Here is a 144,179-nt window from a genome sequence, read left to right on the forward strand (position 1 = left end):
GCCAATTTATTACATATCAATATTTTGTGAAGATATGGAAGAAAGAATTCAATAATGTTTGTATTCCAAAGAAGACAAGGATGGGGATTTGCAGTACATGTGCTTCTCTTAAATAAAAAAGGGACAAATGTGAAGGCTCAGAAAGAGGTAAGTGTTCATAACTTTTACTTTTAAAATTGTACAGTCATCAACTATGAAAACATATTTCTTAATGAATTTCTTTTATGTTGTGTAGATTTAATTGTCAAAGAACTCCAGGAGCATCGCGAACAAAAAACAAATGAAAGGAAGAAGTTGTACAAGCATTGAAAGAAGTGTTATGATAATCCAAATAAATATTTGGGTTTGATAATTGATGGTATGGACCAGAAGAAAACACTTTTACCACATTTTGTTCGCACACCCAAAAATCTACAAGAGGAAAATTTTATTCAGTTTCACTTGGTCGGTTGTATGGTATTCAATGGGAAAATGTTGCCAAGGGTGTACTTCACAACTCTAAATATTCATAATGATGCAAATCTGACCATAACCATAATTCATGATGTGATTTCTCATTGGTCTGGTAATCTTCCTGAAGTTTTGTATCTACAATTGGACAACACTTGTCGTGAAAACAAAAATCAGGTTGTTTTTGGGTATCTGAACATGCTTGTTGAATTGAGAATTTTTCAAAAGGTAAAGGTTGGTTTCCTTCTTGTTGGGCACACTCATGACCATATTGATCAGATGTTCAGTCGTTTTTCAGTCACATTGAGGAGGAAGGAAGTTGGGAGCTTGCCATCACTAATTGAATGTATTAAGAAATCATACATGCCAGAGCCCGCTTTTGAAGTGTTGGAAGAAACTGTTGACATGCGAAGGTTTATTCTAGGATCATATGGTGAGGGGAAATGCATTGAACAACTTAATGATATTAGCTTCCAACATCAATTTCGTATAAAAAAAATTGATGGGAAAACACTAATATGGGGCAAGAAGTTTTCAACTACTACAGAATGGGCACCGTCATCAGGTTTGCAATTTTTGAAGTTCATTCCAGATCGTCCAATATTTGCATCAAAAATATTGTTATTACAATCAGTTGGTGAAGTTCAGAATGCACGCAGACAGAATAGACATATAAATTATTCTGATTGCCTAGAAGAAATTAAAAAATGTATTAGATATACATATGAGTACTTTGACATTGCTGATTCATTTGGTGGGAGTCATTTTTCAATAATCAAAGTGATATCATTTCAACAACAACCAATGAAGATATACCTTTGAAAAATCCATTTATTTGGCCACAAAATGTGTCGAATGAACAAGAGGAAGTAAACATTGTTGAACAGCAACAAATTGAAGGTATTATTAATTCTTCACAGGCAATGGAAAGAGAGATGTATATTGGTTCCAGAAGATCTCATGCACAACGTGAAGCCATGGAAGACCTTTATAGGGGTTCAGTACATGATATTAAGGAGGGTTGCATGATTGCAGTGCTAACAGATGGAGATCCCAAAGGCTATCCATTTTGGGTTGCTAAAGTTATAAAGGTCTTTACAGAAAATGAGGATGTTACAAGTGTTGAAGTACATTGGTATGCCACAAATACACACCCATTCAATGGTGTGTATAAGCCAGAGATGGTAGTTGACAAAAGAAATGGTGGAAAAAGAAAAATAAAGGGTACAAATATAAATGGCCGCCACACAGACATATTACAATTGAAGGATGTTGACATACTTGTTTATGACTTCAATTTAACAAAGAGAGGAACTCTTCACTTCAAGACGACAGAGATTCTGAAAAGGTTGTTACGAGAAGGAATAGTGTTGACATGGGAGTCTGCTGAAACCAGTCGTAGATCTAGAAGACTTTTGAAACCTGGAATGTTGGGCATGCATGTGGACTCAGATGGGGCACTAGTTGATGAAAGAGAAGAATATGGAACATCTTCGTCAGCATCCAGTCACTCATCTGAAGATGTGAATTGTGATGGTGTGCAAGAAAATATGAGTGATTTTGAATAATTGTTTAAGACAGATTATATAACTGATGTATGCATCATATCTTCAAATAAAATTAATGTTTTCCATATGTTGTTAAATGAGAAGTTATGAAGCATTTTTATGTTGTTGGATTATGTCTTAAGTATGATAAATTTTATTGTTTAAATATCTACAATGCAATATCAAATTAGAGATATAATGTCTGTTTTATTCAGTATACAAATAAAGACTTTTGATTTCATTCAGTGATATAATTTGTTCATAATGTCATGGTTTTTTAATTTTATAGTTGAAAAATTTCAATTTCTTTTGTATCTAGCATGGTGTGGTTGAAAACATGTTAAATTTATACTTAGGAAAGAAAAATGACATTCTACCAGAAACATTAATGTGTTTTTTCCTTAAAAATTAACTTTGTTTGAGACATAAAAAATTGGTTTTAGTAGCATTTTTTAAAAAGTTTGAAAATTGACCCTAAAAAAAAATCATTATTCCAGTATCATCACTTTCGTTTTGAAGCTATATTTTGCACGAAAATTTCGTAGTAAATTTCGTAGTCACTGCCATTTTTAAAACACGTTCAAAATTGACACCTAAAAAAAAACATCGTTCCAGTATACACACTTTTCGTTTTTAGCACTGTTTTTGATGTTTTTTTGGGCTTTTTTGGCCAGAGTTCCCGTTTTGAGTTTATAGTTCCCGTTTCAAAGTTTACATTGTTGCTGGCAAAGACAGTATGAAAAGTCAAAGTAGGCTTTGAAATTTGGGTGTAGGCCAAAATTTTGGAGGGTGTTGTAGTAACAATAACAGATTATTAATAGATGCTTAAATTTACAAAAAAACAAAAAAACAAATAATAATAATAATAACGTTAGTACATTAGAATATTTAATTTATGGCTGAGAGCTAGAATGAAATATTTTTACTACTTCTACTTCATATTAAGTTGTAATATCAACAACCAACCCAGGGCACAATGATAGTGGGATTATTGATATTTTATAATGCTTTTAATTAAAGATGAAAACACACACACACACACACACACACACACATATTGTTTTTTTATTATAGTTGAAACTTTTTTTATTTAAATAAAGTTTACTTTTATTTTTAAAGGGATACAAGTCAACTTGAGGTTGAATATTGAAGGAATTATACATCTTCCTTATATTGAATTGTAAAATAAGTCTTTGAACCTAATAAATCTAAAATTTCGTAGATTAACTTCTACAACTGCTTGTATTAATGGTTATATATATTAAATAATAACCAAGATGGAAACTTCTTAAAGTGTTTCTCCTTTAAAATCAATGACATGGATGTATCGAATTTAAATTCGAAGGAATCATAGTTATGTTATACCAATAGTGTGGAGCTTGTGGGAACCTTTTCCTTACTAAAGATGTTTCCTTCACTTTAAAATTAGAGGAGGGTCTAGAAAAGTATTATCATGATATTTTTAATTTCAGCAATAGATTATTACAATCTAAGGTTATGGAACTTGAACGATTGTGTGCTAGTCGCGTTGAGAGGTGCATTCTACATCCTATATGAGGGAGACGTGTAATTCCTTCCTACTCAACTTTGAATTCACACACATCCCTTTTAAAATAAAAATAAAATATTCTCTAAATAAAAATACAATGTTTGTTATATAAAAAAATAAAAATCAACATACATGTTTGGTTAGTTTAATTAAAAAATTTAGTTTGTTTTCAAAAGAAAAAACATACTTTCGATATTTCTAGAACATAAATCAAAAGTACAATATCTTTGCTGCTTCACTTGATTTCTTAACAAACATTTTATCTTAGCATTCAAAATATACTTCAGTCATACATAAAGAAGAAATATAACATGTCAATGGAAAAGAAAGATTAGAGGAAAAGACTGATGATAAAGCACCATTACAAAATTTTGAACAGGTACAAATGCCAACATCCAAAAGTAAAGCCTCCTTTGAGAACAGATCTGTTAGAACATTATGCTCCCTTTAATAATGAAGGATTTGAAGATCATCAAATTGTTATTCTAGTTTCTAGATCTTCATTTTCCATGACTCTAACTGAAGGATTCTAAAATCCACATTTCCATTGAACCAATATACTATTACTTTGGAATCACCTATCAATTTAAAAACTTCTGCTTGCTTCCACAAAGCTAATCTCGAAGCACATCACAGAGCAATCAACTCAGCAACAAAGTTCACACTATTTCCAATGCCCAACTTACATTTTAGAACCACATTCTGAGGGAATAGAATGACAACCCCAACCCCATAATTCTCCCTTTGACGGACATTATTGATCATCCCATTGTCATTGTAAAACATCAATAATTTCATTGTCATTGTGCTCCCTCAGTTTGTTCTTGATATTACAACACAAAAATATTTCACTCTCACTCTCAATCATAAAGAAAGGATTTCCATATCCATATGAACTAACATAATTTTATATGAACTTTAAAAAGAGATAAAGTAATTAAAAGTAAAAAAAGGTCATATATACTTCTTATATTTTTTATAAAAATATCTCAATACAACACTTAAATAAATTATTTGAATATCAATGTCAACTAATTTATTTTAATATTAATTTCATATATACATGTAGAATAAAGAACTTGAAAAAAACAATTTTGTATAGTTAACACATTCTAAATGGGTTCATTATTTTATATTTTAGTTTCATTTCATGTATGACTTTTTGACAATTTTATCTTAAATTCAGTAAAGATTTATTGGCATTGTAAATTTAAGCTATACAATTTACATGATCCAAGTAGCGAAAAGAATTTTCAAAACATCATTTTTATTTATACATTCAAAAATACAATTAAGATAATGAAAAATTATATTATATATAATTAGATAATTGTAATATTTTAAGATTTAAACTAAAATAAACATAAATATATTTTAATCATAAATCTATCGAGTTTCAAAATTAAATATCTCCAAATATAAATGACTTTTAGAATACCAAAAAAAATGCTTATAATAATTTTATCTCTAATATCATGATTAAAATAAATATGTATTAGTTGTATATATACAACTATTACATCTAGGCAATGCGCCAAACAACATTCAATGCGTAACCAAAAACATTTTTCCGAAGCCTCATAAATTATATAATATATATCTAAAGTCTAAATTATATAATATATATCTAAAGTCTAAATATTAGAAACTCTAAACACTATACACTTTACAAAAGATCTGATGAACCTTATTGATAATAAACAAAAATCTAAAGTCAAAACATTATAATCTCGGAAGAGTTTACACGCTTGAGTTTACATTTCCCTATGCGATATCTATTCCTTGAGTCTTGCCATGAAATTTAGTTGGGCTTTGATAATTGCTAAAACCATTTTCACGGATAAAATTTAGTGTTTTTTAATTATATTTAGTTTAATATGATACTTATTACCAAATTAAATATTATTTTTAATTACAATGTATTTTAAAATATCTATTATTTTTTTATATTTTATAAAAAAATAATTATTATGCAATTATAAAATATATATTTTTTAATATAAATGAATAAGTTTTTTTATTATTTTTTAATATAAATCAGTATGTTTTTTATTAATATTGTGTTGGGTGGCAACAAAATATATAGGAAACCAGTGTAATATTTTTTCATGCTTATGGTTTTTCAAAAGAAGATATATAAGTGGTTTCAAAAGTTTTAACTCAAAGGCAACAACTATAAATTGTCGATGTACTTGAGTTTGCAAAATTCACCCAACAAAAAAATAAATTAACAAAAGGAGATCGTTATCAAAAAGGGGAGAAATCTTTTGCCAAAGGGCTTATTTAGATTGCCTACATATTGTCAGGAGAGTGGTTGAGTGCTGAACTTGTAGAGCTTTGACTTTCTTTAGCCTCCCACTGCATCTGCAATTCAACTAGTTGTCTACCTAGAGCGTCAATTTCATCTTCTTGACGATTGAAATTTCCTTAAGTGTTTGGAATTTGTCCATGAGAACAATGAGAGTGCTCATTTGCTAGTGGGTTTTCCAATGCAATTTCATATTTTCAAGATATAGGAATGTGGATTGCTATGGACACTCATGAAAAGCACTACTGCCACTAGCAAATGTGAGCATGAGGAGATCTGAGTTGCCCAAGGAAACTCCCGTAGTAGTATACCCATAATTCAATTGTGTTGCCATGGCTAGAACAAAAGGAAATTATAGCTTCCCAAACCAAAAGAGAAAACCATTGTGCACGGAAGATGCCAGAAACAGGTTTGGGGAGAATTTTTTCTACTAGTCCAACGAATGATCCACGCTGGGCCAGAAAAATCATTTGCACTGTCATGAGCTGGGATGAGGGGGAGTTTGGCATCCCAAGCTAACAGAGAGACCCATGGCAGCCCAAATTTAATTTTGCAGCACAGATCACCCCCCATGGAATAATGTGTATACCACTCTCCACCATATGTATAGATATCCAGACAAATGACCTGAGTAACTCCCAAAGCACAGAAGCTAACACACTCAGCTTCAAGAATAGTAGCCCAACACAGAGGAGAATTCACATGATCCCATTGCAAACTAAGTCACCATGGAAGGTGATTGTGAAATGACCATATGCGTCCCATAAATTCAAGCTTGAGACCAAAGAATTCACACGCAACATAAATCCCTTCACCATTAAGGTCCATAATAACCCACTACCTTGGAGCCATCAAAGTTTCAATTGTAAGATTCGCTTGTTGGTTATAGTACCATCTTGTCGCAAGTCTTAACACATGTGAAAATATTGAGAGGCTCATTTTATGGTGTGCATGCTTACATCCAGCCACGCCACCCCATTTGAAATGCCAACCATTTGATCCATAAACTATATAGTTGATGCCAATACATGGGAGGAAGGGGATTTGGAAAGAGACTTTCTTATTACTCAATTCATTTTTTGAAAGGGCTTGGAAAGAAACTCTAATATTCTTCATAGATGTTAAGAATGAAGAGGATATAATCATGGGATGTTTCGCCATCTGGATGAGTCATTGCTAATGGTTTGGCGCATTTTTAATAGGCACGCAATATTTTTTTGTTTATCAATGGCAATATTTTGAGACCTTAGGATATGAAAAAAAGTTTTAAGGTGAAAATATTCCAGACACTCATTCTGTGAAGAATTTGTTTAATTTCAATGTCCTTTGGGAGAGAGTCCCTATATAAATTCTAAACAGTGATGAGAGACTCCCTCAATATTACAATCTTGGTGATTTCCATCTCTTTAGTTAAGATTAGCTCTAGTAAGAGGTTATACATTTCAGCTAAGTTATTGGTCTGCTTGCCTAGCCCCCAGGAGTACTTAAGCACTTGTTTTCCTTCAGGATTAAGGATAATCCCTCCCCCTCCTACCAACCCTATCAATTTATAAAATATTTTATTAAAAAATATATTTCTAAAATTGCTACCTTATCATATTATTTTAAAATATACAATATTTAAGCAATAATGTAAATATGAAAAATTATGAATAATAAAAAATTTAATATAAAATTGACAAAGGACAATAGCTCGAGCGGAAATTAGTAGGTTTAATTCCCCCTCTACCTAGGTTCTATTCTCCAAAGACTTGTTATCCAATGTAACAAAAATGTGTATAAGTTGAACATGTGTGTTGAGAAAAAATCCTTTAAGCCCCAAAAAGAATCTTTGAATATCTTGAAATTAAAGTGAATAGTTGCATCTAGTAAACATTGACTCCTAAGGCATTGATTCACTAATTACCATTAAAAAGAACTTTAATATAAAATCATTTTTTATCATTCTTTTTAATCTTAATTTTTTTCCAACTTTAATGTACTTTAACCAAATTTTTAATTAAATTAAATAAATTTTAATTATTAATTTGAATAAGATATTTATTTTTTAATATCAAAACAGGTTACAAAATAATTTTCTTAATTCTTTCTATCATTTTATCTCATCTTTAATGAAGTATTAATGTACTTATACTTTAATCAAATTTTATTCATTGAATTAAATCATTTTAGATGTTAATTATTATTATTTTCTAAGTAAAACTATTCTATAATATGAAACAAAATATAATTACATCGAGGTTCGGGCCTCAGCAGTGCTGAACATTGTTTATCAAAAAATATCTCGATTGCCCCATCAATGGGGAAACTAGTCCATGAAGGTAGAAAAAACCCACATAGGGGTTATCAGTTTTAACCAAAAAATATCAAACATGGCAAAAATAACCAGGAAAGTTTTGACAGAACAAAACATAACAGAAAATGACCAGTCAGCAGAAGAAACACCCAGCTGGCAGAAGGGTGACACCTGGCTGCCAAGTGTCAATTCTAGAGGTCGTCTGGGGCAGGCTCCTCCTCGATGAGACACGCGTACTGGTACCACTCCTCCTCCTCTGCTGACGTGTCGGTCTGAAGTCCACAAGCGGGTTGAATGCCAGCAGAGTTGCCTGCAGCTGCATGTGGGCCAAACGTGTCTCCCGCTCTGCCTCCTGGTGTCTGCGTGTCCCACTCTGCCCTCAGTAGCTTGCTGACTGCCACCCAACTCCTTGCCATGCGGGGTGGCGACATCCTCGTCCAGTGGCTGCTTGCCTGGGTTGCAGGTGCTCCTGTTCCTTTGAGCAGCCCTCTGCTGCTCACCATTGTTCTCTGGCGGAGCTTCTTGCAGGTCGTTTTCCTCAGAGAAAGTGATGGTGACTGTGGTGGTGATAATAGGCCTATTCAGGGTGCTGCGGAAGCAAAATTGTGTCGTGTGGGGAGCGGGGTGAGGGGGAAGGGGAAAATTGGCTGTATGGATAGCGGCGTCCCTCCGGCTAGCACCTTGGAGCTGAGCTCGTCCTCGGCCACTGCGGGTATCAGGATACCGGCCAGAGAAGGAGCCATAAGGATTTGGGATGTCAGGGGAAGGGGAGGGGGAGGCCGAATCTGGGTTGGGCGTCGCAGGAGGACGGATACCTCCACCACGACATCCCCCTCTCCTGCTACGCATTCGGTGGCGGATGCGAGCCATGGCAGTATTCGAAGCAGAGCTATCAGTGGGGAAATTGGCTGAATGGTTGAGCAGAGGATGAGCGAAGGAAGTCTGAGTTGGTGTCAGATTGCAGAGCCTGGTGTGGGAGAAGTGATACCCATTACCAAGGTCTACACAGCTGAGCAACCAGCAGCGGCTTCCGGTGACTGTGCGAGAATAAGGCTCCACTGCCTGCGGTGGGCAAATGCTGTGGAGCAGGGGAGGAGGAGCAGCATTATGGTCTGTGGAGGCCATTGCTATGCGAATGATGGAGAAATCTCGACCAGTGCACCCATTTAATGTCATCTGCAGGGCGCTATGAATATCTTTCAGGTTGGCATGGGAGGGGACGCAAGCGGCCATGTGGCCAGTCCTCTCGCCGCTTGTCCATCTAATCGCCATTAATGGTGTAGTTATCACCCACATCGAGTTTTAAATGTTAATTATTTATTTGAATAAAATAAAATAATTAACTTGTATTATCAAAAACCTGTTACAAAACAATTTTGAAATATTAATATGTTATCAAATTGTTTTTATTAATCAGATTATATTAGTTATTGCAAAAATAATTTGAAAAAATATGTTAGATCACTGCCAAAAAAATGGATATTGGGTTATACAATCCTGTCATACACCATAATATCCTCTGTTATTTTTATGTACAACTTGATTAACCTTCACTTTGGTTGGGATAACTTGATTATCCTTTAATAAATAAAGTCAATGAAGCTTTGGTCTAGGATCACATTTTTATTTAGCGAGCCCATTTGTTGACTATTGAGGGAGATATTTGACAATAGCAATAAAGTAGCAATCTAGTAATTTCACTGGTTTTTCGAATTTCAATTTTTTTATAGAGTATTTGCAGAACCAATTTCTAAATGCAGTGTTGTAAAGCTGAGAACGCAATAAAACTAAATAATTTTTATCCAAGCTTATATTTTTATGTAGGTTTTCCGGATTTTGTTTTGGAAAGATAAAGTTAGAACTTATGTACGTACTAAAGAGAAATTACTTTAATAAATTAGTAGAAATTACTTTGATACAAAATTTTATAAGAGAAATTACTTTAATACATTAGTAGAAATTTACAAGGGAAGATTTTTATTGTTATTATTTTGGAAGAAATGTGTTATGGTTGGTTAATTTTGTTAAATAATTTTCATGTTAAATTGTTTGTAAAACTAGTCTAGATTTATCTTTAACTTTAAATCTATCAAGTATCGTGAGGGATTAAATCCATGGAAATTTTAGGGGCTAATGTTCGCCCAGTGGGCTAATTTTCCATGATTTTTCCACAAAAAAGATTCGCCAATTTCCAATTTTATAAAAGACGATTCGCCCAAATTTTAGAATATAAAATTATTTTACCTTAAAAATCGCCAACATTGTATAGAGGCTATATATAAAATCATTATAAATTTGAATAATTTTACAAATATATCAATAAACATTTTATAGTTTGCATATTAGGGATTAGTGAGATTCGCCAATGTTTTTAAACTTCAAGAAATTTTTCCATCCTTAAAATTTTCCTTGATTAAATCTCTTTTCACACTAAAAGAGATTTGCATTTCAAGAAATTGGATCCCTATCAACACTCAGTAGATTTGGAGTTAAGATGGATCTAGACTGGTTTAATTATTAATTATAAATTAATTTTTAATTTTACGTTTTTAATTCTATTTTATTTTATTTTAATGTAATTTAGTTAAATCAAACTGTTTAATAGGACATTACAACATCTCTAACATATTGGTTTGAGAGGTCCTCTCTAATGCAACAAAAGTTAGATGTTTTATTAAATTCATAGAATTTATATCTTCTTTGTGATTATTAATATTACAAATACATTAAATTAAAATGTAATATATAGATTTATATCATGTACATTAATGAAATGATATAATACTATTATTTATGACTAAACCAACCTAGATCCATCTTAACTCCCGCTCTACCAAGCGCAGAGAAGGATCAAATCTCTTTTCACTCTAAAAAGAGGTTTGAATCCTCAAGATATTTGATCCCTCTCGGTGCTTGGTAGATATGAAGTTAAGATGGATCTAGGATGGTTAACTATTAATTATAATAAATTATAAATATAATGCGATTTCTTCTTTAATTATATTTATAAACTATAATATATTTCACTATGTAATTGAAATTAGTGAAAGGAACCTGTAAAGGGGGTGATAAATGGAAAGAAAAGTACACTCTAAATAAGAAGCCAAATGTGGATGTAACCATATGTCCGAACTTAAACAGGAATGTAACAAATTACAGATATAACCATAAATACAGAGATGCGACAGAAATAGCACTTCATTTCATTAATATCAAATATTGAAATATGCTTACAAACAGAATGGAAATAAGACTGGCTCGAGCAATGATAGTTTATCTCTGAGAACAAATGTGATGGCTACATGCCTCCGAATTGTGTTACAATGAGGGTAGAAGGCCTATTTATTATTAAGAAACAATGGAAAACCCTAAACATCCAAAAACCTAACCCTAACCTAGATGAAGCGCCAAAACTATGGGCCCTGTTTGGCTAAATTGGTACATCAACTTCCCGAGGTTGTAACTTTGGCATATGATCTTCGTTTGATGCTCACAATTCCTTGTTAGAAAGATCTATCCAAGGAATACAACTTTTGAGAGGCAAACATCAGTTGAAAATCCATGTTTTCCCTGGTTTTCCCAAAAAAACATCATTTAGGACCTTAAAATGACTCTGGAAGTTCAAGACCCAAAAAACTGCCAAAAATAGTAAATTGTGCTACAATTAAGGAAACTGAAAAATTGAAAGAGATAGTGGTGAGGAGTCCAAGTGGAATAGATGGGTGGCCACCAACATCCACCTAGATCAGCCCTCCCCCCTTAGGAAGCAATGGTCCCCATTGTGTTTAGTGCCTCCATGAGATGAGGAAACTTCTGTTGAACTTGGTCCCTATTGAGCCACTTGCCTTGGTGCAAGATTGGCCAATTTTGACAACCCGATATAGTTGGATCTTCTGCTGGCGAGTGTTCTTGATCTGTGTGTCCATAATCCAATCAGTTGTGGCATGTTCCATGCAGTTTGGGCTTAACTCTTTTTGTGTGAGTTGTTCTCCAATGTCTAATGTGTCCAGTAATGGTGGGAAGTATGGTCGAAGGCGGTCCACATTGAACATTGGGTGCAGCCCAAGGAATGGGGGAATCCTGAGCTCAAAATAATTTCCTCCCACATCCTTGGTAATGGTGTAAGAACTATATCGGAGTGGTCTGAGCTTTCGATGGGCTCTGGTAAGGCATTCTTTCTACAAATGCAACCAAACTTTGTCCACCTGAAACTTGTGTGGCACTTGATGTTGATCATGTCATTGCTTGTACTTGGCATTTGACTTCTCCAATATGTCGTGAAGCTGCTGGCAGATGTGTTGGATGCGTTCAATAAATCTGGTCGCTTTATCAGCCTCAAGCAAAAATGATCCAGAATCCATCCATAAAAGCTTCCATATCCATCTCCAATGGACTTGGTTAACCCCGCAGCAAAGAAAGCGACGCCCTTAGTAATCTGACTCAAAGGCCAAATGATATGGGAGAATCATAACATGAACCTCCGATAAAAATTTGCAAGGCCTAAAAAGTTATGAAGCTTCATCAGAGAGGTCGGGGCTGGCCAATTCAAAATGACTTGGATCTTAGTTAGATCCACATGCATGCCACGCTCATCTATGATGTAACCCAAATATTGGACTTGGCTCATGCCAAAGGTACATTTCTCTAAGTTGGCACATCTTTTGTGCAGTCAAAGGGTTTGAAGGACATGCCAAATTTGTTGCAAGTGTTCTTCCCAACTCTTGTTGAAGATGAGGATGTCATCCAGATAAACAACCACAAATGAGCTAGTGAAGGGCCACAAGATGTCATCCATTAGCCTCATAAAAATAATAAGGTCATTTGTCAACTCGAAGGACATAACCAACCATTCAAAAAGGCCTTCCTTGGATTTGAAGGTGGTATTCCATACATCTGTGGGCTCTATCGGAACTTGGTGATAGCCGGACTTCAGATCGATCTTGCTGAAATACTTTAGCCCCCTTGAGTTGGTCCAGAAGGTCATCAATCCATGGGATTAGATACTTGTTAGTGACAGTTCTTTTGTTTAGTTCTCGATAATCGATGCAGAGCCTCTAGGTCCTATCCTTGTTCTATAAAAGTACAATCGGGCTCCCACAAGGCGAGGAACTTGGTTGGATGTTCCCTTTTTGCAGCAACTCCTGAATTTTCTGCTTGATCTCTTCATTTTCCATAACGAAGCAGTGATATATTGGCCTGTTGGGTAGAGGTGCTCCGAGAGTCAGATTGATCGAATTCTTGACTTGACAGTGCAAGGGTAACCCTGTGGGTGAGGAGAAGATGTCCTTGTATTCTTCCACAACTGTATCCACCTGCTTCTGCTGCATGGAGGAACCCTTCCAGGGGGCATGAATGTGGCTATGATCTTCCCCTTACTTTGAGAGCGAATCATAAAGAAAATAAATTTCCTAGTCTGGGAGATGATGCGGTAGGCGGGGCTACATCTGGTATCTTGTATAACTTATCACCCAAAGAAATAATAACAGAGCGAGTTCTAGACACATATACAACAGGTCGCTTCCACAAGTATGGTTATTCTAATAATACATCACAAAATTCAAGAAGAGCCACATCACACCGTACCTCATCTGTGAAGGGCTTGATGTTGTAGGGAAGGCGACACTGCTGGCTGATGCGGAGATCTCATCCTTGGTGAAGCCACCTGATGGTGTATGGTTGCGGATGTGTTGTAGTTGGTAGGCCCAGCCGCTTCACGACCTCTACTGAAATGAGGTTCTTTTGGCTCCCGCTGTCGATAATGAACTGCAACGGAGAACCCTTCACCCACATATGTGAGTGGAATAGGTGTTCCCCCTCCTTTGGATCTTCAGGCTCAATCTTCTGGATCTTGGTGGTGACCATAGTGGAACTAGGCTCCGCGTCAATGATCTTCTTCCCTTTTCCATTCCGCTTGTCGGGTTCTGAATTAGAGTCAGAACATGCATCTGATTTGGAAGCCTTCAGCTCAGTCACTAGTCACTGCTTGATCGGACACTCACTTGTGTTGTGAGTGGATCTCTTATAGAATTGCACCACTTTCCCATGTCCTTCTTTGTCTTCGTGGTGTTGTTATTTTCTTGAGGCTTCAACAGGTTATTTTGGGTCACCCCGCCTTGGCTCTGTCCTTTGCTCTGTGGTTTGGGGGCACCTTTCCCTTGCTTCAGATTCATAGATCCAAAGTCTCACTTTTTTTGTTTAAACTTCTGTTGAATCTTGACAGCATATTGGTACGTCATGCCAAGCGAGGAGATTTCCAGGAACTCCATCTCGTCCAGGATTTACCTATGTAGACAGTCACAGTACTTGAGTACCAAATTCCACTTGGAGCCCTTGATACCCAACCTCGTGTGAAGGGTATGAAAAACATTGGTAAACTCTCGCACGTCTTGGTCCCTTCCCTATCGCAGCGTGGTCTATTTTATGTATTTATCCTCATAGCTCCTAACATGGTAGTATTGCTCCTTGATGACATCCCGGAATGAATTCCAAGTGGGTGCGGCTAAAAATAGTGAGGGTGTACTTTCATTCTTCTTCTCATAGTAGGTTTCCCACCAGTCCTTGACGTGGGGGGGAACTTTGAGAAGTGCAAAAATAATATTTTCCTGGCTAGAAAAATCATGAACAAAAAATATCCTTCTAGCAGATTTAACCATTTATCTACGACGTTTGCATGTATATGACCTTCAAATATGGGGATGTCAAAGTTAACTTGTATCTTAAAGGGTGTGGCGCTTCTAGAGTAGCTGCTGGAAGGAGATGTGTCACCTTTGGGTAGTCACTGAAGGATGTGGGAAAATTTGTCCATCATTGTGTTCCTCTATCACTCGAGGGCTTCTTCGAGCAAGATTTTGAAAGGATATCCTACCCCTTCGTCTTTATTCTCTTCCGACATGGGAGGTTGTCAAGATTTGCGACACTAGTCTTGCAAAGGTTTGACCAGTTCGAGCCCTGACCCTTATATCCTAACCTCGTTGGGGACATGCAAATAAAAATAGAGAAAGAGCATACCACTATGATACCACTGATCCAAACTTAAACAAGAATGCAACAAATTACAGATATAACCATAAATACCAATATGCAGTAGAAATAACACTTCATTTCATTAATATCAAATACTGAAATATGCTTACAAACATAATGGAAATAAGACTAGTTCGGGCGATGGTAGTTTATCTTTGAGAAGAGATGTGGCAGCTACATGCCTCCAAACTGTGTTACAATGAGGCTCAAAGGCCTATTTATTATTGAGAAAAATGGAAAACCCTAAACATCCAAAAACCTAACCCTAGGAGATGAAGTGCCAAAACTATGGGCCTTGTTTGGGTAAAGTGGTACATCAACTTCCTGGGGTCGTAACTTCGGCATACAATCTTTGTTTGATGCACATAATACCTCGTTAGAAATATTTGTTCGAGGAATACAACTTAGGAGTGGAAAACATTGATAAAAGACCCATGTTTTCCCATTTCTTCCTAAAAAATGTCATTTAGGGACTCAAAACAACTTCGGATGTTTAGGACCTGAAAAAACTGCAAAAAATAGTAAAATGTGCTACAATTAAAGAAACTGAAAAAACTGAAAAAGATAGTGGTGGGGGGTCCAAGTAGAATAGGCAACTGGCCACCAACATCCACCTGGGTCATCATGGATGCAAAATTTGGAGTAGAATTGGATGTTAAACTAGGCATCATAACAAGATGCAAACAAGGACACAAAAAGGGTTTTAAACTAGAAGTAAAAAAGAGTGCAAAACTAGACACAAAGAAGAGAACAAAGCATGGCATACAAAAGGATACTAAACTGTTAGGATATTTCAACACATAGGAAATAGTTAAGTATAATTTGGTCTAGTGTATAGTTAGGTAAATTGTGTTTCTTTAGTATGTACATTTTGTAACTTACAATATGACGGTCATGATATGTTCTAGACATGAAGTGATCTGACGGTTCATTCTCTCCTCGGTATTACCGACACTTGATTTGTGGCTTAACACATGATTGGTCCATGATCTCTATTTAAAGAGCGTGGAGGGTCATTTGTAAGGTGCATTCATGAGAGAAGCTTATGTAAATTTTCTTTCTTTTACATTAATAAATTGCCTGAAGTGGCTGCGTTGGCTCAGGCTGTGGACTGTTTCCTTCTTTGAGGGTTTTAACCACGTCAAGAATACTGGTGTACTGATCTGTGATTTGTTTATGAGTGGTGTCCTTTGGTGTTCTATCTGAGGAACTTACCCTGTAAATTCCTACATGGTATCAGAGCTATTTGAGGGTCGCATCTATTGGTGATCCAAATCCAAAGCTGGTACCACTGCATCTGATTTTCGTTCGTAGATCTACTATTTCTGACCTCTTTCAGGCCAAGAGAACTTCTCTATTATGTTAGGAGCATTTGTTCCAGTGAGGAACCCATTTCGTTTCACACAAAAAGGTTTTTGGTAGCTCTAGCTACGTCATTTTTAAGATCTGCAGGTATACAATCTTTATTTGCAGTTTTAGTTATTTATCTCTCTGTTTATTTCGGTTTATTTATCTCTCGATTTTTTATTACTCGATCCATACCTTTCATTTCTGCGTATGCTCTTTGCCTTGCGACTTTGTGCGATCTGGGCAAATAAAAAATAGAAAGGAAAGATTTTCTCTTGTGTATGCTCTTTTCCGTTGCACCTTAGTGTGATCTCGGAAAGTTAGAAACATTGAGGAAAATATTTAGTTTTCGGCGAAATCTAACTTCAAGCCGTAAGGGTTGGTTTTTTTTGCATGTCTGTTTTGCGTTGTGTTTTTTTTATTTTGTAGGCAAAAAGGGCTTTCTTAAGTAAGCACGCACTCCAAAAATTCAGTGGCTAAAAAGACCTTCATTTTTTCCAAAAATGACTAACCTTTTAAACTAGCTCACTTGGTCCAAAGTTACTTTATGAGAATAGAGGTCTTGGGTTCAAGTCTTTCTTTTTGTTGAGTTACTTTTTCAAAACGCACATGTAACTTATGTTTTAAAGTTACTTTATGTAAAAGTGTTCTCACCCATTATAAAAAATGAGTCATTTATAATTTTAAAGTCTCCTTATCTTTTATTTAAGTTACAATTTAGTGGGTAGCTCATAAAGTACCATTATAAAAATGACTTTCACTTATTTATACAATTGGGTCACATAATTTTTTTTTTTAAAGTGAGTTAATTCAATTAAGATTGGAGGGGGGGCGGGGGGCAGGGGGGAGCGATTTTTTTTTTTAAATATAACATTATCATTCACTTTCGCACATTCACATACTTTATCAGCATCTTCAACAACTTTTTACAAAAAGCCATAACTTCTTCATCCGGAAGCCGTTTTTTTTTAATCGGCCTAATTTTTTGAGGTATTTCCATTGGAACACTTAGTTTCAACATCTATAACTTCAATTTATGTTAAAATGGAAAATCCATGCCAAGTTATTCTTGACAACACCAATTACTTCTAATGGTTGTCCTACATTGAAGATTTACTTAGAAGTAAAGGTCTTTATAGAATAGCCTCAGGCCAAGAGGCTAAAGCTAAAGATGAAGATAAGAAAGCCAAATGGGAAAATATACAATATCAAGCATGTGGGTTGATAGGGATGTCTATTTCTCCAGACCTTAGATTCCATATCGCAGAACTTGATACCATTGATGAAGTAATGAAACATCTTAATAAAGTTTTTGGAATTAAAAATGAAATTAGAGCCCATTAACTCGAAAATGACTTGCTTATGTTGGACCCCAATAATTTTTCTTTCATTGAAGATTTTTTGTCCAAATTCAAGACCCTTAGACTTTTCTTGGAAGGTGTTAAGGTTAAGAAAGAAGATGGTAGCCTTATCTATTCCATTCTTACTAAGTTGGGACCACCCTACTCTGTGTTTGTTTTCACCTTCCATTCTACAAGAGAAGCCTTTATTTCTCAAAGACAAGACTACAAGTCCACCTCTTTTGATGCCTTTTGTGATTTTTAATAAGAAAACAAGAAAAACTCTTATATCTTGGTATTATTAATATTGGAAACTCTTCTAAGAAAGCCTTAGCATCCCAACAACAACCAAATTCAAAGAATCCTAAGAAGCAACATCCTAAAAAGAATGGTCCTAAACCAAACTAGGCTCCTAAGCAATTTTAGTCTCAAAATGAAAAATCAATTCAACAAAATGATAAAGCAAATAAAATTAAAGGGAAGAAACTGATAGACATCGCAACTTTTGTAATCGTGATGGGCACTTAGAATCCAAATTCTTTAAAAAGATGGAAGCCTTGGAAGCAACAATGAAGAAGCATAACATCCATTTGTAGCACTCTTCAACTTCAACTTCATCTTCGGGAATATCACTTTTTGCATGTGGTTGTCAAGCATTTTAGTTTGGTTATGCACTAAATGTATCTTCTTCTTCTCATTCTTATGAGTGGCTCATTGATTTTGAAGCTTCTTATCACATGGCCAAAAACAAAGTCATGTTTTCTTCTTTAAATGATCGTAATACCAGAAATATATATGTTGGTGATGATAGATCTCTTAGTGTTGTAGGGACTGGAACTATTCATCTAGACAATGGTCAATTTAATGATGTATTATGTGTTCCTACCTTATCCTGCAACCTTCTATCTTTATATCAGATAACTCATTCAGGTGAAGGTAAAACCTTTGAATTTTCACCTCATGATGTTGTAATTAAGGACCTAAGAGATCCTAGACAGATTTTAGCTACTGGCATTGCTGATGATTCTACAAGGTTGTATAAGTTTAACAACTTTGGGTCATCAACTCTTCCCTTGGTATTTGTTGCTCATAATAATGAAGTGAGCAAACTTTGGCATGAGCAATTTGATCACTTAAACTATCGCTCCCTTCAAAATCTATGTAAGGGAAATATGGTGACAGGTCTTCCTATGGTATCTTGCAGAGATGGTGTAGGTTCTAGATGTGTACTCAGAAAACATCATCGGGATAGTTTTGAAAAACGTGCCTCTTGGCACACCTCAACCCCTTTACAGCTTGTGCACTGTGATTTATGTGGTCCACTTCTAGTTGTTCCATTCTCTGGCTACAAGTATTTCTTAACTTTCATTGATGATTTCTCCAGAAGCACTTGGGTATAATTCTTAAAACTCAAGAGTGAAGTCTTTAACATGTTCTTGGCCTTTAAGGCCTTTGTTGAGAAACAATTTGGACATCAAATTCTTAAGCTAATATCTGATAATGGAGGAGAATATGTTAACAACAAATTCATAAACTTTTGCACTGAGCATGGAATTCGATTGCAACAGACTGTTCCATATACTCAACAACAAAATGGTGTAGCTGAAAGGAAGAATCACACCTTAAAGGAAATGGCTATTTGTATGCTTCAATCTAAAGGGCTTAGTCTTAATTTTTGGGCAGAAGCAATTAACTATGAAAATTACATAGTAAATCACACTCCTACTAAGGTTTTAAAGAATATCACTCTAGAAGAAGCATGGAGCTCAATTAAACTAGATGTAAGTCACTTTCATGTTTTTGGAAGTGAAGCATGGGCCCATATTCCCGATGAGAAACATAAGCCTTAGAACCTAAGAGTGAAGAACGTATTTTTTTGGATATTCTGAAGATGTCAAAAGATATAGACTTCTTCCACCTAAATCCAAAAATGTTATCATTGGAAGATATGTAAATTTTTCTGAAAATATATCGGCCTACGATCCTAGTACGACGGATGTGCCACCTATCTCTATCCCTTCTACTTCTGAAAACATTTCTTCTTCAGATGATGACATCAAGGATGAAAATCCTCCCCCACCTTCTCGGGATCCTCCTTCATCTCCTCAGCTTCCAAAATGGGTATGTGCTACTCGGGATGCAGCAGGTGCTCTTGCAGGTGATCCTACAGATCATCGACATACACGTTCTCAGTTCGATAGAGCCTCTTCTTTATTGGCTCAAAATTCAACGAATTATGATCATGAAACCTTTGCAGGAGCTTCAATCGATCCATCTTTTGGCGCAGCTATGAATGAAGAATATTGTTCATTATTGGAAAATGATACATGGGATCTTATTCCTCTTCTAAAAGGACCAAAAAATTGTTAGATGAAAATGGGTTTACAGAATCAAGTTTGGAGTAGATGGAAAAGTTGATAAACATAAAGCTCATCTTGTTTCTAAGGATTTTTCACAAGTTGAAGGCATTGACTATACTGAAAATTTCTCCCCTGTTGCCAAAATGAACTCTATCCACCTTGTTATTGCCCTTGTTGCCTCTTTCAAATGGGAAGTCCATTACATGGATGTTAAATATGCCTTCTTGCATGGGGATTTTCATGAAGAAATTTATATGGAACAGCCTCCTTGCTTTATACAAATAGACTCCACCCTTGTATGTCGGCTTAATAAATCCCTTTCTGGTCTCATGCAAGCCCCTCGGGTTTGGTATGCCAAAATGGGTAGATTTCTTTTAGATACTAGCTTTTCTACGTGTCATTCTGACAATACTGTCTACACCAAGAAAGTGGGTAAGTCTCTTATCATTCTTGTTTTTATGTTGATGATCTTATCCTTACTGGTAGTGATCCCATCCTTATAAACCATTTGAAGTCCAACCTTAAAAAGTAGTTTGAAATGACAGGCTTAGGACACTTGCATTATTTTCTTGGTCTTCAAGTCTTGCAATCCAAGGAAGGTATTTCCCTTTCCCAATCCAAGTATGCATGTGATCTTCTACACCAATTTCACATGGAAGATTGTAAGCCAGCCCCTTCTCCCTTTCATTCTGGAGCCAAAATTTTAGTCACTTGTACTTCCCCTGAATTTGATGCTACCTTGTACCATCAACTTGTAGGAAATATTTTGTATCTGACCCATACCCATCCTGACCTTTCCTCTTTTGTTGGCCTTATTGCTCGGTTTATGCAAAACCCACGTGAAATTCATTGGTAAGGAGCTAAAAGAATACTTCGTTATGTTCAAGGTACATTTTAGTTTGTGATTCATTACAGTGAAGAAGCAGGTCCTCTATTGGTTGGTTTCACTGATTCCGATTGGGCCAGTGACCCTGATGATCGGTAGTCTACTGCATGTTATGTCTTCACTCTTGGTTTGGGACCTATTACATGGGATTGCAAGAAACAAAGTGCCATTTCTCTTTCTTCAACAAAAGCAAAGTATTGTGGCGCCGTAGAAGCTAGTAAGGAAGCCCCGTGGCTTCGTAAGATCCTATCAGAGTTTGGCTTTTAGCAGCAGCATCCGACTACACTTTGGAGTGATAATCAAAGTTCTATTCAACTATGAAAATATACAATCCAACATCAGTGTATAAAACACATTGAAATACACATGTACTTCATTAGAAAGCTCATTCATGACCATGTTCTTGAAGTGCAATATTGTTCAACCGATGATCAAGTTGCAGAATTCGATTTATGGTTGGAGTTCAGGAAGTTGTCACTGAGAGTGGATAGGCTCTAATGCCTCCTTCCTTCTCCTATTGTGTCATATTTGTAAATCCTTCAATCTTTTCCCAAGTTGTCCTTAAGGGGGGATGTTAGGATATTCCAACACATAGGAAATAGTTAAGTATAACTTGGTCTAGTACATAGTTAGGTAAAGTGTGTTTCTTTAGTATGTACTTTTTGTAACTTACAATCTAACAGCCACGATATGTTATAGACATGAAGTGATCTACGGTTCATTCTCTCCTTGGTATTATCGACACTTGATCCATGGCTTAACACCCAATTTGTCCATGATCTCTATTTAAAGAGCATGGAGGGGGATTTGTAGGTAACCATTCATGAGAGAAGCTTATGTAAATTTTATTTCTTTTACATTAATAAACTTGCTGAAGTGGTCGCGTTGGATCAGGACATAGACTGTTTCCCTCTTTGAGGGTTTTAACCATGTCAAGCATACTGGTGTGTTGATTTGTGATCTGTTTGTGAGCAGTGTCCTTTGGTGTTCTATCTGAAGAACTTGCCCTATAAATTCCTACACAAACTGGGTGCAAACAAGGACATAAAAATGGACACCAAACTAGATGCAAAAAAGGACAGACAATTAGAAGCAAAATTGGATGCAAAAGGGATTCCAAGTTGGGTGCTAAGAAGAAGCAAAAAAGGATACAAATGTAGATTTCAATTGAGGATGCAAAGAATGGTGTAAAATTGGGATGCAAAATTGGGCAAAAAAAGGAAGAAAAAAATGATGTAAGAAAAGACAAAAAACAAGATGCAAAATGGGGCTAAAAAAAGGGTGAAACTGAGGATGCCATATTGGATGCCAAAAATAATGCATCACTAGATGCAAATTTAGAATCAAACCTAGGCATAAAATGAGATGCAAATGCAGACACAAAATAAGGTGGAAAAAAGGATGCAAAATTTGGATGCCAAAAAGGATGCAAAATTATATTTTATTTCATTTTATTTTTATGTAATTTGATAGAGTCAAAATGTTTGACAAGTTATTACAACATCTCTAAGATATTGGGCTAGAGAGCGTCTCCTGAAGAAACAAAAGTTAGAGGTTTTATTAAATTCATAGAATTTATATCTTGTTTGTGATAATTTTTTTTATAACCTTGGCAAGACCTTTTTCATTCATTCATTTTCATCAAAAGCAAGTTACAACTAGAGTCAAGACATTCAGTGGCCTCAACCTACCCATTGGGAAACTAGATTTTTTGGACACCGAACAACATTATATTCCATCCAAAAACAAAATAATTTAAGTTTTTCTAATGGTCCCTTGTAGGACTGAATGTCTAGAAACCATCTACATCCTAGATAGTTATAGTATAGATAACTATTCGACATATATATCATAACAAATTAAACAAAAAATAAGTACAGTCATATCCAATAAAATTACTATTCATCAAAGGACTCCACAGGAGTTGGTTCCTTTGCACTAGAACCTAGTAATTCAGACTAATGAAGACATGGAATGTGTTTTTCAATGGGCTAAGACAAACATTCAGCTGCTAAATTTAGAACTGAATGAGTTTGAATTCTTTCTAAATTTCTTGAAAACCTAGGTCAAATTTGACAAAGCCTTCTAGAGAGGTCAGGATAGCTCTGGCCACAATACTTTTCATCAACTAGTAGAGGTGAACAATTTTCTTTTATTGGGTGGTGCAGCCTCTGGAATGTCTTGGGTCCAGAGCTAAGTCATGCCAATCTTCTATCTGAACTTCAACTTTTTTCCCACTGATTCAATTCAACTTCCCAATTTGAAATAAATTTCTTAAATTGAGCTGAAGTACCTATATGATAGGCCTGAGCTGCCTCTCGGATGATGTGAGCATCTGTTTTACAGCCACATCTTCGTGGCTACCAATTTGAGGTTGGGCCATTACCTCCTCACTTCCTCGATTTCCTACCGCGACTGAGGCCACCTCTTCCTGAAGAACTGGCACATGGGGTTGGGTGATCCATAGAGATTATCCACCAAATAATAGAGCTAAAAGTCATCAACCACACAAAATGAACTAGAACATAAACAAATTGTTTGCTTGTAGTCAAGGTACTTACAGAGATTGTGAGGACCTGATACAATAGCAGAGCATGAAAGCAAGGTGCAGCTTGTGTTAGGCTCAAGCTTATCAAATAAACTAAGGGTTGAATGGAACTGCCATCATCGACACAAGATACCGAATTTTGACTCCCTGAGCCCAAGTGAAACCATATATAGAGATAAGAGGTGGGTTTGTCGGCCCGAGAAGAAGGCTCCACAGACCAGCTCCCCTAGCCCAATTTCAGTAAAACAATAAGATAAGTGCAATGAATTAGATATAGGAGGTTCAAACTCTTTCCCATGCTCAGAACCAACAATTCAATGATATATCCAACACCAACGAACATACATGCATCCACCAGAAGACTCCAAACCATAGATTTACAATACATTCCCATGTGAGATAAAAGAATACCAAAGAAGACAGATACAGTCATAGAAAAAGAAGACATTACATAAGGCAAGACAACATAGACTTTCCAATTTTCTAGACATCGATTCCAATTCCTTAAAAATATCATATTGCAGGACTTTCCGTTTAGGTTCCAAGAGACATTAGAATAATTTGCAGACCACGGTTGGAGAGGGGGAATAAAAAAAGTTACATACTCGAAAGAAGATGCCATTAACCTTATAGAACTGTTTTCATCCAAGAAGTAGAATTGTCTAGCCTTCCTTTCAAATGAGAATACGCTTACCAGGAACCTTTTCTCACCACCAATAACCAAAACCCAACTCAAGATAGTCGCTTTCTTAGATCAATGAGCCCTTATCACCTGGAGTTTAAGAGCACAACAACTCGTCGCATTGCCATTAACACTTCCCATACGCACTACCACCAAACATTCATAAATAATCATTCAAGGGCATGGGTCGAGTCGCCTTCCTGCCCTTTCATCAACCGGTTTACGCACGACGAGGATCCCAATAAGATCCATGACTTATATCACACCCCAATCGGGGATCGTGGTTCACTTCCCTATCAGGGGCCTGATTGGGGGAAGCATCCTGAATTGACATCTACTTCAAAGGGGCCATCTCTTCACCATGATCATTTTCCATCTAGGGAGAATCAAGTGTCATGTTGATATTGAGACATCCACAGTTGGATATAAAGTCAGCCGCTTTATTTCCATTTCATCTAACATGTGAGGGAATGATATAATCAAAGCGAGGAATGAGCTCTCTAATTTCCTGAACCAAGTAAGTTGTCCTTCAGCTATGGATAAGCTTCTCCCATTGAGTGACATGATTCAATTTTTTTATCGCTTCAATGACTAGATTATAATATCCTTCAACCATCGACCATTTGTACCCTTATCGTTTAGCTATGAGTAGCCCATGTTTTACTGCATTGGATTCTACCTCATTCTTGCTTACAAAGCTGCAGTCTGCTGCGTAAAAAAATTTAACCTGGAATTGGGAGTCCTTGAATAAGCCTCTAAACCCAGCATCTCCTAGGTTACCTTTGGAGGCCCCATCAAAATTAAGTTTAAGAAAACCAACAATAGGAGCTAAAAAGCTAGAAGGAGAGGACCTAGGAGAAACCAAGAGCTTCCAGGAGGATGGGGAAAGCATTTGCAAAGATAGATTCAAAATAGTGAGGATCCTTGCTTCATGGGGGGCAACCTATCAATCACTTGGATGCCACTTCTCAGCTGAGATAGTTTCTCTGATATTTTGGATTACTCTTGTCCATACTTTTGCTTCAGAGGGTCTCTCCTCTTTGAAGATCCTTATGTTTCGTTCTTTCCAAATTTCCCAGAGGAGGAAGCCCAAAGAAATTCTCTAAGCCCTCTTCAAGACTGGGCTTGAGAAAATGCCTCCATGTTTCAATAGAAGCTCTGATCCTAGTGTTATCCCAGTCTAGGTGACCAAAAAGGTAACTGATATTTCTCCAGAGTTGGTCTGCGAAGGGACAAAGGTTCAAAATATGTTCCATATCTTTGTTATGATATTCACACAAGCTGCATAGGGAGGGTCCTTAGACGTCCCTTTTCTGGAGTTGATCCCATGTAAGAATTCTTCGTCGACACACCAACCATAAGAAGTATGTCACATTTGGCTAGTATTGTCATGTCCATATCTTCCTCCATATAGAGCTGAAGTAATCTTGAGGCTCATCCGTAGAAATTTTATAGGCTTCCTTGATAGTAAACATTCCTTTGGTGGCATAACCCCATCATAAGATGTCTTGACCTTCGAGTTTTGCAATATTTCTGGATTGAAGCTCCTTCTCCATGATCTCCTAGTGGTCTGAATCTGGGGGATTAGGCCAATCATATTTCCCTTTCCATTTCCTCCAAGAGGTATTCGAGGAAGGTTGCCAAAAGTGCTCCATAGATGTACAGTTATGTCTTCTCGTAAAGAGAAAAATTTCTGCAAGATCTTGTCGGCTGAAGAGATTAACTCATTGTTTCCATGAGTCTTTCCAGAAGAGAGCTCGTCACCCATCACAAATTTCCTAGAAATTATGTGATCAAGTGAGATCTCTATTAGCTAAGGCTAAATTCTAGATTGAGGATCCTTTAGGGGTATCCTGAATTCTTATTCCATCTTCAGTAGAGTCAGGAATTTGGTATTTTTAGTTCCATATAAGCTTCCACATATCCGATCTTCCATGAATCCACCTCCAACATAATTTCAGACCCATAAATCAATTGAGTGTATAAGGATCCCTAGACCAAGGCCTCCAGCTAAGTTGTGCTTGGTGATATGGGTCCATGAGACTAAAGCCCATTTTTTGGCCTCTTGAGTGCCCCTCCATAAAAACTTTTTGAATATTTCGACCATGTCAGAGCACGAATATTTAGGAGCAGCTAAACCCAATAACTAGTAAATCAACATGGATTTGAGAAAAGCCTTCAGAAGAACCACCTGACCCACTAAATTAAGAGCTCTAAAGGACCAGCTATGGAGTTTGGATTGAATTATTTCCATAAGGTCTTTCCAGCAAGTGGTTCTTAGGGAGTTAAGCACTAGAGGAATGCCTAAATATTTGGAGGGCAAGAATCCAATGTTAAAACCAAAAATACGGGCCAAGAAGGACTAGGTAGGGACCAAGGTATTGAAGAAGAAGATATTAGATTTTTTATTATTGATCAAAGTACTAGAGGCCTACATAAAGTCATGGAGAATATTTTTAATCTCTCTTATTTCCCAGAGGGAGACTTGGCAGAAGAGCATGATTTCATCCACAAATTGTTGATGAGTAAGTGGAAGGTCTTCACCCTAAAGGCGGATGCCTTTGCTGCAGCCCGAATGAACTACAGATTTGATGTAATGACCCAAGCCTTTCGCAACCAAAATAAAGAGGAAGGGAGAGATAGGGTCATCTTTCCTAATGCCTCTTGAGGGATTGAAATTTCTCAACTAAGAGCCATTGATTAAAATCGAGAAAACTGGGGAGGAAATGAGAGAGGAAACCCAATTGATCCACCAGGGGTCAAAACCAGAAGGCCTTCAGGATATTCAGTACATAGGGCCAGCTAAGGTGATCATAAGCTTTAGAAAATTCTAGTTTGATTAACATACCCTTGGCTTTGAGATGCTTAAGAGAATGAACAACTTCCTAGGATTTATAATGCCATCAAGAATTTGATGGCCTTGAACAAAACTGGTTTGTTCAGGGGAAATCAACGAAGGAAAAAGAGGCTTTAATCTCTTGACCATGATGGTGGATATGATTTTGTAAATTACATACACAGTGAAATAGGGTGGAAACCCTAAGGGTCCTCAGAATGTGCATATTTAGGAATTAAAGTGTTAAACGTGGATTTGAGAGCAGGATGTACCTTTTGAGATCTACACGATTCCTCCACCACCTCCAAGATGTCTTGTTCCAAAAATGGATAGGTTGCCTGAAAGAACTCCATCGTGAAACCATCCGGTCTTGGCGGTTTATTTTTAGCCATCCCTTTGACAACCTCCTCTACTTCCTCTAGGGTGATGGCCCTCATTAGTGCCAGGTTCTGGTCCCTACTAACCAGTTGGGGAATGTATCTAGTTAATCTTTGGATAGCTCTTGATCGATCCGGACATGGCTCGGAAAGAAGGTTATGAAAATGGTCCACCAAAATGTTTTCCATTTAATCATGGTGAACTAGATGATTTCCTGATGAGTCTTTGAATGGGAAGATTTGGTTGTGTTGACGGTGTTGAATCCTAGATTTATGAAAGAAGCAAGTGTTACACTCCCCTTCTATGAGCCACTGGGTCTGGTATTTTTGTTTCCGGAGGATTTCCTCTTGATTTCGCCTTTCTTCTATCTAGATCAAGATTTTTCCTTCCTCCATTGCAAGGGCCCTAGGACATCCTTCGGTGATCATCCGTTATTGAATATTTTTCATTTTTTCTTGGATGCAGTGTTTATTCTTCAGGATGTGGCAAAATTCCATTTGGTTCCATCATTTTATTTGTTGCTTAAGCTCCTTCAGTCTAAGTTGGAAGATATGCATGTAGTTCTTGCCTTGCACCGAACAAGATTTCCATTAACTCTCTATTTTACCAAGAAAGGAGGGGTTGTGAAGCCATAGGGACTCAAACCTAAAGGGCTTATTTCTGGGGGCCAATTTCAGATCCATCTCTAACCGAATCGTCCAGTGATCTGACCTGAGGTATGGAAGAATAGAAGCTTCAAAGAAAATGTCTTTGCTTATAATATTTTCTAATGCTAAGAATCTATCCAAGCGTGAGGCAACTTGGTACAATACTCCCTGGCAAATATTCCATGTGTACACTCCATTATTGGTAGGTATGTCTACTAATTTCATATTTGAAATGAAGTCTCTAAAAGTATTCATATTTGTATCTTGTCTCTTGATCCCTCCATTTTTCTCCTCAATCGACGAGATAAAGTTGATGTCCCCGCGATAATCCATAATTTGTTCGAACATATATTCCTGAGCTTTCCTATATTATGAAGGAAAGAAACTTTCTCTCTCGGAATGTGAGGATCGTAGACAACCGAAGGAAGGGCCCGGTCTTTTTCCTTGATGTATCTAAATCTTCTCGAAATAATTCGAGGCATGATGGTCCAGTGTTCAAAAAGGATCTTGGATGGGTTCCAAAGAATGGAAAACCAACCTGCACTTCCCCTTGCATCCAAGGCCATCACCTTGTACAAGGGTAACATGCTACTTATAAATTCCTTTAGTATATCTTCAGACACCTTGGTTTCTTGGAGCATCACAATACTCAGCTTTTCCTGTTTTAAATGTTCCTTCAATTATCTTTGTTTGCCTTAGCTCTTAAGGCCTCTTACATTCCAGGAGATTACAAACATTGGGAAAATTTTCCTTGTCCCCCTTGATCTGTGCTACTACCAAACTAGGAGCTAGGTGGGTCAGGTGGATCTAGAGGGATTTGGCTTTTCTCTGCTTGGTATTGTTGAAATGTGTCCAGATACAACTTATTTTCATCTTCTGTTATGAATCTCTCATCTAGATTCTTCCATTCATTCAACAACCTTTTCAAAACTTGTTCCTCTGTACTCAAATCCTCCTTTGATCCATTTATCTCCATTCTTATTTGCTCCTTGGGCGGTTCATGATCATCCTTATTTAAGGGTTCTCCATGAGATTTCCGCTTGGGTTTGATGGTAGTCTTTAGTGGAACCCTAGAATTCATAGTTTCTTTCTGTTGATCTGTCACCTTTGAGATTTCACCCCTCTCTTGCAAAACCTCATATCTACTATGGTTCTCCCAATTCTTCTATGGCTGAGTAGGAGGGTTTGGCTGCAGTGATTTCGTAGTTCATTTTCTATGGGAAACTTCTTGAAAACCTTCACTATCATCCTATGGTTGAGGTGATTCTTTGGGGGAGGTTGTTTCCACCAAATCCATTTGATTCAAAGGACAGGATTTATACAAGTGTCCATATTCGTGACATCTTCGGCATCGAAAGGGGATGTATTCGTAATCCAGCGGTTTCTGACATACCTCATCCTGGTATTCAAGCTCCAGAAATTCAGGGAGAGGCTATATGATATTCATATAGACACGGATTCGAGCATATGATGTATATCTCCCACAGATAGGTAGAATCATCTACTTTGACAAATCTTCTATTAGAGCTACCTATCCCAATCTGGGTTGTAGCATTCTTCCTAGAACTGCATGAAGAGACTGACATTGTAATAGAAACAGGAACCATTTTAAAAAATCCTCTCCTTGTCTTCTAAGTTTGTGAAAATGAATGTGAAAAAACCCTTGGCTCCTAGTTTTAAGTCGATGTGGCCTTTCGGCTTCTATTTTTACTGGATCCCCTTGAACATATCTCTTTCTGAATGCCAGATACCAATAAACTTACAAATCAGGGTGTGGTCCTTCATAAACTTTCGGTAGTTCTCCAATTTGTTAGATGGGATCACAAATATTGGTTTTTTATTTTCCCTGGCAAGCATTTTCCTCCGAGTCGAGCTTTCCACTGAGCTCCCATGACTAGGCCATTGTTAGGTACGACTCCATGATGATTTGCTGAGGGGGCACCACCTTTGATGCTTGATTCACCTACAACAACATTTCGGTAGGAGGGGATCTCTCCCCTCCCACAGGGACGCTCATACGACTTGTCAAAATCTGTTGATGTGATGAAAGCGTCCAAAAAAGTCTTTAGATATGACACAAAAAAATACTTCAAAACATGTCATCCAAAACCCTAGCAGAGCACATGTTCTTCATCTTGTTTGTGATTATTAATATCACAAATACATTAAATTAAATGTGTATATCATGTACATTAATGAAATTATATAATAATAATATTTATGGCTAAATCAGCCTAGATCCATCTTAACTCCGAATCTACCAAGTGCGGAGAGGGATCAAATTTCTTTTCACTCTAAAAACATATTTGAATCCTCAAGAGACTTGGTCCCTCTCGACACTTGGTAGATCCAGAGTTAAGATGGATCTAAGTTGCTTTAATTATAATTATAATTATAATTATTAATTTTCTTTTTTTATTTTTATGTAATTTGATAGAGTCAAAATGTTTAATAAGAAATTACAACACCTCTTGCTATTGGACTCGAGAGAAACTAATATCCATGACTAAGTTTATTATTAAGTTTATATTCATGAATTAGTTAGGAAATTCGAAAACTTTAAAAGAACATGCGCTTATATAGCATAGTCCCTTAACTTTGAAAACAGAAATATCTAATTTTCAATATAATAATAATAATAATAATAACTAACAATTTTATCGGATAATAAATTCATATATATTCTCCAAATTGTTCAGTTGGGTCTACACTCCATGAAGCACTTGTTACAATAGGTGTTCAACTTTGGCAAAAAGTGTTTTCCTCTAGTTGAAGGTTTCTTTTTATAGGTTCTATGGCCAAAGCCACTTGTCCAAGTCATGCAAAAGTATAATTTACTAAATTATTAATTACCTATTATTCATCCACCCATGTGTCACTCATACGCACAAGAGCACAAATAACTACTTATTTAAAAATATAAAAGAATGGTTTATCCACACACCCATATTTCATATTTTTACTCTTACATGTCCCTTTGTTCTTCTTCTCATTTCCTATTTGAGTGGGTGTACATGTAATTACTATTTTAGTTATGTATTATCTCGCTTTAAATTCTCCCACCCCACTTTTCTTTACCCCGCTTTTCTTTTAATTTGAATTCCTTGTTATTCTTTATTCTCCTTAAGTTATGGGTGCCCTAGTAATTAGTTTTAGTTAATTAATTTTATTTTATTTCGTAAAGTCAAACCATTCATATTACTTTCAAAAATATTTATACAAACAGTGATCACCTATTGATCTACCACCTTGCTAACTAAACCAGTAGCATAATTTCAAATCTTTATGATTACTAATTATATTTGCTATTTGATAAATTGTCAAAATGAACATAATGTTAGTAGAGAAACTAAACTCTAAATTGATAAACATGTTAGTAACATTGACATTATATATAAAAAAATACTAAAGTGGTTCGCTCGCTCAAGCTTCATTTAGGTGGAGAATCCACCTGAACTGGTGGTTATGGATCATTTTTGTGGTCTAGGAGGAAAAGTCATGATCTGTTAAGTTCTTGGCAAGTATTTTGACCTTCTTGTTCAGTCTATCAACATTTTCCATCAATTCTGCCATACGGATAACCAATTCTTGTTGTCTATTATTGAGGACATTTCCATGAGGGTCTTGATATGCCATATAGAATGTTCATCTACATATAGGAGGTGGTTATGGCTTTGGTGGAGTTCCCCACATCTAGAATTCAATCCCTAGATTCTGAGTCAAATTGTTTATCTGGAAAATAATGTCTTGATTTCCTCAATTTTTCCTCTACATCAGGAATATCCCTCCAGACCATTACGAGGATTATATACCTGTAACACTCCAATATGGCTCCTTGTGTTATTTATTTGGCCCAGTTTTGATGGGCAGAAGAAGGAATATGGACAAAGGAAGGGGAATGACCCCGACATCCTCTCCTTCCACTTCACAGAGGAGCAGAGAGTTGACACCTAGCCATAGAGTCAAACCTTAGGTTAGGAGGGTGAAAAGGGATGGCAATCTCAAGTGACTCGAATGGGATAAGGACACTACAAAGGTCAGGAAGGAAAACCGAGATTAAAATAGGAAAAAAAACAGAGAACCAGTGATAGGGAATGGATAAAAAAGTGAATATGGGTAACACTTTTCCTTATTTTTTGACATGTTCATTTGGTAGTTATCTGTCAACATTTTCATAGTTAGAAATCATTTTTCTAAAAAAAAAATAAATAGAAAAGTATAGTATTACACGTAGTTCGTACTATTTTTTCATAAGTTATTTCTATTAGTATCAGTTCTCCCAACATATATTAACCATAAAACCCTAATTCCAAAAAGTGTTTCCCATTTTCACATTTTCACCTGAATATCAAACTCAGAGAGATGAAGCAAGGTTGTATCAAGGTTAAACAGAGGTGGGAGAGTAGAAAGCTAGTAGTCGTATGTAACCAAATCACAAAACAAAAGAAAAAATAGATCAACGACTTGAAAATAAGCCTCTTCGAGGGGGGGCCTCCTTTACATCACATAAATGAACAATTCTTGGATGATACAAATGACAAGACCTCCTTGGTATATATAAGATTCTAAAGGATCACAATATAATCAGGGCCTACATAAAATAATAAAGTAAGGGCACAAAAATAACAATAATGGGCTTCTATGGGACACAACAATAACAATACATAGCTACATGGAGCACAACAATAACAATACTACACTAGTATTATAGGGACCTAACATGCCCCACTCCTTCAAAAAAGTGTTGTCCTCAATGCTTGAGTAGTTTTGGATGCTTCTGTATAAAATACCCATCCTCCCATGTGGAATCTTCAACAAGTAAGTTCTTCCACTTAATGAGATACTCTGAAATTGATTGATTTCGTAGTTGTTAGGTTCTTGTTTCCGTGATTGCTTTAGGCTCCAATAATATTTATTAATAATATTATTTATTTAGTCGAATCTAACCGTTATATTATAACGACTATTTTTTTTTTATCTTCGTTTATTTAACTTGATGCCAAGATCTTGTTATTCATATTGTCCTGACGATGAACCACACTAGATGGTTCGAAATGTGTTGACAAAACTATGATGATGTGATTTTTACTGAAAGTTTTCTTACTTTTCATAATAGATCACAGAAGCCTAAATTTAAAGATTTTTCCTTTCTTGACAAGTTTTGGCAATATTGTTTGAACTGGAAGCTTGTCACCTATAACATTCTTTAAGCATGAAACATGGAAAATTGGGTGTACTTGGGACAATGCAGGAAGCTCCAATTTCTATGCCATAGTACTAACCTTTTGCAACTCCTTGTAAGGACCATAGTACTTGGGTGATAATTTATTATCCTTTGCAGCTTGCTTGAGGGACATTTATTTGTATGGTTGTATCCGTAAAAATACCCAATAAACTACATCAAAACTTCTTTCATTATGACGTTGATTTACCTATTGTTTCATTCGATTATGTCTCAGAGTCAAGTTATCATTTAAGAGTTGGAGAAGTTGTTGTTGATTCTCAATGTGATTTGCCATTGCTTTAACCTTATAATTTTCTCTTAAAGATGTTGTGATGGATGGTGGATGATATCCATAAAGTGCCATAAATGGGGTCATTTTTTATGTGGTATGGAAGGACGTGTTAAACCACCATTTCTGGTAGAGATAACCACTTGACCCATTGTGTTTATTTATCAGATACAAAGCAACAAGGATATCCTTTCAAGCATTTTCTCACTATCTCAGTTTGTCTGTTAGATTGAGGATAATAAGATGTGTTATGAGCTAATTGAGTACTAAGACAAGAAAATAATTTTGTCCAAAAAATTCCAATAAAAATTGGATCCTTTTCACTTACAATAATCTTTGGGTTTCCATGTAGCTTTTGATTTGATTCCGTAAATGCAGTAGCAATTGTATTGGCTTTGAAAGGATGAGATAGTGCACAAAAGTTTGCATACTTGGTAATTCTATCAACTACCACCATGATGACACTCTTTCCTTCGGACTTGGGTAAACTTGTGATAAAATCCATTAATACATCCTCCCAATGTTGACTTGCAATGACTAAAGGTTGTAATAGACCTAGGGTTTTAATTGTCTCAACTTTATTTTGTTGCCAGACCAAACATTCTACCACAAACTTCTGAATATCACATTTAAGTCCATCCCAAAAAAAATCCTTCTTTACCATATGGTAAGTTCTTAAAAATCCCGAGTGCCTCCTAAAGGAGAGGTGTGCAATTCCAAAAGAATATTTTGTTTGAGTTGGGATTTCTTACATAGATATAAGTGATATTTACACCATAATGAATCATTTTCCCATATAAATGTATCATATGTACTAGGATCTTGCTGCAACTTTTGAATGAGTGTCAAAACCTCTTTGTCATTCTTCCATTCATCTCTTTATTAAGTTATCCAATCAAGTTGGATAATAAAAATGACATAGTGCAATGCTTCCACATCCTCATCCCTTCTTGACAATGCATCAGCAACAACATTTCTTGTAGATGATTTGAAATTTATAACCCAACATCTTTGTGACCCATTTTTGTTACTCTTATGAATATAATATTTTTTCCAAAAAGTATTTAAGACTATCATGACTTTTTTTTACCTTGAAGTGTCTTCCCATTAGGTAAGGGCACCATTGCTTCAGGGCATGTAGTATTGTCAATATTTCATTTTCATAAATAGGTTTGTGTAAATACTCTCCCTTGATTATACTACTTTAAAAATCAATGGGTCTTCCTTCTTGCATTAAAAATCACCAAATCCATTTCTTGAGGCATCAAATTCCATGATAAAGGTTTTTGTGAAGTTTGGAGTAGCTAAGACTAGAGCTTGGCACATTGCCTCTTTAATATGTTGAAAGGCCTTAGTTGCTTATGAAGTCCAAAAATATACATCTTTCTTGAGCAATGTTGTTAGAGGGGTTGTTATTTTACCATAATTCTTAACAAACTTGCGATAATACCTTGTCATCCCAAGAAATCCTCGAAGATGCTTTAGGGTTGTGGGGATTTTCTCTTCCTTGATGGATTTAATTTTATTAGGGTCTACCTTAACACCCTCTTGAGATAAAATGCGACCCAAATATTCCACCTCTTATACCCCAAAGAAACATTTGGAGGGTTTTGATTACAATTTTTTCTCCTCCAATAGTTTAAGCACCCTATCAACATATTGAACATGATATTTCCAAGACTTGTTGTACATTAGTTATCAACAAAAAATACTAACATAAATTTTCTAGGAAAGGGTTTGAAAGTGGAATTCATCAAACCTTGAAATGTGGAAGGCACATTATTAAGGCCAAAAGGCATGATCGAAATTCATAATTACCTTCATGAGTTTTGAATGTTTATTTTGGAAGGTCTTTTGTCTTATTTGGTGATATCCAGAATGAAGATCCAACTTGGTGAAGTAAACTACTCCATGTAATTCATCCAACAATGCATCATTGACAAGAATGGGAAATTTATCTTTAATATCGATCTTATTGGTCTCTCTATAATCGGGACACATACACCATGTTCCATCCTTCTTGTGCACCAATACTACTGGAGTAGAGAAATAACTTTGGCTAGGTTGAATTATAACTGCCTCAAACATTTTTGCAACCATACGTTCAATTTCACTCTTTTAGGCATAGGGATATTTATAAGGTTTTATGTTTGGTGGAACACTTCCTCGAATCAAGTGAATAGCATGATCATGATCACTAGTAGGTAGGATACCTTTCAGATTCTCAAATACCTTGGAAGGATTGTCCATGACTCTTTGGATATTTGGATAAATGGATGATTTTGATGTTTGAACATCGAGTGAGAATAGTTGTTCAATTATGCGTTTTCCTTTCCTCAAAATCTTTGTCATGCCATTATATTTTATTATCTTCCCCATTTTCCATGTGATACCCCTTAATTCAATTTCCTTTCCTTCCCATAAAATTGTCAAGAAAAGTTCTTGAAAATTAAAATCTATCGTACCCAAAGATTGTAACCATTGGACTCTTAATAAAATATCAGCACTACCCATTGGAATGGAAAGAATTAGAATATTCAATATATATTCCCTCATGGTTAGCTTGATATTCCCTCAGCAATTTATAGTTCCTCCATTTCAACCATCACTTGACAATTTTGTATATAGAAAGAAATTCAATTTCTTGGTTATATTACAATGAACAAAATTATGGTTACTACTTGAATCAATCAACACTATTACCTTTTTCTTCTTGATGTTACCTTGAGAGTTTGAAGGGTGGTAATTACTGCCAATGCATTACAAGATATTGTCAGATTCATTTCTTCTTTCTCCGGGTTTCCTGGTGTATATCCTCTTCTTTTAATGTTTCTTGTTCCTTTTCTTCCTCCTCTTCACAACCTATGTAAAATAATTTCTTTCAACACACTTATGACCTTTAGTGTATTTGTTATCACGACTGTAACAAATCCCTTTTGCTCTTTTTTTACTCCATTTTTTGTTGTGTCAACCTTGTAAGTTGTGGGAGACTAGGAGCAGCAACACTTCCATATTTATAGTTATGAGTGGTAGACCTCCTTGTTGCCATAATTTTACTTTCAACTTTTCTTGCCACCCTGAAAGCATTTTCTAATGAATCGGGTTCCCAAAGGTGAATCTCATGTTGGATGTTATCCTTTAAAGTACATATGAATAAAAAAATCATATGCTCTTCTGGAATATCAGTTACCTTGATATTAAATCTTTGGAAGTCCTCAATGTGCTCCACCATTGAACCCTTTTGTTTGAGATTTATCAATTTTCTAAAGAAGGTATTTCTCTTTGTATCCTTATAATGTGCTATTGATTCCTCCATAAAAATTATCCAAGTTACAATTTATTTAAGAGAAAAAAGTCATCGACACCACACAAATTGATTGGGTTCTAAATATAAAGACGCAATGTGTACCTTTTGTGTGTGTGCCACATCATGTAGATCAAATAATTTCTCCCTCTATAGTATCCATGTTACCAGGTCCTTGCCATTAAACTTCATCATATATATATTTGGAATATGGTTGATATCCAGCCCTAATTTTGATTTTCTAAAATCATGACTCACATTCTTTTTGTTCTCTTCATGAGTTTCATGGACAACCTTGTCACCATAAGGAAGTATTTCTTGTAGCAACTTTGTCAAACCTTTCTTTAAACCTTCCATTTCTGCTTTTAAACCACCCTACGAACCTTCCATCTCTAATTTTAAAATGTCCATGCCCCCTTCTAAACCATACATGTCCCCATTTAATTCATCTATAGTTTCTCTTTGTGAAAGTGAGATTTGTTGCACTTGGTCCCATAATTTTAATATATCATGTTGCATTTCTTACTCTTCATGTGCCATAGTAGATATTTCTAAGGGATTAATGGGTGTGTGTGTGTGTGTGTGTATATATATATATATATATATATATATATATATTTGTAGGCATGTTAGAACCAATTAATGATATTTATGCTTCATTATTACCTTTGAATCACTTCAAATTGATTTTTCAAACAAAGGTTATGCAAATTTAAAAATACACACCTTTTAGAGCTCGATTTTGAACTGGTTGAAAAGTTTGAACTTAAAATTGTTTTATATCTATGATTTAATCTTCCTATGGTCTGAAATTTCATTTTTTGGTAGCCCTTTGTGTCTTCTTTAAAACTCCACTAGTGAGATCGATATTGGATTCTTTAAGTTAAAGTTATGCCAATTCTCCCACAATGTCCTGATTATGGATTGGTTTAGTATAGTGAACTTGTATGGGATGCCACATGTCACTATTTTAACCTTCATCTCTAAAAATGATACACAAGAAACTAAAGTATGTGAAATTTTAGTCACTTTTTATGAAATTCAAATCCAAAGTACGAACCGAAAGTTATGACTCTTTTACTCGAAACACCTCTTTGAGACAGAATTCTAGAGCATGATGAAACCCTAAATTCCTTGGACCATATCTCCAACAATATAGTAAACCAAGTTTTGAAATGTTTACACAATTTTCATTAACATCTTAGTGCCATGTGGTCAAAATTTAAGTTTTTGAAGCCTTGTAGAAAAAAAATATAGAAACAATTCCAAGATGACCTGTTTAAAGAAGCGAAACCTTAGGATCCAGAGCTCTGATACCAAATGTGATGTAATCAAATCACAAAACAGAAGAAAATATAGATAAAATACTTGAAATAAGACTATTAGAGGAGGCAGCCTCCTTTTACATCACATAAATGAACAATTCTTGGATGATACAAATGACAACACCTCCTTGGTATATATAGAAGTCTAAAAGGTCACAATAATATCAGGGCATATATAACAATAATAATGTAAGTGGGATTCTAGGGGGCACAAAAATAGGAAGTATGGGGGATACACTAATATTATATGGACCTAAAAAGTAGAGATGGGAACAAGAGAAATGTTGAGAAGCCATTGGGTAAAAATGAATATTCCCCCTAAAATTAATAACACTGGATAAGTGAAATATAACTAGAAACCAACAATCTTGAATCTTGAAATCAAAACTAGGAGCAAGAAATTTAGAATTGAAAAATAATCCCAAATTCAAATGATTAAAATACAAAACCTAAAATTTTGAAGACTACTTCGTATTATGTCATAGGTGGTGTTTCCCTTGTAGATGAGTTTCCAATTGATAATCACTGTGATCCCTGCATGCATTAAAGCTTACATGGGTTTGCAAACCTTGCCTTCTTTTTCAAGTTGTTGTCTACATTCCAAGAAAATTAACTCTAAAAAATATTCGAGCAGCCCATTAATGGTGGAAGATCTTCATGCAACAAACACTAATCAAGGTTTTTAAATCTATAACTGTCCATCACGTGTGATGATATTGAGTCCCTCCTCCATATATTTCCATAATTTCCTCTGAAATTTTATTGCAATATGAATCTCAGATAGATCGACCTTCACCTAAGGTATCCATGGTTAGATTCAAGTTCTATGCAATATCCCACAAGCTAGTTGTTATATGCCATTTTGTCACATCTTGTCAATGGGACTTCAAACAAGACCAATTCACATCCATCAACATATTTTCATCATCCCTACACAAAGACCTAAGCATGACTCTACTGAATCCCTGATTTTCTACTCTTTACTGCTGAGTTTCCAAGATTTTAAGGCCCATCACACCCTAGCCCTTTAGGGACTAGCATTGACTACTAGGTTGACCCTCTCTGCACCTGTGTTGATCAGTAACAGGTTGCTCAGTCTTAGGGGTGTGTTGATTCTAGAAATTCAGGAAAAAACAAAAAGAATCCTGAAGCTTCCTCTTCCAGAAACTTCTTGAGGTTGTTTCAACCATTTACTGATCCAGGAGGATCCTGGAGGATTGATCTAGGTGGATCTTCATAAAAGTACCAGTGGCATGGTAAAAGGCTCAAAACTCAAAGTGGAAAAATTTGGATAAACTTAGCATCGAATCAAAGTTCTATTCATCCTGATTCCAATAGTGCGAACGACACTAAAATCTGAGTCCAGATGAAGGAGCAAGTCAAAGTTCGAGTTTGACTTGTCCAGGTGGTAGGAGAAGATGACATGGCAAAAGTTCTAGCAAATGGGGAGGTGCCAAAGTGACAAGCTACAATTGGGTCCCGCATATTGCATATCAGGAAAAACAAAGGTCACAGGTCAAGAATCGGGCCCCAACAGTGCCGATTTTCAATTGACGATATCACATATCACAAATTGGGGGTGGATGAGTGTTGAAGAATCGGCCTCGGCATAGACAGATTGCGATGAGATCGTAATTGCAGAAATGAGAAGGTGTTTGCGATATTGTTCCGACTGTGAATGTCAATTGTGATTTGCGATTGGGAACTGGACATGGTATTTCTATATGTTACATTGAATATTCCTGTCGGGTCCGTGATTACCATAGTGTATGGGTCAATGTGTCGATGGTTTAAAGTGCTGATTATGATGTGCGATGGGGATTGTCGGATGCGATAGTTAAAAGTGACGATAAACATGTCACCTAACCTCATGCATAGTTAAATGGGTTTTTCTATGTTTGAACGGGATTTCACCATTATTATAAGGTTGTTTCCATATATCCTTCCGGCCCGATCCGCCTGCCTAACTTGGTTATTATGTTAAAATTGGTTGGGTTTTTAGGGATGTCGCCATGCTTATATATATATGGTTGTTGCGTCGAGAAAGGTAGGGGGAGCCCGAAAAATAGTTCATAAGCACACAAACGCAGTCGACCTTGACCCTCGCAGTAGGATGGACCTCGCCTTGAGCAACAAGGAGGTTCTGAGAGGTTCCAAAAGGCACGATTATCCAAATTGGGAGTTTGGATAGGCATTTTTGCACTGTTTTTTGCCAGGAGTTCAGTGGTACTGTCTATTTCTGAATTTGGGCTCTCCATTCTTTGCCCATCTTTAAGCTTGGAGGTATAAGGGTTGTAATTTCTTGTTGCTTGTACTTTTATCTCTTTTATGCCACTAATTGAATGAAGGCATCCCCACTATTGAGTAGGGCCCGGAGACATAGTCCAAATTGGACGAACTCTGTAATCAAATCATTGTGTCATGGTTTTTGTGTTCTTCTGATTATTTCCACATTGTTTACATGATTTTAAGTTCCATGGTTAATTAACTCTGTTATATGTAATTCTGATGCATTTATAAGTAAAATATCTTGGATCAAGTTTGGTATCGGAGCAGGTCTTTGTAGATGTGAATTTCATGAGTTTATGCTAACCCGGAACAAGTTGCAAAAAGGAGAAGGAATGCTTAATTCCTTTGATCCTGAAGCAGGACGTGCACAACGAAGAAGAAACATGGCCAATGAAGAAGCTCGTTGGGAAGAGGAACATAATTTCCGAAAGGTATTCTACAATATGGCAGGAAAAGTGGACAAATTGTTCGCAGAGTATGAGAAGGAACTTGGGTATGAGAAGAAGGACGTCGATGATCATGGATCGAAAAATCAGGAAGTTGGTGGAGAAGACCCTCCTCCCTCTCCTTCTTCCAGTGATAATTCTCATCATTGTCAACGAAATTCCAAGCATACCTCTAAGAAACCGTTCTTCAAGTTAGTCGTAAAGTTTGACCTGTCTATGTACAATGGAGAGTGTAGTGCAGAAAAACTCAATAATTAGATCATACAGATAGAGGTTTACTCTCAAATCCAACATATCGAAGAAGATGAGGTGAAAGTCTAGTTAGCGTCTCTTCGGCTGAGTGGCACTACTCTCGTTTGATGGGAGAGTAAGTTGCAGAAAGGCATAAAAAATTCTAGTAACTTTTTGTCCTCTTGGTCTATTTTTATTTCTGCATTGAAAGACCAATTATATCCTTTGAGTTATAAGCAAAGGGAACTTATGGACTGGAAATATCTAAGGCAATTTAAGGGCCAGAATGTGCAAAGCATCACTGAAGAATTTTGGAAACAAGCATTGAATCTGGGCATCTCATTAGATGCGCTTGAAACTGTAACTAAGTATATAGGTGTGCTACATAGTTACATCAGACACTCATTATTACTGTTCCAGCCTACTACAATTGATGCGGCCAACGTAAAGGCTATTAATCTTGAAAGTTGAGGCAAGAATGATTGAGATTATCAAGCCAAAAAGGCACCATTCAAACCTCAGCATGGAAAATTCCAGAAGAAAGAAAAAGGGAAGGATAAGAGGATTGTTGTAGCCAAGAAAGGGGATGGAGAAACATTGTCTTTCACTCATTGCAAGAAATATGGTCATGACGAGTACCACTGTTGGAATCTGCATTTGGAGTTTAGACCGAAAAGATTTGGTGGAAAGTGGAAGTAGAAGACAGTGGAAACAGTGCAGGACCTTGGATCAGATTATGGCGGTGAGACATTGATGACACTTGTGGGTGAAAGAGGTACTCTTTCTATTAATGATAGTTCTGATTTTGTTGCAAGTACTAGCTATTTGAATGAGCCTGTAAGTAATGAGCGGAAGAGAATTGAGTTATTCCACATTACAGTTGTCATAAGACATACAAAGGTGGAAACTCTATTTGATTCAGGTTCCCAAGCTAACTTAATCTCAGAGTCCTTAGTGAAAAAGAAACTAATCCTAATCTGAGTCCATCCCTGCTTGGTTAGGTAAGCGATAAAGCCAAATTGTAAGTCACCAAGTAGTGTAGGGTCATATTTGTTATTGCTTCTAAATTAGTTGATGAGGTAGAGTTAGATGTAGTGCCTTTGGACATCTATGGAATCATCTTAGGAAGCCCCCATCTATATGACAAAAAGGTCGCTTTCTTTTGGCATGAAAACAAATACCACCTCACAAAGGATGGTTTAGAGTATATAGTCAGAGCTCATCATACAAAATTTAATGTTAGCCTTGTAAGAGCAGGACAAATTAAATGACCGGTTAATTCCAGCAAAGGGTGCATGCTCATGATAGTGAGAGAGAAAGAGGCCGAGATGGATAACGCTTTCAAAGGCTGTCATCCTGATCATAAGAAATAATTATTTGAAATTTTTTCTGATTATGATGGATTGTTTCAGGAACCAAGAGGATTGCCCCCTAAACAATAAATCCAACATGAGATCCATTTACAACATGATGCTCCTTTACTAAATGTTGGCATGTACAAGATGTCTTCTATTGAGATGGAGGAGATCAAGAAACAGGTGAAGGAACTATTAAATTAGGGACTCATCAGACTGAATTCTTCTCCTTGTGGCTCACTGATCGTGTTGGTGCCCAAGAAAGACTGCACATGGATAATGTGCATAGATTACAGGGTGCTGAACAAGATCACAGTGAAGAATCGATACCCTCTCCCTTGCATTGATGACTTGTTAGATCAGTTGAAAAATGTTGTTTATTTTACAAAGCTAGATTTACGTAGTGGTTATCACCAAGTTAGAATTGCAGAGCAAGACGTTTGGAAGATTGTGTTCAAAACCAAACAGGGGTTGTTATAATAGATGGTCATGCCATTCATACTGTGCAATGCTCTAGACATGTTTATGAGGGTAATGAATGATTTATTTAGAAATTTTCTTGATCATTTTGTTCATGTATATCTGGAACGTATTCTTGTGTACAGTAGGACATGGGATGAACATGTGTGTCATATAAAGAAAGTGCTTGATTTTCTGAAAAGTGAAAAGTTGTATTTGAAACTATCAAAGTGTGAGTTTGGGAAGACTTCTCTAATTTATTTAGGCCACATTGTCGACAATGGAAAATTGAAGATAGATCCCTCTAAGGTGGAGGTGATTATGAAATGGCCTGAGCCCACGAATGTTATAGAGGTTCGAAGTTTTCTGGGCACAATATAGTATTGGAGAAGGTTCATTGTGAACTTCTTTGTTATCGCAACCCCCTTGAACACATTGACTAGTGTGAAGGAGGCCTTTCAGTGGGGAGGAAAATAGTAGAAATCCTTCGACACACTAAAATAGAAGATAAGCACATAACCAGTGATAGCCTTACCAGACCTTTAGCATCCTTTTGAAATTGAAATAGATTCTAACGGATATGCCATGGGCATTGTATTGATGCAGCAAAGAAAGCCTGTATGTTACCATTCAGATACTTTCTCCCAGGCTGTTGTGAATTATCCCATGTATGACAGGGAGTTGTATGCCTTGGTCTAGAGTGTAAATAAGTGGAAACACTATCTGATCGGCAAGGAGACCATCATCCATAGTGAACATTAGCCCTTATAGTATCTTCAATCACAGACCAAGCTTCAACACACCTATCACTTCAGACGGATGGGATTCCTCCAACAATTTCATTTGGTGATAAGATACAAGAAGGGTGCTAGCAACAAAGTAGCAGATATGCTTTCTCGCCCTCCTATTTTTGCATCTGTATTTTCTCAAAAAAATTATTTATCATTAGAGATTTATGATGAACAGTATGCTAACGATAGTGATTTTAAAGAAATCTATCCAAACTGACTCGTAGATCACAGGTGGACAATTATTACTTGCAGGTAAATCTATTGTACCACCTTGAAAACTATGCATACCTAGTGATGAAAGGGTTCATGTAATCTGAGAGGCTCATACCTCTTTGGTGTCTGGTCATTTTGGAATTGAGAAAAATTTATGTCATTTGCAGAGGTTTTGTTTTGGCCTCATATGAAAAACATTGTGACTCACTTTGTAAAGGGTTTTGTGTTGTGTTCTGTTTCAAATACCTCTAATAAAAAACTTGGGCTCTACACACCTCTCCCTATTCTGAGTCGACCATGGGAAAGTGTGTCCATGGAATTTGTAAAAGGTTTTCCTATGTCTAGGAAAGGTCACGACTAGTTGTATGTCATTGTGGATTGGTTTAGTAAAATGTGTATTTTAATGCCTTGTAAAAAGGAGGTCACTGCTGAGCAGGCTGCTTTTCGTTTCTTTCAACATTATGGGTCCATTTTAGGTTGCCCACTGTAGGAATTTACAAGGTAAGTTCCTCAGACAGAACACCAAAGGACACCGCTCACAACCAGATTGCAGATCAATACACCAATATTTTTGACGTGGTTAAAACCCTCAAAGAGGGAAATAGTCCACGGCCTGAGCCAACATGGCCACTTCAGGCAATTTATTAATAAAATAATGAAAATTTACATATGCTTCTCTCATAGACGGATTACCCTACAAATGACCCTCCATGCGCTTTAAATAGAAATCATGGACCAATCGAGTGTCAAGCCACAGATCAAGTGTCGGTAATATCGAGGAGAGAATGAACCGTCAGATCACTACATATCGTGACCGTCGGATTGTAAGTTACAAAATGTACAAGGTAAAGAAACACACTTTACCTAACTCTATACTAGACCAAGTTGTACTTAACTATTTCCTATGTGTCGGAATATCCTAACACCCCCCCTTAAGAAAAAATTGGGATAGGATTGAAGGATTTAAAAATATGACACAATAGGAGAAGGAAGGAGGCACTAGAGCCTATCCCCCCTTAGTGACAACTTCCTGAACTCCAACCATAAATCGAAGTTTAGTGAACTTCGCCTCTGTGAGAGCCTTTGTAAAGATGTCTGCAACTTGATCATCTGTTGAACAATATTGCACTTCAAGAACATGGTCATGGATGAGCTTTCTGATGAAGTGCATGTGCAGTTCAATGTGTTTGTTGCGCTGATGTTGGACTGGATCTTTGCATAGCTGAATGGCACTTTGATTATCACACCAAAGTGTAGTCAGATGCTGCTGCTGAAAGCCAAACTCTGACAGGATCTGACGAAGCCACAAGGCTTCCTTACTAGCTTCTACGGCACCACGATATTCTGCTTCTGCTGAAGAAAGAGAAATGGCACCTTGTTTCTTGCAAGCCCATGTAATAGGTCCTGAACCAAGAGTGAACACATAACCTGCAGTAGACTTCCGATCATCAGGGTCACCAACCCAATCGGAATCAGTGAAACCAACCAATAGAGGATATGCTTCGGCACTGTAATGAATCCCAAACTGAACTGTACCTCGAACATAACGAAGTATTCTTTTAGCTGCTTTCCAATGACTTTCACGTGGGTTTTGCATAAACCGAAAAACAAGGCCAACGACAAAGGAAAGGTCAGGTCGAGTATGGGTTAGATACAAAAGTTTTCCTACAAGTTGACGGTATAAGGTAGCATCAACTTTAGGAGAAGTACAAGTGACTAAAAGTTTGACTCCAGACTGGAAGGGAGAAGGGGCTGGCTTACAGTCTTCCATGTGAAAATGGCGTAGAATATCATAGGCATACTTGGACTAGGAAAGGGAAATACCCTCCTTGGATTGCAAGACTTGAAGACCGAGAAAATAATGTAAGTGTCCTAAGTCTGTCATTTCAAATTTCTTTTTAAGGCTGGACTTCACATGGTTTATAAGGTTGGGATCACTACTGGTAAGGATAAGATCATCAACATAAAGAACAAGAATGATAAGAGACTTGCCCACTTTCTTGGTGTAGACAGTATTGTCAGAATGAAACCTAGAAAAGCCAGATTCTAAAAGAAAGCTATCCATTTTGGCATACCAAGCTCGAGGAGCTTGCTTGAGACCATAAAGGGATTTCTTAAGCCGACATACAAGGCTGGAGTCTGTTTTTATGAAGCCAATGGGTTGTTCCATGTAGATTTCTTCATGCAAGTCCCCATGCAAGAAGGCAGATTTAACATCCATCTGATGGACTTCCCATTTGAACGAGGCAGCAAGGGAAAGAACAAGGAAGATAGAGTTCATTTTGGCAATAGGGGAGAAGGTTTCAGTGTAGTCAATGCCTTCAACATGTGAAAAACCTTTAGCAACAAGACGAGCTTTATGTTTATCAACTTTCCCATCTGGTCCATACTTGGTTCTGTAAAGCCATTTGCATCTAACAAGTTTTCGTCCTTTGGTAGAGGAACAAGATCCCATGTATCATTTGCCAATAATGAATGATATTCTTCATTCATAGCTGCTTCCCAATCTGGATGGCTTGAAGCTTCTGCAAAGGTGTCAGGATCATAATTTACTAGAGCTTGAGCCAGTAAAGAAGAGGTTCTGTCAAACTGAGAACGTGTGCGTCGCTGATCTGTAGGATCACCGGCAAGAGCACCTGCTGCATCTCGAGTAGCACGAACCCATTTTCGAAGCTGAGGAGCTGAAGGAGGATCCTGAGATGGTGGGGGAGGATTGTCATCCTCACTTTCATCATCTGAAGAAGAAATGTTTTGAAAAGTAGAAGAGATAGGGAGAGGTGGCACATCCGCCGGACTAGGCTCGCAGGCCGATATATTTTCATCAAATTTTACATCTCTTCTAATGATAACAGACTTAAATGGAATAAGTCTATAGCCTTTGACATCTTCAGAATATCCAACAAAAGTACATTTTTCACTCTTAGGTTCTAAAGCTTTATGCTTTTCATCTGGAATATGGGCCCACGCTTCACTTCCAAAAACACGAAAGTGACTTACATCTGGTTTGATTGAGCTCCATGCTTCTTCTGGAGTGATATTCTTTAAAGCCTTAGTAGGAGTGCGATTTATTATGTAATTTGCACAGTTAATTGCTTCTGCCCAAAAACTAAGACCAAGTCCTTTAGGCTGTAGCATACAGTTAGCCATTTCCTTTAAGGTGCGATTCTTCCTTTCAGCTACACCATTTTGTTGTGGAGTATATGGAACAGTATGTTGCATTTGAATTCCATTCTCAGTGCAAAAGTTGATGAATGTGTTTTTAACATATTCTCCGCCATTATCAGATCTTAGCTTAAGAATTTGATGTCCAGATTGTTTTTCAACAAAGGCCTTGAAGGCCAAAAATGTGTTAAATACTTCACTCTTGAGTTTTAAGAAGTATACCCAAGTGCGTCTGGAGAAATCATCAATGAAAGTTAAGAAATACTTGCAGCCAGAGAATGAAACAACTGGAAGTGGACCACATAAATCACTGTGCACAAGCTGTAAAGGGGCTGAGGCGTGCCAAGAGGCACATTTTTCAAAACTGTCCCGATGATGTTTTTCGAGTACACATCCGGAACAAACACCATCTCTGCAAGATACCATAGGAAGACCTGTCACCATATTTTCTTTACATAGATGCTGAAGGGAGCAATAGTTTAAGTGACCAAATCGCTCATGCCAAAGTTTGCTCACTTCATCGTTATGAGCAACAAATACTGAGGGAAGATTTGATGACCTAAAGTTGTGAAACTTATACAACCTTGTAGAATCATCAGCAATGCCAGTAGCTAAAATCTGTTTAGGATCTCTTAGGTCCTTGATTACAACATCATGAGGTGAAAATTCAACGATTTTACCTTCACCTGAATGAGTTATCTGATATACAGATAGAAGGTTGCAGGATAAGGTTGGAACACATAATACATCATTAAACTGACCATTGTCTAGATGAACAGTTGTTGTTGGGAAAAGTATCTATTCAGAACCTCCCTATCCCACTCTAAGGTGTGACAGTGCCTTAGCAACAAACAAGGAATTTATGAAATGTAAATGAAGAGGAAGGATGTAACTAACATGTGTCTTTCGCTAGTTTGTCGATCCAATCGCTCTCCTCTTTGTTCGCTTCCCGCTGCCTGCTTCCTTACTGGCCCAACTTCACCAAGTTCCTGCAAGATCACAGAAGAGGAAAAATACACAAAAGACATAGATTTACATTCATAACTATCTTAGGATCAGATTTAAGCTAAGCATGAAAATATAACAAAGCATCATTGATACACAGCATGTAGGAGAAACTCAAATAGTTTTATTGATATAATAAGAAAGTCCAAGAGGATATACAACCAAGTGAGTCCCGATCCAGCATCTACCTCCCAGCAAAGGAATCCCTTCCTCACCTCCAACAAAGCATAAATCACCCAATGCACTAATCTTAATCTCAAACCAACAGCAATTCTCTGCAAAGTACAAAATTCCAGCCTTTGGATCTCTTGGATGAGGGATCCATATATAGATGTAAGCAGAGAGGATGAGTCAGCTTATGTTTTGACTTGTGGCTTCTCTTTGTCAGTTCTTGCTTCCACTTGGAGGCTTAGAGCCTCTTACTCATCCTTGGTCGAACTCAGTGAGGCAAGTGTCATTGAGGAAGATTCTGGAAGCTTCCATTGTCTGTACACCTTGCGGAATGACACTGCCATTTGGCATTTCCCGCTCAGCACACCCTGGTAGTGCATTTAGGTGCGTTGCAACACACCTAGCTAGTGTACTGGGGTGCTTTGCAACGTAGGCAGCTAGTGGAGCACTTGAATTGATCCTGATTTGACTGATTCTGAGTAGTTTTTGGTGGAGAACTTCTGGGAGAAGCTGTCATTGGTTGACCTTGTTCCTTTAGGGGCAGGAACAACACTTTTAGGGACTTTGGATCCCTTGGATTATGGACATTTCATGCTCAAAGCTGTAAGGCACAAAAATGTCTATAACAGTTTCCCCCTAAAGTATGAGGCCGTTTATCGGGTGAAATGCTTTATTAGGAGGATCCGAAGTTCTTTCAATGCTGGGAGGAGACCTGTAATAAGATACAATACAATACATTATTTTCATACTGTTTTCATGATCTAGCTGAGGCGGGCATTCCCATGCTCAGCTTTATAAATTCATTCTTATGTGCATAGGACAGACAATCGTCTGATGGTAGACTAATGATTCTGATGAAATCATCATCCTTTTGGCAGGATGATTATCTGTTCTGCAATGCTGTACATGTCAATGTCTTTATTTTTCCTAAATATATATCGCAGCCCGGATGGATGAAACTAGATCCGGGGTCTTCAATCTCGTCCGATCTTCACTCTAAGTACAAGTCGATCCATGTGAGAAATGTTTTGAAGTCGAACATGGAAAGACATCGCTTGATTACCAGTCAATGATGTAAACTGTTAACAAGCGCGAGAGGAATCACCGATAATGATAATGACCCTCAAGGTACTGCAGTATAATTCACATGGTGTGAATAAAGGACTTGGCGTCGAACACCACGCAAAATCTTTCGGTCGAAGGTCATTGATGTATACCTGTCGCCGGAAGTGAGAAACTTGCCATTGAGGCATGCAAGCTTCAAAGTACTGAAGGGGGTGTTCCTAGATCAACTTCTTGGATAATGAGCTGATTTCGACAAGAAGCGATCCGTCAAAGGAGGGCCTTAATGAATCCCACATCAATGACACGGAACGGAGAAAATGATTTTGATGGAGGTGAAAACGGTCTGATGATATATGGTTCAGGGTGGCGGTCATGAAAGAATGAAGTATAATGTATGGTAGTGGATGGGACCCGGGTGACTTCTCTGGATGACTTCTCTTGAACATATCGGCGACACTTATATGATGGATTGGTAGCATTTACCCCAAAGGTGGATGGTATGGCGGGACCATGGTGATGTGACCGGTGAATGAAACAACCCAACCCGACTCAGGCACGGAGTGGAAGTGTCATGTTCAAGAGCGACTTGCTACCAATAAAGGTTCTTTGAGTTTCTTCCCAATTTTTCCCCAGTCATTGCTGACCAGTACCACTTTATTTTTGTCAAGCTTGAGGAGGATAACATATGCTTGTTCTATAATTTGCCCTTCGGGAAAACCCATCGCTATGTTTTAACGAGCCTAGCGATAGTGAAACTCGTTCTCGCCTAAAGACAAGTTTGTCGCTATTAATCTTTTTAACGAGTCTAACGACAAAGATAACTCGATCCTTTTCATTTTTAGAGAGTCTGGAAAGGTACGTAAAGGTAACTCAAAAGTAACTTTTTCGTCATCTAATCCCTTAAGTCCGAAAAAGTATAAAACAATACAGAAGGGATGAATTTTCGATAGTTTTAACGAGCCGAACAAAACAAGCGCTCGATCTTTTTGTGCAATAATCCCTCAGGTCCAAAAAGATTAAAATCTAGAGGAGGGATAGCACTTCCGGTCGCTTTAACGAGCTGGAAGGCCAAAACTCGGCAATCTTTTCATATTTTACGAGTCAAATGAAAAGAGCTTAAAGAAGACTTGTCTTTTGAGGAACGAGTGATAAAATGGGTAGCAGCTGATTCCAGGTAAGGGTTGGAATTTTCCAAGCACGGTAGTGTCACAAGGATGGCTAGTGAAATCACTCTTCGCAGCTGTTCCTCAAAATGGGTAAACAATCAAATGGAGGTGAATGATCGGCCAATGGAAAAGTGGAGGTGACGGTGCAAACACGACCAAGGCTTTAATGGCTGATAATGTTACATTCACGGTGGTTATTTACCGGAGGATAGTTCATTTTTTAACGAGCTTAAACGCGGGTTGAAACACTTGCTCGATCTTATGTTTATTTTTTAACGAGCATGAACTATGTGCTAAAACTGCTCGATAACATGGTCTAGTTTTGATTTTTTACCATAAATAGCTTTGCCTTTTCAAAGATAGTACTGTTCTTTCAATTGCTTCATCAAACTAGTTAGAAATGAACAACATTTTCTTGAAAATGAGATTAAAACGCTAATATTTTACTTTGAACTACGTAAAAAGCAATTAAAAAGTGTTTTTACCTCTCATTTTACCATTTCATTTGAACTTGGTTTGTTGGAGCTTTGGAGGTGCCTCTTCCCCCTTGATTCGCATCCGGCGCATTCATCAATTATTTGGTCGATGAAGGGTGTAGGGTAGTTGTCTTTCGGACAAGCTTGATTCACATCCCTATAATCGACACACACTCTAATTGTCCCTTGTTTCTTCATAACAGGGACAATATTCGATACCCAATCGGTTAGAGGAACCGGGTAGATGAAACTAGCATGGAGAAGTTTTTCAACTTCTGCCTTAATGGCAGCGGCTTTCTTGGGGTGCAACTGCCTGAGCCGTTGTCGTACCGGTTTGACATCTGGATACATCTTAATTTCGTGTTCAACGATACTTGAGTCAATGCCTGGCATTTCATTATATGACCAAGCAAAGACATCTCTGAATTCGCGAAAAAGAGGGTTATATATTTCCAGTTCTGAATGAGAACAACATTTGCCGACATAAATATTCTCTACAACATCCGTTTTAGTCGAGATATTTATGGCTATAGTCTCTTCAATGTTGGATAAGTTTAGCTCGGAATCCACCGTATTTACAGTATTTGATAGGAATTCCAAAACTGAAGGATGATAAAGGTCATCTTGAGTATCTTCTTCATAATCTGGAAGAAGGGAATGATGGTGGCAATCATTCCATGGTGCCCCTTCAATCAACATTGATTGTACAATTCCTTCGTCGGTTCCATGCACTCGCGACCAAGGATCTGAAGGGGTACCATATTCTCTAGACCTATCTACCCAAACGCTTGATGAGCGTTGATTTGGGTTTGCCTCCCATGCTAGAAACATTGATTGCTACAATATTTCTATTGGGCTTGGGGGCAAAACCATTGCATGATCCATGTTGATATCGTTTTCTGAGATCTTTGTGGAAGATATCATATTGCAGGTTCCTATCGACGCTACTTCCGCCAAGTTGATTGGAGGTGGAAGAGCGAAAGTTCCCATTAGTATAGGATCTTTCAGTAGGCCTACTCCGATATTCTGAAGCGAATGGGGGCTTCCATGGATCATGGGAATGCTTCCTGTAACTTGTGAGCCATTGGGGAGGAAGTTTTTTTGGTCGACGATTGTAATCCCCCCCTGAAAGGGAAATGGAATATTTCTAAAATAGGTCGACACAACAGCTGCCATGGCATATATCCACGGTCTTCCTAGTAGGATGTTGTAATCAAGATGTCCATCGATGACTTCAACATCTATTTCTACTGTTTTTCCCCCTAGTTCAACCTTCAAGTTATTTAGGATACCATATGGGGTATATGTCCTTCCGTCGAATGCTTTTAATGTCATTGAAAATCGCAACAAGGTTGGAGATCCTAAAGTTTTCCAGCAACTCATCGACATAATACATGTAGATGCCCCCTCATCAATAATTGTTTGATGAACAGTTTTGTTGAGGGCTTTCACTTGAATAAGGAAAGCTAGTTGGGCTGGTAACTGAGGATCGTATCCTTTGTGGTCAAAGGATACAAGATTGGAATCCTTAGGATCAACCCCACCAATGGCTGATAACAAAGCCTTCCTTTGGGATGGGCAATTTTGTAGTACTTCAAGAGTCGACATAGCAGATGGCGATTGGGCCAAATCTTCCACTATGTTATAATGTTGTGCCGCTCTAGCGCGAGGATTAAATGTCGACTTGTGTACTACTCCCTTTGGCGGTTTTATTGTTAATTCAGGAATGATGGGTGGTACAACTTCTGTCGAAGTTGTTGTCGAACTACTTGGTTGATCTTTATCCTTGTCGTTCGACAGCTGCGGATTCCCGTAATTTTTGTTCCTTGTCGAAATCAAAGCATCATTTTGCTGTTTCAAAATCGACAGCATTAGCACTTGCGACGGGGAAGCATTTCCACTATCAACCAGATTTGTTCCTGGATTTGGAAACGGATCAGTTAACACAGCTAAGGTTTTCTAACTCTTAAAGAATCTCTTAAGCTCAGCTTTGTACGGACATTGTGAGGTCCCATGATCCTCATCACATATCTGACACCCTGAGGGGGGTTTCCTATTTCCGGGAGGATTTGAAGAAGTTTTTTCAGGAGATGACTCACCCTGTTTCTTCTTCTTCCCTTTGCCTTGTTTCTTGTTGCTTCCTGGTTGTTTGGTTTCTTTGCCCTTATCTGTCGATACGACATTTACTTCCGAAGCAAGAATTTCGTCTTTTGCATTTTGATCTGAAATCTTACGGGCTTTCTTGGACGTAGCCTTTGTCAATTTCGCGTTTTTCGTGCCAATCACACCATTGCCGGCGTGAGAGTCATTGTTTGATTTAGGAGGAGGAGGAATTGAGAATTCCGGTCTAGGGGCGTCAGGTATTTTGTCATAGAGCGTGCCAGACTGAGTATAAACCAAGTCGAGATATTGCGCACGAGTGATAACTTGCTCTTCCGTTACGACTCCCCCCTTTGCCACATCTTTCGTGCAGGAAGTAATGACTTGATAAACCATTAAGCTAATAGCTGATTGGGAACGTACGTTTTTACCATCCTACGACGACGTCGCCACTCATGTATATGATCAGATATGTGAGTGGCCGTTGTCTATTTGAAGTTGGTTAGGATTTCCGTTCCCGTTTCATACCTTATCGGTAATTGAAAATGGGTTAAGAAAGTCGTGGCTAAGGTACTGAAGTTGTCGAACGAAGCTCTAGGCAATTCAATATACCATTTTGCCGCTGGACCCGTTAACTTCCTCTGAAAAAGGTGAAGCCTTATCGAATCATCGTTTAGGGTGTTTGATGAACACCATAGATGAAATGTCATCACGTGATTCGATGGATCTTCACCTGGATTTCCATTAAATTTAGGAATATCTGATGGAAGTTTATGAGGGATCGCTGGCCACCAAGGGGCGTAAGCAATTGGATCGTTTGTTAACCGGTGTAAATCAGGTAACTTTAAAGTTGCCACGAATGGTAACTGTTGATTCAGGTTAGGTGAAGCATACCCAGGATATGATGGAATTGCCTGAGCAGTTGGCCTTTGCATACCAGCATAATGCAGTTGATGCTGGTATGATTGATAAGGTTGGTGGACATGACCATTGTAAAATGGTTGATTTTGACCGTTTTGAATGTACATCTATCCAATGTTCGCAAAGATCTGCTGCTCAGAACCTTGGTATACTTATTGGAATTGTGGTTGTTGGTATTGCACCAGCCACGGTTGTGAAGCCATGTTCTGTTGCGCTATACTAACCGTTGGACCAAGGTGTGGGGTAATTGTTCCCGTTTGGACCTGTGTCGCCCCACCAGTTGGCGATTGTGGTTGAGTCACAGGGTCAAGGGGCTGTTGCATTACAACCTGAGAAATCTGAGGTTGACATACAACAGGCAGCGTTTGAACTTGTGACACTGTCATAATAGCCGGTGTAGTCGGGATGTTCGACATAGGTACACATTGTTGCATAGAATACACAACTCTTGGTTGTTGGGGTAGTATAGGTACCCAACCACTTGACGTAACTCCATTATAACCTGAATACTGTTGTGAACTCCCGTATGGATATCCTCCCGGAGGGGGTAATGAAAGGGCATACTGCCCCCCATACAGTGGTAATCCGGAACTCAAGGGGATTGTCTGCCCTTGGGGACTGGATTGCCCAAATTGACCTCCAAATGGATCAATTTGGCGAGTCTCGACATAAGAGTTTCCGGATATTATTCCGGAGGAACAAACAGGAACGGACCATACTGTCGAAATAGCCCCTGGATGGACTCCTTCTAGTGGTTGTGAGCTAGTCGGGACAGATGGTACGCCGGCAAACATTGTCGGAGTGACGGCAGGGAGTTCTGCTGTCGCTGTGTCAGTCGACACAGTCCTAGATGTTGATGGTTGTTCAGACATTTTGAGTCTATCCAAAAGATTACCTAGCGATTCTATAGGAACTTCCACTGATGGTAGACTAACTTCTGATGTCGAAGGAAATAGAGTGACCCCGACTCCAAAATGTGTTGGAGTACTTGCTTGCGGATCTTCTACAATTTCCTCTATCGCAATCAAACCAGGTTGAAGGGGGAGACCGTCAGGTCCATAAAATATTTCTGGTGCCGAAGAAGGGGTTGAATCGATAGCGACAGATGTTTGAAGAGCAAGACTCTCCGAACCGGTTACAGATGGAACTGGTTCAGTAACACAAGTGTTTACTCTCAGACTAGGATCAGTATCACTGTCCCTCTGTGGCTGTTGAACTTCTTCTGTAGAGGCAAGGTTTCCAAAAATGTTTGGAGTAACCGGAATCTCGGATGTTGTTGGAACACTTGTTCTAACTTTAATAGGAGATTTTGAACCGGTTAAACGAGTTCGCTTTGTCTGTACTGTTTTCGACTCCGGAGACAAAGACGGTTGACTTGTAAGCCTCCGCGAACGACAGGGTTTCAATTGACTTTCTTCCACGATTGCAGATTACTCGATCAACCAAAATACAAAAAGGGGAAATATGTTTCCGAATTAAATGAATTTTAGACCCTTTTAGACACAACTTGTTTTTTCAGTTTTTAAGAGTCGAGAAAAAACAAAAGATGACTCTAGTCTCCTTCGATTTTTAATGAGCCTGAAGTGACAAGTGCTCAGATGGACCTTTTCCGTTAAGGAGTCTGAAAAGGAACGAAAGGGACTGCTCTGGAGATCTAGGTAGAGGGTGTGCCAAACCAATCGCAAAACCACAGAATACTTTTTAGGGTACGGGCGGTCAATCTTCCCGAATGCTATGTTCAGTGCATTGCGATCAGTAGGGTGGCCGACACGGCTTCCTATGGATAAAGGTTTTATGCCTATAGGGGTCTCCCAATATATACTCGACGATACGTGGGAGCACAATCCGTACTGGCACTTATCGTCTCACAGTGGAGGAATCACCCAACCAACAGTGAGGACAACAGTTACTAGGTTTTACGACGCCGGGACACGTCTCTAGCCTAGACCACTATGTTGTGCGTTAAGTTACAAAGCGTTGTTAAGTTCATTCAATTTATTTTAGGTTGATCTTTCTTAGAAGTTTGCCTTTTTGGATCACCACGCGATGTAGATATAATTCCTAAATGCAGTCTAAAGATGATAAGCAAGCTTTTTATCTCTTTTCAACAATGAAAATCCTAGCTACAAGGGGAAAAGAAAGACACAACCTTTTCTCAAAGAGCAAAGAGCACACTGTAAATGCACTTTTCCTAAATCAAGCCATACAAACTGTCAAAATGCAAATGCACATATGCATGTATTTGTTTTCACTTTCTTAATATTGATGCCTAAAAAGAAAGTTGTTGTACAAACTTGAATTCGATTTCAAGTGAAAAACACAAACAAGCTTCTTTTCAAAATCAAAAAGACGATTACGACACTTTATGATTTTGAAGTAAACACTTGTTTCGACACTAGAAATTCACAAATTCAAACCAAAAGACAAAAGTAAAAGCGTAATCAACTGTCAACAGCAAACACACTTACTCCTAAGATCAAAACGACACTTACGACAGGTCTAGATCTAAGGGCGACAGTATGACTAGTTTACTTCTGTAATGGGAAACTGCAAATGATGTAACAAATACACAAAAACAAGTACAGTTTCTTTTATACAACTGAGGTAGAATTAAGGCAAAGAAAAGGGGTCTTCAGATAGGTACACACACTGATAACAGGCTGCAAAAATCAGAGATAAAACTGAACACAAGGATGCAAAGAACCTCAGCTGCACAAGGCAAGGGCTGATCAGCGCACCTATTGCACAGAGAAACTGAATTGCAGCATAGGTAGCCCTCTCGGGACCTGCGTTGAAATGCAGAACCTCTTCACAGAGCCTGCACTGGGGCAGAAACGAGACTTCTATCTGGGTTCTGGGTCACGGTTTGCAGTTTAATCTATGGATTTTGGCCGAGTAAAAGCTATCAGTAAGGTACAATTAGAGGGATGATTTAAAGGAGGACTAAGAGCTATCACAAAGGGCAATTAGAGCATTTGTGGATCAGCTGTTCAAATCATAAACAAATCCAGTGAGTGGATTGAAGTAGCAGCTACTTTGCATTTGATAATGGAAAATGCAGTTCGTTTGCTACTTCTGTGTTTATGAAGCAAACAACAAAAGAAACACAAACAAACTAACTAGACACGTTCCCCAGTGGAGTTGCCATTCTTTTGTTGGGAAAAGTATCTATTCAGAATGCCCCTATCCCACTCTAAGGTTTGACAATGCCTTAGCAACAAACAAGGAAAACTATTTTCGTGTTCTTCTTTATGAAATGTAAATGAAGAGGAAGGATGTAACTAACCTGTGTCTTTCGCTAGTTTGTCGATCCAATCGCTCTCCTCTTTGTTCGCTTCCCACTGCCTGCTTCCTTACTGGCCCAACTTCACCAAGTTCCTGCAAGATCACAGAAGAGGAAAACTACACAAAAGACATAGATTTACATTCATAACTAGCTTAGGATCAGATTTAAGCTAAACATGCAAATATAACAAAGCATCATTGATACACAGCATGTAGGAGAAACTCAAATAGTTTTATTGATATAATAAGAAAGTCCAAGAGGAGATACAACCAAGTGAGTCCCGATCCAGCATCTACCTCCCAGCAAAGGAATCCCTTCCTCACCTCCAACAAAGCATAAATCACCCAATGCACTAATCTCAATCTCAAACCAACAACAATTCTCTGCAAAGTACAAAATTCCAGCCTCTGGATCTCTGGGATGAGGGATCCATATATAGATGTAAGCAGAGAGGATGAGTCAGCTTATGTTTTGACTTGTGGCTTCTCTTTGTCAGTTCTTGCTTCCACTTGGAGGCTGAGAGCCTCTTACTCATCCTTGGTCGAACTCAGTGAGGCAAGTGTCATTGAGGAAGATTCTGGAAGCTTTCATTGTCTGTACACATCGCAGAATGACACTGCCATTTGGCATTTCCCACTCAACGCACCCTGGTAGTGCATTTAGGTGCGTTGCAACGCACCTAGCTAGTGTACTGGGGTGCTTTGCAACGCAGGCAGCTAGTGGAGCACTTGAATTGATCCTGATTTGACTGATTCTGAGTAGTTTTTGGTGGAGAACTTCTGGGAGAAGCTGTCATTGGTTGACCTTGTTCCTTTAGGGGCAGGAACAACATTTTTAGGGACTTTGGATCCCTTGGATTATGGACATTTCATGCTCAAAGCTGTAAGGCACAAAAATGTCTATAACAACAGTTCCAGTCCCTACAACACTAAGAGATCTATCATCACCAACATATATATTTTTACTGTTACAATCATTTAAAGAAGAAAACATGGCTTTGTTTTTGGCCATGTGATAAGAAGCTCTAGAATCAATGAGCCACTCATGAGAATGAGAAGAAGAAGATACATTTAGTGCATAGCCAAACCGAGATGCTTGACAACCACATGCAGAAAGTGCCATTCTTGAAGATGAAGTTGAAGTTGAAGATTACTCCAAATGGATGTTATGCTTCTTCATTGCTGCTTCCAAGGCTTCCATCTTCTTAAAGCATTTGGATTCTAAGTGGCCATCTCGATTACAAAAGTTGCAATGTCTATCAGTCTTCTTCCCTTTGTTTTTATTTGTCTTATCATTTTGTTGAAATGATTTTTCATTTTGAGGCTGAAATTGCTTAGGACCCTTGTTTGGTTTAGGACCATTCTTTTTAGGATATGAATTCTTAGGATTCTTTGAATTTGGTTGTTGCTGGGCAGCTAACGCTTTCTTGGAAGAGTTTCCAAGATTAAGAAGACCAAGGTGTAAGAGTTTTTCTTGTTCTCTTATTAAACAATCACAAAAAGAGTCAAAGGAAGGGGACTTGTAGTTTGTTCCTTGAGAAATGAAGGCTTCTCTTGTACAATGGAAGGTGGAAACAAACACAGAGTAGGCTGGTCCCAACTTAGTAAGAATGGAATAGATAAGGTTACTATCTTCTTTCTTAACCTTAACACCTTCCAAGAGATATCTAAGGGTCTTGAACTTGGACAAGAAATCTTCAATGCAAGAAAAATTATTAGGGTCCAATGTAAGACACTCATTTTCAAGTTGATGGGCTCTAAGTTCATTTTTAATCCCAAAAACTTTATTGATTTGTTTCATTGCTTCATCAGGAGTATCAAGTTCTGCAATATGGAATCTAAGATCTAGAGAAATAGACATCCCTATCAATCCACGTGCTTGATCTTGCCTATTTTCCCATTTAGCAGCCTTATCTTCATCCTTCGGTTTCTTTTCTTGGCCTGAGGCTATTCTGTAGAGACCTTTACTTCTAAGTAAATCCTCAATGTAGGACAACCATTGGAAGTAGTTGGTGCTGTCAAGGGTAACTTGGTATTGAATTTCCATTTCAATGGAAACTGAAGCTAAAGATGCTGAAACTAAGTGTTCCAATGGATAGATCTCGAAAAATTAGGCTGGTTTAAAAAAAATGGCTCTGAAAACGGCTTCGGGATGAAGAAGTTATGGCTTTTTGAATAAAAGTTGTTGAAGATGCCGACGAAGTGCGGGAATGAAAAATATGCCCTCACAAAAAGGAGATTTGAACCCAAGACCTCTACTCTCTTTAAATAGCTTTGAACCAATTGAGCTATACAAAAAATTTGAGAGAGAGAGAGGGGGGGGGGGGGGGGTTGATGCTTTGGGTTGCGTGCTTGCTTTGAGAAGGCTCTTTTTCCCTACAAAACAAAAAACACAAAACCCAACACTGACATACAAAAAAAACGAACCTTGCAGCTCGAAGTTAGCTTTAGCCGAAAAACTAAATATTTTCAAAAATGAACCTTGCGGCTCAAAGTTAGCTTTAGCCAGAAACTAAACATTTTCCTCAATGTTTCTGATTTTTCGAGATCACATTAAGGCGCAGCGGAAAAGAGCATACGCATGAGAAAAATCCTTTCTTTTTGTTTCTGATTTGCCCAGATCGCACAGAGTCACAGGGCAAAGAGCATACGCAGAAATGAAAGGTATAGATCCGGTAAAAAAAAGCTAAATAAACCAAAACCGAAATAAACAGAGATAAAATAACTGTAAACTGCAAATAAACACTGTATACCTCCAGATCTTAAAAATGACGCAGCTAGGGCTACCAGAAACCTTTTCGCGTGAAACGAAAGGGGTTCCTCACTGGAACAAATGCTCCCAACACAACAGAGTAGTCCTCTCGGCCCAAAAGCAGTCAGAAATAGTAGATCTAGGAAACGACAGTGGGATGCAGTTCTACCGGCTTCAGATTTGGATCACCAACGGACACGGCCCTCAAATAGCTTTGATACCATGTAGGAATTTACAAGGTAAGTTCCTCAGACAGAACACGAAAGGACACCGCTCACAACCAGATCGCAGATCAATACACCAGTATTTTTGACGTGGTTAAAACCCTCAAAGAGGGAAACAGTCCACGGCCTGAGCCAACGTGGCCACTTCAGGCAATTTATTAATAAAAGAATGAAAATTTACATATGCTTCTCTCATAGACGGATTACCCTACAAATGACCCTCCATGCACTTTAAATAGAAATCATGGACCAATCGGGTGTCAAGCCACGGATCAACTGTCGGTAATACTGAGGAGAGAATGAACCGTCGGATCACTACATATCGTGACCGTCGGATTGTAAGTTACAAAATGTATAAGGTAAAGAAACACACTTTACCTAACTCTATACTAAACAAAGTTGTACTTAACTATTTCCTATGTGTCGGAATATCCTAACACCCACATCTATTGTGTCAGATCGAGACTCACTTTCTTGGGGAGTTTTGGACCAGCTTGTGGAGAATGATGGACACTAAGCTGAAAAGAAGTATGGCATTTCATCCACAGACCGATGGACAGACAGAGGTTTTCAACCACACCGTGGTAACTTGTTGCAAGGCTATTGTGAGAAACATCCCAAGTTGTGGGATGAATAGGTTCCTTATGTGCAACATGCATACAATCAAGTAGCATATTCATATACACAAAGCTCACAATTTGAGACATGTTTTGGCTATCTACCTAGAGATCCCTTGGATATGGTCTTTGGGAAAGAGGAGGATAGCAATTGACGAGATGATAGGGAAAAAGAACAAAAGTTCATTCAGTGGATACGAGTGATTCATTAGGAAGTGTAGGAGTAGTTGGAGAAGATTCAAGCTCAGTATAAAGCTCGACATGATAAGCACCAAGTTGACCATTAGTTTCAAGTTGGGTACAAGGTACGACTCGATATCAACAAGGATAGAATGAAGGGAGAATGGAATAAGTTGAGACACATCCGATATGGTCCCTTCACCATATTGGCAAAGGTTGGAGACAATGCTTTTCATCTTGACTTACTTGCTTATAAGTAGATGTACTCAATGGTAAATGTAGAAAACCTTAAGCTTTATGAAACTTCATTGATTATGGATACCGAGGAGGTTCCACAGATTCCTACAAGAATGATTTTGCAATAGAGTATCTAGATAAGTTTCCCAAAGAGATCATACTTGACTAGAAAACCAGAACTTCACGATGGGGATATGTTGAGTATATCTATTTTGGCTGTAAAGGAATGTATCGAAGCAAAGCTCGATGGATGGAGAAGGAAAAAGTGAGGGAGCGATTTCCTCACTTACCAATTGACTGAAAAGTATTTTGGTGGTACAAAAGATCTTAGTGGGGAGGATTGATCCAGGAGGATCCTGGAGGATTGATCAAGGTGGATCTTCATAAAAGTACCAGTGACATGTTAAAAGGCTCAAAACTCAAAGTTGCAGAATTTGGATAAACTTAGCATCAGATTGAAGTTCTTATCCTCCTGACTCTAACGGTGTGAACGACACTCAAATCTGAGTCCAGATGTAGAAGTTAGAGCAAGTCAAATTTCGAGTTTGACTTCTCCAAGTAGTAAGAGAATATGACATGGGAAAAGTTCCAGCGAATGGGGAGGCGCTAAGTGGCAAGCTGCCATTGGGTCCTGCATATCGCATATCAGGAAAAACGAAGGTTGCAAGTCAAGAATTGGCCCCCAATAGTGCCGATTTGCGATTTGCAATACCACATATCACAAATTGGGAGTGGATGAGTGTTGAAGAAATGGCCCCGGTGCAAACAGATTGCGATGCGATCACAATCGCAGAAATGGGAAGGGGTTTGTGATACAATTCTGGATGTGAGCACTAATTGCAATTTGCGATTGGGTGCTAGACACGATATTTCTATATGTTACATTGAGTATTCCCATCAGGTTCGTGATTACCACAATGTATGGGTCAATGCGTCGATGGTTCAAAGCATTGATTGTGATGTGCGATGGGGACCACCAGATGCGATATATTATATATTGTGTTCTATAAACTGGCAGGTCTATGTATCACAGAAGAGCCTATTGTAATGGCTTTGGACTGTCCACTGATAGTTAAAAGCGCTGATAAACATGTCGCCTAACCTCATGCACAGTTAAATGGGTTTTGCTATGTTTGAACAAGATTTCACCATTATTATAAGGTTGTTGCCATATATCCTTCCGGCTCGATCTTGCCTGCCTAACATGGTTATTATGTTAAAACTTCCCAAGTTTTGAGGGATGCTTCCATGCTTATATATACATATACACACACAGACACACACACACACACACACACACACACACACACACACACACACACACACACACACACACACACACACACATACACATACACACACACACACACACATATATATATATATATATATATATATATATATATATATATATATATATATATATATCTGTGTGTGTGTGTGTGTGTATTGTTGTTGTTTCAGAAAAGGTAGGAGGAGTCAGCAGAATAGTTCAGAAGCACACGCACGTAGTAGACCCTGACCCTGGCAGCAGGCGGGACCTTGCCTTGAGTAGCAGGGAGGTTCCGAGAGGTTGTAGAAGGCCCAATCATCCAAATTCAGAGTTTGTATAAGTGTTTTTACATATTTTTTCGCCGGGAGTTCAGTGGTATTGTTTGTTTATGAAACTTGGCTCTTCATTCTCTGCCCATCTTTTACCTTGGAGGTATAAGGGTTGTAAGTTCTTATTTCTTGTACTTTTATCTCTTTTATGCCACTAATTGAATGAAGGCCTCCCCACTATTGAGCAGGGCCCGAAGACGTAGTCCAAATTGGACGAACTCTGTAATCAAATCATTGTGTCATGGTTTTTGTGTTCTTCTAATTATTTTCGCATTGATTACGTGCTTTTAAGTTCCATGGTTAATTAACTCTGTTAGATGTAATTCTGATGCATCTATATGTAAAAGATCTTGGATCATTTACCTTGGATAAGACCTTCGAATCCTACCCCATCATACCTTGGAGGTTTCACCTCTTATCCATTTATCTCATCCTTGCATCTCAAGTGGATCTCAAGCCTAGATTGGTAAATGGATAAGAATTCATGAACTACCTCCCTTATCTATATATTTATAACCATCCATGGCAAGGAGTTGGCTTTTGGAGATTGATTCTACCCTCATGTTGTTTCTTTGAGATTCATTATTCCATGCATTAGGGTGATATAGAGGCATACTTTGTGGCAAGGAAAGGACAAGTCAACTTGGGGAGCTCTTCTACAAGATCAACTGCTATTTTTGGTTGTAAATCTCTTCATTTCTATTCATACAAAGAATAGATTGTTTTCCTATATATGATGTTATGATTTCATGTATTTCAATACCATGTTGATCTATTTAATGAAGTGATTGGATTATGTTACATAGATGTCATAGATATTTGGCTTGTTTTGTTTGATTTTGCATGTTCTAATTATAGCAATTGAAGCTAAGATTGGAGCGTACAAGTCTAGGAAGGATCGAAGCTTGCGACAGATTCAAATTAGGATTCATCCCATCATTCAATTAATTTAATGAAGACTTTGTTCCTTTTGCTTTCTGTTGTTCTAGGTCAGTCCACCAGGCCTAGGGAGGACACTTATGTCCACAGTCGTAGATTCCATATAACAAATTGGTGACTCCAATGGGGATCGATTCAATCCCTTGGTGTTTTTTTATTTCCCTTAGTGTTTATTTTTCCTCTTGTTTTGATATTTATAGTTTCACTCAATCTTGATTAGACATAGGAAGACCTATCATTGAGATTCCATTGCATTTTTGTTGTGGAAGTTGAGGTTCCTTGATCACTACACCAACTAGTCTGGATACAGTGAAATGCAGTGCACCCTAGCCTTCCTTGTACCTGAGTTATAGTGCACCCTATCCCTCTTTGTGTCTATGTTACAGAGAACTAGTTCCCCTCAATTACTTGTGTTGATCCCTATTTCATGCCAAAATTTGCCTTGTTTTGGTTTTCTCTTTGTCCAACCTTCTTCCAGTTGCTCTTCCTTGTGTCCCTCAGTGTCTTAGTGTCTCTCAGAAGCCTCCATATGGTTTTCTTGTGGTTTTGATTGCCTTTGATGAGAATTTATTTATATTTTCCTTTTTTCTTGTCATTAGGTCAGTAGAAAACTTATTTTTTAATCATTGAGCACTTGAAAGAATTGGTGTTCCAGTCATCATTATGAAAAGTTTTTTTTTATTAGTGATTACACATTCATCTTATTTTTCTCTCATTTTGAAAACTAAGAGAAAATTGAAAATAAAAATCTCTTTGCATTTACATCTAGGGTTTTGTGTGTGAAATTGGAATTCTCTAGTGTGAGGTTGTGTGTTTTTGTGTATGATTGTTAATCACCTCTGAGTGTCATCACCTTTTTTTATAAGATTTGGTTTCATTCTTTCTTTCTTCTTTTCAATTTAGGTTTGTATGCATAGATATCTTGTTGAATTTGAAAAGTAAACTTTACATTACAGTTAAAGTCTATGTGGTTTTTCGCCAACAATCAAGTTACATTCATATGTTTCTTTGCGTTTGAAACATTAAAAGAAAAGAAAAGGAAAAAGATTATTTGCATTGCATTCAAGAATTTGATTTTGATTGGAATAGTGAAGTTGAGGAGATCTATTGTTGCATCACTTGTTTGTTGCAATGTTGATTGATTTATTCTTCCCCTGCTTAGTTAGGCCTTTCATTGTTAAAAGGAAAATGAAAGGAGTTTTTTTTTATCATATTAGTTACATTATAGGTGTGTTCAGGTGACATCGAGTTTAGAGCCTTGAAATTGACATATAATTCAATATCAACTCTAAAAATCATCTCAATTAAGCTAAGTCGCATTTGAAACTTAATGACACACATAGAGGTCTAGCCTAGACACGTGTTCCATCGTCATTAAACATAGGAGTTGTCGTTGTTTTCCAGTGTTTTATCCCATGGGTGATATCTCATTCCATGTATGTAAGTGTATAGGATCGTTCTCTGTGTACCTTTGGGTATATTGGATGGCGCTCCACGCATGATAAGTATATGGGAACGCTCTCATTGAACGGTTATGCATTAGACAACACTATTACAGACTACACTTCCACATACCGTTGAGTATATTTTGGAAGTGCAGCATAGGTCTCTATCCTCGCCATAGGTAACCGATTCAGTTGGCTTGTATATCATGATACATCGAACATAGCATTTGGGGATATTTCTTGCACGTACGTTAATTCCTTGGTTCGACAAGGTGTATATTGCAGTTCAAGATTTCTTAGTAAACCCTTTTGCCTAGTTAACCCTTTATTTTATTTTGTGTTGTTAATTTCTAAAATAAATAAATTAATTACAGAATAACATCCCCCCCATGGAACAACTCCTTAGTGCATCTTAGGTTGAGACTACAGTTCCTAAGTCTACCAATCAAGGAAAACCTTATAACGAGAATCCTAGTCCTTTTCCTTATTTTGTAAATGTTGGTGCTCCTTACATTGCAATGTTGTCCCTTCCTGGATTTACCATTAATTTTAAAATTTGGTTATTTTCGCCCTCTTTGGTTCTGAATGTGAAAACTGAGTCTCAACCAATTTATCCTCCACCTGAACAATATCAACCTCAAGATGATCCTAAAATTGACCCTTTTCCTCCTTCGCATGTTTAGTCTTCTTTTGTTTCTTCCTCTTCGTCTGGTGAAAGTCTCAAATTTAGTAATCAGGTGGATAAGAAGAATAAGAAAAGGAAGATTAAAAAGAAGCAAAATAAGCAGGGGGCCTGATCTGAAATGATCATATGTTAAAACTAAAGTAGAATTGATAATGCCAATAGTGAAATGAATGTTAACTTAAAGTGTTGAAACCATGAGAACTTCTTGAGAAGAAAGACTTAATGATAGATGATAAACATAAGAAATATGCAAAACAGAAGTGAGAACACCAAATACACAATGATACCAGACAACAAGATTGATTACGGAGTTCGTCCATGATGGACTATGTCTCTGGGTCCGCTTTCAAGATGGGTGACTTATTTATTGGGATTGAATCCGAGGAGGTCTATTACATAGAACATTGACCAAATTTAATGTGCATGCAGGCACTTCTAGTCATTGCCATAAGAAATCTCTCTAGGCCAGCTTTCCAACATCTATAATATTTCCCAATTCTGACTCTGGATGCTCCAGTTACACTGAAAACAAAACATCCTATATCCTTCAGAACCTACATATATAACTCAAGAACATTCCAATGTCCTCTTCATGAACAAAACTGCCTTTATACCCCTCCAGATGAATTTGAACTCCCTCTTGCAAAGTTTAGGGATGAACTAGCTAAAATTAGAGTTTTTGGAGTTAAGGTCTTGTAACATTGTGACACTTAAAGATTAGTTACATGGTGGTTTTCATTAAAATAGCCCAAAACATAATTGAAAAACCCAAAATAAACCATATAACAAATATATCCATTGGAGGTTTAACTAACAACGCACTATTCAGGTGGTTTACATGTGACAGGCTGCATGCCTTGACAGTTGACTAACTGACTACCACCTGCACGGTTTCCTCTGACGATTCCGGTTGACAATCCTGCATGTTCATATGGTTGCGGTTTTCATGCCGCAGTTAACTAACGGTGCGATGAACTGACGGTTGATGGTGAATTGTATTATTCACATGTCGATGGTCCCCATTGGTGGTTAACCATAACACTGACTGTAAACAATGCGGAGTCAACCCCCGCGGTTATATTCCATCCGCTCACATGTCACGGTTCTGATGCGGTCTATAACTTCATTGCCACGGTTAATCTTCGCCCAGTGAACGTGTTCACATGTTCCTATCTCTGCTGCAGTCTCCATGCCCGCAGTTAGGATTGTTTTATGATTTTTGTAATGTTTATTATTGTTTACAAAAGGTCTGAGGGTTATTAGACTTAGGGTTATGCATTGTAATGTTTATGAAGAGGGTTTAGAACTTAGGTTTTAGGTATTTAATGTATGGTTTAGGTTAGGGTTTTAGTGTTAGGTTTGAAGCTTAGGTTTTACATTAGGTTTATTTTAAAATAACCCATTTACAACCAAATGTCACAAAGCGACATTAGCAACAAACATCACATGACGAAAAAACCCATCATCAACCAAATCCTGCGAGGTGGATGACAAACCCTTGTCGACAACAAAATCTTGGCGGAATTGACGACAATCACATGTTGACAACAAGTTATCAAACCATATCACCATGAAAACCATATACATTACCAGACAACCTGAACCATAAACATCACTGTCGAAGTTGACGACACCGGACCTGAATGTTGACGACGAAATTGAACCTGTGTAACTGATCTGACAAGATCCTCCTGGATAAATCCTCTCCACTTGAAAGCTTTTGGACCACAAAATTTTGACTTAAACAGATAGTAAATGAGGGTAGATCTTCCTCACTCTCCACCTTGTCCTGATGATGTACTAATACATTCGATCAACCACCTGAAAGTGATGACCCTGATGATGCTGATCATGCCACATTTTGAATCGGTGACATGTTCCATCCATCTGCATTATGCACAACTTGTGAAGATGGTCAAACAACTTGTTATGAACATGGAAATTTCCTTCTTTCCATGAAATACCATGAGTTAGTGATTCAAAATCATCTTTGAAAACAGTCTCTACAGGATATTGTTCAATACCATTGACAAGTATTAACAATCTATATTGTGGAATGATAGAGACAATCAAAGATATTTTCGACATTATACCAGCTACTTGATTTGATATACTTTCCTAATTCCTAATTACTAAGTAAACTTGCTACAATAAACCATCAAACTGTAAGGTGAAAACTGTTGCAAATTAGTTTGATTTTGAAAGTATTGAAGTGGTTGTTGATTTGTTTGAATCATTGTTTCCTTATTCATTAAATGATGTTTCCATTGATTAACACTTTCCCCTGATGCATAAGTTTCCCTTAGATGTATTGAATACTTTGACACTGCTTTAGTAAAGGCTTTTATATGAAAACAAATAGGCTTCCTCTCCACATGAAAAGAGGCTTCCAAACTGTTTGAAACATGAAATGGTGACACAATACAAGAGACTTTCCCCAATACTGACCTACATCCCTGTAACTTATAACTTCCAAACTTGGACTGAATGATTCATTCTAACATTAGAAAGAGGAGCTTTAGGAATCAACTATAATTCATGTTGTATTCCCTGCTTATGATTAAGATGTTTGGTTTCTTTAAATAGAACTGGAAAAGTTTCTACCTCTTTTATCAAACTATCTTTAAGCTGAGACTCATAACTTGAACAAACATCTTGTCGATTCTTATGTTGTTCCTTTACACACATGATTACAAATCTCTTATTTTAACTTATTAATCACTTCATCTGATTAGCAACAACTAGATTCAAGTGATTTCTACTTTTATGTGCCTTGACAATAAATTCAACCCCATCTTTCTTAAGGTGATATTTATGCTCTCTTCTATAAAATACTAGCTCACGATAATAAAGATAAGGACTTCGTAATACAACTCCACATATGTCTATTGGAACCACATCTAATTCCACTTCATCAATGTAATTACCTGTAATGGAAAATCTTAATCGACACTGTTTTGTGACTTTCATCTGAGTTGATTTATTTAGCCATCCTAATGGGTAAGGTCTTGGATGATTCTGTGTCTCCAAACCCAAATTATTAAATAAATATTCAAATATTAAATTGGCATGTGATCCACTGTCAAACATGGTATCTATCTTTGTGTGCTTATAAGTTATCCTTATGTTAAATAATTCAACTCTTTTATCCTCATTTTAAGGATTTATGTTTGATGAAGATGCAATAGTATTTGAACTTGAACCAGTGTCAGAAGTTTTACCTGTCATAACTATGGCAGTTATCCTCCTTTCATCACCTGAATTGGAACATAGATCTTGCTGGACCGCTGCAATTGTTTTCTTTTCATCCTTCTCTTTAAGGAACTTTTTGGGCTTAATTCTGGATGAAGTTTCCAACACTTAGATTCATCATGACTGATTCTTTGGAAATGAGAACAAGGAGGTATTTCCTTCTGAGCTATCGTTGATTTATTTCTCTTCGAATTGTTCTTCCCCTTACTGTCATTGGAATCCTTGATTTCCAACTCTTTAGATGATTGCGGTGAAAATTTGAATGGTTTGCCACCTGATTCAATATGTATTGCTTGAACACACAATTCATCAAAATCATGAGGATTAAAAATCAATAATGTATGCTGCAAATATGAATGTAAACTGTTGATGTATTTTAATAAAGTTTCACGTGTATCCAATGAAATACCAAGCACCAATGCTTTCTTTCTAAACTCCTGAGTAAACTCCTGAACACTCTGCCCTTTACCTTGCCTCAAATGCTGCCAATCAATAACAGCTTGTTGCATGTATCTTAAAGGATAGAATTGTTTCCTAAGAGCTTTTGAAAACTTAGACCATGAAGAGATGAATTTACCTTTCTGGTTTACATCTATCTGAGTTTTACTTTCCCACCAAATTAAAGATGTTCCCCCCATTCTAAGTGTAGCTAATTGAATTTTTGTTTTATCATCAGAAATGTTCTGAATACGACAATACACATCTAACTGCTTAATCCAGTTATCTATATTTTCAAGATTGATTTCGCCATCATAAATAGGTAACTCAAATTTTACATCAAGTTTTATGGGAGATGTTTTCGTAGGTTTCTTTTCTATTTCAGATTCTGCACTAGAAGAAGAAGAAGATGATGATGATGATGGAGATGATGGAAGTGAAGGAGGTTTATCATCCTTTCCTTTACCTTTGTCCTTCTTCGATGTCTTTGAAGAAGAAGTTGCATCTCTTACCTTCTTATCCTCGTATAGTTCTCCCAACATTTGCTGCATAGTCAAGAATGCTTACTGAAACCGTTCATCACTCATCTTAGTTTATGGCGTTTCACCTGCATCAGATCCTGTCATGGTCAACTTATGAACGAATCTTCGCTTTCCAATATTTGGATCAATCTCCTCAAGGATTCCTTCTCCACATTGCGACTTTGACCTAGTTAACATTCAATGGAAAAATTATACAAACACAACCTACTCTTATACCAAATTATATGATCTGAAATGATCATATGTTAAAACTGAAGTAGAGTTGATTATGCCAACAGTGAAATGAATGTTAACTTAAAGTGCTGAAACCATGAGAACTAATTGAGAAGAAATATTTAACGACATATGATAAACATAAGAAATATGAAAAACAGAAGTGAAAACAACAAATACGTAGCGATACCAGATAGCAAGATTGATTACGGATTTCATCCCTAATGGACTACATCTCCAGGTCCGCTTTCAAGATCGGTGACTGCTTTATTAGGATTGAATCCAAGGAGGTCGATTACACAGAAAAGTGACCAAACAGAATTTTCACGCAGGCACTTCTAGTCACTATCATAGTAATATCTCTAAACTAGCTTTCCAATGCCTGTCATGGTTCCTAATTCTGACTTCGGATGCTCTTGTTAAACTGAAAACAAAACAGCCTATATCCTACAGAACCTGCACATAAAACTAAAAACCACTCCAATGTCCTCTTCATGAACAAAACTACCTTCATACCTCTCCAGGTGCATTCGAGCTCCCTCTTACAGACTTTAGGGATGAACTAGCTAAAATTATGGTTTTTGGAGTTAAGGTCTTATCACATTGTGACACTTAAATATTAGCTACTTGGTGGTTTTCATTAAAATAGCCCAAAACTTAATTGAAAAACCAAAAATAAACCATATAAAAAATATATCTGCTGGAGGTTTAACTAATGACGCGCTATTTAGGAGGTTTCCATGTGACAAGCCGCATGCCTTGACGGTCGACTGGATGACTGCCACCTGCGCGATTTCCTCTGGTGGTTCCGGTTGACAGTCCTACATATTCATATGGTTGTGGTTTTCATGCCACGGTTAACTAACGGTGCAGTGAACTGATGGTTGATGGTGAATTGTAATGTTCACATGTCAACAGTCCCTATTGGCGGTTAACCATAACGCTGAATGTAAACAGTGTGGATTCAAACCCCGTGGTTATATTCCATTTGCTCACATGTCATGGTTCCAACACAGTCTATAACCTGACTGCCACGATTAATCTCCGCCCGATGAACGTGTTCACATGTTCCTGTCTCTGCCGTGGTCCCCATACCCATGGTTAGGACTATTTTATGATTTTTGTAATGTTTATTATTGTTTAAAAAAGGTCTGAGGGTTATTAGACTTAGGTTTATGCATTGTAATGTTTATAAAAGGGGTTTAGAACTTAGGTTTTAGGTATCTAATGTATGATTTAGATTAGGTTTTTAGTGTTAGGGTTTGAATCTTAGGTTTTAAATTAGGTTTATTTTAAAATAACCCATTTACAACCAAATGTCACAAAGCGACATTAACAACAAACATCACATGACAACAAAACCCGTCATCAACCAAATCCTGCGAATCAGACGACAAACCCTTGTCAACGACCAAATCCTGACGAAATTGACGACAATTACATGTTGAAAACCAGGTATCAAACCATATCACCATGAAAACCATATACATTCCCGGACAACCTAAACCATAAACATCACTATCGAAGCTAATGACACCATACTTGAATGTTGACGACGAAACTGAACTTGTGCAATTGATCTGACAAGATCCTCCTAGATCAATCCTCTCCACTTGAAAGCTTTTGGACCACAAAAGTTTGACTTAAACAGATAGTAAAGGAGGGTAGAGCTTCCTCACTCTCCACCTTGTCTTGATGATGTACCAATACATTCGATCAACCACCTGAAAGTGATGACCCTGATGATGTTGATCGTGGCACATTTTGAATTGGTGACCTGTTCCATCCATCTGCAATATGCACAACTTGCAAAGATGGTTAATCAATTTGTTATGAACATGGAAATTGACTTCTTTCCACGAAATACCATGAGTTAGTGATTCATAATCATCGTTGAAAATAGTCTCTACAGGATATTGTTCAATACCATTGACATGTATTAACAATATATATTGCGGAATGATAGAGACAATCAAAGACATTTTTGACATTATACTAGCTACTTGATTTGATATACTTTCCTGATCCCTGATTAGTAAGTGAACTTGCTACAATAAACCCATCAAAATGTAAGGTGAAAACTGTTGCAACTTAATTTGATTTTGAAAGTATTAAAGTGGCTATTGATTTGTTTGAATCATTGTTTCCTTATTCATTAAATGATGTTTCCATTTATTAGCACTTTCCCTGATGCATAAGTTTCACTTAGATGTATTGAATACTTTGACACTGCTTTAGAAAAGGCTTTGATATGAAAACAAATAGGCTTCCTCTCCAATTGAAAAGAGGTTTCCAAACTATTTGAAACATGAAATGGTGACACAATAAAAGATAAATTTAACACTGAATTTCCCCAATACTAACCTGCATCCCTGTAACTTATAACTTCCAAACTTAGACTGAATTGATTCATTCTGACATTATGAAGAGGAGCTTTAGGCATCAACTGTAATTCATGTTGTATTCCTTGCTTATGAGTAAGATGTTTTGTTTCTTTAAATAGAACTGGAAAAGTTTCTACCGCTTTTATCAAACTATCTTTAAGCTGAGACTCATAACTTGAACAAACATCTTGTCGATTCTTATGTTGTTCCTTTACACACATGATTAAAAATCTCTTATTTGAACTTATTAATCGCTTCATCTGATTAGCAACAACTAAATTCAAGTGATTTTTACTTTTATGTGCCTTGACAATAAATTCAACCCCATTTTTCTTAAGGTGATATTTATGCTCTCTTCTATAAAATACTGCATCACGATAATAAAGGTAAGGACTTCCTAAGCCAACTCCACATATTTCTACTGGAACCACATCTAATTCCACTTCATCAATGTAATTACTTGTAATGAAAAATCTTAATCGACACTATTTTGTGACTTTTATCTGAGTTGATTTATTTAGCCATCCTAATTGGTAAGGTCCTGGATGATTCCGTGTCTCCAAACCTAAATTCTTAACTAAATATTCAGATATTAAATTGGCCTATGATCCACTATCAAACATTGTATCTATCTTTGTGTGCTTAGAAGATATCCTTACGTTAAGGATCTATGTTTGATGAAGATGCAATAGTATTCGAACTTGAACCAGTGTCAGAAGTTTTACCTGTCGTAACTATGGCAGTTATCCTCCTTTCATCACCTGAATCAGAACCTAGATCTTACTGGACTGCTACAATTGCTTTCTTTTCATCCTTCTCTTTAAGGAACTTTTTGGGCTTAAGTTTTTGATGAAGTTTCCAACACTTAGATTCATCATGATTGATTCTCTAACAATGAGAACAAGTAGGTATTTCCTTATGAGTTGTCGTTGATTTATTTCTCTTCGCATTGTTCTTCCCCTTACTATCATTGGAATCCTTGATTTCCAACTCTTTAGATGATTGCGGTGAAAATTTGAATAGTCTGCCACCTGATTCAATATGTATTGCTTGAACACACACTTCATCAAAATCATCAGGATTAAAAATCAATAATGTATGCTGCAAATATGAATGTAAATTGTCGATGTATTTTAATAAAGTTTCATGTGTATCCAATGAAACACCAAGCACAAATGTTTTTTTTTTGAACTCTTGAGTAAACTCCTAAACACTCTGCCCTTTACCTTGCTTCAAATGCTACAAATCAATAACAGCTTGTTGCATGTATCCTAAAGGATAGAATTGTTTCCTAAGAGCTTTTAAAAACTTAGACCATGAAGAGATGACTTTACCTTTCCGATTTACATCTATCTGAGTTTTACTTTCCCACTAGATTAAATATGTTCCCCGCATTCTAAGTGTATCTAACTGAATTTTCGTTTTATCATCAGAAATGTTCTAAATACGACAATACACTTGTAACTTCTTAATCTAGTTATCTAGCTTTTCAAGATTGATTTCGCCATCATAAATAGGTAACTCAAATTTTACATCAAGTTTTATGGGAGATGTTTTCTTAGGTTTCTTTTCTGTTTCAGATTTTGCAGTAGAAGAAGAAGAAGATGATGATGATGATGGAGATGATGGAGGTGAAGGAGGTTTATCAGCCTTGCCTTTACCTTTGTCCTTCTTAGATGTCTTTGAAGAAGAATTTGCATCTCTCGCCTTCTTATCCTCGTATAGTTCTCCCAACATTTGTTGCATAGTCAAGAATGCTTGCTGAAATTGTTCATCGCTCATCTTAGTTTATGGTTTTTCACCTGCATCAGATCCTGTCATGGTCGACTTATGAATGACTCTTTGATTTCCAATCTCTGGATCAATATCCTCGAGGATTTCTTCTCCACATTACGACTTTGACCTGGTTAACATTCAATGGAAAAATTCTACAAACACAACCTGCTCTTATACCAAATTATATGATCTGAAATGATCATATGTTAAAATTGAAGTAGAATTGATTATGCCAATAATGAAATGAATGTTAGCTTAAAGTGCTGAAACCATGAGAACTGATTGAGAAGAAATACTTAACGACATATGATAAACATAAGCAAGATGCAAAACAGAAGTGAAAACAGTAAATACGCAGCGATACCAGATAGCAAGATTGATTATAGAGTTCGTCCCTAATGGACTACATCTCCGGGTCCGCTTTCAAGATGGGCGACCGCTTTATTAGGATTGAATCCAAGGAGGTCGATTACACAGAAACGTGACCAAACTGAATTTTCACACAAGCACTTCTAGTCATTGTCATAATAAATATCTCTGAACCAGATTTCCAACGCCTGTCATGGTTCCTAATTCTGACTTCGGATGCTCTTGTTACATTGAAAACAAAACAGCCTTTATCCTCTAGAACCTGTACATAAAACTCGAAACCACTCCAATGTCCTCTTCATGAAAAAAACTACCTTTATACCCCTCCAGATGCATTCAAACTCCCTCTTGCAGAGTTTAGTGATGAACTAGCTGAAATTAGGGTTTTTGGAGTTAAGGTCTTGTCACATTGTGACACTTAAATATTAGTTACATGGTGGTTTTCATTAAAATAGCCCAAAACTTAATTGAAACAAAAAATAAACCATATAAAAAATATATTCGCTGTAGGTTTCACTAACGATGTGCTATTCAGGAGGTTTCCATGTGACAAGCCGCATGCCTTGAGGGTCGATTGGATGACTGCCACCTACGCGATTTCCTCTGGTGGTTCTGATTGACAGTCCTACATGTTCATATGGTTGTGGTTTTCATGCCACAGTTAACTTACGATGCTATGAACTGACGGTTGACGATGAACTGTATTATTCACATGTCAACGTTTGTCGTTGGCCGTTAACCGTAAAGCCGACTATAAACAGTGTGGAGTTAAACTCTGCGGTTATATTCCATCTACTCACATGTCATGGTTCCGACGCGGTCTATAACCTGACTGCCACAGTTAATCTTCACCCGATGAATGTGTTCACATGTTCCTGTCTCTGCTGTGGTCTCCATACCTGTGGTTAGGACTATTTTATGAATTTTGTAATGCTTATTATTGTTTACAAAATTTATGATGGTTATTAAACTTACGGTTATGCACTGTAATGGTGTTTATAAAAAGGGTTTAAAACTTAGGTTTTAGGTATCTAATGTATGATTTAGATTAGGTTTTTAGTGTTAGGGTTTGAATCTTAGGTTTTACATTAGGTTTATTTTAAAATAACCCATTTACAACCAAATTTCACAAAGTGACATTAACAACAAACATCACATGACGACAAAACCCATCATCAACCAAATCTTGCGAGGCGGACGACAAACCCTTGTCAACGATCAAATCCTGACGAAATTGACAAAAATGACATGTCGAAAACTAGGTATCAAACCATATCACCATGAAAACCATATACATTACGGGACAACCTGAACCATAAACATCACTGTCGAAGCTAACGACACCGTACTTGAATGTTGACGATGAAACTGAACCTGTGCAACTGATCTGGCAAGATCCTCCTAGATCAATCCTCTCCACTTGAAAGCTTTTGGACCACAAAAGTTTGAATTAAAAAGATAGTAAATGAGGGTAGAGCTTTTTCATGCTCCACCTTGTCCTGATGATGTACCAATACATTCGATCAACCACCTGAAAGTGATGACCTTAATGATGTTGATCATGGCACATTTTGAATCGGTGGCCTGTTCCATCCATCTGCAGTATGCACAACTTGCGAAAATGGTCAAACAACCTATTATGAACATGGAAATTGACTTCTTTCCATGAAATACCATGAGTTAGTGATTCATAATCTTCTTTGAAAACAGTCTCTACAGGATATTGTTCAATACCATTGACATGTATTAACAATCTATATTGCAGAATGATAGAGACAATCAAATACATTTTCGACATTATACCAGATACTTGATTTGATATACTTTCCTGATTCCTTATTACTAAGTGAACATGTTGCAATAAACCCATCAAACTGTAAGGTGAAAACTGTTGCAACTTAGTTTGATTTTGAAAGTATCAAAGTGGCTATTGATTTGTTTGAATCACTGTTTCCTTATTCATTAAATGATGTTTCCATTGATTAGCACTTTCCCCTGATGCATAAGTTTCCCTTAGATGTATTGAATACTTTGACATTACTTTAGAAAAGGCTTTGATATGAAAGCAAATAGGCTTCCTCTCCACTTGAAAAGAGGCTTCCAAACTATTTGAAACATGAAATGGTGACACAATACAAGAGAAATTTAACACTGAATTTCCCCAATACTGACCTGCGTCCCTGTAACTTATAACTTCCAAACTTGGATTGAATTGATTCATTCTGACATTACGAAGAGGAGATTTAGGCACCAACTATAATTCATGTTGTATTCCCTGCTTATGAGTAAGCTGTTTGGTTTCTTTAAATAGAACTGGAAAAGTTTCTACCTCTTTTATCAAACTATGTTTAAGCTGAGACTCATAACTTGAATAAACATCTTGTCAATTCTTATGTTGTTCCTTTACACACATGATTAAAAATCTCTTATTTGAACTTACTGATTGCTTCATCTGATTAGCAACACCTAAATTCAAGTGATTTTTACTTTTATGTGCCCTGACAATAAATTCAACCCTATTTTTCTAAGGTGATATTTATGCTCTTTTATATAAAATACTGCATCACGATCATAAAGATAAGGACTTCCTAAGCCAACTCCACATATGTCTACTGCAACCACATCTAATTCCACTTCATCAATGTAATTACTTGTAATGGAAAATCTTAATAGACACTGTTTTGTGACTTTTATCTGAGTTGATTTATTTAGCCATCCTAATGTGTAAGGTCTTAGACGATTTCGTGTCTCCAAACCCAAATTCTTAACTAAATATTCAAATATTAAATTGGTATGTGATCCATTGTCAAACATTTTATCTATCTTTGTGTGCTTAGAAGTTATCCTTATGTTAAATAATTCAACTCTTTTATCCTCATTTTAAGGATTTATGTTTGATGAAGATGCAACAGTATTCGAACTTGAACTAGTGTCAGAAGTTTTACTTGTCGTAACTATGGCAGTTATCCTCCTTTCATCACCTAAATTCGAACCTAGATCTTGCTGGATTGCTTCAATTTCTTTCTTTTCATCCTTCTCTTTAAGGAAATTTTTGGGCTTAAATTCTGGATGAAGTTTCCAACACTTAGATTCATCATGACCGGTTCTTTGGCAATGAGAACAAGTAGGTCTTTCCTTCTGAGCTATCGTTGATTTCTTTCTCTTCGAATTGTTCTTCCCCTTACTGTCATTGGAATCCTTGATTTCCAACTCTTTGGATGATTGCAGTGAAAATTTGAATGGTCTGCCACCTGATTCAATAAGTATGGCTTGAACATATATTTCATCAAAATCATCAGGATTAAACATCAATAATGTATGTTGCGAATATGAATGTAAATTGCCGATGTATTTTAATAAAGTTTCATGTGTATCCAATGAAATACCAAGTGCCAATGCTTTCTTTCTGAACTCTTGAACACTATGCCCTTTACCTTGCCTCAAATGCTTCCAATCAATACAAACTTTTTGCATGTATCCTAAAGGATAGAATTGTTTCCTAATAGATTTTAAAAACTTAGACCATGAAGAGATGACTTTACCTTTCCGCTTTACATCTATCTGAGTTTTAATTTCCCTCTAGATTAAAGATGTTCCCCCCATTCTAAGTGTAGCTAACTGAATTTTCATTTTATCGTCAGAAATGTTCTGAATACGAAAATACACTTCTAACTGCTTAATCCAATTATCTAGCTTTTCCGGATTCATTTCGACATCATAAATAGGTAACTCAAATTTACATCAAGTTTTAAAAGAGTTGTTTTCTTAGGTTTCTTTTATGTTTCAGATTCTACACTAGAAGAAGAAGAAGAAGAAGATGATGATGGAGATGATGGAGGTGAAGGAGGTTTATCATCCTTGCCTTTACCTTTGTCCTTCTTTGATTTCTTTGAAGAAGAAGCTGCATCTCTTGCCTTCTTATCCTCGTATAATTATCCCAACATATGTTGCATAGTCAAGAACTCTTGTTGAAAATGTTCATCGCTCATCTTAATTTCTAGCATTTGACTTACATCAGATCCTCTCATGGTCAACTTATGAACGAATCTTCGCTTTCCAATCTCTAGTTCAATCTCCTCAAGGATTCCTTCTCCACATTGCGACTTTGACCTGGTTAACATTCAAAGGGAAAATTCTATAAACACAGCATGCTCTGATACCAAATTATATGATCTGAAATGATCATATGTTAAAACTGAAGTAGAATTGATTGAGCCAATAGTGAAATGAATGTTAACTTAAAGTGCTGAAACTGTGAGAAATGATTGAGAAGAAAGACTTAACAACATATGATAAACATAAGAAATATACAAAACAGAAGTGAAAACAACAAATACACAGTGATAGCAGATAGCAAGATTGATTACGGAGTTTGTCCCTAATGGACTACGTCTTCGGGTCCGCTTTCAAGATGGGCAACCACTTTATTAGGATTGAATCCGAGGAGGTCTATTACACAGAAAATTGACCAAACTAAATGTGCATGCAAGCACTTTTGGCCACTTTCATAAGAAAGATATCTGAACCAGCTTTCCAACGCCTGTCATGGTTCCCAATTCTGACTCTAGATGCTCCTGTTACACTGAAAACAAAACAACCTATATCGTCTAGAACTTGCACATAAAACTCAAAACCACTCCAATGTCCTCTTCATGAAAAAAACTGCCTTTATACCCCTCCAAATGCATTTGAACTCCCTCTTACAGAGTTTAGGGATGAACTAGCTGAAATTAGGGTTTTTGGAGTTAAGGTCTTGTCACATTGTGACACTTAAATATTAGTTACATGGTGGTTTTCATTAAAGTAGCCCAAAACTTATTTGAAAAACCCAAAAAAAACCATATAAAAATATATCCGTTGGTGATTTAACTAACAACGCATTATTCAGGCTATTTCCATGTGACAGGCCACATGCCTTGACAGTTGACTGGCTGACTGCCACCTGCGCGGTTTCCTCCGGCGGTTTCGGTTGACAGTCTTGCATGTTCATATGGTTGCGGTTTTCATGCCATGGTTAACTAATGGTGCGGTGAATTGTGAGTTGATGGTGAACTGTATTTTTCACATGTCGACAGTCCCCATTGGTGGTTAACCATAACGTTGACTGTAAACAACGCGGAGCCAACCCCCGCGGTTATATTCTATCCGCTCACATGTCATGGTTTCGACGCAGTCTATAACCTGACTACCACGGTTAATCTCCACCCAGTGAATGTGTTCACATGTTCTTGTCTCTGCTGCAGTCTCCATACTCGCGGTTAGGAGTGTTTTATGATTTTTGTAATGTTGATTATTGTTTACAAAAATTCCGAGGGTTATTAGACTTAGGGTTATGCATTGTAATGTTTATAAAAAGGGTTTAGAACTTAGGTTTTAGGTATTTAATGTATGGTTTAGGTTAGGGTTTTAGTGTTAGGGTTTGAAGCTTGGGTTTTACATTAGGTTTATTTTAAAATAACCCAATTACAACCAAACGTCACAAAGTGACATTAGCAACAAACATCACATGACGACAAAACCCGTTGTCAACCAAATCCTGTGAGGCAGATGACAAACCCTTGTCAACGACAAAATCCTGGCGGCATTGACGATAATCACTTGTTGACAACCAGGTGTTAGCGTAGCTAGCACTAGGCCCAAAATTTGATCCATATATGCTCTTAAAGTTTCCAATATTGCTTAAAATCATCCCAAAGGATCCAAGTATGCCCCAAAATTCTTCAAAATCCTCTTAAGGATCATTCAAAGTCGAATTCATTGCAGGAGGAAAGCCCTTGGAAGGGTGGAAATACACTATCGGGAGGCTAAAAACACTCTAAAATAATGAAAAACCATTATTGCAGGCTTAAACTAGGCATTGCACAACAACCGGTAGATTTGGCCGATGAACAGCCCAGATCTAAGCGGAAAATCGCATATTGGTTAGGTAGAGGTGACAGTCTAAAGACGGGCGCATGACACTGCCGATCAGTGATTGCCGATGATTGGATCGGCGGGTCGCATTGGCAGGGAGCTATGTTATGTATATATAAAATACCTAGGTATTTAGCAATCACTGATTGCGATTGGATCGTATCGCTATATCGCATTGGCACTATACCATGGGGTGGGCCCTATGCACAAGTGTATGTGTGATGCGATATAGCCCGAACCCGAAAGGGTTTCAGGAAGCAAAGTGTATAATATTTGAGGTCTGCACCAAAGCTATTTTGCATGTGTTTTTGTGTTTTTAACACATTTCAAAATACAAAGGGAAGACTGTGGACAGACCTTTTTGCGACTTGCGATAGCGATGAAGCCCGGACACGAAAGGGTCCGGGAAGTGAAATATATGAAATTTGAGATCCGCAAGAGGGTTGTTTTCAATGTATTTCGTTTATTTTTATGGTTTAACAAAAAACATAGGAACAGGGCCGAATGAGACTTTCGATAACCTTAAGGGCAGACCCAATGGGTAAATAAACCATTTTTGAGGACTTTTAATGTCTGAAAGGAATAGACATTGCCAGGAGTTTACAACATTACAGTGTTTTCTGTGTAAAACAGAAAACACTCATTATTAAACATTTTTAAGAGAAACCAAGGCTGAGAAGCATCTACAGCGCAACACAACATGCCAAACTAGCTCGAAACAGAAATATCATGGGCATCTACAGCACAACACAGCCCGAATCAGATATATCATGGAGCAGCATAGCGCAACACAACCGAAAACAACAAAAGAGATTGTGGGCATCTCTATCAAGAGAGAGCTCCCTGCTAGCGCACCCAAAATATCTAAATGTGGTTATTCCTTTGTCAGAAGGATAAAAACCTCCAAGCCATGCTTGCCTTCATGGAATCAAACAGTTAAACAAGAGAGTGATTGATTAAGACCTCTCAAGCATCAGAAGGTTGAATATCATTGTAAAGGCTATAATTACCTAAAAACTAGATGTAACAAGGGTTCAACTTTTGGAGATTATTCCTCCTCTGTTCATTCAAGCTTCTCATCTTCATTCTAAGAAATATAAGCTTCTTTTTCCATTAGATGTTCAATGCCCATTCTCTTTATGTTGTTCTACGCTTACACTTGAATAGCTTGTTCAGGTTTTCTGTATTTTTAAGGCCAGATAACTATCATCTTATCTTTGCTTTGATATATTAGATTAGCAAGCTTCTTTACTGCCTGTAGCTAGCCATTTATATGTGTTATTATATATGCATATGCCAGTATAGTTAGTAATCTCATTTGATTCCTATAGCTAGCCATTCATATATGTTCATGTATGCAATCTGTTGGTACTGTCAGTATTCTCCATCTATTCATTAAATCTACTAACTATTGAGCATTAGTGGTCTAAAGTGTTGTGTTGTTGAGTGTGTTCATGCATGTCTTGAGAGAGAATAGAGCTGAAATGGTTATCTAACTTGATCCAAACCATCATCCACTCCAATAGTTTTGAGAAAAATATTGAAGATTATATATTACCAGGCATCTCCGATCTACAACCTAGGAGAGTTTCCTAGAGTGATAACATAATTTGTGCCATTGCTGGGGAGAGGAAACTGAAGCTCAACTCCCTGGGAAACGGCACAGATCCAACTTTGATGATAGACAAAGTCTGGGCACATTTTTGGTTGTAATCATCTATATAGCGACTCTACTGGAGGTTAAACCTCTTGGTGACTCCACTTCGTATTTCTGGCTCAGTTTGTGAGGCATACTCGGAGAAATCCTCAAAAGCTACAAGCTGACCCAGTACCTGACCCTGAAAAAATCATCAAAGAGAGAAAGGTATTGCAGAAAGGAGCATCAGGTTCAGGTAAACCTAAAAGAATCTCCTATATCTCTTTAAGAAAGGCTTGTAATAGAACAAATACATGTTGAGAGTATAGCATCTAATTCTAGCAGTGAAGAAAAACTCTCAGTGATTCATAAAGCTCCTTATTCTTTAGGTTCTCCTTTTGCTTTAAGCCCAAAGGAAACCTCACCTCCTATCCATCATACTCCTTGAGTCCTGTCAGTCATTCCTCAACCCTCTCTCATTCAGACTGCTAGTACTCTTTTATCCATCACAGCTACGGTAGGTCCACAAGCACCTACCAAAATGGAAAGAATCATAGCTGCTAGGTATGGACCTCTAATACTGCTCACTCCTCTGAACGCCATGCCTATTGGAGAATATCAAAAATATAGGCCTAAGTTCACTGGGACTGAAGGTGTTACTACTGAAGAACATCTTGAGTCATTCTATAGCTATGCTGATAATCTGGACATTAGTGAAGATGATGTGTGGATGAGAGTCTTTGTCCAAAGCCTAGATGTAGAGGCTAGAAAATGGTTCAGAGAACTAACCCCCAGATCTATAGCAGATATTGAAGCTTTAGATGATGCATTCCTAAAGCATTGGAGGGATAAGAAAGATCTCCTCTACTACCACACTGAGTTTGGGAACATAAAGAGGGAAAATGGTGAGTTGCTATCTGATTTTAATAAGATGTTTAACCGTATGTACAACAAGATACCAGCTGAAGTAAAACCTACTACTACCTCTGCTAAACTCACCTATGCCAGTGATTTTGATTCTGACTTCTGTCTACTATTGAGAGAGAGGCAATATGCTACTTTGGATGACATGCAGGATGCAGCCTTGGAAGTAGAATCAAACATCATGGCTACAGAGAAGCTCAAGGGAAATGTTGATAGAAGAAGACAAAGGGGCGAGTCTTCATCATCCTCCGATCCTAAGATAGATAAAATGACCAAAATGATCGAGTCATTAGCCTCTGAAATCTCTAAATTTAAGGTTAAGCAACACCCAGGGAAAGGAAGAATGCCTAATACCTTTGCCCAAGAAATCCAAATCCAAATCCATATAGAAGAACGAATGAGCAATTGCAGATTTTGCAAAGAAACAAATATGCAAATGAAGACCAAAGGGTGAAGACTTCTTTTCAGAATGCAGTCATGGAAGAAGAGCAGTTTGAAGAAGATGATGAGATCCATTGTTTGGAAGACAAAGGCAATGCTTCCTTTTTTACCTTAGTTGCTTATGAAAAGTCATTATGCGATGACCAGCTCAGCCAAGAATGGGATGGTAAAGCTATTTTACAAACTGTAGATCAGCAAAGATATAATTTGAGGTCAAAGATAAATAATTCCAAGGAAACTCATGTTCAAAGAGCTGTTGTCCCTGCAGTACAGCAAGCTAATAAGCAAAAACAACTGGTAGTTGATCCCATCATCCTCAAAGCTCCAACTCATGAGGTAAGAGGCCTTGACAAGTCTCCTTCTCCTTTCAGTTTTCAATCAGAAATTCAGAAGCTAAGAATACCTATGCCTTTGATTGAACTAGTGAAGAATGAGTCCTTCAAAAGATCCATCCTCGAGGCCCTTGAGCCTAAAGCCATCCAAGCCTCCACTGACTATGTAAATCTACAAGATGATAAGCTAGCTATTATTCTTAGCCCAATGATTGAAAATTGTGAAGACAGCTCCCCATCGTTCTATGTCTCCCTGACTATTCATGATAAAATCCTTCACAACTACCTTTTGGACAATGGAGCAAGCCATAATCTAATGCCCAATGTTGTCATGGATGAGTTGGGTCTTGACATCACTAAGCCTTATCATGACCTATTTTCTTTTGACTCTAGAAAAGTGAAATGTCTAGGATTGATCAAGGACCTAGCCATCACTTTGTCTTAGCTGCCTATGAAAAGCATGATGATGGACATTGTGGTAGCAGATGTACCTCCCAAGTTTTGCATGTTACTTTCCAGAGGTTGGATCAAGAGATTAGGTGGATCATTACAAAATGATCTGTCTTATGCTACTGTCCTAGTTTTCGGAGGTGAGAGCAAGAGATTATACAGAGAGGCACAGTTGGCTTATATAATCAGCGATGAAAAGAATCCCACCAATCATCCCATATATGCTATCAACACTGATTTTGGAGCTTGTATCCTTCATATTGAAGAATCTCAGTTGGCCTCCACACAGCTCAGGAAACTAGTTTGCCAGATCGCTGAGGAAGAAAACCCACAGATTTGGGATATGTTTTTTGATGGGGCTTGCTCTAAAGAAGTTACAGGGGTAGGTGTAGTCCTTGTGTCCCCAACATAGAAATATATTCATTTATCTTTCAAATTAACCTTTTAGGTCACAAACAACATCGCAGAGTACGAAGCTTTGATTGTGGGCTTAAGCACTGCTAAAGAAATGGGTATCAAAGGCCTGAAAGTGTTTGGAGATGGAGACCTCATTATTCAACAGGTAAATAAAACTTTCCAAGATAAGCATCCAAGGTTGAAGGCATACAGAGATGAGGTATGGAGGCTCAAGGATTCCTTCAATGATTTCAGTATTTCTTATATTCCAAGAATGAAGAACCAGCTTGCCGACTCCCTTGCCATCTCTGCTAGCTTGTTTATTCCTCCTTTGCCTCCTGAATTGACATATGAAGTTCAGGTAAAATACAGACCGTCTCTGCCTGACAATGTCAAATATTGTAGGGTTTTTGAAGACGATGAGGAAATTAACAGGTTTTTTCAAGTCGTGGAGGAATTTTTTGAAATTCACATCGATAAGGAAAATGAAGCCATGGGAGAATGCGGCCAGCCCAAGCTAAAAAGCGAGATCGACCATTGAAGCATCGTCCAGCTGCCCAGTAATCACATACCAAAAGGATTGGTGCCTCTAGAGAAGCTTTTTGATCATAACGATGTGCCCTATAAGCCGGCCGAAACAAAAAATGTGTCTACTATTCGTAAACATAATATAGGGAGCCCAACCCATCCAAAAAACATAAATCTATCCACGCATTTGTCCTCTGCCCGGAATTCCAATTATTGCACCCTTATGAAGCAATTCGCTGACATTTTTTCCTAGGAATACAACGATCTTAAAACCTATGACACAAACATCATTCAGCATAATATCCCATTTGAAAAGAACACCATCCATTTTAAGCAAAAATTAAGACCTATCAGCCCTCTCTTGTTGCCTTTGATTGAGAAGAAAATCAAGAAGCTGTTGGATGCCAAAATTATAGTTCCCCTGAGGTATTCAAAATGGATAGCCAACCTTGTGGTAGTAAGAAAGAAAAATGGAGAAATCAGGCTTTGTGTTGACTTCAAAAATCTGAACAAGTGCTCTAAAAAAGATAACTATCCCCTGCCCAAGATGGAACACTTGCTGCAAAGAGTTTCAGGGGCTAGAGTCATGTCCTTCTTAGATGGATTTTCAAGTTACAATCAGATTGTTGTACACCCTGAAGATCAGGAAAAGACCGCCTTCACTACTCCTTGGGGCACTTTCATGTACTCCAATATGCCTTTTAGACTGATGAATGCTGGTGCTTCTTTTTAGACGGCCATAGACATAGCCTTCGTGGGAGAAAAGGACAAGTTTGTCCTTATTTATCTTGATGACATAACAGTTTTCTCCAGCAGCCACAAAGACCATTTACAACATTTGAAGAAGGTCTTCCTAAAGCGCAGAAATTTTGGAATTTCAGTCAACCCAAAGAAGTCACAGTTTTCTCTAGAAGAAGGCAAACTTTTGGGACATGTTGTTTCTGCTGAAGGTGTGAGGATTGATCCAGCAAGGGTTCAAGCCATTCAGACATTGTCCATATCCCAAGGTCAAAAAGGGACATTCAATCCTTCTTGGGTAAGATTAACTTCATAAGGAGGTTCGTTCCAAACTTTGCAGAGCTTGTAAAGCACATCACTTCCATGCTGAAGAAAGGAGCAGAAATAAAATGGACAGATGCTTCAAGAAGATCTTTTGAAGCCATCAAGCAAGCTATCATGTAAGCTCCCACTCTAATCAGCCCAGATTACACCAAGAAGTTTTGCATCTTCTCTTTTGCCTCTTATGATACACTTGTAGCAGTTCTGTTGCAGAAAAATGATGAAGGCATAGAGCACCCTGTGGCCTTTTTCAGCAAAAGTCTAAGGGATGCTGAATTAAGGTATGACCTTATTGAAAAATATGCTTATGCTCTCATTAAGTCTTTAAACGCATTCAAAATTTATATTCTGCATTCCAAAGTAGTTTCATATGTACCTTCAGCCTCAGTAAAAGATATCTTAACTCAGCTAGATATTGATGGAAAGAGGGCTAAATGGATCGCAAAATTCATAGAGTTTAACATAGAGGTGAAGCCCACTAATCTTGTCAAAGGCTAAGGCTTGGCTAAACTTATGGCTGAAGAAAATTGCAGCTTGTTAGATATAAATTCCATGAGTCTGAATTCAGATGATGAGAAGACAGAGGGAGCAGTAGAAGAGCAAAAGCAAAAGCAGTCTTTGGTTGGTAATCTAGCCACATGTGAATGGTATTATAGCATAGTTCATTTTTTTGCAAAAGTTAGAAGTCCCTCCAGGGCTTAGCTCAAGTCAAGCTCGTGCCATTAAACTCAGATCAGCCAAATTCTATATTGATAAAAAATTTTCTTTATTGGAAAGACCCATCAGGAATCCTCTTGAGGTGTCTAGATAAAGAACAATCTATGGAAGTCATACACCAGTTCCATTCTAACATCTGTGGAGGGCATAATTATTGGAAAACCACATCTCACAAAATCTTGAGGGCTGGATATTATTGTCCTACTCTATTCTCTAATGTGTTTTCTTTTGTAAAAGCTTGTGACAAGTGTCAGAGTTTTGGAGGCAGACAACAGCTAAAATCTCTGCCCTTAAAGCCAATACATGTCAATGGTCCCTTCCAGTAGTGGGGCTTAGACTTTATAGGTGAGATCAACCCACATTCCAGTGGCCAACACAAATGGATCTTAGTAGCCACTCATTATTTCACCAAGTGGATTGAGGCTATACCCACTAAGAATTCCAATCATTAAGTTGTCATAAAGTTCTTAAATGAGAATATTTTCACTAGATTTGGTTGCCCAACCAAACTAGTCACTGATAACGCAGCAGCTTTCAAGGCAAAAGAATTGATGGACATGACTGAATCCATGGGCATTCAAGTGGTGCATTCTACCTCATATTATCCTTAAGGCAATGGCCTGGAAAAATCATCTAACAAGAGCCTGGTAAGGGTAATCAAAAAGCTGTTAGAGGACAACAAAAAGAGCTAGGATTCCAAGCTGAAGTTTGCACTATGGGCTGACCGAGTTACCATCAAAAAATCCATAGGGAATTCTCCATTTAAACTGGTTTATGGTGCTGATGTTGTTTTCCCCATCCAACTGATTCTCCCTGTGGCTAAGTTTTTGCAAGACAAGATGAAGAAAATGACATGGTAAGAAGAATGAATAACCAGGTTGAACTACAACAGATCAAAGAGCAGTTGGTTGAGAAGTCAAAGGCTCATCAAAAGAAAATCAAATAAACCTTTGACAGGAAGGAAAAAGTGGACAATTTCCAAGTTGGTGATTGGGTGCTTAAATGGGATGCATTTAAGGAAAAGAAAGGTAATCATGGCAAGTTTGACTCCTTATGGACAGGTCCTTTTGTCATCACTCAAGTTCAGCAGAACAATATATTCATTCTACACAGTTTGGAAGGAGGAGGTACTTTTGGTAGCCCAGTAAATGGGCGGTTCTTGAAACTTTATTTCGTTTAAGGCTTTAAAGCCTTGTATTGTAAATATGTTTTTCTTTCAGTTTTCATTTCATGCTAAAAATAGAATCCATGCCTAATGGAACACTAGGAGGAAGATTTGATTTTGTTTTTTCAGGAAAGGCATTGATCTATGATCCTTGAAACCTCACAGGGAGGATTTCATCCCCAGAAGAAGCTAGTGTTAGCCTAGCTAGCATTATGACAAAAAATTGATCCATATATGCTCTTAAAGTCTCCAATATTTCTTAAAATCATCCCAAAGGATCCAAGTATGCCCCAAAATTCTTCAAAATCCTCTTAAGGATTGTTCAAAGTCGAAATGGTCGCAGGAGGAAAGCCCTTGGAAGGGTGGAAATACACTATCAGGAGGCTCAAAACACTCTAAAACCATGAAAAACCATTATCGCGGGCTTAAACTAGGCATTGCACAACAGTCGTTAGATCTGTCCAATCAACGGCCCAGATCTAAGCGGCAAATCGCATATCGGCTGGGTAGAGGTGATAGTCTAAATACGGGTGCATGACACTACCAATTGGCGATTGTCGATGATCGGATCGACGGGTTGCATCGGCAGGGAGCTATGTTATGTATATATAAAATACCTAAGTATTGAGCTATCAATGATTAGGATAGGATCGTATCACTGTATCGCATCAGAACTATACCATGGGGAGGGGCCTATGCATAGGTGTATGTGCGATGTGATAACTGGACCCGACGGTTATGAAAAATGATATTTGATAATGTTTGAAGTCTGCGCCCAGACCATTTTTAATATATTTTCCGTATTTTTTGTTATTTTAATGAAATACGAAGGGAACGAGAGATAGTGTGATGCGATATAGCCCGGACCCGAAAGGGTTTTGGGAAGCAAAGTGTATAATATTTGAGGTCCATGCCAAAGCTATTTTGCATGTCTTTTTGTGTTTTTAACACATTTCAAAATACAAAAGGAAGACTGTGGATAGACCTTTTTTCCACTTGTGATAACAATGAAGCCCGAACCCAAAAGGGTCCGGGAAGTGAAATATATGAAATTTGAGATTCGCAAGAGGGTTGTTTTCAATGTATTTCGTTTGTTTTTATGGTTTAACGAAAAACACAGGAATAGGGCCGAATGAGACTTGCGATAACCCTAATGGCAGAATCGATGGTTAAATAAACCGTTTTTGAGGACTTTTAAAGTTCAAAAGGAACAGACATTGGCGGGAGTTTACAACATTACAGTGTTTTCTGTGTAAAACATAAAAAACTCATTATTAAACATTTTGAAGAGAAACCGAGGCCGAGAAGCATCTACAGTGCAACACAGCATGCCCAACTAGCCCGAAACAGAAATATCATGGGCATGTACAACACAACATAGCCTGAATCAGATACATCATGGAGTAGCACAGTGCGACACAGCTGAAAACAATAGAAGAGATTGTGGGCATCTCTATCAAGAGAGAGCTCCCTGCCAGCGAACCCAAAATATCTAAATGCGGTTATTCCTCTGTCAGAAGGAGAAAAACCTCCAAGCCATGCTTTCCTTTAGGGAATCAAACATTTAAACAAGAGAGTGATCGATTAAGACCTCTCAAGCCTCAGAAGGCTGAATATCTTTGTAAAGGCTATAAATACCTGAAAACTAGATGTAACAAGGGTTAAACTTTTGGAGATTATTCCTCCTCTGTTCATTCAAGCTTCTCATATTCACTCTAAGAAATATAAGCTTCTCTTGCCATTAGATGTTCAATGTCCATTCTCTTTATGTTGTTCTACGCTTGCACTTTAACAGTTTTTTCAGGTTTTCTGTATGTTTAAGGCCAGATAACTGTCATCTTATCTCTGCTTTGATATTATAGATTATCAAGCTTCTTTACTGCCTATAGCTACCCATTTATATGTGTTATTATATATGCATATTCTAGTATAGTCAATAAGCTCATTTACTGCTTGTAGCTAACCATTCATATATGTTCATGTATGCAATCTGTTGGTACTGTCAGTATTCTCCATCTATCCATTAAATCTACTAACTATTGAGCATTAGTGATCTAAAGCCTTGTGTTTTTTAGGGTGTTCATGCATGTCTTGAGTGAGAATAGAGCTGAAATGGTTATCTAACTTGATCCAAACCATCATCCATTCCAATAGTTCTGAGGACAATATTGAAGATTATATGTTACTAGGCATCTTCGATCTGCAACCTAGGAGAGTTTCGTGGAGTGATAACACCAGGTATCAAACCATATCACCATGAAAACCATATACATTACCGAACAACCTGAACCATAAACATCATTGTCGAAGTTGAAGACACCAGACTTGAATGCTGACGATGGAACTGAACCTGTGCAACTGATCTGACAAGATCCTCCTGGATCAGGGCCAACCAAGCAATCATTGCTACAAATGAAACTAATGTGGAGAAACCTTCCAATCATCCCACAAATTTAAATTCCCGTGCATGTTGTGTAAGGTTTATCACATTCTTAGATATTTTCCTTGTGTTCCCAAGGCTCACATCAGCCTTTGTCGCCAACTTTTTGAGATCATGCTGGTGATAAACCATCACATAGCGATAGAAAGGTCCATGGGAAAAAAAATTAAATTAAATTTTCCCTATAAGTTATGTGAAGGGAATCATCGTATTCACCTTTGGCCTTATATGGATGAAGCCTCAAAAGTGTTGGAAAACCTTATAGCTTCTCAACCTCGTCTTCCAGTTGGTTATCAAAGGATTTATCCCAATCCTTCACTAGTTGATGAAGTGATTGGTCAAAATTTGTCTCCAAACAATCCCACTCTATCTAAATGTGAATCCCATTAGCCCATTACTGACCAACCATTGGTTTAGAAAATGGTTAACTCAATTCCAAGTTCAGTTGATCATACCTTTTCCATAGAGAGTCAACTTCATACCGCTCAAGTTATTCTCATTTCTTCATATTCCAGTGAACTGGGGGGGAATCCTTCCATTCCAATGGAATAAGGGGGTAATCCTCCCATTCCAATGGAACAAGGGGGAAATCCTTGCATTCCCACAATACATGGGATAATTTCTCATGTTCCCATAGTGCAAGGGGGTATTTATCCCATTCCCATGGCACTCCATCCAAGTAGTATGGTCACTTCTTTTTATTGGATTCAATAGGAAGGATATCGTCTTCCTCCTTATGTGCCCTTCCAGATCATAGTACAGGCTTATAATGTGCCCATACCTAGCATAGTCATAAATGAAGGCACATCTATTAGTATTTTACCCTCAACTACTTGGAAATATTTAGGTTCTCCACAACTTGTGCCCATTACCCAAAATTCGTTGGCTTTTAATAGAGGAACCAGTCAATTGTTAGGGATCCTTCCTCAGTTTCCTATTACTTTGGGAGGAAAGACTGTATATATCAATGTGATGATAGTCCAAGGACCTTTGGATTTTAATTTACTCCTTGGGCGTGACTATTTTTATGTCATGGGAGCTCTTGTATCTTCACTCTTTCGTGTGATTTGTTTCCTGCGTGAAGGAAGAATCATGGATATTGATCAACTTTCATTCATTGGTCCTCATTTGACTCCCAATCATCCTACTTCCCTAAGCGTTCAAAATGTTTAAGCAGTATCTTCCTCTCCATAGGTTAATTATGTGGCAACCTATGCCATTCACATACCTACTGATGAAGATGAGACTTTCATTATCTTCTCAACTTCTTTCGACCTAGATCTAGTAGGTGATCTCGTGAATCATTTACTGGGGGCATTAGACTCTAATATTTCCATTAGATCCTTTGATATGTATCCCTTCCATAGTGTTGTTCTTCCATCTGATGAGAACCTCTTAGAATCCATGGTCTCTTGGAGGCCATGATCTGATCCTAAACCCGATTTCCTTGTCTTGTGTCAACCTCATTAAAAAATGAAACAAGGTCCTAGAGCAGAGTTCGTTGTCTTGTGTCAAGCTTGTTAAAAAATGAAACAAGGACTAGAGAAGAGTTATTTTTCTTATGTCAATCTCGTTAAAGAATGAAACAAGGTTTCTTAGAAGTGTTCCTTTTCTTGTGTCAAGCTCATTAAAAAATGAAACAAGGTTCTGGAGCACAGTCCTTTTCTTGTGTCAAGCTCATTAAAAAATGAAACAACGTCCATAGCACAGTTATTTTCCTGTTTCAAACTCGTTAAAAAATGAAATAGATTCCCTTTTCAATTTCAGTCTTTGATTATATCTTGTAAATTCCTAGTCAAGTCTTTCACTTGATCTCATAAATGAACCTTCATTCCATCCACCTTTTAGTACTAGTAGTCTACTTAGGTGAATGAAATGAGGCTTGGGGGGCATGTACCTCGAATTGAGTCATTATGTTGGGGGCATCCAAACTAATTTCAAGCATAGTTTTTCTCTACTTCAATCTTGTGTAAAAATGAAACCATTCTCATCCTATCTCTCGTGATTTCCATTTTTATCAACTTGTTTTTGCTAGATGAGACTTGGTTTTCTCATTCCATTGTTACCATTTGCTTGGCCGATCATATGCTTTCACTTGGTTTTTACCCTTACCTGGGGAACCACTATGATGAGTAGTATTATTAGCTAGCCTCTTGACCTCTACATGTTTTCAGAAGTTCCATCATGACCGGAACCAGTTGAAATCCTTTTATACCACTCATTCCCCAGGCAGAGTTCTCTTTCAGTTCTTTTCAGACTCCCAAAATATGAAAATATTATTGAGCACTTGTCTTTTCGAACTCGTTAAAGTAAATGAAAATTTGTTTACTGAGTATAAGTTTAACCCTTTTCCGGACTGAGATAGACTACTTACAAAAAGGAAATACCTTAGTTGAGCATGGATAAGAGGTTCTCTTGAGTATCGTTTTCTGCCTTTTTGGACTCAAGAGACTATCTATGCAAAGTAACCTTTGCAGTTTTATTTTTCACCTATTTTTAAAACTCTTTAAAAATGAAAAATATGTCGAGTTTTCACCTTCGTTGGACTCGTAAAAACATCAAACAACGATGGACTAGTAAAAATGTCAAATAGAAATGGACTCGTCAATCATGATGGGACCGAACCACCCCTTCTTTGGGTTCGTTAAAAATTTTCAGAGGGATTCATCTCAAGGATGAACTTACAGGTCAATCATATGTTATCCCCCTCAATATTGTCAAAACTTAAGAGGTACTGACTAGTAATGGTTTGGGAAATTGGAAAAATGGGATGCTCCATTTGTTAATGGCAATGAGTTGCTCTTAAACACGAAACTCTTCCACTTCATCTTTGTGGTTGTTGTTGCATGTGGAGCCTGATTATCTTCTATATTCAAAGGTATCGCCACATAGGACCCCAGTTCGAAATGGGGGCGGCAACGCCGCCCGTAAAATATTCGCTGTCGTTCATTAGGCGGATGATCTGACGATAGAACTTATGTTTAGTTTAGGGTTTTTTGCCCTAGAAGGCAACCCCTCTCTTTGTATGAGGGTATTGTATTTGAGGCTGTGAGATAGATGTGTATTCTGTGAGCGAGAAACAGAGAGGTGAGACTGTGAGAGAAAACAGAGGATATTACAGTGGATTTACTGTAGGTTGTGTCTCTTCATTTTGCTGGATAATAAAAAGGAAGGACTGGCTGTTCGGGGTGGACGTAGCCCAAACTGGGTGAACCACGTATATCTGTGTCTCTCTTGTTTTGTGCGTTTTCTGTGTTTATATTTTTGCAATATTTTATGTGTTCCATTGCTCCGTAATATATAATTTTCTAACAACTGGTATCAGAGCCGAAGGTCTATTTGGCTGATAAACTCGCAGGAAAGAAGGGTTCCTAGTTCGAGTGGGAGCAATGGCGGAAGATGGTAAGTTTAGGGTCGAGAAATTTAACGGCCAAAACTTCTCGCTGTGGAAGATGCAGATGGAAGATTATCTGTATCAGAAAGATCTATACCTACCATTGGGCGGAAAAACAAAGATGCCAACGGGTATGAAAGACGAAGAATGGAACCTTCTCGATAGAAAGGCACTCGGAACAATACGGTTGTGCCTTGCTGCATCAGTCGCCTTCAACATTTCGAAGGAAACCACGACAGAGGGTTTGATGCAGACGTTGTCGAAACTATATGAAAAACCCTCGGCCTCAAACAAGGTATTTCTTATGAAACGGTTATTTAATATGAATATGTCGGAAGGTGGATCTGTTGCAAACCATTTAAATGATTTTAATACAGTTACAAGTTAGTTAAGTTCTGTAGGGGTAAACTTTGATGATGAAGTTAGAGCTCTGTTATTCTTGTGCTCATTACCAGAAAGTTGGAATGGTTTGGTAATGGCCATTAGTAACTCCGTTTCTGGATCTAGTACTTTAAAGTTTGATGATGTTGTCGGTGCTATCCTTAGCGAGGAAATGCGACGGAAAAGCTCCGGTGAGACATCGGGAAATGCTTTGAGTGCAGAGTCTAGAGGAAGAAAAATGGACAGAGGAAAGAGCTCAGGATATCGCAGTAAATCAAGGAAAGGCAGATCCAAGTCCAGATCGGGGATAGTGTGCTGGAAATATGGAAAGAAAGGACACCTAAAGAAAGACTGTAGATCTCGGAAGGGAAAAAAAGGAGATGCATAGCAAGAAAACAATCATGAAGCAAATGTGACAAGTGAGGTGTTACAAGATGCTTTGATTCTTTCTTTCGAAAATATTACTGATTCCTGGGTGGTAGATTTAGGGGCTTCATTCCATGCCACACCTGATAAGAAATACTTTCATGACTATGTTCAAGGAGATTTTGGACAAGTTCGTCTAGGTGATGATAAACCCTGTAAAATCGTTGGAATGGGTAAGGTTCTTGTAAAACAGCAGAATGGAAACCAATGGCTATTAAAGGAGGTAAGGCATGTTCTAGATCTAAAGAAAAATCTGATTTCAACAGGGCAGTTAGGCGGTGAAGGTTGTGTGACAACTTTCACAGATAAAGCTTGGAAGGTCACTAAAGGAGCCCTGGTAATAGCAAAAGGCGAAAAGGTTGGTACATTGTATTTATGCAATGGTATTTCTAACTCTGTTAATGCTTTAACTTCCAGAGGAGCAGATGCAGCATTATGGCATCATAGGCTCGGAAACATGAGTGAAAAGGGGATGAAGATTCTTCACTCAAGGAATTTGTTGCCGGGTTTGAAGAATGTTGATTTGGACTTCTGTGAGAACTGCATTTATGGAAAACAAAAGAGAGTCAGATTTCTCAGAGTTGGGAAAGAAAAGAAGAACGAAAAATTAGAGCTTGTGCATACAGACGTATGGGGACCTGCTCAGGTATCATCCCTCGGTGGCTCTCGTTATTATGTTACTTTTATTGATGATGCAACTAGAAAAACTTGGATTTATTGTATTAAGAATAAATCTGATGTATTTGATACTTTCAAGAAATGGAAAGCTTTGGTTGAGATTGAGACAGGAAAGAAATTGAAGTGTCTTAGATCAGACAATGGAGGTGAATATTGCAGCAAAGAGTTTGATAGGTATTGTTCAGAGCATGGAATTCGCAGAGAGAAGACAGTTCCAAGAACACCACAAGAAAATGGTGTGCCAGAAAGGATGAACAGAACAATCATGGAGCGTGCAAGGTGCATGAGATTGCATGCAGGATTGCCTTTTCAATTTTGGGCAGATGCTGTAGATACTGCTGTTTATCTAATAAACAGAGGGCCTTCAAGTTCCCTGGATGGTGGTGTTCCAGAGGAAGCATGGACAGGTAAAAAGGTAAACTACTCTATTTTAAAGCCTTTTGGTTGTGAGGCCTTTGTCCATATTGATAAAGAAAATAGAACAAAGCTTGAGGCAAAGTCAAAGAAATGTACCTTTATTGGATATGGTGTTAATGATTTTGGTTATCGCTTATATGATTATGAAAATCACAAAATCATTAGGAGCAGAGATGTAATATTCAATGAAAAGGTCTTGTATAAGAATCAGTTGCAGGAAAAGAAACAGGAAAATGAAAACAAGGAATACGCAGTCCTTGATGAAATCACTGAAAAAGTAAAGGTGCCTGAAAATAATAATAATCAACAACCACAACAACAACAACCACCACAATAGCAACAGTCACCCCAAACACCTGAAAGTGGTGTTAGAAGATCTACCAGGATAGGTAGACCCCCTAAACGATACTCTCCTTCATTATATTATTTATTGTTGACTGATTCCGGTGAACCCGAATGTTATGAAGAAGCAATGCAGGTTGAAAGCAGGAAGAAGTGGGAGGTAGCCATGGAAGAAGAGATGGACTCCTTAATGCATAACCAGACTTGGGATTTAGTCAGGTTGCCTGTAGGAAAAACTATATTGAAGAATAAATGGGTTTACAGGCTGAAGGAAGAAGATGGAGGAAAACAGAGGTATAAAGCTAGACTTGTGGTGAAGGGGTTTGCACAGAAGAAAGGTATTGATTTTGATGAAATATTTTCTCCTGTTGTTAAAATGACTTCAATCAGAACTATTTTAAGTCTTGTAGCAGCTGAAGATTTGCATCTTGAGCAGTTAGATGTAAAGACAACCTTTCTCCATGGGGATTTGGAGGAAGAGATATATATGCAGCAGCCACAAGGATATGAGGTGAAAGGGAAGGAGAAACTAGTGTGCAGGTTGAAGAAGACCTTGTATGGCTTAAAACAGGCTCCAAGGCAGTGGTATCTAAAATTTGACAAGTTTATGTCTGAACAAGGTTATACTAGATGTCACTCTGATCATTGTGTTTATTTGAAAAAACAAAATGATGGCAGCTATATTATATTGTTATTGTATGTAGATGACATGCTTGTTGCAGGATCTAACATGCAGGAAATAAATGTGCTAAAAAGAAAATTGGCAAATTCATTTGCAATGAAGGATTTGGGAGCTGCGAAACAAATCCTTGGTATGAGAATAACTAGAGACAGGAAAAATCGTAAATTAACATTGTCTCAGAATGAGTACATACAAAAGGTGTTGAAAAGATTTAACATGCACAATGCAAAACCAGTTAGTACACCTTTTGCTAGCCATTTCAAACTTAGCAAGGAAATGTGCCCAAAGACCCAAGAAGACATGGATTATATGTCTAAAGTTCCATATGCATCAGCAGTTGGAAGCTTAATGTATGCAATGGTCTGCACAAGGCCTGATATTGCGCATGCAATGGGAGTTGTAAGCAGGTACATGAACAATCCAGGAAAGGAACATTGGATGGCAGTGAAATGGATTCTCAGATATTTGAAAGGTACCACAAATCAAGCATTATGCTTTGGTGGTTCAAACATCTCCCAACAAGGATATGTTGATGCAGATATGGCAGGTGACAGAGATAACAGGAGGAGCACTACATGATATGTATTTACTGTTGGAGGAACAGCTGTCAGTTGGGTTTCAAAAATCCAAAGTGTTGTTGCACTTTCAACAACAGAAGCAGAGTATGTTGCTGCTACAGAGGCTAGTAAAGAAATGATTTGGTTACAAATGTTTATGGGTGAATTGGGTAAGGAGCATGATATGGGCACGTTATACAGTGATAGCCAAAGTGCCATTCATCTTGCAAAGAACTCAGCATTTCATTCCAGGACTAAACACATACAGCTCAAGTACCATTTCATACGATCAGTGTTGGAAGATGGAGAGTTGAAGTTGGAAAAGATACACACTAGCCAGAATCTTGCAAATATGCTAACAAAAGTTGTAACTAGGGAGAAACTGAGAATATGCTCAGTTTCAGTTGGTCTTCAAGGATGACGATGAAGATGAGAAACAACCAGGTCCAAAGAGGAGTCATTGTCCAGCAAATGGAGCAGCGGTGGAGTTGCTACAATCAGTCTCCAAGTGGGAGATTGTTGCATGTGGAGCCTGATTATCTTCTATATTCAAAGGTATCGCCACATAGGACCCCAGTTCGAAATGGGGGCGCAACGCCACCCGTAAAATATTCATTGTCATTCATTAGGCGGATGATCTGACGGTAGAACTTATGTTTAGTTTAGGGTTTTTTTCCCTAGAAGGCAACCCCTCTCTTTGTATGAGGGTATTGTATTTGAGGCTGTGAGATAGATGTGTATTCTGTGAGCGAGAAACAGAGAGGTGAGACTGTGAGAGAAAACAGAGGATATTACAGTGGATTTGCTGTAGGTTGTGTCTCTTCATTTTGCTGGATAATAAAAATGAAGGACTGGCTGTTCGGGGTGGACGTAGCCCAAACTGGGTGAACCACGTATATCTGTGTCTCTCTTGTTTTGTGCGTTTTCTGTGTTTATATTTCTGCAATATTTTATGTGTTCCATTGCTCCGTAATATATAATTTTCTAACAGTTGTTGGGTTGGGAAATCTTCTCGTCTTTTGTTTTATCATACCTTTTCAAAGCCTCCACTTTGGTTTTGGGTCAATGTTGCCAGCTTCAGTTCAGTGTCATCGTTGTGTTTAAGAGAATTCATTCATTCAATATCTGCTACAATACTCTTAAGCCTTTGTTCCATGTCTGCCTCTCCTGATCCAGTTCTGTATCATCATCATTCTGATCATTCTGTCTCAAATGATCATCCCCATTTCATTTTGTTGATGGGGGATACATCAAGGGCCTCCTACAACAGGTCTCTTCTTGTCGACATCAACTCATTATCCAGGAATTTGACTTAGAAAAACCCCTTTGGTACCTTGGTGCTTGCATACATCAATGGAAAGTTTCCTAGTTCTTAGCAACAGGTTTACATAATTGGCCTTCGACCAAAATATTTTGTGTGGTGTTCGACATCAACTCATTCATTCACACCATACAGATTGTACTAGAGTACATTGAGAGCCATTAACATCATCGGTGGTTTCTCTCACATTTTTTAACAGATTATATCATTGTTCGGTAATTAGATAGTGTCTAACATGTTTGACTATAGCTCTTTAATTCACATGGTTAGACTTGTACATTGGTTGATCGTGTGAACAAGATAGAAGACCTTGAATCTAGTTTCATCCATCCATACTGCAATTTTAGGATTAATACAAGATCATAATGTATGATGCATATGACCACACAAATAGTCATCCAATCATGGGTCCACCATCAGTCATCTATGGACATGTCTTTTGGTCATTGTACATGTAATGTTAAATTATGTGTTGAGTATGGGTATGCCTCCCTTAGAAAAATATATCATGATGTAAATGTATTGTAACATATGATGATCTCACTAGTTGTTCTTGGTCCTGACTTGTTACAAGATAAAGCACTTCATTCATCAATTATCATTTCTAACTTTGCACTTTAGGGGAAATCTATTATAGGCCATTTTGTCACATTTGGTCAATCAACCTTCAAATGGGACCAATTCTCATCCTTCAACATATTGTCATCATCCATACAAAAAGACCTAAGCATGAAACTACTGAATCCCTAAGCTTTTTCTCTTGAATGTTGAGTTTCCAAGATTTTAAGGCCCAATGCACCCTGTCCCTTTAGGGACCAACATTCACTACAAGGTTGACCCTCTATGCACCTGCATTGATCACCAGTAGGTTGCTCAGTGTTGGGGATGCGTAGATCCTAGAAATTTGGGGAAAATAGAAAGAATCGTGAAGCTTGCTCTTCCAGAAGCTTCCTGAGGTTGTTTCAAGAATTTACCTTAGATAAGGCCTTCGAATCCTATCCCATCCTACCTTGGAGATTTCACCTCTTATCCCTTGAGCTCATCCTTCCATCTCAAGTGGACCTCAAGCCTAGATTGGTAAATGGATAAGAATTCATGAACTACCTCCCTCATCTATATATTTACAGTCATCCATGGGAAAGGGATTGGCTTTTGGAGACTGATTCTACCGTCATGTTGTTGCTTTGATTCATTATTCCATGCATTAGGGTGACATAGAGGCATACTTTTTTGCAAGGAAAAGACAAGTCAAATTGGGGAGCTCTTCTACAAGATCAACTCCTATTTTTGGTTGTAACTCACTCCATTTCTATTAATACAAAGAGTAGACTATTTTCCTATATATAATCTTATGATTTCATGTATTTCAATACCATGTTTATCTATTGAATGAAGTGATTGGATTATGCAACATAGATGTCATAGATATTTGGCATGTTTTGTTTGATTGTGCAGGTTCTAATATAGAAATCGGAGCTAGGATTGGAGCATACAATCCAAGGAAGGAGCGAAGCTTGCGACACATTCCAGATAATCTTCATCCCATTATTCAATTACTTTAAGGAAGACATTGTACCCTTTTCTTTATGTTGTTCTAGGTCAGTCCACTAGGCCTAGGGAAGACACTTATGTCCGTAGTCGTAGATTTCGTATAACACTAGTCTTCATGTTTCTCCAGGTGTGATGTATGAGCTCCCATAACAAGCTACCATTTGGAGGGAATCATGCTACCCTCATTTAAAGGAATGGATATTATAAAAATATGAGCAGGGTGGCCCCTACGTAAACACCCTCCGTGGTGAATGTAATCTTGGTCTATTATTTCTTGACATGTTGTTCTGAGCTAGTCTAGTATGGGTTGTCGTCAATTGTTGTTCACAACTTCCTTATTGTATTTAAGTCCTTCATTGGCCAAACTATCAGCTAATTTGTTTCCATTTCTCTGGACATGGATTGGGATGGATATTGTAATCATGGCCAACAATCCTATAATTCTCTCTAAACTCGTAATGAGTCTTCGTTATTGGTGACTTTTGCTAGACTTGAACCATATTGGAGTTTTTTTATCATTAAAATGATAATTTTGGAGTCCTCTTATATTATTATCTTTGGAGATTTTTCCTATTGGCTATGATTATACCTTTGTTCAAAGCCTGAATTTATGTTAAATTATTGGTGTCAATACCAAGAAATCCTAAATAGATATGGATAATTTGACCTTGTTCATTTCTAAATACTCCTCCATATGTAGCAGGGTCGGGGTTACCTTTAGAGGCTCAGCAAAATTTAGTTTGAGGAATACCTTAGGAGGGGGTTCCATTTATCTAGACTTAAGGAGTTAGGATGAAGGAATAAAGGATGTAAAATTGAAAAAAAATGGCTTAGACCCAAGAGTAAGAGAATATTGGATTCCTTTGAGTTACATTCCCAATCTTGGGTTTTCCAAGGAGTGACAAGAATTGTTTTTTATTCCATGATGGAATGTCATATTGTGCTAAGGTCTAAATATTTATCTTTGAATATTCTTATACTTCACTCCTTCGATACTTCCCATGCAATAAATCCTGGAAAGAGTTTCTAAGCTCTTCTTAATATAACATTGGTTCTATTGTTCATTATTTAATTGTGAAGAGTCTATTATCTCTTCTTATATATTTTTTTCTAAAGATTATGGTCAGTATTATCCCATAGTTATGATACGAAATTACAATTATTTAGTAAATGCTCAGTGGTTTATGTGTTTTCCATGCATAAGTGACATCTAGCTAGTTCTTGGAATCCTTTCTTTTGTAATTTTCAAACACATACATGGTGGAGGAAATATGAAAGATAAACATTAGATTACTTTTCTTATTCACAATGATACATATTTATAACACATAGGAATGACCCTTGGTTTCATATTCCAAGTGTTCCATTGGAATCCCTTTGGATGTTCATCTTCCACACCAACCCTTAGAGGATTAGGTGTCCAACATTCCCCCCCTTAATCCAAAGGGTTATGTATGAGTCCAAGAAGAGAGTTGTAATACAAAATCTGAAAAAATGCATGGTAGCACTAGGTTGAATGTGCTCTTTGAAATGTTGGTATCAAGGGAGGTGGTTTAAGGATGACCACCAACACTGGAATGCTTAGTGCAATTCCCATAACTCTTCTAGGTCTGGCAAGAAGCTGAGGTCTTCTTCTAGAGGAAGTGCTCCTGATGCTTTTAAGAGGGAAACCTTAAACCGTGAAAGGGAGGTCTCACCTCGCATAAAAAGGGAGAACCTAACCTTGAAAAGGGAGGTCTCAACATGTGATGGTTTAAGGATTACCACCAACTCTGGAATGCTTAATGCAATTCCTGTAACTCTTCCAAAACTCGCAAGAAGCTGAATTCTTTTGTTAGAGGAAGTGTCACCAATTCTTTGAAGAGGCATCACCAACTAAAGGCATGCTCAAGAGCATATTTGTCTCTGGCTACAACTCTGAATCTGGTATGGCAGGTTGTGGCTCAGGCTCACTTGATGTGGCTTTGAAGCTTGTAGATGACATCACTTTCCCCCTGTCAGATATAAGGTGAGATGATGGAGAAAACTCAACTGCAAGATTGTTCAATACTCTAGAACAAGTTCGGACATATGACTGAAATATCTTCTTGGTTGTTGAAGCCCATTGCCAAGAAGAGATCCATCCAAGATGAATCTTTGTTCTTGCAAGAGACTTGTTTTTGAAGCATTTGTTTGAATAATGAATAGTTTTATGACAGTGCTTACATGGATGAATATCAAAATAGTGATCTTTCATATGGCCAACTCTTTCACAATGTTGGCATTTCACAATCTGTTGTTGTTGTCGTGGAAGAGGAGAAGAATCTGAAACAACTGAAGGTGAACTTTTCATCAAGAAATCCTACACTCTGAAACTGAATGGGCTTTGAGTAATCTAGAATATGAAAGGAAACCTCCTTATCATATCCAAGACTTGTTCTATGTGTGTTATGGACAAGCTCTTCCCAAGGTCTGATGATGGTCTTGGGAAGTGCAGACTAAACTTATGCATTCGCATGTGACTTTGTTGCTTCATTGGGCACTGGATCTGAATCAACTTACTTCTTATGGGAGTCTGTTTCAATGTTCTGAACAAAAACAGGTTAAGAATGGTGACTCCATTGTTGTAATTCTTCCTATTGCAGTTGTGATTCAAGCTGCAGAAACTCTATCTTTTCATGTGCATTTTGTAGACAGGTTTGAATATCTGTGAGAGTGACGTTGTTGACTTTAACTGTGCTTTTTGCAGTTGAAAATATTAGAGTTCTCACTAGCTCTAATAAATTGTCAATCTTAGCCATTTAAAAAATTTCAATAAAAGGTCTATTGCAACTCCACCTTATGTTTCAAGAGTAATAGTTAATCCACTCTTCTTGAGCACAAGTCTTCAAGAACAGACCGAGAGTAGAAATAGGTATTTGTAGGTCTTATAGTTTCCAAGATTGCGACCTTCCTTAAAACATCAACTTTCACATAATAGGTTGGAGCTACTAAACATTGTGTATTTGAGAGGTTGGATTTGGACACAAAATTTTAATTGAGCATTGATGGAGACCAAAAATGTAGAGCACTAATCAATTGTTCTGCTAAGTGCTGATGGACTATTAGAGTTATTAAGAGTGCTAATGGAAACAAAATTTCCAAATACGAATTTATGGTTGATCACCTAAGGCCAAGTTCTATTTGGATCTTGATGGTGAGGCGTCGATAGGAATAATTCAGTGTAGGAAGAAGCGGTGGTAGGAGCTGTGAACCAGTGGTATGAGGGAGGCGAGTTTGGTCCCCATATAACACACACACACACACACACACATATATATATATATATAAATTCAGAGACTCATCCAACTAGTCATCATCTGTGAACTAACCAATGCCTCTTGCTTTTGTACCAAACCAGCAATCCGACGTGCAGAGCTCCAAAAGTTGTGTAGCCTTCGTTAGAAACATTCATCAACTATATAGCCTAAATTAAGGAAGCTCTCATTTCCAAGCTCAAGCTCCCAACTCGGGATAAGAAATCCTCTTATGCATATACCAAAAAAAGCTGCACTAAATAAAACAAAACACCTAATGAACAATGATCATCAAATTGCAGTGGGCACCTTACACATCCATGATAAAAACACACGCATCATCACCAATCAGAAGCAGAAACCCTAATCAATCTCATTAATATTCACATTCATCGTTGAACAAAATCAGAAACCCTAATCAATCCCATTAATATTGAAATTATTTGTTGATTGTAAAAGATCCACTGCGATCTTTAATTCAATTCCATGTTCAAATATGCCTAATATTGGGAAACACATCCTTTTCATTAATCTAATGTTTCGGCTCAGGAGTTCCATGTGATTGATCTGGGAGAAAAATCAGAGTCCCAAAAGCACCAATGAGTACCTTGACCTTGCTTTCCTGGCAGTCAAAAAGCCTGCTCACAGTTTCTCCAATGGCATGGCTGATCATCCATTCCTCGGATGGCTTCCTTTCTTGCATATACTGGTGCCTAAGAATTGAATTCTCAAGTGGTGAGTTCGAGTTGCTATAATGGTGGATTATGCCTTTATTGACTTCGCTAAATCTCATACTTTCTCCAAAATTAACATCATACTTCATATTGATATGATCATGACCCTTTTTCACATTACAAGTCGTGTTTAGGCTTTCGGGCTAGAGAATTTATGAAGGAGGGATAGAAAAAAAATAACGCAGTTCTCCAATGCAATACAAATCACCAGGTATATGGGATGCCACAGAACAGAGAGCGGTATAGTGGTATAGTTAAGATATTGCAAACACTATGGTGGTATGAGTGCGAGGGATACAGAAACCATGTATGGAGACAACGTTGTATATGGAGGGGATGTATGAGCTGACTGTGTAGGAGTTAAGGCATAGTGCATTACCATAGTTTATATAAAAAATTGCTACGACAGTTATAAAACTCATACCATTCTGCACCATTCTGATGCCATTTCGCTACGTCACCCTCCACTGTGGTATGGAGGCCTAATGGAAGCACTACTCGTGACTTCTTTCTGTGTGTGGAGTTGGATGACAGAGGGCACTACTGTTGCTTCGGCTTTGTGGTCTTTGCGGACCCCAATGTGGTTGACAGAGTCTTGTTGGAGCCACAATGAAGACATAAACTGTGAGAAGTGTTGGACTGTGTAACACGAAGGTGTGTTTGAGTGCTGCCACAGTGTGTATGAGGAGAGAATCAAACCGAGGGCTAATGATATTAAAGTTGCAATGGCGAGGGGAATCAACAATAGTAGTCTGCCGAGACTCCGGTAGAGAGTTGTGTCAAAAAAAACATGAGGTTACAAAGAGTGTTAACATAGCAGAGAACTGATTGACTACAAAAACGTGAGCCAAGTTGGAATAGTATGATGGAACTCATTGCTCATAGCCTCCCCCCGGTGCATGCATTTTGATTGCCCTTTTTCTTATCTCTTGACTAAGCACGACAAGAGAATTAGGGTTTTGAATAGTCATATGTTCACCATAGAAAATATTTGCTCAGATAACAATAAAGAAGCATTTTGGAGGTCGCCAGGATAAGGCCTCACACACTGACAAAGAAACGACCATCGACATACTATTCGAATAGGCACAAAACTATGAGAGGTAAATAAATGAAATGCAGGAAAGACTAACACTGAAGGAAGAGCATTACTACGTGTAGAAGATTCCTAAACGCAAATGTGAGGAGATATTGCAGCTAGAATTTAGCTAAGAAAACATTCATGAAATGCAGAACTGATGGTAGAATTGGAGTGCACAGAAAGGCCATAAAAAAAGTGGCTCAAATATGAGCAAGGGAGGATATCGCCCGCTTTGATACCATGTCAAACACTTACATGACAGAGGCAATATGAAATATAAACATTAGATTACTTTTCTTATTCACATTGATACATATTTATAATACATAGGAATGACCCTTGGTTTCATATTCCAAGTGGCCCCTTGGACTCCCTTTGGTTGTTCAGCTTCCACACCAACCCTTAGAGGATTAGGTGTCCAACAGTGATTTATACAAAGTAAGAATTGTATTCTATATGAATAGCCAAAGAAAGAGTGTTACTTTGGGCCATAGTTTAGTATTCCACATTTTTTTCCACTTTTTTCTTGCATTCTTCCCTACAATTCCTTCAAGAATAGTGTATGCTTCTTTTAAACTAAGTGATCATTTAGGTTTGTTCCTCCACTAGAGAATATCATTCACATATTATATTTTAAGTTTCCTAGCTTTTAATCTTTTATTAGAGTTTTTTGGGATTCTTTACTTATGTTTGTTGGTCATTGTGTGCTCTCCTCCCATTGTATCCACTCATGTTGATTTCCATTTTGCACCTAGTAATGTTTAACAAGCGTTTTTCCTTGTGATTCTAGATTGGTTTTTAAAGCTCATATTTCCCATATTTGTTTGAGCTTGGGCCATTATTTCCATTTCCTCCAAAAAAGGGTTAGATTTATGTCACATATCTTCTAAAAATTTTGTGTTTGAAGGAGGTGTTCGTTATTCCAAGCCAAATTACAAATACATTATTCTTTTGTTTCTCCTTGCAGCGGAATTAGTTGATTCTTAGTTATATCTGGATCATTTTTATTTTTCCATATTTCTCTCCAAAAAGCTCCTGATTTTTTTAGCCATCTCCAACAAATTTTGGCTCTAATGGCTTGGCTTAGGATTTCTAGGTCTCTCACACCTAGACCCCCTTTTAACATTGGCTTACATAATTTCTCCCACACTACAAAATCTCATTTCCTTTCTTGCTTTGTTACCCCCATAAGAAGGATCTATGAATGTGTCTAATCTTTTGAAGGATTGATTTGGGGGTTGCAAGTGTCAAGAAGAGATACAAAGGTATAGCTTGAAAAATATATTTAAACAAGGTGAGTCTGCCTACAAGATTGAGCAACCTAAAGGTCCAACAAGATAGTCATTTTTCTATGTTTTGTAGAAGATAGTCATTTTTCTATGTTTTGCAGAAGATCTTCATGTTGAATTATTTCTTATTTTCAGATCTTGGTAATTATTTCCTTATGATCAATAATTACATACTTGAAAAATTCTAAATCTAAATTTCGTTTTTTATGATTGAGTAAACGTTATTATATTGATATAAGATATATATATTGATGTTTAATTACAATTGAGGGCCCCGATGTATATACATAGTCAGGGTGTCTTTTCATTAATAGACATGTCTTTTCTTTTATTTTTTTTATTACTAATTAATTATTGATATATATATATATATATATATATATATATATATATATATATATATATATATATATATATTTGTACATAATATAATATAGATTATACATTGTTTTCTAGAAGGGAATACCTTTTGCTGCTATATAAAACATCAATGCTCCCTCTTATCGAGAAGGTATTCTTCCATGATGTTCTCCAGTAGTAGTCACAAGCACACCCAACCACTTCACATAATATGGGCAGGACTACCACCATAGTCTCAAGACTATGCTACAAGTATCTATGATGTTTCTCCTCTCCCAGTAGTCCCAATCACACCTAGCCACTTCACATGGTGTAGGCAATACCTGTACCAGACTACTCATTGCTCCCTCAATTACTTCACATTACTGATCTGGGAATCACGTGGCTAAAGGGAGAGTATATGCCCACTATAGGAGAAACATCACAACTCCCTCTCAATGAGGGTGGACATTCTAAATCATACCAAGCTTATCTTTGATGTATTCAAACTTAACTTTAAATAAATGCTTGGTGAGAATGTTTATTGTCTGCTTATCTATGGATATGTACTAGAGTTCCATTATTCTTATTTGTACCATCTCTTGAATGAAATGGAATTTGGTCTTTATATGCTTTGACTTATCATGAAAGACTGGATTCTCTGAAAGCTTCACACAACTTTGATTATCACAGTATATCAAATTTCGCTCTAACTCTAGATCAAATAACCCTACAAGAAATTTCTGAAGCCACACTGCTTCACGGCTTATGCCACTAGCTATTATATATTTTTCCTTCACATTAATAAGTGCCATTGACAATTGTTTTATGTTAAAACCATGAGATCATACTTGATCCCAAACTGAAACAACATCCTAATGTGTTTTTCATATCTATTGCACTCCTTTCCCAGTTACAAGGGTTTGCATAACCTTGTAGCTTTACTTCTTCATCTGAGACATATCTAATTCCATATCCAACTGTACCATGAAGGTGCCTTGATACATGATTTGTTGCTACCAAACATACATGTCTAGGCTCTGTTATCACCTGGATTGAACCTTAGGCTGAAGGAAGGCAATGCAAGGGTAACCACAAACCACATTTAGCCAAGTAGCTAGCCCTACTAGGCTAGGAGAGGACTCTCTCCATAAGGATCTCAACCAAGATGATTGGATCAAGAAAATTATATTAGGCTAGGTATAGTAGCACAAGGTTTGATGTGATTTTTAAGGGTTTTGTTGGATTAGGAGGAGCCAAACAGTTAGGGTAAGGAAATTAGGTCAAAATTGTAGGGTGTTAGATGGGGCAAGGTAGGCACAAGGCTCAACACTCTAGGGTTTTATGGGTGAGGTGATTCAAGACAGGTGATGAGCTAGAAAGAGCATGTAAGCAACATGGATTCTTCCTAACCTGAAGAAAACATAGACTGTGAATATTATGGGTTCTGCCTATCAACTTGAAAACATCCACATAAAAGCAATGAAATGATTGATGAAGTACAAAAAACATTTTAACATATGATCACAATAGATAAAAATTAATTTAATATCATACCACATGGATCCCAAAGAAAGAGTTGCAACTTTTCATTGATCTCCTACTAAAAACTGATACAAAATGATGTCTACTCAAAGCATAAGCATCCAAATGAGTCAAACCATTTAAAATGAGAAAGAAAAGGAATATATAGACAATAATTCAACCTCCTCCCATCCTCAGGGGTCGAATCCCTAATATGAAGAACTTAATCCATCAAAAACTGAACAAGAAACTGGAATCTAGGCAACCTACCAACTTGCCTCTAAAAGGGAGGAAACTAAATCATTTGTCCTCAAGATAACTTTTGATCTAATGAATCTACCTTCCAGTAAGTACTATCCATCGTATTTACATGCCTAGTCACCATTTACATCAGTAAAAACATCATTCATGATAGAAAACCCAAAATTACAGTCATGGCACAGTGAAGTGAAAATTCAACATAAAATTGTCCTATGCACAACACTTTTTGCAGGACCATTTTGGAGGTCTTCCCGGTGTCCAAATTGAGCTCATGATAGCTCATTGGAAATCATATCCTGTCTACTTCCCAAAGATTCCTTTAGTTTACCATTTTGAGTTGATTTGATCCCTCAAAAACTGATTGTTCCAAGACTTCTTCTGTGCGCAGCGCCATGGGTAGAAAGGTCATTTTTGGGTGTTTTTTGACCTTTTGGGTTGACCAATTTTGCTCCAAAATCTTACAAAATGCATAGGGTGCATGTACTCATCATTGTGAATCCAAAAACGATGACCATTTCCTGTTTGGATGCCCCTAGGAAAAGTGCAGCGCTAGAGCCAATTTTTTTGAGTCAAAAATTGCAAAATTCTTCAAAAAGGAAAAAATTCTCAAAACTTACTCAAAATTTGTGGATAACACCACCATCAAGTGTTTGGGTTAGCCAAGGAAGATTCAAAAAGCAACCTAAGACTATCACCCTCCTTTTTTTCCTTTGAGTTCTCGTTTTAGCCTTGTCTTCATTTGCTTGACTCTTACGTTACAAATATTATTCTGGGTCCTGTAATGGCGAGCCATGTTCCTGATGATTTCATTGTCCCTGTTGGCCCTTTGTAGAAGCTTCTCCAAATGCAAATTGACCCTGTCAAGCCAAGTTTTTGTTAGGTCCCTATAATACTAGTGATTACCTCATTACTATTGTAGTTGTATCCCTTATTAATATTGTTGTGCCCCTATTGTCCCCATATTGTTGTTACTGTGCCCCATAGAATCCCTCTATTGTTATTTTTGTGCCTTTATATTATTATTGTTAGGTCGGCTGGGTTATATTGTTACTCCTTAGACTCCTATATATAGAAAGGAGGTTTTGTCATTTGAATCATCCAAAAATTGTTCATTTATGTAATGTAAAAGAGGTCGCTCCCTCAAAGAGGCTGAATTCTAAGGCGTTGATCTATCTTTTCTATCTTTTTGTGAGTTGGTTTCATAACGATTTCTCTATCCTCCTCAATTTAATTATTAAGCCTTTGTTTTGTAGTGAAGGTGGCTGGGGTTTCTTCCTCTTGCATTACTTATTTGCCTTTGTCACTTTTCCTCTTTTCTTTGAGAAGTTGCAGCTCCATGAGGACTTGTTTGTCACTTAGCTGCTTGTTCTCTTGCTCAAGGTATGAAATGACATACTTAGCTCTCACCAAGTTGTCCATCAGTTCTTGGATCTGTGCATATTTTTTCCTTATGGTTATATTTTCATTTGTTGCCTCATCTTGAGCCTCCAAGTTGACTATCTCAATGCCATGATGAATGTGTGGCTGTTCTGATCCATCATGCTTCATCAAATCAAATTCCCTTTCCTCTTCATCATTGAGGCTTTCTTGCAACATATTTTCTTTCCCTTTATGCCCCTGTTGCACCTTTTGTACCTATTGTGTTGATGAAGAAGGCAAAGCCCCTTCCACAATTTGTGTAGCAAGCATTTACCTATGAGCTGATGAAGAAGGAAAGGCCCCTTCCACATCAAGTGGAGTAAACACTTGCCTATCCGATGCAAACAACTTTATAGCCCCTCTCTAATATGTTTTGTAGGTTTCTGGCTTCTCAACGACTTTAGTCTCTTTAGCCTTATCACTTTTCTTTACTTTGGCATTGCTAGAAGGCCTTTCTACTTCTTGAGGCACTGGTGGAGGAATCTGAGGACCATTGAAGATGTCATTGGAAATAAATGTATCCCAGGAGATGTTGAGGAGGTTGAGATGATGTAGCATAATCATCTTAATCAAGGAATAGTGATATATACTATTCATCTGCTGGGGGTATGGCTTTTTCTGTACAATGTAGGCCATCTTCTCAATGTTCTTGAATAAGAAATATAGGATGTTCATCATTTTCACTCTTGTGAAGTGCATAAGAAGCCTAATATGATAGGTGTACAATCTAGAAAATCTGCCCTCACATGTAAAATAAATCATAATGATCCTCATCATAGGGGCATACTTGTCGTCAAGGAACCTAAAAGGAAAGGTCCTATTCTTTTCATTCTTGTACCTGGGTTTGATGTATGGATCATAGTAGTGCTCATCCAAATCTTGTGCTTTATACCATTTTTCCCCCACATTCAGAATCCTTGTAGCATCAGCAATGATGGAGGATGAAACTATAAATGTCACCTCGGCAAGAGTTACCTTGTTATCATGGAGATTGGCTACAAAAAGCCTAGTTAGCTCAGGATGATGTTGAACTCTTTATACCTGCTCACAAAACTCATAACACCCTAGATTCCTAAAACAAGAGACAATCATATGAGAAGCCTGTAACTCTCTGATGTTTGATGGTTCCTCTCTGATAATTATACCTCCCTTATGTGGTTTTCTCTGATGCTGAGGTTCATCTCCCATGCTTTCACTGCCACTGTTTTCCTCCTCCTCATAATCTATATCCTCTTTATCCATGTCTTTTGAATTTGAAACTTTAGAAACCCTAGAGAAGGTAATCAAGAAGTGAGTTATGGTGAATAGGGATAGGGGAAGGGGAGAGGAGTTTGTGCGATGTAGGATGAGATATGTATGATGTGAGAGTGAGGAGGGTATTTTTTGGTAGGGACTGTTTAGTAAATAGGGGTTTAAGGATTTTGTTTTGGGGATTAGGGTATAGGGGATAGGTGTAGGGATTTTGTTTGGGGGATTATGGTATAGGGGATAGGTGTAGGGATTTGTTTGGGGGATTAGGGTATAGGGGATAGGTGTAGGGATTTCTTTTTGGGGATTAGGGTATAGGGGATAGGTGGAGGGATTTGACAACAGAATGTGGGAATAAGGGATAAGGTAAACAGGGAGGGTTATTAGACAACCTAGGGTTTGAAAATTTAAATAGCAAACAAACTTAAAAATTGTGAAATAAGTGTTGGGAGGATGGTTCAAGGAGTGTACTTATTTTCTTAAAGGCTCTAGGTAGCAAAAGAGCGATTTAGATGATCATTAGGGTAGTCTTGGTGTTTGTTGGCCCTATGCGCAGTGCCTTGTACATGTGCGCAACACTCTGTCTGTATGCATAGTGCTCCCTGGTCTATGTAAAACACCTCCACAATCTGCCCTATGTGCAGCACTCCCTGGTCTATGCGCAGTGCCTCCACAATATGCCCTGTGCGCAGCGCTCCTTGATCTATGTGCAACGCCTCCACTTTGCTCAGCCACCGATTTGCTTCCTTCTCTCCTTCACCTCTATTCTCTCTCTTTATCAAATGAATATGATGAATTTTGAAAAATGATTTTGAAATCTTATATAGAGGGTGATTATAATTTTTCCTTAGAAAAAACCCAATTTATAATGTTTTTTGGATCTTTTAATTTGTCTTCAAATCTTTGTTCAATGCTTTTATTTCTTTGTCTCTTTTCAGGTGGATGATGCTTTAATTGAACTGATTTCTTCAATGGCTTCATTTTCTTGCAACAAGGAGAAATGCTTGGGCAGATTATGGGAACACTTATTACATGAAATGACTTGAATTACATCAAAAAATATGAATCAACTAAAATACTATGTTTTCATCTCCAAAACATGTTTTTGAGATGAAAATTACATCAGTGAAATAATATTTTTTTATAACAACCATGACATAATACCAATCACTCTTTGTTTATTGGTCTTCCTCATACCTTTGTTTCCCTTTATTTACACTTGAAACTATGCTTTTGACCTTGGAAATGAGCCCTAAGGCCTAATGGAAACATAACTGCCTTGACTCTAAAAATAACATAATTGAAACCATAACTGAATGAAACATGGAGATGGATCAGCAAATGTACCTCATGAGGGAAAAATTGATTTTCTGAGAAGAAGACAACCATCAGTGGACCGTTTTGGCATGGCCTAGTGCAATGATAAAAAATTCAGTATGAGACACATAAAATGAAAATGCAAAGAGCAGATTTGATCCCTAATGTAAGTATGCATATACTGACACTAACATTGGCCTTATTGGGGATGGAAAATCCTTGGAGGTGTCAAGAACACCGATGACCAAGTGCCTAGCCGATTGGGCCAATACGGTCAAACAAATGAAAGACTGAAATATTTTTAAAAAAATTTAAAAAATGACTCGATACAAACTGAAAATTAATTTAAAACCGACTCTAGACTAACTCAAAAACCAACTAAACACATCACAAAGAATTTAAGATTTATAGCCTTCACTTTGGGCCCCAAGCTCAAATTACATTGTACTTTAAATCTTGCAAGGAAAGCAAACTGGTATATACAATGACAGTGAAACAACTTCAGCAAGCTGCATCAGAAATAATAGTGTTTCAGGAGCCTACCATTCACTGATCCTTCTGAGAATTCTTGACCATCAATTTCCTTTAATAAAAATGCATTATGTCCTCAATAGGCTGAGATTTTAGAAGGTCCTTTCCACAGATTGTCAAACTTACCTTGTTTCCCTTTTTCTTCATTTCGTGCATCCCATTGCAGCACTACATCTTCCAGCTGAAACTTTTCTTCTTTGGTTTTGTGGTCATAAATTTTCTTTATCTTCTCTTGCAGCTAGAAAGTGTTTTGAGAAACCTCTTCCCTTATTTGTTGAAGGTGAATCATTTGATTGATCCGGCACTGAATATCATCTTCTTCACTGTCGGCCTCTTGTAATAATTTCATAACCAAGACTGCAAGGGATGTAGGAAACACCGTATCAGTACCATAAACCAATTCAAAAGGTGACATACCTATTGATTTCTTACTGCTCACTCTGTCGACCCACAAAGAATTGACAAGATTTCGATGCCAATTCTTTTTGTTTGCCTCCAACATCTTCTTAATAATGTTTACCAAGGATTTATTTGAAGACTCAGCTAGTCCATTGCCCTATGGATAGTATGTCGTGGAATGACCCAATGTGATGTTATATTTGTTGCAAAACTCAACCATTTTCTTCGACTTAAACGCTGTTGCATTATCTGTAATAATCTTGTGAGGGAAACCAAAATGAGACAAGATATTGGACTCTAAAAACTGAATAATTACCGTGTTTGTATCTTGCCTTTTCGGAATGGATTTGATCCCTTTGGTGAAGTAATCGGTAGCTATCAAAATCCATATGTACTATGTTGATGATGTAGGATGAATTTCTCTTATGAAATCAAGACCCCATTGTTGGAAAGGTGCATTGACTGCAACTAGATTCAAAGGAAGAGGAAGCAGCTTCCTTTTTCCCTGAAAAACTTGACATTCGTGGCAGCTCATAACTGTTTTATATAAATCTGAAAGCAAAGATGGCCAATAATACCCTTCTCTCAAGATTTTATTAGTTTTTGTTTTCCAAAACAAGTGACCCCCACAATCTCCTCTATGAAAATCATTCATTACCTATTGAGCTTCATTTTCAACCAAACAATTAAGAATAACCCCTCCCGGATCTTTCCAATAGAGAACAGTATCTAAAATGCATAACTTTGCAGACTTCAGTTTTAGTGATGTACCTTTACTTTTTGAAATTCCAGGAGGAGGAGAAAGATGTTGAAGAACATATACTATATTGGAATACCAAGGTGAGTTGAGAAACATCTCTGATACCTAAATGAGTGTGCCACCATCTTTGTCATCTGACATTGTTGCAATAAGATTTATATCCAAAGCATGAAGATTCAACTCAGCCATGATTTTTTCCAAGCCTTGACCTTTGATTAGTTTCATGGGCTTAATCTCAAGATCATACTCTAACATTGTTGCTATCCACTTACCTCTTCTTCCTTCTGGATCAATTTTTATGAGGAAATCTTTGACAGCGGCGTTGGGAACATATGCTATGGTATGCGAATGCAAAATGTAAACTTGAAAATCCTTCAATGCCTTTATAAGAGCCAAAGCTTGTTTCTCAATGATGTTATAGTGCAAAGCAACATCTTTGACAGTCCAACTGAAAAATGCAATGGGTTGCTCCACTTGATCCTTCTTTTGCATCAACACCGCAGCCAAATTGTGCTCAGGTGCAAATGAAAATATAATAAAATCATGAGTATAATCGAGACTGATCAAAACAGGGGCTGTGGTCAAAGCAAGTTTTACCAAGTTGAAAGATTTCATGGCATCCTCAGTCCATTTCACAATGTTGTCCTTCTTCAACATATTAGTTAACTCATGCAAATGCTCAGCCAAATTTGGTATAAATCTGCGTAAGAAGTTCATCTTACCGTTGAAGGCTTGGATATCCTTTTTGTTTCACGGAAATTTTATTCGCTGAATTGCCTCCACCCTAGAAGGATCAATGTGAATACCATCTTTGGAATTATATCACTAAGGCGTTTACCTTCCTCCATGGCAAAAAGACTCTTCTTTGGATTTAAAGAAATCCCAAACTCCCTGCATTTCTGAAAAACAATCCTCAAGTGGTGCAAATGCTCATCATCAGAACTAGAAAATACTATCAAGTCATCTAAGTAAACCATTGAGAAAACATCCTTCTCATTAGAGAAAGCTATATCCATAGCCCGCTGAAAAGTGGCCTCGACATTCTTCAGCCCAAATGGCATCTTGGCATACTAAAAAGTCCCCCATTATGTTGTGAAGGCAGTTTTGTCTCGGTCTTTTTCGTGCACCAAAATCTGATTGTAACCTGAGTAGCCATCTAGTAGTGACATCTGTGATGCTCCAAATACTCTTTGTAGAATGTGGTCCATCTTAGGAAGAGGATAATAATCTTTCATGGATACTTTATTTAGGTTCCGGAAATCAATGCACAACCTTATCTCCCCAGCCTTTTTTCATACCGGGACCAAATTTGAAACCCAATTAGAGAATCTAAATGGAACAATGATACTAGCTTTAAACAATCTATTCACCTCTTTCTCGATGGATGGAAGCAGCTTTGGGTTGATCCTCCTCAACTTTTTTCTAAAGGGTTTTTTATCCGGCTTGATAGGAATGGTATGTTGAATGATGTTCTTGTCATATACTTTCAAATCTGAGTAATCCCACGCAAAAACATTAGAAAATTCAGAAAACAACTTAACATACTTAGCCTTTGACTCAGGAGATAATGTTTTTGATAACTTAACAAGCTTGGGCTGGTCCGTTGTCCCAATGTTTACATCTTCAACTCCTTTGTCAGTAGGAACCAAGGTTGGTTTTCTCGCCACATCATCTTGATCAAACAACTCCTCTAAAGGTATAAGAACTCTAGGAATAACATTATCCTTCAGCTATAAAACATCCATCTAATTTAATATAATGTCTTGTTCATCAAAATCACAAACATCATCAATGAAAGCATGCTTAAACTTCCCTTCATTCTGCAAAAAGGAATTAATTTCATTTTCATCCCAGAAAACTTGCCAATATCTCAAATTATCGGGAATAATAGGCCTATGTTTGACATTAATTTCAAATTTATTGCTAGAATTCATTGGAATTTTCAGATTGCTCGCTGTTGTAGCAAGTGAATCAGCAATGATGTTTTGACTTCTCGACACCACTATCAATGTGTATTCTGGAAACATTTTCAAGATATCCAGGACTGCATTCCTATAAGCTCTCATCTGTAGATGCTTCACTTGATATTCTCCTTTGACTTATTTAATCACTAGCTCTGAATCACCATAAACAGAAATCCTTTTCGCACCCAGCTTCTTCAAAATATTTAGACCTGTAATCAATGCCTCATACTCCGCTTCATTGTTAGAGCAATCGAAAGCTAATTTATAGGAACACACTCTAACATTACTTGGAACTTTGTCTGGCTGAAAAATACAACTTAGAATCCAAATTCTAATACCTGCACCGTCTTTAACCAAAGCACCATCGAAGTCCATGCTCCAAAGGCTGTCTTCATCTTCCAGATGTTGGAATTTTGCTTTTGTTTCGATCTTACCTTTGTTGGTTGCTTCATTTTTCTGTTCTTCACTGACTTTCTGCTCCTATGGAGGTTGCTCAGAAGGAATTGCCACTTTTTTCTTTTCTTGGTTAAGAACTGCTCTAAAACCCTCAGAAATTTCTAGTACATCATCTACTTCTATGAGCTAAATATATACAACATTCAATCCACTATCAGTGTACAAAACAAAAGACTCTAAATCTGTATGTACAACATTTATCGCATGATTTATGGGCTTCTCTTTACTAGTGATCATATATTTCATCTTCTTTTCCCAGTACAACTTCCTCAATTGACCGAAAATAGGGATTGTAGCATAAGAGAATTCAACTTGTAAAGTGCCTTTGAGTTTGGCTCCCCACGATCTAGACAACAACATACCAAATCGAGGTGGTATATCAGCTACTACCATGTCCATAAAGACATTTTTAGCTGGGCTTTGATCTAAGGAAACCACCAAATCTTTGATGAGACCAATGCAACGAACTCTACCAAAATCAAATGAATACAAATCATGATATTTTCGGGTGATATCCAGGCCCAGCTTTTCCATGATAGCCTTGGGCATCAAATTGTGGGAAGCTCCAGAATCAAGCATAGCATTATGAAGAATATACTCATGCAGTCTAAGACTCAAATAAAAGGGCGGGACTTCGCTATCTTCTAGCTGACCTTCTATAGCTGGACCAAAAATAAGTTTAGGGTGATCATCCTCAACATTCACCATGTTGGAAAAAGGATCAATTTGCAATATTCTAGACACATGGTGTTTGTAATGGTTATTATTAACAATCTCAGTCAAAGGAATGGACACTTTTAATTTAGCAATTTCATATTCTAAATTAAAAGATGTGACTTTTTCTACCTCTTTGACACCAATGTCCCTCTTATCTGTTTGCTCCTTTGTTGCACTATCCTTTTTCTGATTGTCTTTCTCTTTTGCAGTTGTACTTGTTGATGGTTGATTTACCTTGCTAGGATTCTAATCGACATGCTCCTTTCCCTTTTTCTGATTGTTTGAGAGATCATTCTTTGACTGAACATCCTTCCTCTTCTGAATAGGACTAACCGGTACATCTCTGCTCCTCAAAGGATATTGTCTCTGTTGTGTGCTCAAAGAATTCATGTAACCACACTGATAATCATTAGATTTTGCCTCCAAAACAACATCATTTGCTAAGATGTAGTCCTCATCCTTTACAGTTTCAGAACTTTTTGCATACTCCTCATCTTCGGTCAGAAATATAGGCATACCATCTGTAGCGAAGAAGTGATTTGTTTCAATTACCTGATCTTCCTCCTTTTCTTCTTCCACTCCTTGAACATAATTCTATTGTAACGGGGTTATGATCTACTTTTGTTGTTGTGTTGGTTGTCCGGTGCTTTTTTCTCTCTTTTCTTGATTCAAAATTGGGGATGTTGCTGCCCTCTAAAGTTTGGGTTCCAGATCTGCGGTTCAGGGCTGTCTGTGATGGACAACCGATCAACCATCCTTTCCGTTGTTCTAATTAATGTATCCATTTTTACATATGATGTAGATGCTTCTTCCTTCTCAGTCACTCTTTTCTCTGATCTCATTCTTTCTCTTTTGGCCAGCAAGTTCGCTTCTATGCTCACAACATTCTTTTGCATGTCTTCTAGAGTTGTAGGATCACGTTCACGCAACTGATATGCCATGTCGGCATCAAATCCGTCTGGAAACTTAATCAAAGCTAATACCTCTGGTGGTTTGATATTTGCAGGGATAGCATTGTATACTACATTAAATCTCACACAAGTCTTGCACACTTTCACCAACATTTCTTTTGATGTTCTCATATTCAGACAAAATCTGAAGGGGATTCTTCTTCACCTCCTACCGATCTAGGAATTGCCTCTGGAGGACAGGTAGATTAGTGAAAGAAGCTATTGGTAGGGCTCTGAACCATTTCCGAACTTCTTCTCCAAAACTTTGTACAAACAACCTCATCATCACATCTTCAATTTTATCTTCATGGAGGTCAAAGAAATCATTCACCTTGTCTACGTGTTGTTGAGCTATAATAGTTCGGGTATCGTCAAGGAAATGTATTTTGGTTTGGTAATCAGGGGGCATGGCACCAGGATTTTGAGGAAAAACAAGGGGTGCATATCGGGCAGCCATAACTGGAGGTGGGGGAGGTGGTGGATTTAAAACAAGGATTGGGATATTCGATATAATCAAAGGGGGGTTAACGATAGCTTGAGTGGTGTGAACAATCTGTGAAGAAGAAGGGGGAGGATGAGAAATAGTTTGAGTGGTAGTAGATGCAAAAGAAGTATTTCGAAAATCCAAAGATGGTCTATGAATCTTATTTTTCACCCAAGTGTTTAAGTTTGAAGAGAGGTTCTACAAATGATCAAGAGTGTGAATAAGTTGTGACCCTAATTTATTGTGTGAAAACAAGTCTTCAATGGGGTTATGAAGAGATATAAAGGAATCAACAACTGTCTGATCAATCCAACTTAGATATTTATTGCAAAATAAACTCTGCTCAAAATTAATATCAAACTCAATGTCTTGCAAAGTGTCTAACCTTCCTGGGAGTGAATTAACTCAAGGAATGAAATCCTCACTTGATTGTTCTCTAGCTAAACTAGATTTCTCTGCATCTTTATTAGATTTTTTCCTAATTTTATGAGGATCACTGACAATGGTTGGAGGATTCGGATCTGGATTGGATCTGGTGTACTTTCAGGAGTCTAGTATGTCTAATTTTGAAATTTAAGATATTGCTTTACAACTTTCCAATTCAGCTTATTAAATTATAAAACTTATCATCCACAAGCTTAAGAATTCAAATAAAACATCTTACTCGGGTGATTAACTTTTGATCTTTTGTTTCTTCAGTATGGTCACCACTGTGTTATCACCTGGATTGAACCTCAGGCTAAAGGAAGGCCATGCTAGGGTAACCACAAACCACGCGTAGCCAAGTAGCTAGCCCTACTAGGCCAGGAGAGGGCTCTCTCCATAAGCATCTCAGCCAATATGACTAGATCAAGAAAATGATCTTAGGCTAGGTATAGTAGCACAAGGTTTGATGTGATTTTGAAGGGTTTTGCTGGATCAAGAGGAGCCAAACAGTTAGGGTAAGCAAATTAGGTCAAAATTGCAAGGTGTTCGATGGGGAAAGGTAGGAACAAGGCTCAGAACTCTAGGGTTTGATGGGTGAGGTGATTCAAGACAGGTGTGGAGCTAGAAATAGCATGTAAGCAACATGGATTCTTCATAAACTGAATAAAACATAGACTGTGAATATTTTCCCAAAACAGAGCATAAATATAATGGGTTCTGCCTATCAACTTGAAAGCATCCACTTAAAAGAAATGAAATGATTGATGGAGTACAAAAAACATTTTAACATATGGTCAGAATAGAGAAAACTGAACTGAACATCATACCATATGGATCCCAAAGAAATAGCTGCAACTTTTCATTAAACTCCTGCTGAAAACTGATACAAAATGATGTCTACTCAAATCATAAGCATCCAACTGAGTCCAAACCTTTACAATGAGAAAGAAAAGGAAGATATATTCATTAATTAAACCTCCTCCCATCCTCAGGGGTCGAATCCCTAAGATGAGGAACTTAATCCATCAAAAACCAAACAAGAAACTGGAATCTAGGCAACCTAACAACTTGCCTCTAAAATGGAGGAAACTGATTCATTTGTCCTCAAGATAACTTTTGATCTAATGAATCTACCTTCCAGTAAGTACTATCCATCATATTTACATGCCTAGTCACCATTTACATAATTAAAAACATCATTCATGAGAGAAAACCCAAAATTACAGTCATGGCATAGTGAAGCGAAAATTTAGCATAAAATTGTCCTATGCACAACACTTTTTGTAGGACCATGTTGGATGTCTTCTCGATGTCCAAATTGAGCTCATAATAGTTCATTGGAAAGCTTGTCCTGTCTACTTTTCTAAATATTCCTTATTTTCCCATTTGGAGTTTATTTGACCCCTCAAAAACGGATTCTCCCAAGACTGCTTCTGTGTGCAGCGCCATGGGCAGAAAGGTCATTTTTTGGGTGTTGTTTGACCTTTTGGTTGACAAGTTTTGCTCCAAAAGCTTAGAAAATGCATAGGGTGCATGTAATCATCATTGTGAATCGAAAAATTCTAACCATTTTCTGTTTGGATGCCCCTAGGAAAAGCGCAATGCTAGAGCCAATATTTTTGAGTCAAAATTTGCAAAATTCTTCAAAAAGGCAAAAATTCTCAAAACTTACTCAAAATTTGTGGAGAACACCACCATCAAGTGTCTGGGTTAGCCAAGGAAGCTTCAACAAGCAACCTAAGCCTATCACCCTCCTTTTTCCTTTGAGTGCTCATTTTAGCCTTGTCTTCATTTGCTTGACTCTTATGTTACAAATCTTGTTTCGGGTCCTATAATGGCGAACCATGTTCCTGATGATTTGATTGTCCCTGTTGGCCCTTTATAGTAGCTTCTCCAAATGAAAATTGACCCTGTCAAGCCAAGTTACCCTATCCTCCTCAATTTCCTTTTCAAGCCTTTCTTTTGTAGAGAAGGTGGTTGAGGTTTCTTCCTCTTGCATTACTGATTTGCCTTTGTCACCTTGCCTATTTTCTTTGAGAAGTTCTAGCTCCATGAGGACTTTTTTTTCACTTAGCTACTTGTTCTCTTGCTCAAGGTATGAAATGACATACTTATCTCTCGCCAAGTTGTCCATCAGTGCTTGGATCTATGCATATTTTTCCCTTATGGTTATATTTTCATTTGTTGCCTCATCTTGAGTGTCCAAGTCGCCTATCTCAATGCCATGATGAATGTGTGGCTGTTTTGATCCATCATGCTCCATCAAATCAAATTACCTTTCCTCTTAATCATTGAGGCTTTCATCCAACATCTTTTCTTTCCCTTTATGCACCTATTTCACCTGTTGTACCTATTATGTTGATGAAGAAGGCAAAGCCCCTTCCACAGTTTATGGAGCAAGAATTTTCCTATGAGCTAATGAAGAAGGCAAGGCCCCTTCCACATCAAGTGGAGTAAACACTTGCCTCTCCACTGCAAACAACTTTCTAGCCCCTCCCTGATATGTTTTGTAGGTTTCCGGATTCTCAACAACTTTAGTCTCTTTAGCCTTCTCACTTTTATTTACTTTGGCACTGCTGGAAGGCCTTTCTGCTTCTTGAGGCACCGGTGGAGGAATCTGAGGGCCATTTAAGATGTCATTGGCAATAAATGTATCTCAGGACATGTTGAGGAGGTTGAGATGATGTATAAGAATCATCTTAATGAAGGAATAGTGATAGATATTATTCATTCGCTGGGGGTATGGCTTTTTATGTACAATGTAGGCCATCTTCTCAATGTTCCTAAATAAGAAATACGGGATGTTCATCATTTTCACTCTTGTGAAGTGCATAATAAGCCTAATATGATAGGTGTACAATTTGGAAAATCTGCCCTCACATGTAAAATACTTCATAATGATCCTCATCATAGGGGCATACTTGTCATCAAGGAACCTGAAAGGAAAGGTCCTCTTCTTTTCATTCTTGTACCTGGGTTTGATGTATGGCTCATAGTAGTGCTCATCCAAATCTTGTGCTTTATACCATTTCCCCCCACAATCGGAATCCTTGTAGCATCAAGAATGATGGAGGATGAAACTATAAATGTCACCCCAGCAAGACTTACCTTGTTATCACGGAGATTGGCTACAAAAATCTTGGTCAGCACAGGATGATGTTGAACTCTTTATACCTTCTCACAATACTCATAACACCCTAGATGGCTGAAACAAGAGACAACCATATGAGAAGCATGTAACTCTCTAATGTTTGATGGTTCCTCTCTGATAATTCTACCTCCCTTATGTGGTTTTCTCTGATGCTGAGGTTCATCTCCCATGCTTTCATTGCCATTGTTTTCCTCCTCCTCATAATCTCTATTCTCTTTATCCATGTCTTTTGAATTTGAACTTTAGAAACCCTAGAGAAGGTAATCAAGAAGTGAGTTATGGTGAATAGGGATATGGGAAAGGGGGAGGATTTTGTGTGATTTAGGATGAGATATGTATGATGTGAGAGTGAGAAGGGTATTTTTTGGTAGGGACTTTTGAGTAAATAGGGGTTTAAGGATTTTGTTTTGGGGATTAGGGTATAGGGGATAAGTGTAGGGATTTTGTTTTGGGGATAGGTGTAGGGATTTTGTTTGGGGGATTAGGGTATAGGGGATAGGTGTAGGGATTTTGTTTGAGGGATTAGGGTATAAGGGATAGGTGGAGGGATTTGACAATAGAATGTGGGAATAAGGGATAAGGTAAACAGGGAGGGTTTTTAGACAACCAAGGGTTTGAAAATTTAAATAGCAAACAAACTTCAAAATCATGAAATAAGTTCTGGGAGGATGGTTCAAGGAGTGTACTTACTTTCTTAGAGGCTCTAGGTAGCAAAAGAGCAATTTATATGGTTGTTAGGGTAGTCTTGGTGTTTGTTGGCCCTATGCACAATGCCTTGTATAGGTGCGCAACGCTCTGGTTGTATGCGCAGCACCGTGCAAAAATGCACTGGCACACAGGCTCTATGCTCTATGCATAGCGCTCCTTGCTCTATGCACAACACCTCCACAATATTCCCTGTGCGCAGCGCTCCCTACTATATGCGCATTGCCTCCACAGTGCTCAGCCACCAATTCGATTCCTTCTCTCCTTCAACTCTCTTCTCTCCCTTTGTCAAATGAATATGATGAATTTTGAAAAATGATTTTGAAATCTTATATAGAGGGTGGTTTTGATTTTTCCTTAGAAAAAGCCCACTTTATAACGTTTTTTGGAACTTTTACTTTGTCTTCAAATCTTTGTTTAATGCTTTTATTTCTTTGTCTCTTTTCAGGTGGATGATGCTTTGATTAAACTGATTTCTTCAATGACTTCATTTTCTTGCAGCAAGGAGAAATGCTTGGGCAGCTTATGGGAACACTTATACATGAAATGACTTGAGTTACATCAAAAAATATGAATCAACTAAAATACTATGTTTTCATCTCAAAAACATGTTTTTTAGATGAAAATTACATCAGTGGAATAAGATTTTTTACAACAACCATGACTTACTACCAATCACTCGTTGTTTATTGGTCTTCCTCATACCTTTGTTGCCCTTTATTTACACTTGAAACTATGCTTTTGACCTTGGAAATGGACCCTAAGACCTAATGGAAAGACCTTGGAAATGAACCCTAAGACCTAATGGAAACATAACTGCCTTGACTCTAAAAATAACATAATTGAAACCATAACTGAATGCAACATGGAGATGGGTCAGCAAATGTACCTCATGAGGGAAAACTTGATTTTCTGAGAAGAAGACAACCATCAGTGGACCGTTTTGGAATGACCTAGTGGAATGATCAAAAATTCAGTATGAGACACATAAAATGAAAATGCAAAGAGCAGATTTGATCCCTGATGGAAGTATGCATATACTGACACTAACATTGGCCTTATTGGGGATGGTAGCTCCTTGGAAAGAGAAGATTTGATCCCTGATGGAAGTATGCATATACTGACACTAACAGGCTCAACCATGTATTTACTCAATTTGTTCACTTCAAAGTATATATATGGCCTAATATTAACCAAGTATATTAAGGATTTGAACAATTGTTTATACATCACAGGATCAACCAAATCTAAAGAATAATCACTTAAGAATTTCTTATTCATAACCATAGGTGTGGCTATGGACTTGCATTCCATCATCCTAAATCTTTAAATGATCTCAATTCTATACTTCCTTTGGCTAAGGAATATCTCATCTGGTCTCATACACACTTCTAACCCCAAAAAATGGTGCATTAAACCAAGATCCTTGATTTCAAACTTTGAAGTGAGCTCCCTCTTGCGCCCATCTATGAGCTTCTCATCCCCTATAAGAATCAGGTCATTTACTTATAGTACCAATATTAATGGGAAACCATATTCAACATTGTAGTAAAGGTTGGGATCTGCATTACCCTTGGTAAACCCCAAGCTCATCAAATAATTGTTTATTTTGGCATACCATGCCCTAGGTGTTTTCGTAATCCCATACAAATATTTCTTCAATTTACAAACATGGGACTCCTTCCCATGGATCACAAAACCTTGTGGTTGATCTATGTACACTTATTCTTCAATTACACCATTCAGGAAGGTAGTATTTACATCCATCTAGTGTAATTTCCAACCCATAACAGAAGAAATAGAGACGATAGATCTAATAGAAGTGTACCTGGCTATTGGGGAAAATGTTTCATCATAATCTTTTTCCTCTTTCTAGGAGAATCTTGTAGCCACAAATCTAGCCTTATACTTTTATATGTTCCCATATGTAGCATGCTTGATCTTGTAGATCCATTTTGAAGTCACCCTAACTTCCCTTCTGGTATTGGAACCCTGTCCCACACATCATTTTTCATGATGGGTTGGTGATATTCCATCATAGCATCCTTCCACACTTGTTTTTTTGTGGCTTCCTCATAAGTAAAATGTTATGAATCAATTATATTACTCATTAGCACCACATAGTTGGAAAACTTGTGTGGTCACTTGTTCTCTCTGGAGGAGCCTGTGTGAGATGCATGTTTTTCTGCTTCCTGCAGCGTGTTTTGGAACATACTAGTCTCTTCTTGATGATTGTAACCTCTTTGGGTGGATCTACCGATATCTTTGGCTCTATTATCTCATCTTTATCTTTAAGTATATGTTCTTCTGGAGTAGAGTCAATCATCATTGTATTCTTGGGAGCCTCTTGCTCCTCTCGATCCACTTCCATGTGAGACTCTCTAGATTTCTCGAAAGTTTCTTCTTCATCAAAGGTGAAATCTCTGCTAATATCAATGTTTTTTTGTCTAGAGATGTATATTCTATAAGCCATTGAAATCTCATTGTATCTAATGAAGGTGAATTTCTTTCTTGAAGTCTCTAGTTTCTTTCTCTTTTCCTTGGGAACATGTATGTACATAAGACAACCAAATAACCTCTAGTGGCTCACTTCTAGTTTCTTTCTGGTGAATACTTCTTCTGGTGTATTTTTCCCCAATATATTATGAGGAATTCTATTCTGAACATATACAATTGTTTAAAGTGCTACTACCCATAGATACATGGGTAAGTTCTAGTCATGGATCATTACTTTAATTGCTTCTACAAGTGATCTATTTATCTCTCTGTGACCCAATTTTGTTAGGGGTTGTAGGGAGTTGTCATCTCCCTCTAAATCCCTACTTCTTTGTAAAATTCCTTGAACTAATTTGAGGTGTATTCACCTCCATTATTTAACCTCATAACTTTAATCTTTCTTCTAGAGAAATTTTCTTCTAAAGCCTTGAATTCTTTAAACTTATTGAAAACTTCATATCTATATGTAATGTCCAAGATCCACTTGGATCTATTGTCAATGCTTGGAAAACTTCCCCTTAACATTGTTTCCAACTGCACAACATTTTCATACTCCATCATGCTCCACCTGCATATCTAGTAGACCTGTGACCATTTTTCTCAAAATTGGAAAGGCTTTATAGTTGTGGTGAGCAAGTCTTCGGTGCAATAGCTCACCAGAGCTAATACTATTGTGTACAAGAGCTTGTATTGGGTGACCGTTTAATTTATATAATCCTTACCTCTTGGAAACCAAACACATTGTTGAATCTATACTTGAACCCTTATACCATAGAAGGACTTGGCCATCAACAGAAGCTACTCTGAAGACTCGATCTTTTAAAGTAGAGATAGAGAGAATATTCTTCTTTAAATCATGTACAAGAAATACATATTTTATTGAAATGTAGTTACCTAAATCAAGTTGGTAGGATGTTTCTCCTACTCCTTTCACTACATGCTTTGAATCATCACCAAGTTCCACCTGAAGGGATGAACTCATTTTTATCAAATTTGTAAGAGAATTTTGGAACCCAGTGATGTGCTTGGAAGCACCACTATATACTAGCCAAATTTTTCTTCCTTGAGTGATGGTTCATGTGAGAGCTGGGACAAATACATACTCTTCATATTTTGTCTCCCTTATATTTTTCTAAGATGTATACTCCATATTTGTTGAATGTGCAGGATGTTTTCTTTTTCATTTCCCTTGAGAACACTAGTAAGAAAAGTGTCCCAACTTTTGACAATTGTAACACCTAATCTTAGATACATTCTTCTTGTGATGTAGAACTGATCTTCTATTTTTCTTCGGATTTTTGTTTCTTCTTTCTTTTCTTTTCTTCACATGAGCAACAAGAGCTTGATTTTCTTCATCATTGGTCTTACGTCCCTTGGATATCATTCTTGATTCTTCTTAACCACAATTTGTCCATAGCTTATCAAATTAAGTAATTTCCTTCTTGCACAAATTCCTTAAACAAATGCATCCCAAGAAGAAGGAAAAGCATAAATTAGAGTTGTAGTCACAAGCTCTACATCATCCGTTGAATCTCCAATAGCTGCTAGTTGATCCTTAATCTAAGAAATCCTCTTGAAGTAGGTAGAAATTGAATCTAATTTTTCCATCATTACATTTCTGGGTTGATGCCATAAAGTTAGCTTCTTTCTTGTATTATCACTTTCATATAATATTATAAGGCAATAAACATTCTTCTTATGCTTTACCTTGGCCTCTTCATCTTCTGGTTCTAGTAGGTCTTTCTTGACATAATCCAATATCTCATTCTCTTCTAGGATGAGATGTATTATATGCTTCCATGATTTGAAATTGTCTGCTCCATCTAGCCTATCTTCTACTCTGAGATTGGACACCATATTGTAAATGTAAAATTAAATTAACTTATTTCCAACTATGGAGTAGTGATTTTCTTAACATGTACTTCACTTTAGGAAATTCTTTTGTTTTGTTTCATATGGTAGGAAATACCATGGGCCAATGGTTTACCAAAACCATGGACCTATAAAAACCAATCATAAAAAAAAAGTTACGAAATGATAAGTAAATTATTTTTGATCCAATAAAATAATTTTTATGGATCGGTAACAATTTTTTTTTTTTATGAAGTTCTTTTGGAAAATACTATGGGTTCATTAATGCTCTAACACCATGTTGACAACAATTCTTTAATATTTTCAGATCTTGGTAATTATTGCCTTATGATCAATAATTACTCACTTGAAAAAATCTCATCCTTAATTTCATTTTTACGATTGAGTAAACATTATTAGATTGCTATAAGATAAATGAGATATTTTTTTGATGTCTGATTACAATTGAGGACCCTACTATATATATACATAATCGCGGCGTATTTTCAGTTAATAAGACATGTCTTTTCTTTTTTTATTATTAATTAATTACTGATAATTTATATTTTTATATTATATTATATATATAATATAATGTATAAATATATATTATTGTACATAATATAATATATATTATGCATTTTTTTTCGGAAGGGAATACCTTTCATTGCTATATATAACATAAACACTTCCCAAACCTTGATTTTGAGGGATTTTTGACAAGGGGTGGGGGGGAAGATATTTGGATGGAAGGGAGCATATTTGAATACCTAGTAATCTAGATATATTGATTTGGATGGAAGTAGGAGTGTTGAAGAGGAATATTTGGGGTTTGGTGAGATTAATGTGCATGCTTGAGGCATTGGAAAAGTAATTTAAAACAAATTTGAAGGTCCTAGCTTCCTTGATAGATGGATAGCCTATAAGCAGGATATAATCAACAAATTGTTGATGAGTAAATGGTGGGTTGGAAAGGCCAGAGGGGAGTCCATTTAAGGATCCTTGAGAGATAGAATATTTTAAAGCTCTACCTAATCCTTATGCCATGAGGAGGAAGAGGTAGAAAGAGAGGAGGTCCCCTTTCCTGAGGCCTCGAGAAGGATAAAGGTAGAAGAGGCAAATCCATTGAAAATAATGGAGAAAAAAACTTTAGATACCATATGCATTACCCAAAGAATCCAAGAATTAGAAAAACCATAGGCTTTCAGCATGTGAAAAATGAATTTCCAACTGAGACGATCGAAAGCTTTTGACATATCAAACTTTATGATCATACATGGAACTTTTGAGGTAGTGGGTGTGGATGTGTTCATGAGAAATGATGATGTTGTCAAGGATTTTCATTCCTTTGACATATCCCATTTGTTCTAAGGATATTAATGATGGGAGAAGAGGCTTCATCATATTAGTTATAATTTTAGAGATGATTTCATAGATGATATTGCATAGTGTTATTATTCTCAAATCATTAGAATTTTCAGAGTAGGCACTAAAAGGAAAATATCGTCTAGCGGAGGTTATAACGGAGTTTTTTAGTGTTACAAAATTGGAAAATTTTGTCAAAAAAAATCTGCTAAAACATTTTTTTGCCGTAGTGGAGATTATAACAGAACTTCATCACAACGGAAAAATCTGGGCGGCCAAAGGTTTTAGCAATTGTGTTTTTAGTGGTGCACTTCATGGAACAAGTAGCATCGATGCGCTACATATATAAAAGAACCGCGGTTGAATACATAACTAAAAGAACTGAGGTGTTGAATGCAAAGAACAATGGTGCTTGAAATGTATACTGCCCCAGTGCGTATATATCAAAAAGATCCTTGAGGCATTCTTTTAAGGAACGGCACTAGGGTAGGCAAAAAAATATTGTTGAGACAGTGTTTTTGTTTAAACTCGTAGCATCGATGCGTATTATTTGTATAAACACACCAGTGCACTAAGGATATAAAAGAAACAATGTTGTTAATTTTAATAATGCATTAGGGATGGAAATAATAAATTGTAGCACCAAGGCATTAGTGTTGTTGGGAAAAGTATCCAATTCGGAATGCCCCTATCCCACTCTAAGGTGTGATAGTGCCTTAGCAACAAACAAGGTAAACTAATTGAGTATTCTTCTTTATGAAATGTAAATGAGGAGAAAGGATGTAACTAACCTGTGTCTTCCGCTAGTTTGTCGATCCAAATCACTCCTCTCTTCAGTAGCTCCCAGCTTCTTGCTCCTTCACCAGCCCAGCTTCACCGAATTCCTGCAAGATCACAAGAGAGAGAAACTACACAAAGATATAGCTATACATTCATAAAAAGCTCAAGATCAGATTAAGCTAAACATGTAAGCATAACAAAACATCATTGGTACACAGCATGTAGGAGAAACTCAAGTAGTTTATTGATAGAATAAGAAAGTCCAAGAGGAGATACAACCAAGTGAGTTCTGATCCAGCATCTACCTCCCAGCAAAGGAATCCCTTCCTCTCCTCCAAAAAAGCATAAATCACCCAATGTACTAATCTCAATCTCAAACCAACAACAATTCTCTGCAAAGTACAAAATTCCAGCCTCCTTGAACCTCTGGGTGAGAGATCCATATATAGATGTAAGTAGAGAGGATGAGTTAGCTTATGTTTTGACTTGTGGCTTCTCTCTGTCAGTTCTTGCTTCCACTTGGAGGTTGAGAGCCTCTTACTCATCACTAGTCGAATTCATTGAGGCAAGTGTCATTGGAGAAGATTCTAGAAGCTTCCAGGGTCTTTCCACCTCGTTGAATGAGCTTTCCATTTGTCATTTTCCGCTCAGCGCACCCTGGTAGTGCTTCCACCTGTGTTGCAGTGCACCTAGCCAGTGTAGTCTCTGCATTTCAACGCAGGCAGCTAGTGGAGCCTCTGAATTGATCCTGAATTGACTATTTCTGAGTGGTTTTTGGTGGAGAACTTCTGGGAGAAGCTGTCATTGGTTGACCTTGTTCCTTTAGGAGCTGTAACAACATCTTTAGGGACTTTGGATCCCTTGAATTATGGAAATTTCATTCTTATAGCTGTAAGGCACAAAAATGTTTATAACAGTTGCCCCCTAAAGTATGAGGCCGTTTATCGGGTGAAATGCTTTATTAGGGGGATCCGAAGTTCATTCAATGCTGGGAGGAGACCTGTAATAAGATACAATACAATACATTATTTTTCATACTGTTTTCATGATCTAGTTGAGGCGGGCATTCCCATGCTCAGCTTTATAAATTCATTTTTATGTACATAGGACAAACAATTGTCTGATGATAGACTGATGATCCTGCTGAAATCATCATCCTTTGGTAGGATGATTGTCTGTGCTGCAATGTTGTACATGTCAATGTCTTTATTTTTCCTGAATATATATCACAGCCTGGATGGATGAAACTAGATCCGGGGTCTTCAAACTCGTTCGATCTTCACTCTAAGTACAAGTCGATCCATGTGAGAAATGTTCTGAAGTCGAACATGGAAAGACATCGCTTGATTACCGGTCAATGATGTAAACCGTTAACAAGCGCGAGAGGAATCACCGATAATGATAATGACCCTCAAGGTACTGCAGTACAATTCACGTGGTGTGAATAAAGGACTTGGTGTCGAACACCACGCAAAATCTTTCGGTCGAAGGTCATTGATGTATACCTGTCGCTGGAAGTGAGAAACTTGCCATTGAGGCATGCAAGCTTCAAAGTACTGAAGGGGGTGTCCCTAGATCAACTTCTTGGATAATGAGCTGCTGTCGACAAGAAGCGATCCGTCAAAGGAGGGCCTTAATGTATCCCACATCAGTGACACAGAACAGAGCAAATGATTTTGATGGAGGTGAAAACGTTCTGATGATATATGGTTCAGGGTGGCGGTCATGAAAGAATGAAGGATAATGTATGGTAGTGGATGGGACACGGTTGACTTCTCTGGATGACTTCTCTTGAACATATCGGCGACACTTTTGTGATGGATTGGTAGCATTTACCCCAAAGGTGGATGGTATGGCGAGACCAAGGCGATGTGACCGGTGAATGAAACAACCCCACCCGACTCTGGCACGGAGTGGAAGTGTCATGTTCAAGAGCGACTTGCTACCAATAAAGTTCTTTGAGTTTCTTCCCAATTTTTCCCCAGTTATTGCTGACCAGTACCTCTTTATTTTTGTCAAGCTTGAGGAGGATAACATATGTTTGTTCTATAATTTGCCCTTCGGGCAAACCCATCGCAATGTTTTAACGAGCTTAGCGATAGTGAAACTCGTTCTCGTCTAAAGACAAGTTTGTCACTATTTAATGTTTTTAACGAGTCTAACGACAAAGATAACTCGGTCCTTTTCATTTTTAGAGAGTCTAAAAAGGTACGTAAAGTCAACTACGAAAGTTCCTTTTTCGTCATCTAATCCCTTAAGTCAGAAAAAGTATAAAACAATATAGAAGGGATGAATTTTCGATAGTTTTAACGAGCTGAACAAAACAAGCGCTCGATCTTTTTGTGCAATAATCCCTCAGGTCCAAAAAGATTAAAATCTAGAGGAGGGATAGCACTTCCGGTCGCTTTAACGAGCTGGAAGGCCAAAACTCGGCAATCTTTTCATATTTTACGAGTCAGATGAAAAGAGCTTAAAGAAGACTCGTCTTTTGAGGAACGAGTGATAATACGGGTTAGCAGCTGATTCCAGGTAAGGGTTGGAATTTTCCAATCACGGCAGTGTCACAAGGATGGCTAGTGAAATCACTCTTCGCAGCTGTTCCTCAAAATGGGTAAACAATCAATATGGAGGTGAATGATCGGCCAATGAAAAGTGGAGGTGATGGTGCAAACACGACCAAGGCTTTAGTGGCTGATAATGTTACATTCACGGTGGTTATTTACCGGAGGGTAGTTCATTTTTTAACGAGCTTAAACGCGGAAAAACATTGCTTGGTCTTATGTTTATTTTTTAACGAGCATGAACTATGTGCTAAAACTGCTCGATTATCCAGTCATATGATAAGAATGTCTCATGTAAGATTCCATTTTTTATGGAGCTTGCGCCTTACAAAGCTATGCCCCGCATCCTTTCGTTATGCAAGTTCGGAAACGACTAATCCTACGAGTTTAAAGGGTTAGACCTACGGGTTTAAAGGGAGGACCTAAAAATTTAAAAAATAAATAGCCGCCCCTTGCTTGCACTCAAAAAGGTTTGCATGCCCCCAGGCATAAAGTACAATTTCAAGGTTACCCCTCAATTTGCAGATAAAACATTTGTTCTACCAGGAAAGGCCTACCTCTTTCAGGTTACCCAAAGATTGTTCTATTAATCTTTCAAACAAAACATTTCTTCGGCCGGTGTCTACCGAGATAGACAAAGGTGAGTGACAACGAGCGCCAAACACATAACTTTGACAAAAGAATCTTATTCTAGAATAACCCCTCTTCCAAGACGGACGGGGTACAGACTAGTCATATTCTCGCACGGAAACCTACCCTATACCCAAAGTTTTCCTGTCGAAGCAGACCAAGACGCATGCTCCCTGGGTTCCAGTGATATCCCTCTGAATTACTCGTGCTCATCGGGAGGACGGATCGTGGGTTGAGACATTTCTTGCGTGAAGAGACCATTTAGGGATGGTATATGACTATTTGCGATGCGTGATCCGGGAAATGAAAGCTGGTCCACGAGCTTGACCACTCTTCCTTCGTGCGGAAAACACATTACTCTAAAGAGTGAGGAGACGATGGCTCCCATGCAATATATATAGTCTCGTCCAAGGAGTAGGTTATAATCCAAGGGTCCTTGAACGACCATCACGTTCATTTGAACGGTCTTCCCTTTCAATGTGATAGGCACATTGGGGAGGATCCCTAAAGGTCGACTGGTTCCTTTATCAAAGCCTGTCAGATTTCTCATTTCAGGCAAAAGCGCTGGCGAACCAAGCGCTTTCCAAGCAATAGAGGAAAGGATACTCACAGATGCCCCCTCATCAATGATGGTGCCAGCCATGACCATTCTGTATATTTGGACGATAATTCTGAATGGTATGCTTGCTGGCAAATGAGGTCAGCCTAGTTGGTTCCAGTCGAAGGGGACAGCTAGGTTGCTTGGTGGTGGGACCGAGTAAACGGCCGGGTATCGCTCTGACGAACTTCCTTCCTGCGATAAAGGAATGGGGGAATTTCCCCCGTGCTCGTCGGAGTCTGTGCTGATGAAGAGAATTTGGATGGTGTCATCTTTATCCTCTTCAGTGACTGTATCATTCGAAGATAAATCCTCTGAAGGCAAGACTGGGTCAACTGCCGCCTCGACCTTTTGACTTTCGTCGGGTATGGATTCAGCTAGTTCATCTTCAATGATCGGCGCTTCAGCTGACCACTTGAGTGGGCCAGCTGGATTTTCAACTAACGAAGGACTCGGCAAGAGTTTTTTATATCCAGGAGGAAGTCGTAACGGTGAAACCGGACGATCATCCAAAACTCTTTTCGCTTCGTCTAAGAAGGGACAACGGTGGATGGCATGATTGCCTTCGCACAGTCTACAGGGGGATCTAGCTCTCCCTTTTTGTCCAAGGACTTCACTTTCACTAGTTGACGGTGTGCATTCAACATGGCTATCAGAGGTTGATGCCACCGGATTGTGCAAACGGGGAGACCGGTCCCTTAGTATCCGAGGGATGCAGGGACAATCTCTGTGGAAGTGGTCTCCCTTGCATATGACACATGGCGATTTAGGCCTAGTCAGTGCTGTGTGTGGATTTTTGTTAGACGACACTTGTTTGGCCCCAGTCGCTTTTGGCTCCTTCTTCTTCTTCTCTTTCTTCTTCTTTTCCTTCTCCTTAGGAACTTGGTTTTTTGTTTTACCAGTTCCATCAAGCGAAGAGGAAGGAGGAGAGGAAGAATTAGAGGAAGTAGAAGGTTGGTGGGAAACTCTGGACTGGTCTAACTGTTGATTCGACTGTTCAGGAATAGTGGTGTTCTGAACGACAATGGTTGAGAAGAGCCAGACCGGCAAGCCAATTGTCAGTCATGGAAGCGACAATGTGGCCATATGGGGCGCACCAACATCTCCCCAAGAGGAGAAGGGACTAGGATTTCCACCAAGGGGAATTCCTTGGTTGGTGGGCTCCATTTTCTCAATCCTAAAGATCAACGCAGGAAAAAGGGGTGATTGTTCCGTTTAAAATAAATTTTAACGATGCTTTAGACACAACTTGCTTTTTCAATTTTAAAGAGTCGAGAAAAAGCTAAAGATGACTCTAGTCTCCTTCGATGTTTTAACGAGCCCGAAGTGACAAATGCTCGGATGGACTTTTTCCGTTATAGAGTCTGAAAAAGGCCAAAAGGAACTGCTCTGGAGTTCTAGGTAGAGGGTGTGCCAAACTTTTCGCAAAACTGCAGAATACTTTTTAAGGTACGAGCGGTCAATCTTCCCGAATGCTGTGTTCAGTGCATTGCGATCAGTAGGGCAGCTGACACGGCTTCCTATGGATAAAGGTTTTATGCCTATAGGGGTCTCCCAATATATACTCGATGGTACGTGGGAGCACAATCCATACTGGCGTTATCGTCTCTCAGGAGGAATCACCCAACCATCAGCGAGATCGACAGTCACCAGGTTTTACGACGCCGGAACACGTCTCTAGCCTAGACCTCTATGTTGTGTGTTAAGTTACAAAGCGTTGTTAAATTCATTCAATTTATTTTAGGTTGATCTTTCTTAGAATTTTTCCTTTTTGGATCACCATGAGATGTATGATACAATTCCTAAATGCAGTCTAAAGATGATAAGCAAGCTTTTATATCTTTTCAACAATGAAAATCCTAGCTACAAGGGGAAAAGGAAGACACAAACTTTTCTCAAAGAGCATAGAGCACACTGTAATGCACTTTTCCCTAAATCAAAGCATGCAAACTATCAAAATGCAAATGCACATATGCATGTATTTGTTTTCGCTTTCTTAATATTGATGCCTAAAAAGAAAGCTGTTGTACAAATTTGAATTCGATTTCAAGTGAAAACATAAACAAGTTCCTTTTTCGAAATCAAAAAGACGATTACAACACTTTATGATTTACTTGTTTCTACACTAGAAATGCATAAATTCAAACCAAACGACAAAAGTAAAAGCTCAATCAACTGTGAACAGCAAACAAACTCACTCCTAAGATCAAAACGACACTCACGACAGGTCTAGATCTAAGGGCGACAGTATGACTAGTTTACTTTTGTAATGGGAAACTGCAAATGATGTAACAAGTCAACAAAGAACAAATACAGTTTCTTTATACAACTGAGGCGGAATTGAGGCAAAGAAAAGGGGTTTCAGATAGGTACACTGACTGATAACAGGCTGCAAAAAACAAGATAAAACTGAGCAAAAGGAAGCAGGGAACCACAGCTGCACAAGGCAATGGCTGATCAGCGCACCCTCAGCACAGAGAAACTGAACTTCAGCGCAGGTATCCTTCACGGGACCTGCGTTGAAATGCAGAACCTCTTCACAGAGTCTGCGCTGAAGCAGAAACGAGAGTTGTTTCTGGGTTCTGGGTCACGGTTTACAGTTTAATCTACAGTTTTTGGCCGAATAAAAGCTATCAATTAGGTACAATTAGGAGGATGATTTAAAGGAGGACTAAGATCTATCACAAAGGGCTGTTAGAGAACTTGTGGATCAGATGTTCAGATCATAAAAACAGGCCCAGTGAGTGGACTAGAGTGGCAAATCTCTACTTTGCATTTGAAAATGGCAAATGCATTTCGATTCAGAACTCCTGAGTTTATGAGAAGAACAACAATAGAAACACAGATGAACTAACAAGATACGATCCCCAGCGGAGTCGCCAATTTTTTGTTGGGAAAAGTATCCAATTCGGAATGCCCCTATCCCACTCTAAGGTGTGATAGTGCCTTAGCAACAAACAAGGTAAACTAATTGAGTATTCTTCTTTATGAAATGTAAATGAGGAGAAAGGATGTAACTAACCTGTGTCTTCCGCTAGTTTGTCGATCCAAATCACTCCTCTCTTCAGTAGCTCCCAGCTTCTTGCTCCTTCACCGGCCCAGCTTCACCGAATTCCTGCAAGATCGCAAGAGAGAGAAACTACACAAAGATACAACTATACATTCATAAAAAGCTCAAGATCAGATTAAGCTAAACATGTAAGCATAACAAAACATCATTGGTACACATCATGTAGGAGAAACTCAAGTAGTTTATTGATAGAATAAGAAAGTCCAAGAGGAGATACAACCAAGTGAGTTCCGATCCAGCATCTACCTCCCAACAAAGGAATCCCTTCCTCTCCTCTAACAAAGCATAAATCACCCAATGTACTAATCTCAATCTCAAACCAACAGCAATTCTCTGCAAAGTACAAAATTCCAGCCTCCTTGAACCTCTGGGTGAGAGATCCATATATAGATGTAAGCAGAGAGGATGAGTCAGCTTATGTTTTGACTTGTGGCTTCTCTCTGCCAGTTCTTGCTTCCACTTGGAGGTTGAGAGCCTCTTACTCATCACTAGTCGAATTCATTGAGGCAAGTGTCATTGGAGAAGATTCTGGAAGCTTCCAGGGTCTTTCCACCTCGTTGAATGAGCTTTCCATTTGTCATTTTCCGCTCAGCGCACCCTGGTAGTGCTTCCACCTGCGTTGCAGTGCACCTAGCCAGTGTAGTCTCTGCATTTCAACGCAGGCAGCTAGTGGAGCCTCTGAATTGATCCTGAATTGACTATTTCTGAGTGGTTTTTGGTGGAGAACTTCTGGGAGAAGCTGTTATTGGTTGACCTTGTTCCTTTAGGAGCTGTAACAACATATTTAGGGACTTTGGATCCCTTTAATTATGGACATTTCATGCTTATAGCTGTAAGGCAAAAAAATGTTTATAACAATTAGTTCTATGAAAGTACTAGTGATTTAAGAATTACAATGCACCAGGGCGTTAATTGCAAAAATATTGGTGCTTGTAAGAACGAAACGCCTTCATGTTGTCGTGTTCCGAAAAGGAATAGGTCATGCAAAAAATATGTCATAATCGTGCATTTATATAACATAATGCACTAGTGCATGTTTATGTTATGGATGCACCAGTTTTTTGTATGATATTTTCTATTTTCTGGAAACATCAACTTGTTATAGTGAAATTATTGTGATTTTTTAAATATGTTATTCATCGAAAAAATGACATATATATTATAATAGTATTCATAAAAATTAAATTTGATTAGTGCATTTGTATATGATATTTGGATTAATTTTTTATATTATCAGATTTTACATCTCTTCATTATAATATTTAATCATCCATATATTTAATTAGTGGTGTAACATTTCACAACGACATTGGATAACATAATAGAATAAGTTAAAATGCATTTGATTATATATCAATAAGAGGCTCTTTGTCATACAAATGGGATTGTTATTGGTAATCCCTTGTCTTTCAATTGGGACACTATGTCCATTACATTAACCTCCGCTAGAAACGATATTTCCAATCCGAGTCTTTGATTAGATATTGTAAAATCCCACTCAAGTTTTTGTTTAGACTCGTAGCGTCGATGCGTATGATTTGTATAAACACACTAGTGCACTAAGGATATAAAAGAAACAACGTTGTTAATTTTAATAATGCATTGGGGATGGAAATAATAACTTGTAGCACCAAGGCATTAGTTCTATGAAAGTACTAGTGATTTAAGAATTACAATGCACCGGGGCGTTAATTGCAAACAATATCTGTTCTTGTAAGAACTAAATGCCTTAGTGTTATCGTGTTCCAAAAAGGAATAGGTCATGCAAAAAATATGTCATAATCGTGCATTTATATAACATAACACACCAGTGCATGTTTATGTTATGGATGCACCAGTTTTTTGTATAATATTTTCTATTTTTTGGAAACATCAACTTGTGATAGTGCAATTATTGTGATTTTTTAAATATGTTATTCATCGAAAAATTGACATATATATTATAATAGTATTCATATAAATTAAATTTGATTAGTGCATTTGTATATGATATTTGGATTAATTTTTTATATTATCAGATTTTACATCTCTTTATTATAATATTTAATCATTCATATATTTAATTAGTGGTGTAACATTTCACAACGACATTGGATAACACAATAGAATAAATTAAAATGCATTTGATTATATATCAATAAGAGGCTCTTTGTCATACAAAATGGGATTATTATTGGTAACTCCTTGTCTTTCAATTGGGACACTATGTCCATTACATTAAACAAAATGTTTGATTTTCACATACAATTATTTCAAAAAATACATGTTGCATTGAGATCCAAATAAATCATTTGTTCTTCGTTAGAACTGTTGTCAGTACTCAAGCTACTTCCATGACTTGGGTTATTTGGACGAATTTTTTGTTGATTGCATCAATTGTTTTCGTCTTCTTGATCTTGTTCCATCTACAAACATAAAAATAAAGAGTAATGAGTGTATCTACATTGGTGAGAATAATGGAAATTGAACTAAATAATATACATCAACGTAAATTGAATAGAAATCTACAATAGAAAGAAGTGACCCATAAATTGTACACATGGTTTCAAAACCAAGTCTTGTGCCTTTTTGCAACAAGTCTTGTGTTGGCGTAGTTCCATACTATGTTTCCTACATGTTTTAAACCCCATTATAAATCACAAATTTAATATACATGTTTTTTTTATTCTATTAATTATAAACTTAAAGAAGTAAAACAACATAGATATTTACAAATTCCACAATTAATTTTTGATATGCCAACATATACTCACAACTCATATTTAACCTAATGTCAATCAATTCTTCCAATGACTCTTCTTTGTATGTTATCACTATTTGAAGACATTCAAGGATGGTTGTTGTAAAAAAACTTGAAATATACAAAAATGAAACCTTGAGTTGTTATGAGGAAATATTAACAATTACTCACAAACTTTGATATCAACCATTTTCTTCCTTGTCATCCTGTTTATGTGTTGAATGAGTTCCATTTTGTTTTCTTTTCTGCAAGAAAATACTTGAAAAATAGTATTTAATGGAAAATTATTTTTTCTATATACAAAGTCAATCATGATTACATACATTTGAAGAATGTTGTTGTTGAGATGGCTTGTCCATTTCTTTGACCATCTCCTTGTACACTTTTTTGGACATTCCTACTGGCATGTTTCACATATCAACTCATTTATTCTTTGGGATTTTCATAATCTTCTTGAAAAAAGTAATAAACTATTTTTATATTGATATATGAAAACTAAATATAACAAAATTGATATTAATAAATGAATGGTTTGTAGTAATATTTATACAGATGATTCTAGAAAATCATTTTAATTAGGAATATTACCTTTTGAATGGTTTTTTTTTTGCTATTATAAGTCTCACATGTCTCATTGACCATTGCTATGGAAACGCTTCTTGTATTTTTGATATAATTTGGTTCTTTGAATCATTGGATTGATTTTTGTATTGTAAGTGGAAAGTATGTTTATATGTTCTTTCCACTATATCCCTCATAGTTTTGTAAAAAAAATTCCCACTTTCATTAACCTCCAACACCACTCCAGATGAGTTAAGGATCAATTCATCGTCATTTATATGTTCTATAATTTTTCTTTTCTTAGAACGACATTGATTTTTTCCTTCATTGTTGCTCCTTGTAGAACATTAAACATATATGAATTAATATATTGTTCGTAACATGTTATCTAATATTCTTAAATAGTTTATTAATGAAAATTCAAAAAAAACTTATATTGAATAGTATTTTTTTGTTCACTTGATTTATCCTTTTGCAATTTTTCTATTAGGATTTTACACTCTTCTGCACTTACAATAGAAATAATATTATTGACCTTCTTCATTTTGTGGCTCTGCATGACAGACACTAACCAATACATATTAGTTAAACTTACATATAATTCAAACATATTAATTTTGTAAAGAATTTACAATGAACTTATCTCCTCTGCTTTTTTCGATGTGCTATCATTGTGTCGATTAGCATTTTTTTTACTTGAAAACATCTCAGACACTTTTTATCAATATAAAACATGTACCATTCAATACAGAAGCCATTAAATATATTTTATACATAAATCAAATAATTTTCAACCAAAAAGAGCTCTGGTAACTGGTGTGTTTATTTGAATCAACGCACTAGTGTGTTTAAGCCATTAAACACACCGGGCATGTAATTGTTCAGCACTGACAACAAAAAATATTTTTTTTGAATAATTTTAAATTATAACGATGTGATTTGAAACGATAAAAGCATTGCAATGAATTAACGGTGTTTTTTGGATAGGTGTGTCGGTGTGTTATATTACACCAGGAGCATTGATAAACAGATTGGACTGATCCAACAGGGTTATAATACATCGGCGTGTTGTATTACATAGAGCGCACTAGTGCATTACATTATATTAGCGCACCGTGAAACATACGTCCGTTTTTTTTTAATCGGACAGGGTTGAAAGGGTTTGGATTTAATTCAATAAGTGATCCCCCTACTTTATATATCAAACGCTCTATATAGTGAGTACACAAACCCATTAAATCTAAAATTCCTAAAATGAAAAACCCTAATTGTGAAGTGGTAAAGGGAGTTAACCCTAAGGTGAAATTTTTCAATCACATAAGTTAAGATAAGTATTGGATTTTTTTTTTTCGTAAATTTTTATTAAATCTAAATAGGAATAGAGATCGTAAAAAAATATACTAGTAGAATCAAGAGTAATTTTTTTATTATACAAGGTTTTTAATTTTTTTTTTCTGAATTTTGAATAAAACTAATAGAAATTGTAAAAAAAATTAACAGTAAAACTTAAAAATTTTGTTATGCAAGGTTTTGAGTGAATCACCATACCTTTCAAATTATGATATTTCTACAGTTCCAAAATAGTTTTCTACTCCACAGTGCTCCCAATGTGTCTCTCTTTCAAATGATCTCTCTTTAAAAGAAAATTGTGTAAAGGTTCGTGTTTTCATTATGCCATCAATGATTTATAATTGATTTGTCCTTGCATAATTGATCTGCCTGATGGGAAACCAGACCAATAACACACGTTTAGATTCTTGAGATTACTAAGGTTTTACTTTACAGGAGAATTTGAAATGAAAAAGATTGTGCTATAGGTGTGCAAAGGATAGGCACACAGGCCTTCACTCATGATGAATTTGTTTTTATCTTGGAAATTTCTATCAAAATTGAAGTTGTTGTTACCTTGGAGGTTGTTGTGTCCTTGGAAACTATTGTTTCCTTGGAGTTTTTTATTTCCTTACAAACTATTGTTACCTTGGAAGTTGTTGTTACCATGGATGTTGTTGTTTCCTTGGAAACGGTTGTTGCCTTGGAATTTGTTGCTACCTGGGAAAATTTTGTTACCTTGGAGGTTGTTGTTGCCTAGGAAATGGTTGTTACCACGAAGGTTGTTGTTTCCTTGGAAGTTGTTGTTGCTTTGGAGACTGTTGTTACCTTGGAAATTGATGATACCATGGAAACTATGAGCCTTTGTCACCACATTTTCATCCAACTAGAATATATATCTCAACTCCCTACGGACAAGGGGATCTACATTATTCTCACCTACACCAACCAGTATGGCCCTAAACCTACTATAATGTTGGCCCCTATAATTTTTATGGCCCTTCATCATTCTATCAAATTCATTATGATCTTCATCTGCACTGAATGGGAAGCAAGGAAAGATCGTTTTAACGTGTGACGATCCATCTGTCGTGTGCAACAATCATCGATTGTCATTTCAACAGGATTAAATTTGTTTAGCGCCCTCCATGGGGGAAAATTCTCGCCTAGCAATATGCTCACAGGTCACTTTCAGTGACATCGGGATTGATTGGGACCAATTTATCTCCAAAGAAGTGGTGTGAGTATTGAGAGCATGGTTGTCCATATGATCAGCTAACTTATTTTTGGTCCTTCAAACATGTGAGAGAATGGGAGCCTTGATCCTCCTAAAAATATCAACGACCCTTTGGAGATGGGATTCCAAGGGCCAGATCAAGGAGGCCTTAGATGCGATGTTCCATTTTGTGCTTTTTTCATAATGGAGATGAACAAGAGTGAATCACCCTCTATAATCAGTTGGTGCTGATTCATTTTCAGAGCAACAGACAAACCAAATTCTAAACCCCATAGTTTTTCTTCATTATTGGTAAGGAAACCCAACACACCAACATAGACCAAAATAATACCTCCCGCATTGTTACGGAGAACTCCACCATAGCTAGTAGGACCAAGGTTTCCCCTCGATGCCCCATCAAATTTTAGTTTGAGGAAGCCTTATGGTGGAGGAGACAAAGACAATGGGCTTGAGGCTAGGGGTCTGGAGAGCGTGTTGGAAGGGGGTGGAGAGCACTGATGGATATTTAATTCATGAAGAACGGCTTTATAATTAGGGGGGTAGTACCAATCTTGATATTTTCACTAGTGGGTTGCAATGGTTTTGTCCATATGAGTAGTAATGGTCTACCAAGCTCTATCAAGGGATGGGGCCTGACTTTTGAAAATTTGAGCATTTCTTTCTTTCTGAATGATCCAAAGAGTGAATCCAAAGAGTGAGTTATTGTATTGTATTAAGGATGTGGCTCTTGTAGGGTAGGGTTTTCAAACCTTCCATGTTGAAAGGGATTGAAGAAGGGTATTGGTCAAGTCCCTGAAAGGCTCTGGTCAGATGCTCCCATATATTGGCCATGAAAATGCAATCCAAAAAGAGGAGTTGAAGAGTTTCCTCCTATTCTTTGCATAGAGGACACGTTGAAGGACCAATGAAACCATGCTTCCTTAGATTTTCCTAGGTTAATTTTTTCTTGTTATTGAGAAGCCAAAGAAAAAGGGCTATTTTCGGCGAATGCTTCAATTACCATAAATGTCTCCAATCGAGGTCAACTTCCATACAAATATTTGAACTTAGGA

This window comes from Pinus tabuliformis, chromosome 3_2 (assembly GCF_031772625.1).
Source record: "Pinus tabuliformis cultivar Carrire ecotype Pingquan chromosome 3_2, CPIR1, whole genome shotgun sequence".
Taxonomy (NCBI): Eukaryota; Viridiplantae; Streptophyta; class Pinopsida; order Pinales; family Pinaceae; genus Pinus; species Pinus tabuliformis.